Raw genomic sequence first — 144,179 nt, 5'->3', positions numbered from 1 at the left:
AGTTCTCAACAAATATGTATTGTAGTTTGGTTATTTTTCAGAAATCTGTTGCTATCCAACTAGAGATTCTTTCTTCCCCAGGGAGTTTGACAATGTTTATATGAAAGAATAAGTAAGAAAGGCTGCAGTACTATTTAAATGTGCTTTATATCCATCAGATAAGAGATATTAGAAAATGATACTATTAAAGAAGTATAATATTGACATAAAGATTTTAAATTAATAAATCAAAGTATAAAATAAGATGTACAATGCAGGTCAGTTTATACACAAAAATATGGTAGATGTAGGATCTGATATTATAAATCAGGGGGAAATAAGGTTCTGTACAGTAAGTGATACCCCATAGTATGTTATTAACATGAGGTTGGGGACAGACGTGAATTACCAAGTGGAGTTTATTCCATTTTATTTAACTACAATGCAAATAAAAGAAATAAAGTTACCTTTATTTAAAGGTCAAGAGTCAGAATTACAAACTAAAATATAGTAAATAGTTACATAAGCAAGTTCCTATAGTATTTTTAAAACATTTTATCATTTTAGAATAGTTTAGTGCTAAATGAGGTTGACTAGTATAAAAATATATCCTTTGCTATCTGTAATTCAATTCCTAGATATCTGTATTTTCTTTGTGATTAAAGAAAGTTATCTATTTAAAAAAGTGAGGACTCAAAGGGAGAAAATAAAACATGTAAGGCACATGCCTTATACACAATTGCCAGAATTTGATCCTCAGCACAACATAAGGGCATATGGTGCCTTGAGAATAATTGAGAATGATCTCTAAGTGCTGAGCCAGAAGTAAATCCTAAACACAGCATGAGATGATAGAGTAATTTTTAAAGTTTTTTTAAGTAAATTATTTTTCCTGACCTTAAGAAAATAATCATCCACTTCTCAAAAAAACCTTTTTTAAAAATGATAGGATTGTGAGGGCTAGGGCGGCTCTATGGAAGAACACGCCTTGCATGTGGATGGCCCTGGGTTCAGCATCCAGCACTGCACAGCCCCCTGCTCACAGTTAAGACCCCTCAACCCCCCCAAAAAAAACTGAAAGAGAGAAAACAATTGTGCAAGTTGGTTGGAGATATGAATAAAATTGTCATGGATCATCAGTCATTGTCAGGAATTGTCATGAATTGTCAGAGCTTTTTTGGATTTGTATTTTCTATTTTGTTTCTTGAGCCACAGCAGTGCTCAAGGGCTTACTACTGGCTTTGTGCTCAGGCATCACTCCTGGCTGGACTTGGGGGACCATAATTGTTTCCAGGCAAAACTAGGTTGGCCACATTAAAAGCAAGAGACATACCCTGTGTACCAGCACTCCTGCACGAATTCAAGTATTGAAGCAGATAATGGGCTATTATAAATTTTATTATAAATTTATTATTTATTTATTATAAATTTATTATAAATTATAAAATTGTTTAGGTCTATGTCTTAAAGTTTTCATAGTAAGTAAACACTTTTTATTTCTTTTCTTTATGGGTCACACCCATTGATGCATAGGAGTTACTCCTGGCTTTGCACTCAGAAATTACTCCTGCCGGTGCTCGGGGGACCATATGGGATGCTGAGAATCAAACCCAGGTTGGCTGCGTGCAAGGCAAATGACCTACTCACTTTGCTATCACTCCAGCCCCAGTAAACACTTTTTTAAAAAGAAAAAAATCACTGTTCTTACCTCGAAGTTATACAAAACTCCTGTGCTATTATTTTCTTAAAATAAATACCTATGCACTTATTCAATATGTATGTGTATAGTGGCATATTAAACGATGCAGACACATAAGTGCATGTATATACTTAACATGTACAGTTTGGGAGCATATGAATCTGTATTCTTTCTATCCTCAGTCCTTCATTTTATAGTTGAGAATCCTGATTTCTCGTGCACAGCTATCTCCTGATCTTTGCTTGTGCTCTCTCTCTCTCTCTCTCTCTCTCTCTCTCTCTCTCTCTCCATGCTCAGGGCTTGCTCCTAGTTCTGTACTCAAGGATCACTCCTGGTGGAATTGGCGGATCATATGTAGTGCCAAGTATCAAATCCAGGCTGGCCACATCAAAGCAAACACCCTACTCACACCCTACTCCCATCAAGTTTGCTCTCAACCCTTCTCTGCTGACCAGCATAACTCCACTAAAATTATAATTTCTGAAGTTTCTAATGGGGTCTGGACACCGCTGGATAAACAGGAGAGAGCCTGTGGAGTAAGATGAGAGGGTTGCTCCCCTGATTTTTCCCCTCTATCCTGAATAAGTTTCTTTTGTTGCATTTCCCAAAGTTATCATTTCTTTTGTCCATTTGACAAGAGAAATTGTATCAGCTCAGTTGCTACTATGCCTATATGCTGTACAACACCTTTGCAATATTATTTGTGTCATCTGTTTTCTATTAGGGCCCCAAATACTACTCTCTTTGTTCAATAGTAGATGATGCACATTCATTATAAAGAGATCTGGGGAGAATGCTACACTCTTTATACATGTCTAAATAGTATATACCCATGACCCATATTGATGTCATGTCCTATATTAGTCTCAAAATTGGGCCCTACATATATATATATATATATATATATATATATATATAGAGAGAGAGAGAGAGAGAGAGAGACAGATAAAAATACAGAATTGGGAGTAACAGCAAGATGAATAAAAGCACTAAGCCAGAAACCGCTTTCCTCTGCTGATAGGTTAGCATTGATCAACTTTTTTCTGATCATATCCCCTTTCTGACCTTGCCCCCTAGTCCCCACCCCCACATGCTGGTGTGCTTCCTACTATTGCGCTATGGTCTCTATGGTGTGATTATTTTTCACCTGTGGCCCCTTTAGAATACCTAAGTGGCCTCTGACTGAGAAAATTAACAATAAACATAGAGAAATCTAAGCTCCCAAGTCTTGAGAATAACTCAGCTCCTCTAACCTTCCTCTTCTAAAATTAGACCACCATAGCACAACCTGTAGCGCATCAAACACTTCACTGCAATTGCCTGAGTGCATATTTTTTTCCTGTACTATGCCTGAGAAATTCAAGGAAATTTTTTTTACTCAATTTCATATTCTCACCATCTAGCATTGTATTTGTTATATAACCCACATATAACCAGATACATTAGGTTGTCTGTTGAATGAGTGATGGCATGCTTGAACCAACAGGGCTAATGCATTCCATGGCAAGGCTCTAAATAGAGAGTCTCTCACCTTCTAGCTGCCATCTGGTTCCAAATGCAGCACCAAGTTCAAATATGACCTTGGTACCATGGGGAAAAAATCTTCCTCATCTGAATTGCTTCCATCTGCCCAGCTACAGCCAACATAAGGTCTTGAGGCTGAGACACACCTTCATTTGTTAAAAAGAGGAGGGGGAGCAGCTGGTAAATGAAGGTACTAAAGCTCATTAATTCCTAAAGGGGGCTTCCTCCTGGATGTAATTAGGACAAAAAGAAGGAAGAGCCAAAGGAGGAGTGTTTGGAAAATAAAGTAGGCAGCTGGAAGAGGCTTACGGAAGGTATAAACCCTCAGGGAGCTTTCCGTTAGAAAGGATAATGATATCCTCACAAAGACAGTTCCCTACACACAGGCAAATGTTTCTGCATTCAGAAGTTCAATAGCGATTCAAAAAAAATGATGTGAGACACAGAGGAGGATCTTGAACTTTTCCACTTGGTGGATGAGTAAAATGGGACCCAGAGATGTGACTTAACCCTAATAGCCTGACTAGAAAGTGGTAGAACAGAATGTAATGAAAGTACATTGACTGCTTGGTTCTCTCTTCATCCCACGGCTGCGAATGACTAGTGATTTGTAGACCAGTGCTCAAGGAGCAAGGAGAACCCAGTTAAATCACACCACGGGGTCCTTCCTTCTGTGCCTGTTACCAAGCAAAGGCTTTTCTGTTTCCCCCTTTCCCTAAATGTCATGTGAGACATCAATTTCTATATGAACCACAGTTTTCATTTCCTTATGTCCTCAAGAAAACGACGTGATCTATAGCAAGCCAGGAGGGTTAAAGTGAATTCTTCCTATAAGACTTGTGAATGTCATTCCATTTCATTCCACTGTTTCCAAACGCAAAAGAAATGTATTGACATATTCTATTACACAGGAATTGAAAATTGAGCATTGTATTAGATATGCCAAAAACAGTAGCAATAAGTCTCACATTGAGAGACGTTACTGGTGCCTGCTCGAACAAACCGTGAACAACGGGATGATAGTGACAGTGACAGTGACTTTTATAGAAAGCTTGTGGCATAAATATGATATACCAACATTAAAAATAGCTATCAGTGGATTGCTTTTAAGCCTGGATATCTATATAGGTCTACAAGGAAAGAAGTAGGGGACAGAGATAGTACTAAATTTAAGGCTATTTCTTTGCACATGACTACACTGATTTTGTACCCATACTTCATATGGTTCCCTGAGCACTAACAGAAGTGATCACTGAACACTTCTATTTGTGTCCCCAGTGGCCTGGTTCCCTACAAAAGAAGCAAATTATTTGAGGACTGGGAAGATAGCTTAATAGGCTGAGTGCATGCTTTGCATGTGGGATGTCCAGGTTCAATCCCCATCGCTGGGAGAAATCAGAGCATAAAGTCAAGAGAATCCCAAAAACACTTCTGTGTGTGCCTCCCCCCTCAAAAAAGAAGCCAATCATTTAAAAATGGGTTCAGTGCCTTAAAGCAGACTTGCCCCTTAAAACCTTTTCTGCATCCATAAAGGTATATAGCTGACCTAACTCAGAAGTAGGTTATTCTGATAGTAAAGAAGATGTTCTGTTGAATCAGCATCGTTTTCAACTATTCAGTTCTAAATATCTCCCCCACCTTCAAAGCATTCAATCAATGCTTCCATTGGATGCTTCATTAATTCATGCAACTACCTTTGTTGGAGTGCTCCAAGCATCATCACTCATGAATTCTACAGAGCACAAGTATATTTCTGAAAATATTGTCATTTGTATTTCATGTGAACTTAGGGCACCTGCATAAATTATAACATCATAACAAATTAGAGAGAATTGGAATATTTCACTATTTTAGTACATATGCAATGCAGCTTAATTGATTTTAGTGAACTGGATCCTTTGATTTCATCAGCAGCTTAATAAGTATTTTTGGTGATTTGTGTTCTTTAAACTTGTAATATTTTCTGACATGTGGTTTAATTTTTTTAAACTAATAGCCAATTGTATCTCTTTGAGATGTATTATAGAGATAGAGAAGCTTCAAGACTATTATTTATTTTTAATATTGTAACTATTCAGTAGTCAAATTAAGAAAAATTTATGCGTGAGATTTATATATACTCAACCATTTAATATAAAATTTATCCAGATGTATTGGCAACAGAAATATAGTCACTTAATTGTTCGACGGGAGTGGGGTGATTAGGCTATCTGGGTTATGCTCAAGGCTTCCTCCTGGTTCTCTTCTCAGAGGTCAATCCTGGAGGTGAGCAGGATACCTGTGTGGTGCCAAGGTGTGAGTCCGTTGTGTGCAAAGCAAGTGTTTTAACCTCTGGACTATCTCTCCAGTCTCACCAATAGTTATTGAACTAATTAACACATCCTAAAACACTGTCAGTATCTCAATATGATAATAAAAAGTTATTTCTTTTTATCATTACCACTATTTTTGTCATTAAAATTCCAAAATGAGCACTGTTTTTGACCCAAATTTTCCAGGATTTCTTTTAGAAAATATTGTTTAATAGTAGCAGTTTGAATGAGTAAAAGAATAATAATAGAAATAGAAGAAATGCTTTGATTTACTGCACAATTTTCAAAAGGATGTGGATCCACAATGTATTACAATATCCTAGACTGAATATGGTGGAGGACGCAGAGAACAATTATTATCTATGATCTTAAGCAAAATTCTGCTCTTTTATTTGCAGAGAGAAGACTATGGCATCAGCTAACTAAAAACTTCCCAGATGCTACTTTAGTCATATTTCCTGCTTTCTATGTACTATGAATATTATGGGCCATTGTCACATGCACATACAGCTAACTGGTAACTTGTAACAAAATAGTTTCAGCAGCATATGGATCTGTTTAAAGAAATTTTGGGGGTAGAAAATTAACTTCAAATAAATATTCACTTTACCTGGAAAATGTGACCAAGATCCAAGATAAGGCAAGTTTGTACATTCAGATATGGAATTTTCCATGAGAGTTGTAGGTCCTTTGAACTTCAAGGTGTATTGTGCTTATACTTCCCTCTTTCAAAGTTACTAACAGGAGGGGCAAAGACATAGTATAAAGATTGAGACACATTCTTTGTACTCACCTGACCCTGGTTCGATTCCCAGCAGCACGTGATCCTTGGAGCACCACCAAATGTTGTTTTGGCGGCCCCTTGCTTAGCTCAGACATAACAAAAATAACCACTGTCACGGCAGGAATTTCACTTCATAGGCATTGAAAAAATGAGCTCTGATAGCAACCCAGTAAGAACAGATGAGAAAACAACCTGGACAATGCGAATTATGGGCCAGGGAGATGGCAAAAAGGACTGGAATACATGCTATATATATGCAGGGTAGCCAGCCCCTCATGGTCCCATGAGCACCACTGGGAGATATGCCCACCCAAGTGCTGATGTAGAAGTATTCCCTGAATACTTCCAGGTGTGGCTCCAAAAAGAAAAAAAAAGAAGGAAGTAAGTCATTTATGTGCTAGCTAAATCATGTTGCCATGAGATTCTAACTAAGATCTATTTCTGATAAATTACTCTTAGTAAAAACACGTGATTTTTCTAATGAAATAATAGAAATGAATTACTAACCTGAAACTATCATTATTTTATTCCACACAAGAAAGCATTATCCAAAGGTATCTCGGTTCTACATTCACAGTTCATTTTGAGAAAGGTTTATCTCAGTCCTTGTACATTTTAGAACATATGGTACCTCAATTGGAATGTTTGTAAATATAGTTATTAAAAAATATTTAGGGGCATCCTAACAATAAAGAAAGAGTCATTTTGCTTAGGTTGTATGTTTAACCTCAGGGAGGAGAGTCATAAAACATACCTTCATGTCCACCTTCTGTTAGGTATTGAGAAAACTCTTTTCTCTTTGCCTAAGCACCTGTGTTGAATTTGGTAGCTGTGATGTTTGGACTGTTTCAGCAGTAATTAATCTCCAGGCTAATTATGAGCTCTGTTGTCATTTTGCTAGATGTAATTAAACTGCATAGCTGGAGAAAGTTTGGAAACTGCGGTTTCCAAGAAAACTCTTCCCTGCAACTTGGCAAGGAGCTCAAGAATGACAACATAATCAGCCAATTAAATATAAGCTGGAAGCCTGATGTCCTTCAGGATGAGTTTATATGAAGAAGACAAATGTATGTTCACAAGAGGCAACTGCTGTTTTACTGCTGCCTTTTTGGAAGGAGCTTGGAATAGAATCTAGTGGCTTTCTCTCATTAATCCTTTTGATAGCTTTATTGAACAGAAAGTGGGACAAACATTTCAGTCCCTTTCAGACAGATGAGAGGATTAGCCTCCTGAAGGTCAACTAGCATGTTAAAGGGTATAGTGACCATGGGTCACAAGAAACTTCAATAATGTATTTCTTTACAATACTTATCAACATAGAGTTTTAAAGAAAAAATCCATATAATGGAAAGATCATTCTACCAAGAAGATATGAATATGCTCTTTGGTGAAGAAATATTTTTTGTCTTTTGTAGACATGGTTTGTTTATTTGTTTGCTTGTTTTAGTCTAGGATAAAGGGATGGAGACCACATTTTAATGGTAAGCTGATGGAGTTGGATCATACTGGTTTTGGTCTTGTTCATAAGAGTCACTTTGAAGAGATGAGTAAAGAGGTATACTGGTTCATATGTCCATATTCCTGATATAATGCCTATTAAAATATCTATAGTCTTGAAAATAAATCCTGGCACTCTTGTTAGGTACAAAGGCACACTGCAGCTTGCCATTTGAAATAGACTTAGGTGCTTTATTAGATCTCCGAGTTAATTCTTTAATTTGAGAGTACATAGGATGTCTCATCAATTAGAATATCCCAACATTTAAAGCACTAAACAGCTACTGAAGTTGCAGGGTTTCCAAAACTGCATGCAGGGCTGAACTTGTGTTTCTTTGTTAATCATCAAGAATGCAGTATCATCATTTTTATATATATATATACATACATATATGTGTGTGTATATATACACACATATATATACTAGTATACATAGAGTTCTTAAACTGTCAGATATTTTTTATAGTTTCAATTATAGCAAAGCAAAGGCCATCCATGAAAACTAGTGGCAAAGTTTTCCTTTTAAAATTAAATTTATCTCAGTAATATTGTGAGCTACATAAAACTTTTTAAATCATAACAAGAATGGTAAACAAAAAAATAAAAGGTGGTACCTGAATAGCTGAAATTTGAAAAGAGACTTCTTTCCATGATTTCTTACTTCTGTTGAGAGGTCTATATTCTTAATTTCTTTGCCTCAATAGTAACTCTATTTTTAAAAGGTAGGTCAAATAAGAAAAGTAGTTATTTTTTAATTATAAATAAGTGTTTTATTACTATCACAATATATAAAAAATAATAAAAACCACATCCAATCTCTGCTATGTGTCCTCTAATTTAACTTTACTGCCTATTCATGTGACTAACAAAAGTTGGATCCTATGAACATATGATTTGATCTGTATAATGACTAAAGACTATGATTATCTCTGAACAGTGTTTATCTCTCCCTGGAATACCTAATAACAAACAGCCATATTTACATTTATTCTTTAGCAGGGAGAGGAAGACACACCTGGCTGTGCTCAGGGCTTACTCTTGGCCATGAGCTCAAGGAAAACTTCTGGCCATGCTTGGGAGACCATATATAATGCCAGTGATCAAACCTGAGTTGGCCACAAGCCAGGTTAGTGCCTCACCTGCTATAGAATCTCCCTGACCCTGTATCTATTCTTTATCATGGACAAGGCTACTCATGGGTAGAGATGTTGGCTTTCCATTTTGGCTTTGGTTTTAGAAAATAAAGAAATCAAAACAACAATTTGAAAATTGTAATAAACTACAATAAAAATTAAAACCGAAACAATAAAAATAAGTAAGAGACACTATATAAAGACAAAAGAGAAAAATAAGGAAGTAAAAAAATAAAAAGAGTCCATAGGAAATAACCCAATTTACATTTGCTAAATACCTGACACACACAATAATGCAAACAAATCCCAAATGCTTTGTGCTAAGGTGAAATAATCCCAACCCCCAAACTGGCTACCTCTTGACTACATGTATGACTATGTGAGTAAAGTGAAACTGTGGAAAGAGAAACCTACTAGTAAATAAAGTTGTGACATGAGGAGCAGAAGAAAACAATTTAAGACGACAGAAATATTATCTAACTTAATGATGATGATGGTTGTATATCTATAAATGATTGCATCTATTTCAAAATGCTAAAGAATCTCTTGTTTCCTGGCAATCATAAACAACTAAATAATGCCAAGTTAAATGGATACCTAGGACATATTTTTCATAACACAGGAAGCAGAATTTATATTAGGAAGTTCTTAGGATTGTTTACAAATAAGGCTGATTGCCTTCTTCTCAAGCAGAGCCATGTTTAGCAACTTGTTTGGGTGATTTTATTACCCATACATCATCCTTATCTCAAGCTTACTGGTTACTACATCAATTGACAAACTTTTGCTCAGCACTTTTTGTGATGTGTCTATCCAGGAAAACATTTGCCTTCCCTACAGTAACCAGATTTTGGTATTTTTTTGAAGTCATGGATGTTGAGTCCACCATGTGTTCCAATGATGGACATTGCAGACTGGACAACCTTGTAACAAAGAAGTATTACATTCCTCTAGTCCCAGAGACATGTAATGAAGATACAACATAAAATAGTACATTAGTAATGAATCCCATGACCTTTTGCTAAATTAATAGGAAAAGGAGCTCTTTTACTGTGTCAGTTGTTAATTAAGTAGAATATTTCTCAGTATATCTTTTTAATGCACTATGAAAGGATCATTATAGATCTCTCCATAAGAGAATATAGTTGAGTAAATCTCCCGGTCCTTATCTCTACTATTCTTGGGTGTTAGTCTCCCATTCTGTTACTTTATATTCTACAGATAAGTGCAATCTTTCTATGTCTCTCCTTCACTTTCTGACTCATTTCACTTAACATGATACTTTCCATGTTATATACAAATTTCATGACTTCATCTTTTCTAACAGCTGCATAGTATTCCATTGTATAGATGTACCAAAGTTTCTTTAACCAGTCATTTGTTCTTGGGCACTTGGGTTTTTTTCAGATTTTGGCTATGGTAAACAGTGCAGCAATGAACATACAAGTGCAGATGTCATTTCTACTATACTCTTTTGCCTCTCCAGGATATATTCCCAAAAGTGGTATAGCTAGGTCTAATGGGAACTCAATTTTTAATATTTGAGAATCTTGGAAGCTGGTCTCAAATGCTGGGGGAAAGGCAGCTCAGATAGAGAATGGAACACCAAGTAAAGAGTATTTGGAGGACCAGCTCGGGTTGGGAGATTCAAACAGAATGTAGACTATAGATGGAACACAATGGCCACTCAATGCCTCTAGTGCAAACTACAATACCCCAAAGGAAAGAGAATAAAAGGGAATGCCCCGCCATAGAGGAGGGATGGTTGGAGGGGGAAGGACTGGAGGTGCTGGGAGGGATACTGGGATCATTGGCGATGGAGAATGGGCACTGGTGGAGGGATGGGTACTCGATAATTTTATGACTGAAATGCAAGCACAAAAGTTTGTAAATCTGTAATTGTACCCTACGGCGATTCACTAATAAAATTTTTTTTTTAGAAAAAGAGATAATGTAGTTAATGTAGAGAAAACTAGTTACAGAATGGAAAGAAATTCTTATGACCTCCTTTAGCAGTCCGATACAACTATGCCTGAAGTTGAGATCAGGTTACAGCTGCTCTTTTTTAAGTGTGTGTGTTTGTGTGTGTATTTGTGTGAATGAGTGTGTATTTGTGTGAGCATGTGTGTGTGTGTGTGTGTGTGTGTGTGTGTGCGTGTGTGGGGTGGGGTGGGAAGAGAGACACTTGATGGTGCTCAGGCTGTACTAGCCCTGACTCAACTCAACATACACTCCTGGAGGGCTCTGGGAATCATAAGGGGCGCCAGGGATGCAGTCTGAGTCAGTCACATGCCAGGCAAGCACCTGACTGTACTATCTCTCCAGCCCCATAACTGCTCTTGAGAGTATACAAGGATTTAAAAATCTAATTGGAGTTGTGTTTCTGTCCTTCACTAAGATAGCAATATGTGTTAAATCACTCATTCCGTTGAAAGATTCTGGAAAATACAAATTTATGTCTTCCATGGTCTTTACAATAAATTTATACATATACAACAGATAAAACTTACTCAATTAATTAATTACTTGATAATTAATAAATATCGTTTTCATTACTCTTCAAAATGTACTTTTTTCTCTAGATTTTTCTCTAGATTCTTGAAATTGCTATTTGCTATTTGAAATTGTTTATATATTCTTCAGTGACAGGTGACAAAGAGACCTCCAACTTGTCCCCTAAGTATCTAACATACTAAGTATCTAACATAGTGTTTTTTGTCTTCTGGACCAAGATTTCATTCACACTGATACAACTGGTTATAATTGATTTTTGCTTTACTTTGTTTTGTTTTATTTTGTTTTATTAAGCATAGCAGGACTCTTGACAAAGTTCTGTGGGGACAGAAGGAGAAATTGTGGAATAATTTTTTCACAGTTAATGAGAAATTCTGAATAATTTTTTATTTTTTTTATTTTTTTTTTTTTTTTTTTTTTTTTTTTTTTGCTTTTTGGGTCACACCTGGCGATGCACAAGGGTCACTCCTGGCTCTGCACTCAGGAATTACCCCTGGCGGTGCTCAGGGGACCATATGGGATGCTGGGAATCGAACCCGGGTCGGCCGCGTGCAAGGCAAACGCCCTACCCGCTGTGCTATCACTCCAGCCCCTGAATAATTTTTTAATCTCAGAACTCTGTAACTCTTTACTTCTTGAACAAGCAACTTCCTTCCTGTCTCATATCGCTCATTTTCAGAAATGGAAGCACCTGGAGCTAAGTTTTTGCAAGGTACCCACACAAGATATTTTCTCTTATCAAAATTGTAATCAAAAAGATATAAGTGGTCTTCCTGATTTTGGAGTATGTATTTGAGAATAATAATAGCAACTTTCCCAAAGTTGCGAAGTAAGACTCAGGAAACTGAAAATGCACAGAAATACTCTTTTCAAAACTTTCATAAAAGAGTGATATAGAGATGATAAAAGCCATCAGAAAATAAAAATGCTGTACCTCTTGTTCATTTTGTGAGCTCTAAAAGTGCCTCTAAGTCCATAGTTGTAGGCTACCATGCTCTTGCTTAGAGTGATGAATTCACTGTCAGGTCAAAGACTCAAAAGTTAACTGTCTTATACTTAGAATATCCTATTTCCTGTCAGAATAGTCCTAAGGTGGGAAGAGAGGCAAGCTAGATAAAGAAAAGGAGGAATTGGTGCCATTTACAAATGTTTCCATTTTTAGAGTAATTTACATAGTAAATAACTTTAGCAAATCAGTGATTATTGATAGTAATTAATTGCCTAATAATTCATTATTATTTGGACAGTGGATAGGCCTCTTGCGTGTACTCAGCTGGCCTGGGTTCTGTCTCGGCAGCCTACAAGGGTCCTCAAGCCGACCAGGAGTGATCCGTGAGCACTGGTCAGGAATAAGCCCTGAGGTATTGCCAAAACAAACAAGCAAATAAAAAAAAGTTTGCGTTTCTTATTTTGTTTATCAACAATTTATTTCTCTTTGAGAGTCCTTAAATATTTGCAGATTTAGCTCCCAACAAATTAAATCCCCAAGTTATGCTAATGGGCAGCCAGAGGTGATAACAGCCACTCTGGAATAAGAAAGAGACTGCCCAAGACTCTACAGCTGTGCTAGATTTGGGTCATAACCAGAGAGTGGGAAGAGAGACAGGAACGACCCACAAAAGGAATAAAGTTACAAATCAGCTTCCCAGAAGCTGGTATCCAAAGGAAGTGAAAGCTATATGACAACAGAAAAATACTTGATTTTAAAACCATGCTAAAAACAAACAAACTATCACCTATTTATAAATTAATGCGAGCAACTAAAAGGTAGTTTGAATGAATTTGTAGGATGCATGAATTTGTTGGTTTGAATTTCTGCTCATTAGTATGTGTGTTTGAGGGGGTCACATTTATTTGTTAGTAGCCTTTTGCTTTAAATCATCTTAATATTGACTAAAAAGAAGGAACGGTGTTCATATGTTCCAAAAGGAAACCCACTCGCATTGAGTAAAAGGAGGAAATAACATTCGGAGACAGCCCTACTGAAGGATTCAGGTAAATGAAATATATGCAACTGCACAGGACTAATCCTTGTATTTCAGCCTACATGGCAACCAGGGAAGCTGCTGCAAAACCATTTGCTTGCACAAGACTGGAGGAGAGAGTACATGGCTGCCAGGAGAGGAATGTTGTCAGCGCGACTTGGGAATGAGAACAGCCTCTCGCTCCTGAGCTGCGCTCCCGACCACTGTGCACAGCCGCAGCACCATCTGCACAGGCTGCTTCCTTCTCGGTGCTGGGCCAAGCCCAGCACCGACCCCTCCCACAGTCCTGCACAGGGAGAGACAGGAGGAGCAGCAGGTCTTCCTTGACGACACAGCTCTGTGCTGGGGCGGAGAATGGGATGTCCAGGAGGCAGGAACCACTAGAAATAGCCGCCGAGGGTGCCAGGCCCACACCCACACAAGGTAGGAACTGGTCTGCGGGAGGGCTGGTTGCCTCCAGTCTCAGATCCCAGGGCAGATCTGTGGTACTGGGCTCAGGATAGCCCCATTTGTTAAGTATTCACGACTGAGTTCCACATCTTACTGACAACCACTCACAAGTTATTTTATTTCACGAGCCCTAAGTTTTCTCATTTACAAATTCAGGTAATGTCGAAATGTAGAGTTAACTTATCTACCGCCTAACTTATCTACCATTTGATAATGAAGAAAATGAGAATCAGCAAATAGCGATTCCCAGCTTCATGCAGCAAGTTGGTGACGGGGTCAAATTCACTCAGCTGGTTTCCCAGTTTGAGTTTCAGTAGTCTTCTCTAACCCTTTCTTCTGCTCCAGTCGGTTTAAGAAAGGAGAAGGTCGTTAACTAGTTCAAGATAGTGGATTGAGCAATCACATAACACATAACAATGATTCTCAAAAGTTTGCAGGTTTTCGCCTGCTCCAGATGGGACCCCGGTGACCAAGAACTTCCACGAGCAAGGCTCAGGTATACAGGTTCCAGGACTAAATCTCCAGGTCGTATGATGGCAGAGGACCCAAGCTATCCCTCCCCAGTCCCCACCAAACCTGCAGACTGGCTGTTATGCCCACAATTTGCCTTGGGTGCCATCTTAGCACACCAACAGCCCTGGCCCAGAGACTCCCAATTGAATCCCAAAATGGGTTAGCGCCATGCAGAGACATCTCTGGAACCCAACCATTTACAATCTAGAAATTTACATTTACAATCGCGGCCACGCAAGCTCTCATGATATTCAAAATGATCAATGGAAAATAAATTATCTAGCATCTACCTCTGGCCTGTAGGCTTGAATGGTGGTGGTAAATTTCGAGCAAAACATAATGCCCAAAATTAGAAAGACAATATTGGGGAAATTGTCTGTCATAGAGAGATGTTGGGGGAAGGGGGATGTTGGTGGTGGAAAATGTGCACTGGTGGAGGGATGGGTGTTCCATCATTATATGGCTGAATCTCAAACATGAAAGCTTTGTAATTCTATCTCACAGTGATAAAAATTTTTAAAAAAGTAATATGGAGTTCATGCCCAAATGAAACAGCTTAATCAATAGCTGAACAAATAGCAGTACTCCTACATTATTAAAAAAAGGCTTGCAGGTTTTATAGAAATGAATTTTAAAAGGAGAAAGAGTATGTAGACATAAAAATAGAGGCACAGAATTGATACACAACATTAGAATATATTTTGGAAGATTTACAATGTGTTGGGATTGAAATTATTGAGAAATAATTTTCAAGAATTAAAAGTCATTTAAGTTTACAGAGTGACTTCACAATAAGAACTTTATTAAATATATTATGTTTCAGTATCATTAAATATTAGGTTTTAGTATTTAAAATATAATTTATATGTAGTTTGTAGTTTATAATTTAAAGACTACTGTTCACCACTGAGATACATAAAAGGAAGATCCTTAGTTGCTGATATGGAAAAATATTAAAAGTGTAATGCCATGGCCTAGAGAGATTGAGCAACTACTGAGCACATGGTTTTCACGTGGGGGGCCTGGATTAGATCCCTGGCACCACATTCTCTCCTGCGTAATGTAGTAGCAATCCCAACAAAGAGCCAGTAACAGTCCTAAACACTGCCATGTTTAGCTCCCAAAAAACGCACAAAATAGTCTAATTTTCAAAATGGTATAATTTAAATTTTGACATGTGCATCAGAAAAACTGCATAGTAAAAATGACAAACATAAGCAAGACCAAACGAAATCTAAATAAAAAACCGAGAATAGAAATGGACATTTAGTAGTAGACATAATAGAGTTTCTAAGTATATAAGTAGATTTTAATGATACACACCTAAATCTCATATAATTTAATAATGCAATATTGCATCAATGATCAATGGTATGTCAGTGATACAGTGACAGTGCTGTAGGCAAAAATAATTTGAATTGGGTAGTAATCTACTATCTAAATGTATTGTTTTATTTGTTCACAAATCTATTTGAAGCACTTTGGGTTTCTAGTTTCTAGTGGTGATTATGAAGAGAGTTGCAATAAACAAGTGTGCATAGCTTCTTGGGTGAACACCAAATTTTATTCAGAGTACATACCTAGGGATGTGCTTGTTGAGTCTTAAAAAAGTGTATATTTAATTTGATACAAAACTATCAAATTGTTTTTCAGAGTTGCAGGACAATTTTGAAGTCCCACCAGCAATGAATGAGAGTTCCAGTTGCTCTACATTCTTATCACATTTTTGTATTTTTAGATTTTTTAAACTTGATTCCATAAGGGCTTAATAAAAATACTTTAGATTTAAAAAACAGAAAAGAACTGAACAGCATTGGAAAATGTATGGCAAATAGGCTGTCTCCTAAGTTGCTGGTAGCTGGCAATATAAGTGAGAATTGTTTAGAAATGCATATTCTGTGATTTCAATGCTTCTTAAACATTGATACGACTTGTATACATGTCTTAGAGCCTTTGTAATGTTATTAGGCTTTATAGTTTTTAATCCATATTTTCTCTTTATCTATAATAGTATAGTTTGCTTGTATAACATAACACTCAAATGCAACTGAAAAGCATAGATGTAAGAAAATATTATATCTAAGTCTAAATAATCATAATAGATGCAAGAAAATAATCATATAAATAATTATAAATGCATAAATATATAAATAAATAATTTAGATTATATGTAAGTATAATCTAAGTGGATTATATTAATTTGTTATTGAGAATAACAGTGCCCTCTAAAAATACACAAGTCAAAATAAGAGGATATCAGATACAATGTCAGTGGTAGAATTTCATTCTGATTCTTTGTGTCAGCATCTATCAGAAACAATGAAACAGGTAGTGTATTATTTTATTCCCTATAATTACCTTGTGAGTCCCTTACAATGAGAAATTAATTAGAGATGATATAAGGGCCAATTTATTTTCTAGCTTCCAATTGTCCACTTTGCAGATTATTTATGAAATCCAGAAACAAATGAAAGGAAAAATAAAGAAGTAAAGAAGTGTGACTAGCCAAGAGGGCAGCAAGGGGCTGCCCAGGAATTCAATTGTAGTAATCCCTGCTGGCTCAGACCTTCTTCTGAGTCTTCACCATGTCCTTCTTGCCACCACTAGGACACATGGGCTAAGTGACTATGAGTCCAGTGCATTAACTTCCCAAAGTCCTCTTGCTTCTATTTTGTATAGATTGTCAACAGCCTCTTCAATGACAGAGATAAAGCAGATACAAGAAAGTCACTTTTGAAAATACAAGTCCATGTTATAACACAGCTGAGCAACATCATTCTAAACTAAAGGAAATCCAAAGAAAGAAATCATTTTCAGGAATTGTGTTTGCCCAAGGAAAGTCTTTTGCTGGTTTCTAATGCTATCTGAAAACAGAATGTTCCATGAAACTCAATAAGCCAAAATGGCCAAAAGTGAAGGAACTTGAAGAAACTATTTCTAATCATATATATGTGGGGAAATTTAGCATTATCAAACCCCAAAATAACCAACTAAATCATACCAATAGCACATAAACCTAAATTCAGACTTACAGAATGAAAGCCAAAATGATAAAATACACGCACTCCCTGTATGAAGAAGTTCAGAAAAAAGATTTGGGGAATGAAGTAGATTTCCCCTGCTCAGGGTATGGTTAGATACAGCAGAGATTTTCCTGCTGAACTCCAGTTTTACTGTGCCCCTTTATTGTAAAAGCAGAAGTCTTCCTCAAATTTCTTTTGGTTAGTAAAATATTTACAAATGCATGTCTCTTTTAAAAAAGTGAAGCATGAAAAGGAAGACTTCTATAAAGGAGAAAGATATCTAATTCAGGAAGAGATGTTTATCACTACCCAAGGCAGAGTAATGCTGACTCCTGACCCCCCTTCACCTGAAACAGGTGTACTTTAACTCATTGTTTGCCATGCTTCTCATGATTTCTTTGAGTCTGGTTCTCATCATGGAATGTTAGAAATGTAAGTACTTTTGATATGCAATTGTATTTTGTTCCTTTTTTCTTAGTTGCACTATGTAAGTTTCAAACCTGTTTTGTTATAACAACATCTTTATCATATAACCTAAATAATAGACCTTTTAAGAGTTGGGGAGTCAAAGTTGGGTGCTTTGTTGGTGATCCAATTACTTTTACCTAAGAACAAAAAGACCTTAGTATTACTGTAATTGTGTTGCCTAAATTACAATAAAGAAATAAATCAATATTTGTATCTACTCCATCAAGTTTACCCTGAAAATCCCTTCTTTTTCCTGACTTGCCCACTACTTCTGCATTCTATTTCCTTCTGATAATCACTAATTTGACAGTCTATGATATTATATTATAATCTAGATTTTATACCTAAGAAAATGAGACCTAGAGAAAAATTATTTAGTTTAAAACCAAATGTCAAAGTAGAATCACCGAAGATTTTAGATTATTACATCAAAATTATTTTACATATCTGTACGCCTCTCAAGGAAACCTATTCAAATACACTGTTTTGAATATTACGATCACCTATGGCAAATGATGCTTCTTTGTGTGACATTTCCTTACAGAGATGTTATTTAGGAAAGGAGATTAAGAGCCAAGAAGGGGAAGAATAGAAGGAAAATCTTCAAATTGTGCATGAAAAACTAATGCAAAGCAGTTTGAAAAATTAACATTTTAATTAAAGCTGTTTATAAGAATATGAAACTCTCTTTTATAAATATTTGAAGTGCCAAGGATTGAACCCCAATTCCGCGCATATGCTTTACCATTAAGCCACATCCCAGGTTCCAGACATCTTATTCCTTATGAATTCCAACTGAATCTATATATTTAACAATGTTACTATATCTTAATAGTATTTTACTATGCTTATCATTTGGCCCAAATGTGTAATTCAGCTACAAATTAATTTCAACTTTTCAATCAATTTTTAAAGAATAAAATTTAGCTACCCAGGAGTGATAGCATAGCAGGTAGGGCATTTGCCTTGCATGCAGCTGACCCAGGTTCAATTCCTCTGTCCCACTCAGAGAGCCTGGCAAGCTATCGAAAGTATCCCACCTGCACGGCAGAGCCTGGCAAGCTCCCCGTGGTGTATTTGATATGCCAAAAACAGTAACAAGAAGTCTCACAATGAAGACATTACTGGTGCCCACTCAAGCAAACCAATGAACAAAGGGACGACAGTACTACAGTGCATTTCAGCTATCATTATTTATCCAAGAACTACTGATATAAATTTGGCTTTAAAAGAGAGTGAGAATAAAAAGAATCCAACTATATGAATGAGATTTCTGAAAGCAAAATTAAGTAACAAATTTTCCATTTCAAAAAAGTTCGGTTCTTAGTTATGTAAAAGCACATTTAGGTTCTTCTTATCTGACTGGAATTATGGAGGATACAGAAGTGAAGATAAAGAAGGTTCCTGATGTGCCAGACAGTCTTACAAAAAAAGCAAAAGAAGTTCACAGCGCTTAAGAAAGTTCTTTCTTTTCAGGTACTTTCTTTTCAAGAACCTGAAAAGAAAAAGTTTGCCCAAAAGATGCTTCAACAGGTGAAGAGGAAGCTTAGATAGGAAAAGTCTAAGCTTTATCACAAGAACTGTAGGCATATGATGTACAGAAGAGATTCAAATGACAAGAATAACAAGAAAAGCTGCCAACTCTTAACCCCTGTAGACCCAAATCAGCATGTGTCATTAAGATTTATCAATGGCATGAGCCTCTGATGCTGCATTTTGTTCTGCCCATACCAGATCTTAAGTGGAACGTTTACCAAGCTCAATAAGCCTTCAGTAAACATACTAAGAATAGTGTAACTATATACTGCAGGGGACACCCAGCTTTGAAGTGAGAAAATGAACTGATCTACAAACCTGATGGCAAAATCTCCAAGAAGTGAATTCCCCTAACAGATGATGCATTGTTTGATGTCTTGGTAAATACAGCATCATCTATTTGGAGGATCTAATTCAAAAGATCTATACTATTGAAAATGCTTCATAGATATAAGCAGCTTGCTCTGGTCCTGCAAATTATCTTCTTCCAGAGGTGAAATATGAAAAAGATCACCCTCTTTTAGTAGACAGAGATGCTGGAAACAGGGAAGAACAGATCAATTGATGAATTAATTGGAAGGATGAAATAAATATCTATCAGATTTTGTATTCTGATCAACTGCTTTCAGGCCTGAGAGTAAAGTGAGCAAGCACTTTCTTTGAATGAGTTGACCTGGGTTCAATCCCAGGCACCACATATGGTCTCCCGAGTTCTGCCAAGAATATTCCCTGAGCACAAAGACAAGAGTATGTCCTGAGCACACTTGGGTATAGCCCCCAAAATAAATAAACAGCAAGTGATTTTCAATTGAAAAACTACATTGAAGTTCATTTATAGCTACATAAAATCCTATCCAACTTTCATGTTATTACTCAGATTAAATTCTAGAGCCCCTAACAGTAATATAACTGATTGATGACATTGACCCCGCTGGATACTAACAAAATATCCACAAGTACTGATTAAAAGCTCCTGATTTAACTAGCCTTTTTAAAAATACCTGAAAGATATTTTTATTTCAGGACTTTATAACTAATAATAATAATTAAGCTTTAACAACATGTCAAGCATATCTCAAAGCAAGTAACATGGACTAATTTATTTTATTTTCAGACAACCCTTAGAGGTTTACCATTTTACAGCAGAAGAAGTTGAGGCAAAGAATGCTAAGGTACAGGCTGTAAATGAGCACCCCACAAAGATCAAGGACTTCACAAAATTTCCCTTCCTTCTATTCCAGTCTCTTTCATCCCATTCTTTTTTTTTTTATTTACTTATTTATTTTTTTTTATTTTTTTTAATAATTTATTTATTTTTAATTAGAGAATCACCGTGAGGGTACAGTTACAGATTTATACACTTTTGTGCTTATACTTCCCTCATACAAAGTTCGGGAACCCATCCCTTCACCAGTGCCCATTCTCCACCACCCGTAAACCCGGCGTCCCTCCCACCCTCCCCAATCCCATCTCCCCCCCACCCCACCCTGCCACTGTGGCAGGGCATTCCCTTCTGTTCTCTCTCTCTAATTAGCTGTTGTGGTTTGCAATAAAGGTGTTGAGTGGCCGCTGTGCTCAGTCTCTAGCCCTCATTCAGCACGCAACTCCCTTCCCCCACATGGCCTTCAACTACAATGTAGTTGGTGATCGCTTCTCTGAGTTGCCCTTTCCCCGGAACGTGAGGCCAGCCGCGAAGCCATGGGGTCAACCTCCTGGTACTTATTTCTACGGTTCTTGGGTATTAGTCTCCCACTCTGATATTCTATATACCATAGATGAGTGCAGTCTTTCTATGTCTGTCTCTCTCTTTCTGACTCATTTCACTCAGCATGAAACTTTTCATGCCCATCCACTTAACTACAAAATTCTTGACTTCCTTTTTTCTAACAGCTGCATAGTATTCTATTGTATAGATGTACCAAAGTTTCCTCAACCAGTCATCCGTTTTGGGACATTCGGGTTTTTTCCAGATTCTGGCTATTGTAAACAGTGCTGCGATGAACATACATGTGCAGATGTTGTTTCGATTGTACTTTTTTGCCTCTCTGGGATATATTCCCAGCAGTGGTATTGCTGGGTCAAATGGGAGCTCAACCTCTAGTTTTCTGAGAATCGTCCATACTGTTTTCCAATCTAGTAAAAACAGAGATCAACAAATGGGACTACATTAAACTAAAAAGCTTCTGCACCGCAAGAGATACAGTGACTAGAATACAAAGACTATCCACAGAATGGGAAAGGATATTTACACAATACCCATCAGATAAGGGGTTGATATCAATGGTATATAAAGCACTGGTTGAACTCTACAAAAAGAAAACATCCAACCCCATCAAAAAATGGGGCGACGAAATGAACAGAAACTTTACCAAGGAAGAAATATGAATGGCCAAAAGGCACATGAAAAAGTGCTCTGCATCACTAATCATCAGAGAGATGCAGATCAAAACAACCATGAGATACCACCTCACACCACAGAGACTGGCACACATCCAAAAGAACAAAAGCAACTGCTGTTGGAGAGGATGTGGGGAGAAAGGGACCCTTCTACACTGCTGGTGGGAATGCCGGCTAGTTCAGCCCTTTTTCATCCCATTCTTAACACGTGTCTTCTCTGATTTTGTGGCCACGTTGCAGGTCCTATTTTCATACATAGCAAATGTCATCTCACCAAGTTTTGCTTTTGTTTCCTATTTCTATGATCCTCAGCATGTATATTTCTATGCTCTATTTGGACATATTTGACCAAATAAGGCAGAAATTTTCTCAAGGTAGTAATTCAAACTGGATTGATAGTACAGTGGGTAGGGCATTGGCCTTGCACACAGATGACGCAGGTTCCATTCCTCTGCCCTTCTTGGAGAGCCGGGCAAGCTACAGCGAGTATCCTTCCCGCACGGCAGAGCCTAGCAAGCTACCTGTGGCATATTCTATATGCCAAAAACAGTAACAAGAAGTCTCACAATGGAGTTGTTACTAATGCCCGCTCCAGCAAATCGATAAACAACGGAATGACAGTGCTACAGTGCGTGCAGTGCAGTAATTCACAGCAACTTACAGAGGGAGGAAATAGGGCTGAAGAGATAGTACCTCACATGGTACAGTAGAATTGACACACACCCACCTTAGTTTCATCCCTGGCACCGTATATGGTACCCTGAACACTGCCAGGAGTGAACCCAGCGCATAGAACCAGGAGTATGCTGCGAGCACGATTGGGTGTGACTAAAAAACAAAAACAAAGCAAAAAAGAATGGAGAAAATACCAGCACTCTAAAAATGTTTACTCCATAAATAGATAGGCTATAAAATCTCCCTCCCCTCCACTCATTCTTCTCTAGCAGCTAAAAGTAGAACTAAGAGGAAATGGAAAACAGATGAAAGGAAGGCTTTGCCTGAGAGAGTTTTCATCAGTCATGTACCAAAGTAATTACTGCACCTGACAAATTCCTTCTTCTTGTTTTAGCCCAGTTTTAATAAAAGAAAGATTCAACAATGGTTTATATCATCTGGCGTTGCCTCTAATTTCATCAAGCTCCAATATAAGGACTTGCCACATTTACACTGAAATGCTTTTTCTTGAAGTTCATTTGTGAAGGCAGCCTCTGGGGCTTTAATAATATTTTCCACAATCTTTCATTTCTAACACACTGTGATTGATAATTCCCACACACACACATCTACAGGGGAACCTGGAGATGAGACAAATTCTCCTTTATGTAAGTGCCAGGTAGTCAACGGTAAAGAAAGCATCTACTAATTAAGGACTGAAAGGCAATTTCAATGCGCTGGCCAGAAAAACTTAGTATTTTACATTCAGAGTGGGGCAGATTCAGAGGTAAGAATCTCAAGCTGCCAAACCAAACTATACTTCAGGAACTTGCGAAGCTCTGCATTTCAGAATTACCCTGAAATCTGGAGCAAAAAATACTGTCCGTTTTTAAGAGTTCAAAGCTCTCAAATCACTGCCTCAGTATTTTCCGTCTTTCTTTTTTCCTTTCTTTTTTCCTTTCTTTTTTCCTTTCTTTCTTTCTTTCTTTCTTTCTTTCTTTCTTTCTTTCTTTCTTTCTTTCTTTCTTTCTTTCTTTCTTTCTTTCCTTCCTTCTTTCTTTCTTTCCTTCTTTCTTTCTTTCCTTCTTTCTTTCCTTCTGTCTTTCCTTCTTTCTTTCTTTCTTTCTTTCTTTCTTTCTTTCTTTCTTTCTTTCTTTCTTTCTTTCTTTCTTTCTTTCTTTCTTTCTTTCTCTTTCTCTCTCTTTCTCTCTCTCTTTCTTTCTTCTTTCTTTTTTCTTCTTTCTTTCTCTTTTTCTTTCTCTTTCTTTCTTTCTTTCTTTCTTTCTTTCTTTCTTTCTTTCTTTCTTTCTTTCTTTCTTTCTTTCTTTCTTTCTTTCTTTCTTTCTTTCTTTCTTTCTTTCATTTTATTGAATCACCACGAGTTAGTTACAAGCTTTCATGTCTGGGTTACAATCACACAATGACCAAACACCCATCCCTCCAACAGTGCACATTCCCCACCACCAATATCCCCAGTATAGCCCCCCTTTCCCACCCTCCCCCTGCCTCCATGGCAAACAATATTATCCATACTCTCTACTTTGGGTCATTATGGTTTGCAATAAAAATACTAAGAAGCCATCATGTTTGGTCCATTATCTACTTTCGGCACACATCTCCCATCCCGACGGATTCCTCCAGCCATCATATTCTTAGTGAGCCCTTCCCTATTCCAGCTGCCTTCTCCCCTCCAGTCATGAGGCAGGTTTCCAGCTATGGAGCCATCTTCCTGGCCCTTGTATCTACTGTCCTTGGTTGTCAGCCTCAAGTGATGTCATTTTATACTCCACAAATGAGTGCAGTCCTTCTATGTCTGTCCCTCTCTTTCTAACTCATTTTACTTAGCATGATACTGTCCATATCTATTCATTTATAAGCAACTTTAATGACTTAATCTCTCCTAACAGCTGTATAATGTTACATCATGTAGATGTACCAAAGTTTCTTTAACCAGTCATTTGTTCTAGGGCACTTGGGTTATTTCCAGATTTTGGCTATTGTGAACAGTGCTGCAATGAACATATAGGTACATATGTCATTTCTACTGTGCTGTTTTGCATCCTCAGGATAAATTCCAGAAGTGGTATTGCAGAGTCATATGGAAACTCAATTTCTAGTTTTTGAATGATTGTCCATATTGTTTTCCAGAAAGGCTGGACCAATCAGCATTCCCACCAACAGTGAAAGAGCATCCCTTTTTCCCACATCCAGGCCAGCACTGATTGCTTTTGTTCTTTTTAATGTGTGCCAGTCTCTGTGGTGTGAGATGATATCTCATTGTTGTTTTGATTTGCATCTCCCTGATGACTAACAATGTGGAGCATTTTTTTAATGTGCCTTTTGACCATTTGTATTTCTTTTTTGAGGAAACTTCTGTTCATTTCTTCTCCCCATTTTTTGATGGGGTTGGAGGTTTTATTCTTGTACAATTCTATTAGTGTCTTGTGTATTCTGGATATTAATCCCTTATCATATGGGTATTGGGTAAAAATTCTTTCCCATTTTGTGGGCTCTTTCTGTATTTTAGTCACTGTTTCTTTTGAAGTACAGAAGCTTCTTAGTTTGATGTAGTCCCATTTTTTTTATTTTGCTTCCACTTGCATGGTTAGTGCTGTTTCATCCTTAAAGATGCTTTTAACATCAATGTCATGGAGAGTTCTGCCTACATTTCTTTCTATGTACCTTATGGATCCATGTCTGATATTGAGGTCTCTAATCCACTTTGATCTAACTTTTGTGCCTGGCATTAGATAGAGGTCAGAGTTCATGTTTTTGCAGGTAGTTATCCAGTTTTCCCAGTACCACTTGTTGAAGAGGCTTTCCTTGTTCCACTTTGCATTTCTTGCTCCTTTGTCAAAGATTAAGTGGTCATATATTTGGGGGTCTGTGGCAGGATATTCAACTCTGTTCCATTGGTCTGCAGGTCTGTTTCTAGTCCAGTACCATGCTGTTTTAATTACTACTGCTTTGTAGTAGAGTTTGAAGTTGGGGAAGGTGATGCCACCCATCTTCTTTTTACCAAGGATTGCTTTAGCTATTTCTGGGTTTTTTTTTCCATATGAATTTCAGGAGTATTTTGTCTTTTTCTTTGAAAAATGTCCACCGCCTCAGTATTAAGTAGATCACAGGAGTTCAAATCTCGATCATTGAGGCACTATTGTTTCAAAGGGCCACAAGATAATCTAAAAAAAAAAAAAAGAGCAAAAACAAAAACGTTGGGAGTCAATCAGTCTCTTAGCAGTGATGTTATTTCAAAAAGTTATTTTCCTGTGACTATCTGAAAAAAATAAAACCTGTAGGCAGTTCAGTCCTTAGCAAAATTTAGCAAATGCTTAAAACTCAGTTTAATTTGTGGGCAGGAAATTTTAAAAATTCATGCGACAGAAGTATGAGTCAGTAATTGAGATTAAACTAAAATGTGGTAACCATGATGTTTATGAAGCAAAAAATACTCAAAAAGTACAACATCCCCCAAATGCTAAAGTATTCATAATATACAACTGTGCCTAATAAGTTCTTATAGGTCCTTTATCATATGACATACAAAGATGGCCAGACTCTGCAATTGAAAATAATGCTTCAGATCTCCCCTTTTCGTGTTTGTTTAGAACCTTACTAACTAAAGTAAGACTCTAAGTAAATGTTCAATCCTGATCAGTCCCATCTCTCCATACACAACAAAGAAAAAGAGAAAAATCTTTTGAAATTAATTTTCTTTCCATGTTTGTGAAAGGAAAATGGGAAGTATTTGCCAAAGAAAAGATGCTGGTTAAAATCATCTTAGCACAATTGAAATATCAGTCAGAGTTTGAAGAGTATTGGTTACTATTCTAGCATTATTACAGTTATTTTCCCCACATATTTGGAAATAGAATTGGATTTATAGGCCCAAAGCTAGGCAAATGACTCCCTGATATTATTATCCCAAAGGTGTACTTGCCCTTTTCCTGGGTGAGCTTTCACATGGCAAAATGCCATATCAATTCCCAGGAATAACTAAGATACTGATGGAGCAAAGTTCACTCCATCTCTCTGAATACCCAGTCTATAAAGCACAGAGGAGCTTCTGCTGTCCCACTAATGCATACTAATATTAACTCCGAGTGTGCTTCATAAGAAGTTATATGGCTAAAATAGGTTGCTTGTATAGACAAAATTTCCCTTCAAATACCGAGAGAGGAAAAATCTTACTTGTGAATTCTCACCAATGCAATTGATTAATTGAGTGTCCCAAGGATCAAAATATGTGAATGTCTCTGAGCATTTTGTCTCCGAGAATTTGGGTAATTTGGTTGACCTTATCTAGATCTTTCTTATAAAATTAATAGAGGACTTAATTCATATTTTGAAAAGCATAACTGATATATTCTTATGCACAGAATGATAAGTTAAAACAAATTCACTGCTCTATCACCCACAGCTGAGAAGGTAAACTGAAAATCTGTTCTGTACAATTTTACAGAAACAAAGCAATTGAAAGGAGACTCTATGTGTCTTTCTCATAAAATGGAAACAGGTGATTTATACAGACAGTTTATAAGTAATATGTTCCTCACATACATGCAAATATAGGATCAATGATGAGGAGTTAATTATCCTATTAGTACCTCTGCCCGTTAGTAATTTCTATAAAATTTTTTCTTTTCATTTTTAACTAAAAATACTAAAATCTTTGGGAAAAAAGTTCAAGAGATCATAATCTCTAAGTTAGCAGGAAGTGTCTGATTCTTCAAAATTTGTTTTCAATGAAGTATAGAACAAAACTGAGAGAAAACTCCCCAGCCTAGGTTTGGCTTTGGACAAGTTTGACATGAACCTAATATGTAACTCAGGGCAGCAACACTTAGCCTCTTGATGGTGTGTACCTTAACCTGGAAAATGAAGGCATAGTAATAAGATTTCAGCGCCTTCCAGAGCTGCAAAGAAAATTCATGATTAACTCAATTCCCATATTCAAGACTATAATTGTATAGTGTAGTAATAAAGCAAAAGCCAGGAAGGCACCACTATTTTAAGATTCCTAAGTGAATGGTCTAAATTATACTTTGGTGGCAAATACAATAAATTTTGAACTTGGGTTTATTAACTCCTAAACTGGAAGGAACTTTCTCATGGAGAAATCATGCATGGGGTATCCAGAGAGTCTTGGACCTCATGTCTGTGCAATCATGCACCTCACCATGCACTTACTGTGCTGGCTCAACAAAGATGTGTGAATTGACAATATTTTATTTTCCCCATCTTTAAAATGATATGTGGGAGTCATCGCAAATTTGTTCCCTGTTAGTTCAAAGTTCAAAGATTTCTATTTATTTCTTCCATAAACACTATTTTACTTAATAGCTTCATTTTACTTTGTAGCTCACTTTTGAGGGAGGATATTTTTATTAGTCTGCCAAAATTATTTCTCTATAGACCACATTGGGAACTTTCAAACAAAAATTTGCTTCTTCTCATTTTTCTCATTATAGCATAACTATCACCAAAAAAAAATGTTATATGGCAATGTCTTTAGAAACAGATAATAGATAATAATAGATAACCCATTTGTAGGATAACATTGCCACAGATAGCTTAGATTTAATTGGGTTACTCCCATCACAGTGCTCCTATTCTTCTGTCTTTATTTGTAACTTCTTTCTTTGTGCTCTGTTGTTGTAAATATTGTTTTCCTCTTCTCCTTAAGTCCTTTGCATAGTTTATTCAGAGCAATATCCTTTTTGCATGAGTACAGGAAGACAGTAAATGCTATGCTTTTGTAACTTGGGAGTCAATTGACTCTACATGATATTTTCCTCCTGGGCATCCATTCTCTCAACCTAAGCCTCAGCTGCCCTTACTTCCTAGCACCCCCAAAAGCAGGGTCCCAATGAGGGACTGGATGGACCCAGGGCAAGCGGCGAGTTATGTGTACCCTGGCATCATGATGGGCCTGGCCAAGGTGCCTAATGCTTAATTTTTAGTTAAGAGCTTGGTCATGGATAGATGCTATCATGATCCAAAAAGTAATAACTAGATTCGGACCCTGCTAGGGTTAGGAATGATTAATCTGGCCTGGGAACTGTGGTCTGAGTCTGTGGCAAGATGTTCCCAGGAGATCTGCCCTACAAGCCTCAATGTATCTCTTACTGTGCCCATACAAAAATAACTAATATTAAGATGTTAATTTAGACGCTAGGAGGAGAGGAATACCCCAGGTGGTATTTCTGCCCCTGAGCCTGATGGGCAGTCAGGAAGGGCTTTGGAATACCCCTAGGTGGTTTTTCTGCCCTTGAGCCTGATGAGCAGTCAGGAAGAGCTTTTTTATGTTGATTTTGCTACCAGACTGGTGTAAAGTGGGCCCAGAGGGCAAGAGGTGGAGAGATAAGTGGGGGAGAGGCAGAAAGAGAGAGTGAGGGAGTCATAGAGTGAGAAGTAGTCAGAGTCTGAATCCACAAAGGCGAGAGAGTGCCCAGGCTTCGAGATGGAGTGTGGAGAGATGAGTGGGAGAGACAGGAGGAGATAGGAATGAGGGGCAGTGTGAGACTAGAATGGGGAGCTCAGAGAGACTGGAACAGGTGGGTGGAGAGAATGGAATAAACGGCAAATGATCAATCAACCTGCTTGGCCCTCATTTCCTCCTCTGTCTACCCCATGATTTGGGCCACCTCCGCTGGGCAAGTAGCCTTGGCAAGGACCAGCCCCGAACCTGGGTGCCTCAGATGGGGAGAGCCACCAGGGCTCTCCCCCAGCCACCCTGGGAGATTGTTTACAGTCATTATTATACAGAATTTCAGAAGACACTTTACTGTCCTTTTCTATATAGTTTTATAATAACACAAATTAAATATTTTACATGTAATTATTATCAAATTTTGGGTTTTAAAAATTATTCCTGTAAGGATGATCTATCTTTCTTAAGTGTCTATATTAGATGCCTGACTGAGTTTCTGCCATAAAATAAACATCCTTCTGATAAATTTCTTATCTATCCTCCCCCAGTAAAAGTTTTCATTGGCTGGAATAGTATGGCAAATAAAGAAGGCACTTGCCTTGCATACAGCCAACCCTGGTTTGATATCAGTACCACACATGGTTCACAGAACACTGCCAACAGTGATCTCTGAGTGAAGAGCCAGGAATAAGCCCTCAGCACAGCTGAATGTGGCCCCCAAAACAAACCACAAACTTTGTTTTTTATTCAGAAGCTTCATACATGTAATATCTTTCTATATTTGCAGAATAATTCACCCAAGACGGGAACTTGTAGCAGCATTATAGGATGTCTTTGAGGTTTCTAATAAACCAACAATGTCAGCATTTACCCATTAGTCAAATATGGCACAACACACTGTCCTATGATGCCAATGAGGGCACACAGAACATGCTGTTGTATATGATAAAAATTTAATTAGCTATTTGCCTCAAAATGATTATATCTTTCATTAAATGTCTGCCTTCTTCATTTGCTATAAATATTCATTTAGATACATGAAATACACCAAGCAACATTTTGTCTGCATCCCATCAAGCAAATTCAGTGAGGCATGAGGACTATATAAGCAGTGGAGCAGAAGACCATGCTATTACATGGATAAATGCTCTGGAGTCACTGAAGCAAGAAAAGAACAATCACAGGAACATGGGTTTCAGAATATGCAAAAGCAATTGTGTTTTGGAAGATAGGAAAAAGGAAGAGAATTGCCCTTAAATACGAAGATTAGAGATCCCACAGATGGTCTAAAAAGTGTGTGCATGTGGTCTCATTAAAAAAAAAAAAAAACAGAACTTGATGCTATCTGCCTATTAGACATTTTCAATTCATCAAGACGTCATGGCCAGTTAGCAGGTGTACATAATAGAACATCTTATAGAATGATTTTCTTTTAATCACCCAAAGGTCCATTAGGGTGGTTGGCCTGTTTTCCTAATAAAATTTAAATGGATTTTGCCTTAGGTCAAAGTGAAGTCGGCCATCCTACAGGAGTTCATCTGTGACATCCATAATAACTGCCCAGTCTCAAGAGACTATTTGGGATTCCAGCTTCTGTGGGAGAGCAAATAATCAACACACACACACACACACACACACACACACACACACACACACAGAGAGAGAGAGAGAGAGAGAGAGAGAGAGAGAAAGAGAGAGAGAGAGAGAAACATTTTACACAGCAGTTTCCCAGCCAAAATGAATGTTAGTTCGTACTCTGTGTCTCTACCTCATTAAGGCCACAGAGGACCCAAAACTCTCCTTCCTTGCCCTCCAGGCTTGACCTACTTCCTGATTCCTTCCTCATCCACTGCAGAACCAACCACAGTCAGAACCCAAGAGGCATGAAGCCTGAGAGATAGTACAGGGATTAAGGCACTTGCCTTGTACTCACAGATCCTGGTTCATATCCTCAGCATCACATATTGTTACCCAAAGGCTGCCAACGGTCTCTCCTAAGCTTAAAGCTGGGAATAGCCCCTGAGCAATTCAGAAAAATCAAACAAGAAAAAGAATCAGAGGCTCAGGAACTGTCTTCAGGTCGCATTCTAATCTCTCAGCTGTGACTCTGAACCTCTACTGTGAACCACTGACCTACTGAACTACTGACCACTGAACCACTGAACTACTGTTCCTATTCCCCACCTCTCTATTTCATCCATGTTTTGTTGGACTTCATACTTCACCTCAGCTTTTCTCATTATCTTGGATTTTTCCCTCAGGCCTATTTTTGAATGCTGAGAATAGATTCCAGGAACCAAAGCAATTGGACCTGCCCAGTGATCTACCGTTAGTTGCTCAATTACATGGGGCGGATGTGTTCCAGGGCACATGTAGGTGTCTTGTCATGGATCGATGCAGCTGAACTCAAAAGACTTTACCAGAATTTGGCCTCACTTCTTTCATATTTCTGTCTACCTCCTTGCACCCTCCTGTACCCTTCAGGTAAGATAGTTATAGCAGCCCCTCTCCCTTCCTTTCAGTTCAAGTTTAGCAGGGGGTTTCTTTGCCCAGCCCTGAGTTCTCAGAAACACATTTCACTCTAATTTGCTGGGGCTAAATCTGTCTGAATACGTTCCATGAATCAACTGTTGTGACCAGAAAAATTCGACTACTTTATATTCATTTGAAATACAGAGAAAGAGCATTGAAGAAAAGTTATAGATTTATTGCTGGAAGAAGGGAGAATAAATATTGGATTGAATAACTAAGTATGTAGGTTGACTTAACCAGATAAAGTGCTTCTGATTTTCACCAATTACTAAAATAAAGAGGCAGTTCAATCAAGAATTTCTAAAAAGTCACATAATAAGATACAGGAATCCCCTGCTGGATGTGTTTTTACAAAATCCTTCATAGTTGGAATGATGTGAAAAATGAAAAAAGCAATCAACACTAATTTCTATGGAAATTTTTAAGCATTTCCAGGTCTCAAATGTAACTTGTCACATAATGCCAAAAGAATGCATGAAATCTAAAATAACATTAACACATAATAAAAGCAGAAACCATCTGATTGTATTCAGGTTGGTAATTGAATTCTCATTATTTGGGGTACTCCCTCTCAATACTATTTTTACTCACTGTTTTTGTCATAAAAGCAAGAATTTTCATTGTAATTCTTTCAGTTAACTAAAACAGAAACTAATGTATGTCTTTTTTGGTGTTGTTTGTTTGGGGGCCACATCTAGAGGTGTTCAGGGTTTACTTCTGGCTCTGCACACAGGGGTCACTTCTAGGTAGGCTTAGGAGATTATATGGTGTGCTGGAAATTGAGCCAAGTTCAAATATGCAAGGCAAGTGCCCTATCCACTGTACTATCACTCAGCTGCTAATTCCTATCTTTAATAAAGGAAAAGTGGAGGGGTCAGGGAGATAGTACCATGATAAGGCACTTGCCTATACAATGCTGACCTAGTTAGCTCCCCAGCACTGCATATGGTCCACCAAGCTCCTCCATAAGTGATCTCTTCTGATCGCAGAGCCCTGAGTACTGCCTGGTGTATCCCTAAACATCATCATCATCATCATCATCATCATAATCATCATCATCATCATCATGTAAATAAAATAAATTGAGGAAAAATGGAATTAAGCAAACCTTTAAGAAGCAGGGACTTCTTATTCTAGGATGTCTGAGCAATGACCTCCATCCCAGATACACAAAATGTGCTCCGTGGATCCAAAACAGTAGCAGCAGCTGTTGCTGCTACATGTTGGAATTGCAGAATCTCATGCTCTTTGACCTAGAGACTCAGAATCAGCATTTCAACAGGATCTCCAGTATATACAGTAAAGTTGAACATTGATTACCTATACTTACCTCTCAATACCTGTTATAGAAACAAAAGCTAGGAGGACTGACCCATGGTTGGAAACTTGCCACAAGTGGTGGGGGGGAGGGAAGTTTGGATAGAGAAGGGACTATTATGGCAATGATAGTTGGAAATGATCACACTGGACTAGAACTGAGTGCTGAAAGGAGGCAAAGGGATACATATGATACAAGGGATACATATCAGTACCTGTATTGCTAACTATATGCCCAAAGGAAAGAGAGGGTGAAAGCAAGAGAAAGAGAGGACAAAGAAAAGTGTCTGCAATGGAGACAAGCTGGGGTGGGGGTTTGCAGAAAGGAACTGGGGACATTGGTGGTGGGAAATGTGCACTGACTGGTAAAGGAATGGGTGTTGGAACATGGTATGTCTGAAACCCAGTCATGAACAGCCTTGTAACTGTATATCTCATGATGAGTCAATTTAAATAAAAACAAACCTATTATCTACATCAGATAAAGTGGAGGGAGAAAAAAAAGCAAGACTTTGCCCCCAATTGTACAACCTGTAAGCAGTAGAATTGGCACAGGAGAAACAATCTAGGTCTGTTATTTAGTCTATTATTTACTCCAGCTGATGCCCCTTTGCAAGGCAAACTCTTCTTCTTATCATAATGATTCTTCTGTTATCAACAATCAGGATATAAGGCTCTGTTGAGCACAGGGGCTCAGAAGGAGAACTCTGCCACTGAAGACACTGGATTCAAAGCTCAGTTCTGGCAATTTCTATTTCCTCAATTTGGGAAAGCTCTTTAACTGTTGAGAAATGAAACTTTCTCATTAAATTTATACATAGGATTATTATAAGAATTAAAAAGAGAAAAGGAGGGCGATCTGACATTGGAAGTAGCACTAGGACTTGGTGGTGGGTGCTGTAAGATAGATACATACAGAGTGTGAAGCTAACTCCTAAAATCTGGTAAGTCTGATAAACTGGTTACAAACAAGCCTACAACCAATGATAGGAAAGTCAGTCCTAGACTATCCCTGGGTCTGTCAGGTCCTCATCTTTCCCTCACAGAGAAGAATTTCAGAAGGAGACCAGCAATGAAGTAAAAAACGGGTTTTATTTAAAACTTCTGAGAAAGGGGGATTAGAGAAGAGAGAGAGATGCACTCAGGAGAGAATGGGGTCTTCTCCAAAGTCCAGAGAGAACCCAATATACATCATATACATCACCAAAAGGAAGGTGAGGCCACTATGTGCATATGCACATATGGCTGGCAATACACACTCACACTTCTATTGTTCATGTTGGCTTTATAAGGTTTTCCCAATCTGCCCTTTCTAGCTAAGAAAGAGTCTATTGCTAGGGTTATTGCCAGGGGATGAGTGGGAGAAGCTGATGGTCATCTTTGAAACTCTTTTTCTGGCTTTTATTATTGCTGCAGCTTGTCTCTTGGAGGGTCCGTCCTTCTCTGGGCCTGCAGTGGTTTCAGATAAAGATTTTTATCAAGTCTTAGTTCCTGGCACCCTTAGGGCTAGTTGACTTTATTTCTTCCCCCAAAAGAGTCCTTTTCCCTATCCCCTGCTTGCTACTTCAAAACCAAAAGGTTTTCCTGTCTTAGGGATGATGAATACAAATGAGTACCTGTCATCAGCCAGGCACAGGGGCAAGAGACTCTCTGCATCGCTCTCTTCCAGGAGTTCAGAGGGGATGGGCTTCAGTTTCCCTCTCTGCCCTGAGCAGAGCTCCTGAAGCCGAAGACCTCTGGAGCCTAGCCACAGCTATGCTCAAGGCCCCTCTCTACATGTTCGGACGAGCCTCACGCATGAAGGAACTGGAAGAGGAACCCAGGTGTGTGGGACCCGGGGCTGAGACTTCCAAGCCTGATCGGGACTGGATCTCTTGCACCCAGATTCTCCATTTTCCAGTAGCTAGGCAGTCACACCCAGGGACTGCCCCCAGGGCTCTGTGTAATCCCACCAATGGCCAACATCGACAGACTATAAAACCAAGCTCCCGGAAGACATCTTATACCCTAGTATAAGCTACCGAGAGTTTCCTGCCCACATGGGAGAGCCTAGCAAACTCCCCATGTCGTATTCATATGCCAAAACCAGTAACAACAATGGGTCTCATTCTTCTGACCCTGGAAAGGACAAGTAAAGAAAGGCTTCTAAAATCTCAGGGCTGGAACAAATGGAGACATTACTGAGACTGCTCAAGAAATTCGATGATCAATGGGATAATGATGATGATGATGATGATGATGACCTGTCATCAGAAGACTATAACCAGATAAGCGAGAACTGCTGCTAAAGAGAGCTGCTCCAAATGCAGAACAAGTGAACACAAGTCATCAAAAAAATTAACAAGTTGTTCATTTTTGCCTCAAGAAAAGAGCAACAAAGCAATTAGAAAAGTAGTCACAGGTAACTGGCCTTGGTTTGATCCCTGGTACCACATGGTCCTTCAGGCACAGCCCTGCAGTACCTTGACCCCATCTGTGTGGCCCAAGTAATCCCTGGCACCTGCAATGCCAGAGACGCATGGTGCCTCCAGGCCCTCCTATTGAATTGCTGTGCTGGACGGACAAGAAATGCCAAGAAAAGCCACCAGACTCCTGAGCACTGCCTCAGACACAACCCTCCTTTCCTCCAAATAAGAACAGTTGCTCTGCCCGGATATAGGCCTAATATTTATCAATGTATTCAATTAATTTTAATTTTAAGGTACAAATGGATTTGGGTTGGTATGGAAGGCATTAAGGAAACAGTGAGGTAACCTGCTCAAGGGAATCATGAAATCACAAAATTCAGAGTTAGGAGTAACTTAGGATGGGGAAGTGATTGCTCCCAAATACTATTGCCACTCACATAACGTTAGGTGCCATCCTGTAACTAGCAGTGAACAAAGAACTGTGATGTTTATTCATTCCAGAACAGTCACAGACTAGAGTGCTGACTGCTTTGGTGCAATTCCAAGATCTCTGATCAGCCTTGCAAGTAAGACCTGCTGAATGAATGAATGAATGAATGAATGAATGAAAAACACCTCATGGTGATTGTGAATTACTCTAGTTCACGGTGGTTGTCATCACAAAATATGTGACCAGATTACCTGAGTCCTCCAGGGGGATTCTATTGTCCGGGAGCCTGACTCCTCATCTTAAAGTAATAGAACTGGAGGAAGCTGGAGATTGTTGGGAAACTGAGTTTATTTTAACTAAGCACCACTTCCCAATCATCTGTCTCCTGCTCACACAACAACAGCTTTTAGAATTGAATTTTGAAATCCCACTCAGGACCAGTTCTTTCCTACGGCCAATTTTCAAAACCGTAATATGTCATTGGGTCATAGTGCATTTCAGCGTTACAGAAACAGTTATGAATTGCCTTAAGCAAAACAAATCCATCTGCGTGTCATTCTTTGTGTGCTATTCAAAGCCACCCAACCATCTAAAATCAAACGTCTTAGGAATAAATAGGCTACAAGGCTGAAACCTAGAAAGTGTCACTTTTAACCTCTAGCAAATTTTCACAGCTGAGTGGCAAACTCCTCCCAAACAACATTTCTAATGGGAGGCTGACAGACTTCTAACTGAAACAGTTCCACTGTGCCACTATAATAACCTACTTCTTTTGATTGCATTTATTTTTAATGATTATTTTCCCTGCATGCCAATCCAACCTGAGCTGCCAAGGAGGGGGAAGGGACAGAGGGGAACTAAGGACGTTGCCTTGGGCTGCACTGCCACCTAGAGGTATTACTGAAGAACTGACACATCGCTCCAGAGAACAACAGATAGCCCTTTCTGAGTAAAAGGAGACTTGAGTGGGGACTGGTAAAACAAAACTAAACAAAACACATCCTGAAATTACTTTCTCAGTTTGACTTAAAGTATATATGTTATGAAAATACATATCTTGGGGTTGTTCATTTTTTGCAGTCATTGTTGGGCTTAAAAAGCGAGATAGGCCCTTTAAGAATTAGTTTTGAGGGCCGCTTGGAAATTGTTCTTTCTCTTGAGAGTTCTTTAGGCTCCAAATTAAATTTGATTTGCAGCTAGAAATGAGCTGACATTTTTTCAGAACTGTATTGCTGCAGAAATCTGAATAGGCCCATATGGTCAGAGCTACATTTCAATTGCAAAATCAAATCTTATTCAAAATTTGTTCAGCCCTAATCGGGAAATCAGGAAGGACCGTGGGGACAGAAACTCTACAATGTCAGTTTGTTGGAAGAATTTTTAAGAATTGTGACAAATCCTAATTGTCACCATTGTGAGAACTATTGTGAAGTCTGTTCTTACTAGGTTTTGGGTTTTCCTGTTTGTTTTTGCTTTAGGACGACACCCAGCAGGGCTTCGGGGGTTACTCCTAACTCTGAACTCAGGAAAGACTTCTGGCACCTTTTGGAAACCATATGGGATGCCAGGGATTGAACCCGGGTCTGCTGCGTATTAGATTAGCACCCTACCTGCTGTGTTCTCTATTGCGCCCATCTGCTGTATTGTTGACTTTGACTCTCCTCAGGCAATTTTTACCCAAAAGCAAACCATTTTACAAAGATATAAGAAACTTGTATTTCTGGAGGAGCTATGACCAAACAATTAAGATGAACTTTCTACAAGTCCAGGAGAAAAATAATTTAGGCAGCTTTGGGGAAATTTAATGATGTAGCCAACATTATTAAGAATACTTATATTTGGAGGCTCCTCTGCAGCTGCACGAGCGTGAATCCAGACCCAGCTGAACCAAACTCAACATGGGCAGCTACTTGCAGAATGTCTCCAGCCTGAGAACCAAGCCGCGACCCCATGCCCGCCCAGGAGGGGAAAGGTATTTCTCTCTCTCGCCTGTCCCTTCCCGGGGATGAAGGGCATGGGGACAGCCATATTATGACGACGACCACAGATGGGATTTACAAGCTTGCAATGATTCAATATCCAGAAGAAATCTCCCTGGACTTAGTTGTTAAAGTACAGAAATCCAAAACCGACCTCATTTCCCTTTACAACAGGTCTGACTCTAGTGGGGTGCTCCTAACAATAATGGTGAGGATTGTGTTGAAATATTGAATGTAATCAAAGTAAATAGAAAGTAAAGTGAAATTTATCAGTTATAAGGGGGGGAGGGTGCGGAGGTGGGCGGGATGGGAGGCGTACTGTGGGTTTTTTTTTTTTTCGGTGGTGGGATATGGGCACTGGTGAAGGGATGGTTGTTTCAGCATTGTATGACTAAGACTTAAGCCTGAATGCATCGTAATTTTCCACATGGTGATTCAATAAAATAAAGTTAAAAAAAAGAATACTTATATTTGGAGCTGGAGCAATAGCACAGCAGGTAGGGCGTTTGCCTTGCATGCAGCCGACCTGTATTCGATTCCCAGCATCCCATATGGTCCCCCGAGCACTGCCAGGAGTGATTCCTGAGTGCATGAGTTGGGAGTAACCTCTGTGCATTGCTGGGTGTGACCCAAAAAACAAAAAACAAACAAACAAAAAGAATACTTGAACTAATGGAAGAAATTAATCATTCAAGAACTTTAGGATTTTCAGCTACAACCTCATGCAATGCTTTAAGACAATAAAGACAGATTTCTTTGAATTTGAGAAGTTTAAGGAGTTTACACGTGTTCCAACCACCCTCTGTTAGTGGAGATCATGTAGCTAGTTTTCATTTGTATCAATTCTTTGAGATTAAATATATATACAAATGTATATTTAAATAGCTTTAAAAGATAAATTTTGCAGCATAGTAATATTATTACTAATATTATTAGCATAGTAATAATACAGAACAAAATTCAAGACTAGGCAAATTAACAGAAAATAAAATCATTTTCACAAGGATAAAACTTGACAAGTAAAACAGTTTTGCATTTTTTGAGTATTTATGATGATTTCAACTAGTTAGTTCCTAACTGACTTCATTCACAAACTACACTGGGTGGCCCCTTTCTCCCATTTTGAGGTTAACATAGGAATTGCTTCAGGAGGTTAAGCAAATTTAGAGCTTGGTTCCAAACCCACAGAGTATGTTTACTAAGATTGTGCTCTTAATTGTAATAAAATTAAATGGTCTCATTAAAGAACAGGACAACCGCAAGATGACTGATGAAACTCTATTACTCTTTTTGAACAGATTTTCAAGATATAATCTCCAAATAACAAGAGTTCTGCCTTACAGAGGGCCAACCTCTCTGGGCCTATGTGTCTTCTTGTGATGCAGGGACTCCTCTCCACACAGCTGCTGGGGAGCAGACCCGCTGGTGCTGATGTGGATCTTCAGAAGTAAATGGCTCAGAGCCACCCGGCTGGTAACAGGAAAGAGGGGCCTGCTCTGTATTCTAATTGCTGTTCCTCCTATAATGTTCTCTGATCAGGGCTAAATAAAAACCCCCAAGGAATTTCCTTTTTCCACTGTATTTTCCCTCTTACCCTTCCTGGTGTGAGGTAGATGTTCAATAAACATTTGAATAGGATCAATGGTGGTGTTGTTTCCGAAGCTTAATCAAGCCAGAGGCATTTTCAGTATTGATGTGGTTCCTGACAGCCCTTCTAACCTCTTCCAAGATCCCTGGTGACAGAAGATACAGGAAGATACCAAGTGGTCGATTTGCTACAGGCATTCATCGCCCCCTCTCAAGATGCCCTTGGGAAGAATTGGACAGGGCTGATTCAGAAAAACTAGCTGAGGGAAGTAAAGCTCATCTGCAAATGTCATTAAACTAAAGGTGTTTTTGTACTTTCTGGCAAGGGTGAAAGGACGTTTTTAACTGGCAATTTCCAAAGCTACATGTTCAGTTGATTTAATTATTAAATTCCATGCTATGGGGTTATAATAAAACCTAAATTATCTATACATTAGAAAACAAAAGCAGAGAGATAAAAAATCCCCAGACACACCCTTAATATTAATCCCAATTGAATCAAAGCTTCTATTATCCGATTTGGAAGTATTGAATGAATAAAAGAATTAACAAATAATAAATAAAGGAATAAATGAATTAAAGAACCAACATTTCCTGGACTCATCAAAATTAAAACACCATCACTGGAAAGCTTCACCTATGTATCAAGACAATGGACAATTAGGCAGGGTGTTCTCTGCTTGTACTTTGTCCTATCCAGGGGCTGCTTTGCACTGACCCAGCTTGCTTGGCTCAGAGTTGACAGATTCTGGCAACCTGAGCTCCACAGAGCTAGAAAGCTAGAAAGTGTTCATGGCATCACATCCAAGAGAGCAAAAAGCCAAGAGAGATAGAAGCCAGAGGACCTGTCTAAAAGAGACTATGGCAAATACACTTGTCAAAACATAGGACAATAGTGGTGGTTAGGTATCAGAAATTCAGAGAGCCAAGGTGCATATCCAATGGACCTGAAAGCCAGACAATATGAGCCATGTGGATTTGATTAGATGAGCAGTAGGCCTGTGTGTGCCAGCTCTGACACAGCACTTTGTTTCAACAGGCTTTCTCTTTGCATAGTGTTAATTTTGTAATGGGTAGTACAGTCTCAGAGACAATTCTCATTACATTCCAATTGCATGTAATATTATTTTCTTGCTCGTCTCTCGGTTCCCAATTTTCCACTCCTGTATTTCTACTATGTCCTTTCTCCAGTAGTTGTATACATATAAGCACATGCGTTTATATAAAGTTTATTATTATTCTTTTAAGTTTATATTTCTTTTTAAAAATATATTTTAGACTTGGTTTCATATGAGTAAGTATGTGTAAAGCTGACTGATTTTTTTTTTGATGACTACATAGAGTTTCATAGTAGAGTTGTACTATACTTGATTCAAATTGTTTTTGCACTTAGTTCCTGTGAAAAATTTGCTACAAAGACATGCTATGATAATTAGAATTTTGGGTGTGTGTGAAAATATCAGTAAAAGTGAAAATCAAAGAATATACACACCTTCATTGGCTACTACCAAACAGTTATGGAAATACATACATATACACACACATATATATATCATGTTATATATATATGCATATATATATATATATATCCCACAGAGCCATGGCTAATCTTGGCCTGGGAAGAGAGTAGCGTAGACTACAAGTGGCATAAAATTCATTTATAAATGTTATTTATCTTGTTTGTGATAGGGATTTGATCTTTTTATATACACCTCAACCCTTGTCATATTCCTGCTTTTATTTGTTTTATTTTAGGACAATGTTCAAAGGATTCATTTAACTCAGCATTCAGGGGTCACTTCTAGCAGGACACAGGGGGGCCAAAGTTAAACCTAATGCCCCTGCATGCAAAGTATGTGATCCAGTCTGTTGAGTGAATTCTCTAACCAGTTGCCCTCTAACCACATTTCAAAGACAGCAAATAAAGCTTATTTTTTAACTGTGTACATCTTCAATTATGATAGGCATTGCATGTATTATCCCCTCAAAAGGTGAGACAAATTAATATTCAGTCCACAGACTACCTACTTCCTCAAGAACTAGCCAACACAATTTACCATCATTTTTTTTTTAAGCTTCCCAAGCTAATTAGCAGGAAATGTGAGTATTGTTTTAACATGCACTTTGGTAATAATGAGAGATGCTGAACAGATATCTTAAGATAAAACTTGCCTAAGACTTTAGGCTTTCTTGTTATCTGGATATGGTTTTGGTGAAAGATGGGATTATACTGAGAGCCAAATGATCTGGCCTTGGGGTTGAAGACCACATTGCACCAAGACTAAACCAGCTTAATGCAAGTATCTCTGCTCCTCATAACAAACAATTTTTCTCTTCATCATGCAATCACTTATAGAAGAAAGCAGTTAAACAATGTTTTGAAAGATTCATAATTGATCAAAAAAGAACTCTGGATTCTGGTCTAACACAATTGGATGCTTCACTGCTGTTTAAGAGTCCTGACTTTGCTAACTGCTAACATGGAGCAAGACCAGTGAATTTCAGAGGAGAAAACCTGATCGGCCACTCTGCTCCAATCAGCTCTGTGACCTTGGTTAGATGATTAAACTTCCTCTTGAGTCCAGTGTTTCTTTTCCTTGAGTGGTAGGTGTTTTGGGTTTTTCCTCCCAGTGTATGTATCAAAAAGCTGGAGCTGGAACCTCCAAGTCCTCCCTGGTCCTGACACCAGACCTCAGTGTGACAGACCATAATTCAGACATCATATAAGTAAAAGGCATGGCCGATAGGCTCACATTAAGTTCTTTGCTAGAAGCCTTCTACCAAACAGTTATTTGACTGCAAGGAAATTTTTCCATATGAGAGAAAATCACTTGTTGACGCTTTGGTTCGTTTGATTTCAATTGATGCAGTATGATTTCAACTGATGCAGTATTCCTTAGTTTAGATTGTAAATAATGTGGTAGTAGGACTTGGAAGACCAAAGACCAGAGAGTTGGAGTGTGTGTCTTGTGTGCAGGAGCCCCCAGTGATCTCTGGACTACGTCCCCACGAAGGGGTTCATCCTGGGGTTCTTTGAACACAGGGACTGTCCTGGTGGCCTCCAGCAAACTGATCTGAGCAGTACCTCAAAGTCCCCAGGCCTAAGCCTTGACGATTTCTGCCTGGAATTGTTGGGAGTAGGTTCTCTGGTCATCAGAGAGCAGTCATCTGTAGGAGACCCTTCAAATGAACTGGATGGGGCTGGGGATAATACAGCCAGTAGGACACTGTTTAATCCCTCTCACCCCATATGATCCCCTGAGTGGATCAGAAGTGATCCCTGAGTGCAAAGCCAGGAGTAATCCCTGGGCACTAGCTGGTATGGCCCCAAAACAAAACAAATTAAAATCTTACTGAAAATGCAAAGTTTAAAAAGCATAAATCATTTATATTTTATATCAGAAAATAGTGCAAATCCTCCAATGACTACTACTATTAGTCCTACTATTCAAAACCAGGAGTTTATCAAGCTATAATAAATACAAAAGCCAGCTAATAATTCACATTAGTCTTTTAGAGCATTTACTACTAATTATTTAGCTAGTTTAAATGTAACAGCTTGTTCTAGAATTTAAAAACAATTTTGGGAAAACTGCATTAGATGTTCCTGATGAACATCCTAATGTCTGGGTATGTACCACACGTGTGCCCATTACATAACAGAGCAGCATCCCTTGTCTGTTAGTTTAGACAGATTTCACAACACAATAAGAGCCTAGTTACAAACAATGCATCCTGGTATTTGCCAATGAATCTTTTCTTAAATAACATTTTAGCAAAAACCCAAGAAATTATATCTTAGTCTGTTCTTTAAAATAAATGCCCTCTTCCACCTTTTGTGATTTTTTTAAAAGACAAATAAATCTTAAGGCTACTAAGTTGTGCAGTAAAAATGCTTGAGGCAAAGAACTTATTACAGAACTATCTAGAACCGATTTTAATAAAGCAGAAGTCTTGGATTATTCAAATGCATCATCAACATCAGCTCCTAAAAGTTGAGAGCTGGACAAAGCCTGAAGGAATAGCTCACTGGCTTGTAGTAGCTCACAGCTATAGAATGACTCCCTTGCAAGCTTATGGTCAAGAGTTTAATCCCCAGGTCCTACATACACTAAGCTTTGCTGCCTGGGTCTAGGAACTCACTGTCTGTGATCCCTGCAACTACACGTGCTTTCCACACACACAGGAAGGTTTGTGCTGTGTGTGCACACAGTCCAATAAGGAATCCAAGCACAGCAGCTAGGAAGAGGTACAAGTGCATGTCTGAGAAAGTGAGACTGAGCAGTGGAGCAAGCACTACACCCCTCAGTGAGCACCACAGCCGACTGAGTCTGCACCAAAACCCGACAAGGGATCCTGGAGCGTTCCACAACTGAACTGGGCAAGCTCTATAGCCAGGAATGTGTGTGCAACCATGCATCACTGCTACAACCTCATCCACAACAACAGAGGGGAGGGTGGGCTTAAAATAAACATTGAGCAAATCAAAACAACAATGACATATCATCTTATACCACAGAAACTGTCACACATCAAAAAGAATAAAAACAAACAGTGCTGTTTGATGGCGGATGTGGGGAGAAAGGGACTCTCTTTCATTGTTGGTGGGAATGCTGACTGGTCCAGCCTTTTTTGGAAAACAATATAGGCATTCCTTTAAAAACTAGAAATCCTAGAAATTCAGCTTCACTATGACTCAGCAATATCACTTCTGGGAATAGATCCCAGGGGTATAAAAAAAGCTCAGTAGAAATGACATCTACACCTTTATGTTTATTGCAGCACTACTCACAATAGCTAGAATCTGGAAATAGCCCAAGTGCCTGAGAACAGACAATTGGTTAGGGAAACTTTGGTACATCTACACTATGGAATACTATGCAACTATTAGGAAAGATGTCATGACATTTGCATATAAGTGGATGAACACGGAGAGTATCATGTTAAGTGAAATGAGTCAGAAAGAGAGGAACAGACATAGAATGACTGCACTTATCTGTGGAATATAAAATATCGTGATATGAAACTAATACCTAGGGACAGTAGAGACAAGGGCCAGGAAGATTGCTCCATAGTTGGAAGCCTGCCTCATGAGCTGGGGGAGAAGGCTGCTGGAATAGAGAAGGGAGGTTTGGAGGAATCATTCGGGATGGGAGATGTGTGCTCAAAGTAGATAAAGGACCAAACATGATGGCCTCTCAGTATCTTTGTAATGAGATAATGCTCATAGTAGAACAAGTAGAGAGAGAGTAAGAGGGAAATTGTCTGCCATAGAGACATAGGAGGGATGGGATGGGGGGTAGGGATACTGGGGACATTAGTGGTGGACAATGTACACTGGTGGAGAGATGGGTGTTTGGTTATTATATGACTGAAATTCAAATGTGAAACCTTTGTATCTGTAGTTCATGGTGATTCAACAAAAAAGTAATAAAAATATTTTAAAAATAAATAAAATAAACATTGAGGGAGAGAGAGCACAGTGGGGAGGGTGCTTGCCTTGCAGGCATCCTGTCTTGGCTTGGTCCCTAGCCCCCATGTGGTCCCCGAGCAGCACCAGGAGTGATCCCTGAATGTACAGCAAGAGTAAGCCTTGTGCACTAACAGGTGTGGTCCCCAAATGAAAGCATGAAAAAACTTGAGAGATGAGATTCCTTATTCTCAAACGCCTCAATTTTTACAACATTTTTCCTCCGATATGTATTCATTTTGGTAGTGCCTGTAAGGGACTGAGCCAAGGCCTCACACATGGGAGGCGTGTGCCGTGTGGCTGAGGCCCTGCAGCAAAACATCCACCTGCCTCTCACCCTTCCCGGGACTGTCAGCGTTGCCTTGTAGAGTCAAAGCACCGAGTTCTGGACTCAGAGACTTGTACTGTGAGGAGATTGCTTTAAGAGCCACGGAGCCATCAGGACTCCACCCTCCCCCACCTCCTCGTGTATTCTTGTTTTTTAAAATTCTTGAAAGGCATTATATTTTGCTCCTATCTTCTCTGATTGTCCAGGAAAGTAACGACAGCATTGGCTCTCTGTTCGTGGGTCAGAACAGGCAAGTGGGACAAAGCAAAGAAGCAAGCCTCCCCAGACCCAGAAAATCCTCTTACACAAGAACATAACGCTGTTCTTTAAACAAGCAAACAAACAACCCAAAAAGCGAAATCTCAAGGGTGTAAAAAACATCTCTGAAAATGAATGGCCCATATTTGTGTAACTGCTTCACTGTTATATTTTCCATTCCATTTGATGGGATTTGCAGTGAGGTGTGGAATATCCCGTTGCCTCAAAAATATCTAACAAAGAAAAGGAACTGTTTTGATCAATGACTAGAAATCAAACCATATGCAGACTAATGAATTTCCTTTAGCTTTTTCTCTAATTGGTCCTTATTTAAACTCTCAAGAGAAGTTACATGGTTTCCCCAAAGTTATTGGCAACAATCTGTGTGACAGGTAAATGTTACGTTGCAGGTTTTGCTTTGCTCTCCCCATACCCTTGGGTAGAGAAATGCTTTGTTTTGATGTATTGTGATGATGAGGAAGTTTGAGATAGAAGCAGGAAGCTTGGCACAGGTAACCAGGGGAGAAACCAAAGGTGGGAGTTCTGAGCAGCCCATTTTGGAAACTGGACAGAGATGGATATGTCATAAATCCTAAAGCTGACCAGGAGAGAACAGAAGTACCCAAACTCACCTGTTACCTAGGCAGGAAGGTGAGTTTGGCTGCCAGAACAATTCATAAATAAATGCCTGTGAGGCATAAAGCAGAATGTGTCCACCAGGAAAACTCCCAGCAGCAAGGCCCTCTTTTGAGTGCCATGATGTGCATCTCTTGCCTCCGTGTGCCTCAGTCTATCTCACCAAAGTTACCACTCAAGAAAACCCATAATTTAGCTCTTTTCCCCTTTGTCCTCAAGTGTGACATGCTGCTAGGAATCTTCCTACTTAAAAGCACTCTTTACCTCTGCCTAAGGCCGTGATTTAAGGTTACTACCTACTGGCAGTCTGCCTTACCCTTAAGTAATGAAATCTCCTTATTTTCTTTGCCTCAGATGGTCTTGGTGAGATTAATCCAGCAATTCGGTTACACAGCAGCAAAAGTCAGTTTCAAGGCCAGCTAGGGCAGATTTCTAAGTGCAATTGTGCTCTGCAGAGCTATTCTCGGTGACCTCTGCCCAATCCTCGGGATTCTTCAGTTTGGCAATAAAATTTTCCTCTCACCTTTCCTCCGGGTGAGAGAAATTGCTTCTTAAGGGGGAAGTGATTTTTTTTTAATGTAAAAAGCACAGATTTTCATGTAGTACACAATTAGATGTTTAAGTTATCTACAGTATTGGTTTCATATGGTAAATAATTAGGAAAATATGTCTAAAAATGATTCCTTGGGCTGGGGAGATACTTAATGGGCTGAATATGTGCTCCGTATGCAGGATTTGCCCCTGATACTCCATGGGCCCACAAGCACCATCAGGACCAGCCCCCAAGAATCCCAGCTGGGTGTAGACTCAGCACCACAGGTACTGCCCCAAAACATAAATGAATAAGAATAATGAAGTGATTTCCTATGGAATGACAATGGGGTGAACCATCCCAAACAAAGCCCCAAAGTGGGTCTTTTCCTGACTTCTGTATTTACTGTCTCCTATTCCACTGCTCTAGCAGTTTCCACTAGAAAGATAAAACTCTCCCAAATTCAGGACTGCTAAACCCGATATTCAATGGGAAACTGACTTCTAAAGGGAAGTAGCATGATTATTTTCCAAGGTTTATACTGCATAGCATTCAAGTCAGTCTCTATGAAGGTACAAGTGCCTTGGGTTTGAGCATCCCTGGGTTGAGCCACAATGAACCTGTCCCTCCATTCAACTGGTCCTACTGTTGTCCTGCTCTTCCTGCTCCTTATGGCTTGACCCTCCCTCTACCCAACTTTCTACCCTCTTTCCTTCCAGTTTCTTTTCTCTTTATCTTCTCCAAGATATAGATAGGAAAGTGTCTGAACCAGTTTTCAGGGACAAGGCCAGCTTGAATAAGTGCATTGGTCGAAGAAATGGGACCTCTAGGGGTCCTATTCCTTCTTAACAACCAGACTATAAATAAAAGCTAGGGAAATTGTCACCATTTAATCAGAGCCAATCCAGTATGGATTTTCCATGTATATGAAAGCATCTAGGAGGGAACTACCAGAGAATGGAAGTCATGGAGGCTCTGGGTGGATGGGATCCAGTCTGAAACCTAGCAAGAAGTGCTGCTCGCTGAGAACTCTCCGACCCTCTTTTACTTGATTTACTCGTTTCTCTTCACTTTAACTAAGTACCTCAAAACCCCCAATATCACCACAGTTCTCTTAATAGTGTAAAGTCTTGGCCTTCCCTTGTCTGAGGTTTGCTATCAGTCATTATCATCCTATTGCTCATCGATTGCTCGAGCGGGCACCAGGAATGTCTTCATTTGTCCCTGTCGCGTGCCAGCACAGCCCAAGGGCTCACTCCAGGAGCATGAAGAGCACATTATTGTTGTTACTGTTACTGTTTTTGGCATATCAAATATGCCATGGGTAGCTTGCCAGGCTCTGCTGTGTGGGCAGGATATCCTCGATAGCTTGCCAGGCTCTCTGAGAGGGATGGAGACTTCTGGGACAACCTCTAATCATCTTTATGGGGGTTCCCAGTCTTTTTGGTGGACTGGAGAGTTGTAATGATCTGCATGCTGATAAATATGCACCTGCCTGCATCTCTGGGCAGCACTTGGGACATCTGCAGCCTCAGGTTGATCTCCTCGAGATTGGAGGTTGTTGAACAGCTTGCAGAGCAGGACCCCATTGCGGAGGGTCTGTGCCAGGTCGAACACCTGAGCCGAGACCCAGGTCACCTGGTGCCTGGAGGGCAGCACCCTGTAGTGGATGAGCCACTGTGTGCACCACCGCCACAACTCCATGCCCGATGGCACTGCGACTCGACCTGGCTGCAGTCCCTCCATGCTCTGCCAATGCCACTCCATCTGAATCTTACAAAACAGCCAGCGATGTCCAGTAGGGTCACATGCATAGTTCCCTGCCTGGCATGTTGAGCTGCGCGCTGTCTAAGGTGAGATGGTGAGTCGGGTTCAGGAAAGCGCGAGGGGTTTGGATGGCATCGACACCATCTTTGAGGTTAATCTCAGTTATTGCTTCACTCTTGCAGAGAGTCTCTTGCCCGCTCACCAGGACCCTCGGAGGGGATGGGCTCCAGCTTCCCTCCCCACCCCGAGCAGAGCTCCTGTCGGCCGAAGACCATCAGAACCTAGCTACAGCCATGCTCAAGGCCCCTCTCCACGTGATCAGATAAGCCTCACACATGAAGGTACCAGCAGAGGAACCCCGGTGTGTGTAATCCCATCAACGGCCAACATCCAGAGACTTAAAAGCAAGCTCCCAGAAGCAATATCTTAAAACCTACTTCTTCCTCTGGGAGAAACTAGCAAGCTACTGAGAGTTTCCTGCCCACATGGGAGAGCCTCGCAAGCTTTCCATGGTGTATTCATATGCTAAAGTCAGTAACAAGATGGATCTCATTCCCTTGACCCTGAAAGAGCCTCCAATGCGGCATCGTTGGGAAGGCTTCTAAAATCTCAGGGATAGGACGAATGGAGAGGTTACCGAGCCCGCTCAAGAAATCAACAATCAACGGGACTTTGTGATAGTGATCGTGATTGCTTCACTCTGAAGACACATTGCCATTGCCTCTCTTCACAGTGACTTTCTTTTTTTTTTGGCTTTTTTTTTTTTTTTTTTTTTTTTTTTGGGTCACACCTGGCGATGCACAGGGGTTACTCCTGGCTCTGCACTCAGGAATTACCCCTGGCCGTGCTCAGGGGACCATATGGGATGCTGGGATTTGAACCTGGGTCGGTCGCGTGCAAGGCAAACGCCCTACCCACTGTGCTATCTCTCCAGCCCCCACAGTGACTTTCAATACTCATTCCTACATTGAAAGGGCAGCACCACTGTCCCTGATATTTGTTCTGAAAAGAGCATTTTCCTATGGGAGAGAGGGACTGATTAAGGTTCCTAATTTACTGACTAGTCTGTGTTGGATTCACCTGATCCATTCATTGATTCCTCCAGTGTAGGATAATATAGCCTCAGGTAGTTTAGGCTTATTGGGTTACTACCATCACAGTGCTCCCATTCCTCTCTGCTTATTTGTAACTTTTTTCTTTGTGTTCTGTTGACTTGTAAATATTGTTTTTCTCTTCTCCTTGAGTCCTTTGCATAGTTTATTCAGAGCCAAGTCCTTTTGTGTGGACATAGGAAGACTGTAGCAAATGCTATGCTTTTGTAACCTGGGAGTCATTTGACTCTACATAATATTTTCCTCCTGGGCATCTATTCTCTTGACCTAAGCCTCAGCTGTCCTTACTTCCTAGCACCTCCAAAAGCAGGGTCCCAACGAGGGACAGGACGGACCCAGGGCAAGCGGTGAGCTATGTGCTACCCTGGCATCGAGATGGGCCTAGCCAAAGTGCCTAATTCTCAACTATAAGTTAAGAGCTTGGTCATGGACAAATGCTGTCATGATCCAAAAAGTAATAACTAGATTCGGACCCTGCTAGGGTTAGGAATGATTAATCAGGCCTAAGCCCTATAGTCTGAGTCTGTGGCAAGATATTCCCAGGAGATCTGCCCTATAAGCCTCAATGTATCTCTTTCTGTGTCCATACAAAAATAACTAGTATTGAGATGTTGATGGAGTTTTTGGACTGAGGAAAAGAGAAAAGCACCTTAAGAGGTATTTTCCTGTGGGTAGTCAGGGCTTTGGAATACCTCTAGGTGGTATTTCCTTTGAACCTGGTGAGCCCTTGGGAAGGGCTTTCTTATGTTGATTTTGCTACCAGACTGTGTGTAGCCCAAAGGGCAAGTGGAGAGAGACAAGGAGGGGGAGAGACTAGTGGGGAGAAGGAGAATCCAGAGAGCAGGGATGGAGGAATGAGGAGCTAGGAAGGAAGAGTGCTGGGGGAGAGAGATGAAAGAAGCTGTCATAGTCAGAATCCAGAGGTCAGAGTCAGAAACAAAATCCAGAGAGATGAGAGCCCAGGCTGCAAGAGGGAGCACGGAGAGATGAGCGGGAGAGACAGGAGACAGGAATGAGGGGCAGTGTGAGACTAGAATGGGGGGCTCAGAGAGACTGGAATAGGTGCGTGGGGAGAATGGAATAAGTGGCAACTGATCAATCAACTGGCTTGGCCCTTGTTTCCTCTTCAGTCTGCCCTATGGCCTGGGCTGCCCCGGGTGAGTGGCCCGGGACCAACCCCCTCCTCCCCTCACAACCCAGGTGGCCTGGGGGAGAGCCTCTGGGGCCTCCCCTAGCTGCCCCTGGCAGATGTTTAAATAAAAACATATGTTTACTATTAATTGCCTAAGTTACTCTACCAAATGACCATAAACCAAATGGCTTAAAACCGAGAAAACTTATTCTTCACAATTTTAGTGTCTAAAGTCCAAAATTGAGATATTGATAAGGCCACATTCTCGCCAAGGACTCTAAATGTGGGTAGGCTTCATGCTTTCCTCTTAGCTCCGGATTGTTGGAAACCTTTGGCTTGTAGGCCACAGGCTAGTCCCTTTAACGAGGCCTCTGTCACCCCTTGGAGTTATCCCTCTGTGTGTCTCTAAGAAAAACATATTGGATTAGATGTCACCCTATTAGATTTGATCTCATCTTACTATGAACAACTTGCACAGACCCTATTTCAAAAATAAGGCCACATTCATCAGTCCCAAAATTTAGGATTTTCACCTCAGTGTATAGAAAGATGCAACTCATCATAATAGCAACTTTAAGGGGGAAAATGATAAGTTAATCACATACTTAAATAAAGAAAGACTTCAAGTATCAAATCAGCAGAAAAAAAAGCCATTTTAATTAGGTTTCCTTGAATTTATATTTAATGAGTCACTTTACATTCATATATGTGTGTATATATATGTACATATATATACATGTGTATGTATTAAACGAACAATTCTTTCCCACTAAGTAGCTATTTTTTTTAGTCTGCTAGGTCTCATATACATCTTTGCATTGGAGTATAACAACTATGCTTAATAGTCAATGACAGACATGCTTTATGCCTGTCCTTTTTTTCTCTACTATGAAGGAAACACTTCATGCTCTTACATCCATATGGAAGGAAGAAAAGAAGAAAGGAAGGAAGCAGGAAGAAAGGAAGGAGAGGACAGAGAGAGAATGAGAGAGAGAGAGCGAGCAATATTCTGGTGTTCAATTATTATAGAGCAAGGTTTAATCTGCTGAAATAACATGAGATTCTGGATCCAGCTGTAAACCACACAGACTATCCCAGAATTGGATTAGAGCCCACCCTAGTTAGATCTATCTCTTCTTAATATGAACATACCTGCATGACCCTATTTCAAAAATGAGGCCACATTCATGAGTCCCAAAATTTAGGATTTTGTTCTGGTGATCCCAGAACACGTTTCATAGCCATTTTTTTTTTAAAATAAAGGGCCTAGAATGATTGATTAGTAAAATGCCTCTTAGCCCCAGTCTAAACTCTCCTGGATCCTCACTTAATGGACTGGATATAGAGTGGAGACAGTTTCTTCTGTGCACTATCCAGGTGCAAAATCAAGGACTGTAAAAAATCACAAGGGCGCAAGTGTGCATGAGGGGAAGACAATATGATGTGTGTCATGTTGTTCTGTTGTCCACGGGCACTCGGGGCAGCTCTCTCTCACACGCACCTCTCGCGTTCGGTGTTCTAAAGCCGCTGTGTAAGGACCAGATCGGGATGGCTCCTCCTTGTGCTCTGCTTCTGTGTGTGCTGCTGTGTTCTCTTTTGTCTGTCTGTCTCTGCCTCTGTAGTCTCTCCTCTGGTCGCTTTCCAACCTCTGTCTTTGCTTCTGTGTCTTCTGTGTTGTCTCCTTCACTTCTGTGTCTTCCCATGTGTCTTCTGTGTCTTCTCTTGTGTCTTCTTCTGTCTCCCCTCAGTGCCCCTCCTCTGTCTTCCTTCAGTCTCAGTTTATATAGCAAATTACATAGGGCGGTAACACAAAGGTGGGTTGAACAATAACAAATCAATAAAGAAGGGTAAGACTATTTCTTGAGATTAACAAAATCTCATCTAAGGATTTTGATGAAATTACTAGGAGATCTGCTCAAGGGTGGGGTCTAAACAAGGGTGTGTCAGGGTGTCTCTTTCTTCCTTCCTCAGCTAGTAATCCGCTTAAATAGTTATAGTAAATTTACTTCTAATATTTCTAGCCATGTCATTCTGTATGAGCACAGTAAGAGATATATCAGACTTAAAGTTTGGTTCTTCCTGAGGACATTCACTATATATTCCAGACCACAGTCCTCAGGTCAGGTTAATCTTTCTAGCCCCAGCAGGGTCCTAGTCTTCTCATTACTTCTGGATCATGACAGCATTTGTCTATGACCATGCTCTCAACTTATAGTTGAGTATTGTGGCGCTTTGGCCTGACCCATTTCGATGCCAGAGTAGCTAACAGCTTGTCCTGGGTCCATTTCATCCCTCGTCAGGACCCTGCTTTTGGGGTGTTAGGAACTAAGGGCAACTGAGTTGAGAAAGCAGATGCTCGGGAATAAATATTATTGGAGTCAATCAGCTCCCAAGTTACAAAGCATATTATTAACTGTCTTCCTGTGTCCATACAGAAAAAACATTGCTTTAAGGTAAACTAAGTTCCCTGCGGCAAGGCTAAAAGGACAAACCCCATGTTATCCTACAAAGGACTAATCTGTAGAAATACATGAGGGCTTTCAATACTCAAGGAAGAGAGTGAGTAGCTCCACAGAAATCAGGTTCATTCAAAAATGGTAACTACAAGAGTCTTGTTCTTCCACAGGGCAAAGATGAGATTACCATTTAAATTTAACACAGAACTGTAGCCACATTATAATATACAATGCTCCTTCCATGTTATTTTGTTCTGTGAGAAAGAAAAAAAGAATGGAAGAATGGAAAACGAAGGAAGGAAGGAAGGAAGGAAGGAAGGAAGGAAGGAAGGAAGGAAGGAAGGAAGGAAGGAAGGAAGGAAGGAAGGAAGGAAGGAAGGAAGGAAGGAAGGAAGGAAGGAAGGAAAATCTTTGTGATTATTTATTTTTAGGTAAAACATATAATCAGTAAGTTGTGAGATGTTTTCTTTCCTAGGGATATAATCAGTAAATCGGGTAATCTTTTAAGATGTTAAGGCAGTGTGATGTATAGAGACATAAATAGACTTGGGTTTGACTTTCAGGTCTACTATTTAGGTCCTTATTCAATTTAGCAAAGCCACTCAGCTTGGTTAAGTCTGTTTCCTCATCTGGTAAAACAGGAGTTATTGCAAGGTAAACATGAGCGAACAGTAGAAAGTTTGTAGGATTAGGAAAACACTTAGGAATTATTTGCTTTCCTGTTTACAGTAAGAAATGTACAGGGACAAGGGATATGACTCCAAATGATAAAGCACAGGCCTGGCATGTGTGAGCCCCTGGTGTTTATTAGATTGTTGCTGCTTTATAACAGTATTGGTGTAACTGATGCCTAGCACTGTGGGTCCCCAACACCAGCACTCCTGGTGTCCCACCAAACCAGAGAGCCAAAGAAGCCCCAAACTACATGCCTGGACCTCAGAGCTGTCAGAGTGTGCCCTCAGGGTCCCTGAGTACTGGAGGTGGCTCCTACTTTTTTTTTTTTAAGAAAAAGAAAAGTTATACCCTCTGCCATGTTTGAATCTGAACTAAGTGCCAGTTGCAGATGTTGTATGGATTTTCTCAAGTAGGTGTTTAGCTATCTTTGCCATTCACCATAACCACACTTGTCAGTTCTACATACCTCTATGTACATGTGTACCTGTGCTAACTCTGTGCTCCCACTAAAATTCCATAAAGTCTACAATCTCAGATGTTATAAAACCCTCCTAGGACCATATCTATTTACAGCCATTTGGAGAAGCTCTGAAGTGATAAGAAGCACAAAAGTACACATTACCCTAGTGTCTGGGGACAAAGCCTGTGGGAATGTAAACTCTCCCAGTGGCTAAACAGCTGCAATTTATTGTGGTTCCATCTTCTCCAGTTGCAGAGGAGATGGCTGCACTTAAAATCTTGCCAGAAGAATGATACATATCCTGGAGTTAAGCATACTTTTTTGTTGTTTTTTCTTCCTTCCCAGTCTCTCAGACAATAAAGGTGTAGGTGGCCAACTCAATGTCATTTAGGTAAACAATATGTGAAATGATAAATCTTCATTTCTTGCTTTCAAAATGCACTTAGGAATTTTTTTCCAAATCACCAACACGCCTCATAATAGGTGAGAGAGAAGTGAATGTTTTTTGTTTTGTTTTATTTTGCTTTTTTGGGTCACACCCGGCGATGCTCAGGGGTTACTCAGGGCTCTGCACTCAGGAATCACTCCTGGCGGTGCTCAGGGGTCCATATGGGATGCTGGGAATCGAACCTGGGTCGGCTGTGTGCAAGGCAAACGCCGTACCCGTTGTGCTATTGGTCCAGCCCCAAGAAGTGAATGTTTTGACTGAGTACTTACTTAGGTTTTCTAAGTTAGAAGATTAAAAAGCAAACTACTAGGAGTAGAGTGTTTTAATTTTCAAAAAGTTAAATAACTTGATAATCACAGAAGAAAAGAATGGTATGAAATTAATGTTGATGTTGCGTGACCCATGAAAGTATTAATTTTTCAAACTTGTGAATGGTACTGGCTAAAGGAACTTTACATAGGGCCAAGAAGATGGTTCAAAGGGTTAGAGAGCACCTTTCACCTGCTGGAGCCCCAGAACGTCATGGTTCCTCCTGCACTGCCACTAGCAACCCCCCAGCGCCTCCCGGTGTGGCTCAAAACAAACCAAAAACAAAATAGGGAACTTGGCATATGTGATTAAAGATTTGGAAATGAAGAGGGTTTTCTGGCTTATTTGTAGAACGTCTATGTGATCAATGGTTCTTTAACAAGAAACAAGGAAGAAAAGACTCGAGCCAGAGAGGAAATTTGAAGACAGAAGCTGGAATAATACCATGGCTAAGTGGGCATCATGAGCCAAAGGTAACAGGCAGCCTCAAAGAAGTGAAGGCCCACAAGGAAGACCCAGGAGCCCAAGAGCAAAGCTGTCTGTGGCTGATGGCCTGATTCTAACCCATACCATCTACCTTTGTACTTTTGGGCTCCAAGGCAATACATTCTTGCTATTTTAAGTCATAAAATTGGTGGTAATTTGAAAAATATGTAGAAAAATGATGTAACAATATGAGATAGTAATTCTTTTAAGTTTTGATATCAAAATTGAGATGTTGCATGCAAACAAACTGGAAAGATGAATGGATTCATTAGCTTACATTCCTTTGAACTAAAAATAATTATATCTAAAGGCATGGGTAATGCACAAAATCTGGAAGAAGATTCAAGGAGTAGGTGTAGATTATCAGTGACACATAGAAACTGAGACAAGTCAGATCGTGGGAGGAGAGCCAAGATCATGGCCCACAGTCTGGAAGACTGTGAAATCACGAAGTCACTACGAAGCCCCACGGCTCTCTCACCACCTGCATTCGGTGGTCCTGCATCACTACCCAGGATGGCCCATACCATGGGCAGATGAAGGAGGAAATGAGGACCACGCTGGTTGCTGATTAGTTGCCATGTATTCCATTCTTCCCACGTGCCTGTTCCAGTCTCACTAAGCTTCCAGTCTCACACTGCCCCTCATTCCTGTCTCCTTCTGTCCCCCTTGCTAGTCTCTCCATGCTCCATCTTGCAGCCTTGGTCTCTCACCAACCCCCCCATTGGGGGTAGCAACTATCAACATATCAAAGTCCTTCCTGATTGTGGATCAGGCTCAAGGGGAAAATACCACTTAGGGCTTTCCTTAGTCCAATAACTTAATATCTTAGTTAACGTCTTGATTCTACTTCTTATTAGTGATTTTGTATGGACAGAGTAAGAGATATATTAAACTTGTACCGTGGTTCTCCTGGGAACATCTCGCTATAGATCTCAGACCACAGTGCTCAGGCCAGATTAAATCTTTCCTAACTCTAGCAGCGTTCTAATCCAGTTGTTTTGTCTATGACTGTGCTCTTATAGTTAAGTATTATGACTCTTTGGTCTGGCCCATTTTGATGCCAGGGTAGCTCACAGCTTGCCCTGGGTCGATCCAGTCCCTTGTTGGGACCCTACTTTGGGGGTGTTAGGAAGTAAGGGCAACTGAGGCTTAAATAGAGAAAACAGATGCCCTGGAGTGAATATTATTTGGAGTCAAATAACCCCCAAGTTATACAAGCATAGCATTAACTGTCTTCCCTTTCTATACAAAAGGGACATTGCTCTGAATTAACTATGTAAAGGACTTAAGGAGAAGAGAAAAGCAATATTTACAAGTTAACAGAGTCTGATTAGGGCATAAAGGTGATTGACTGATTGGGGAAAGAGCACAAAGAGGTTACAAATAAACACAGAGGAATGGAAGCACTGTGATGGGAGTAACCCAATAAACCTAAGCTCCCTGCGGCAAGGTAGAGAGGACACACCAATGTTATGCTACATCTCCCCCTTTCCTTTTTACAAAAACACAAAAAATTGAAATAGAAAGAGGAACAATTCCAATCACAAAACAGTCTTATTTGTTTGTACTGAAACTTCTGTATGCCCCTGACCCAGAGCAGTGCTTGTTGTAAAGTGTCCAATTGTCCTGCACTATGCAGGGGTGATGCGAGTCATTTAGTCATGTTTTGCAGAAATGAAGTGTTCAGGTCAAATTTGAAGAGTTGTTTCTGCAACAGCAGCAGTAGGGATCACAGTAATGAGTCTCATGGAAGCAGCTATTAGGAGTCCGATAAACTTCAGGGAGCACTGTATCAGGCAGGGAGCACTGGAGAAGGAGCATCACAAAGTCTGCAGGAGTTCTTCAGCAGAGGAATGCAGCCATTCTCTGGACAGTTTCACTTGCAGTTATAGATGTGCAACCTAGCTTATGTTTGAAAGTTATTAGAGGTTTTGATCATCGGGGTTTGGTTTCAATGCCTGGGGGTAGAAAAAGAGACAGAGGGAAGCTCCAATACCAATATCCTAGAGACACATGAAAAGGTATTCCTGTTAAAAGTCATTCCTTCCTCCTTCAGGAACTGAGGCCCCTGTGAATTCCAAGGAAAGGTAACAGTAAGGGATTGTTAATCCAAAATAGGGGTCTTGGTGTTGTGCAATCCACAACCTGTAAAAGAAGGGTATAAGGAATAGTCTTAATGTGACCTCAAGATAAGTTAAAGGATCAAGAAGCTTTTGTTGCAGGTCCTTTGACGCTGGCTCCCCTAATTTCCTTGTGACTTCCAGCTAAAATCGTTTTGGCAATGGCTTGGGGCTGGAATGTGGAGGACTGTGAGACTCCAATGGTCTGAGAGCCAAATCAGGTGGATGAGTTCGAATCCTGATGAGACACAACAGGACCCAAAGTTTCTCAGTGGGGTTATCATCTGTTGAAACAAAAGCATAGCCTTTTCTTCAAATGAGGAGTTTCCCTGCTACCCATTCTTTGTTAATTTTAATCCAAATAGGAGAATTAATAGTTTCCTGAGTGTGCACCTTCCTAAAAATGCCTGTCAGCTGCTGTATAGAGCTCTCCTTGAGGTAAATTTAAAAAAAAATTAAAGTAAACACTATTGGTATATTCAAAGATAACATGCCACTGACCAACCAAGTGGAAACAGAGATAAACAAATGGGACTATATTAAACTAAGAAGCTTCTGCACTGCAAAAGATACAGTGACCAAAGTACAAAGAAATCTACAGAATGGGAAAGAATATTTACCCAATACCCATCAGATATGGGGGCTGATATCAAGGATATACAAGGCACTGGTTGGAATCTACAAGAAGAAAACTCAACCCCATCAAAAAATGGGGGATGGAAATGAACAGAAACTTTCTCAAGGAAGAAATACAAATGGTAAAAAGGCACATGAAAAAATGCTCTTCATCACTAATCATCAGAGAGATGCAGATCAAAACAACTATGAGATACCACCTCACACCACAGAGAATGGCACACATCCAAAAGAACAAAAGCAACCACTGTTGGCATGGATATGGGGAAAAGGGACTCTCCTACACTGCTGGTGGGAATGCCGACTGGTTTAGCCCTTTTGGAAAACAGTATGGTCGCTTCTTAAAAAATTAGAAATTGAGCTCCCATTTGACCCCGCAATACCACTTCTGGGAATATATCCCAGAGAGGCAAAAAAGTACAGTCGAAATGACATCTGCACTCGAATGTTCACTGCAGCACTGTTTACAATAGCCAGAATCTGGAAAACACCCGAGTGCCTGAGAACGGGTGACTGGGTTAAAGAAGTTTTGGTATATCTACACAATGGAATACTATGTAGCTGTTAGAAAAGATGAAGTCATGAAATTTGCATGTAAGTGGATCAACATGGAAAGTATCATGCTAAGTGAAATGAGTCAGAAAGAGACAGACATAGAAAGATTGCACTCATCTGTGGAATATAAAATAAAATAATAGAATAGGAGACTAAAAGCCAAGAATAGTAGAGATAAGTACCAGGAGGTTGGCTCCAAGGCTTTTAAGCTGGCCCCACATGCTGGAGGAAGGGGCAGCTAGCATAGAGAAGGAAACACAAGGTAAAGTGTGGTTTGAGGACCCACACGGGATAGGAGATGCACTTTGAAAATAGAATATAGACCAAACACGATGGCCACGTAGTGCCTCTGTTGCAAACCACAACACCCAAAAGGAGAGAGTGAGAATAAGGGGGAATGCCCTGCCACAGAGGTGGGGTAGGGTGGGGGGATGGGGTGGGAGGGTGGGAGGGATACTGGGATCATGGGTGGAGGGGACTGGGCACGGGTGGAGGGATATAAACAAAATGCAAACATGAAAGTTCACAAGTTTGTAACTATAACTCATGGTGATTCACTAATAAAAAATTAAAAAATTAAAAAAAATTAAAGTAAACAATGTAATGAGATCTGATATGAGTAATAAAAACAGGTTCAGAGTGCTATTGTAAAAGAGCTTGTAGCTGCTGAAGCAATTGTTGAACTATAGGATTGGGGGCACTTAGAGGAGTCATCACCATACCAGAGAAGAGGCCAACCACAAAAGCTGAGTCTGAGACTAGCAGGCCCTGGCACATGGGCGAGCAAAGAAACCAATGTGGTAAGTTACAATGTTCATTGGAAGCTCTTTCCTGGTATCAGAAACAACCTGCTTCCTAACCATACAATACACACACAAGCAGAAACATCCTAGTGACAATGCCTTCTGTCCCTCACTAGACTCAGCATCTGTAATGGCTGAGTGGGTGAGCACCCATGGATGAGGCGTCTCTGTGCCTCCTAGGTCAACAGGCAATTGCCCAGTGGGAGAATAACCACATACCCACTGGCCCTGATCTTGCCTCTGTACTGCATAGGCCCAACAGCCTTCATCTGTACCTTATATTTAACAGAACCAAGATCACCACACTTTCACATACCCCATTAGGTCCTCCCTCTCCTTAATGGGTTGCAGAATAGCCTGGCAGTCCTCATTAGCATTTTCTAAGGCCAATTGTTTTGACAAATTCTCCTGAGTTTCCTTACCCTTAACCTGCCTTTCAATGGCTTCCATCAACCTCCCTACAAAGTCTGTATAAGGTTCTGAGGCTCTCTGGACAATCCTTGTAAAACTTCCCTTAAATTCATCATCTGCATCAATCTTCTCCCACGCACGCAGGCCTGCCTCACAGACATGAGCAAAAACAACACGAGGCAAGGTGACTTGCCTTTTTTGGGTTGTGCCATTTCCCTTCACCTATTAACGTCTCGTAAATCAATTTAATCCCTAAAAATGTTTACCCAGAATGGTCTAGGCCCTGTCATGAACAGAATCCGGAAGAAAATTCAAGGAGCCGGTGTAGATTATCAATGACATGTAGAAACGGAGAGAAGCCGGATCTGGGAGGAGAGCCAAGATCATGGCCACAGTCTGGAGGACAATGAGGACATTGTTCCTTGTGGCCAGAGAGGCAGTACAGGGGCTAAGGCTCTCGCCTTGCTCACAGCCAACCCAGGTTTGATGCCCAGCACTGCATATTAGCCCTGAGCCCAGTTGGGAATAAATCTGGGGCAAGAGCCAGGATTCCCGAGCGCCACCAGGTGTGGCCTTTCCCCCAAGACTCCCCTGCCACTGCACCCATTTTACCATCACAGGACAGTTTTCAGGTGTGCATTTTTTAGTGGGGGCAGACATGGCAATGCTCAGGGAACCATATGTGGGCCAGACTGAACACAGATCTGCTGTATGCACAGCAAGTGCCCTACCCGCTGTACCATTGCTCCATCCCTTTGTGGCAATTTGTGAAATTTTGATACTTTTTTGGTAGTTTATCCTATATAATATCAAGATTTCTCAAACTGTTTCTACTCATGGCCCCTTGTGCTCAACTACAAGTATGCAGGTGCATAGAAAGGTTATACAAATCAAACACTGATGTCACAAATTTATTCTGAAACAAACTTTTGTTTAATTCAATCTCTGTGAGATAGTTACAAGGCTTTCCTGTTTGAGCCATACAATGATTGAACACCCAATCCTCCACCAGTGCACATCTTCCACCACCAATGTCCCCAGTATCGCCCCCATCCTGTCCTTCCCCCTGCCTCTATGGCAGACAATCTCCACCATACTCTTTTGTATCACTTGTTATGAATAGCATAAGCTGTTGTTGCATAGGCAGCATTCCTAGAATTCGAAAATTTTAGATAATTAGGGTCTGAGGCACCCTGGTAAAATCAGCCTGTCCTGAAGTCTGGAGGCATCTCTGCAGCAAACTGCTCGGTTCAGAGATACTTTTCTGTGTCTCTGGATCATGGCCATTAAGGCTGGAGCAATAGCACAGCGGGTAGGGTGTTTGCCTTGCACGTGACTGACCCAGGTTCGATTCCCAGCATCCCATATGGTCCCCTGAGCACCACCAGGGGTAATTCCCGAGTGCAGAGCCAGGAGTAACCCCTGTGCATCACCAGATGTGACCCCCCCAAAAAAAAGCAAGAAGGAGCTATACAAATAGCAGCAGGAGGCAGTTTATGGGCATGACCTCCAGGGTCCCATAGGGAGAAGTGACTGAACCCACAAACCTGTACTTCTCATTGATAAAACAAACTTTTAAAAAATGACACAACCCCACAGTTTAAGAATCTGGTAAGTTTCAGGAGTTGTACATCCCATCCATGTATTCAGGACCTAAATGAGACTAATCTAATCAATATCCTCCATTAACATTTTACAATGCAGGATAACCAAATCCTTTATACTTACTGGCTAACCCAGGAGAATTTCTGTTACCATCCCTGTTCTACCAGCAAAGAAGGGAGGGGGCACAGAGGGTAAGCCTGTTCAGTTACCAGCTAACAAGACAAAAGGCATCTATCAGCTCAGTTTCAACCACGCACACAGGCTGCAGAGATCAGACTAACGGCCAGGAAAATATGCTGGCTTTTCCTGAGAATACCCATGACTATCTGTGAATGAATACAAAAACTCTGCAAAGCCTACAGTATCAGAGTTAATCCCCAGATCACTCAATCAAGCACCACACACCGTTAGGGGAAATGACAGCAGACAATAGAACATTAAAAAATACAGTCAATCCCCAACTTAGAATGGTTCAACTCACAATTTTAAAAAGTACTTTTTCCTTCTGCTTTGCTGCTGCTGTTATGAGGGTCAGAGACTCCACACCCTCTTGGCTGTGGGCCCCGCACACTTGCTGTGGCACTCACTGGGTGCTGCTGTGCTGCTCACACATTTCCATGGGCCTCACAGCCCAGGAGGAGTGCAGTGGCGGGGAGCCCAAGAGCAGAGCTGCTGGATTATACCTGGTGCTTGGGGATGGCATCTAGGATTGCACCCAGATTCTTTTATTTTTTGCTTTGTGGGCCACACCCGGCGATGCACAGGGGTTATTCCTGGCTCCTGCACTCAGGAATTACTCCTGGTGGTGCTTGGGAGACCATATGGGATGCTGGGAATCGAACCTGGGTCAGCTGCGTGCAAGGCAAATGCCCAACCCGCTGTGCTATCACTCCAGCCCCTACACCCGGATTCTTGGGCTTGCCAAGAAGTGGGAGTTATCCTTGCTCTAAGCTACCATTTTGTGATTGGTACAAGAGTGCCTTGCATCCAGCAGAACAACGCTCTGTTTCCACCACTGATGCTTGCTTGGGAGTGTGATCAGGTGGTGCGATTCCTTTGTGTGGTGTTGCACAACCAAGCAATCGTGAGGGTAAACTAGGCTGGGTGGGCTGAACCATGATGCTTAGTAGCTTCAGTGTAAGAAATGCCATTTCAGCAGGGTATTTTCACAACATGATGATTTTATTACTGAATAGGTTTCAGGTTTTTGTTTTTATTCAGAGCTCATTAAACCAGAAGGCGGTGGTCAAAGGACATCGCAAAGCTGGGAATCTGATTGCAGGCCTCCGGCATGTAAAGCCAATGTACCAGATGGCTGAGCAACCTGGCTGGCTCCACAATGATTTTACGGGGACATGACCTTCATGGAAAGTCAAGGGAGATCTATACCAAGGCAGTAAGAATGCTATCTACTGAAGAGTGAGTGGGCGGCCTCTCATGAGTCTGAGAAAATACTTTCATGTAGGAAGGATGTTCAAGTTCAAACACAGGTAATGAATAGGAGTTGGCTATGCAGTACAATGGATGAGGAGAGAAGAGTGAGTGACGGGCAGCAAAAGGGATGAACTTCTAAGTGATGCTAAGGATGATTGGAGCATGTCTTGAAATTTTTAACAAAAGCTTCCTATTCCAGGTTATCATGCCCCAGTCTAGTTAACCTATTTTTTCACTGTCCTACTGACAAAGATAATCTGTTATGCCATAGCATCAGCACTGAACACACTGTGCCTATGCATTCTTGCTTTTCTCCCTCCAGCCAGCTGCCCCAGCCAGAAAATACAAGTGACTGAGAAACAGTTTCATGTAGCCTAGAACTAAAAACACTGTGGGGTTGCCGACAGGAAAGCTGAAAGAAACATCCAAAGTCCAAAGGAAACAGGCTTCATTGAATTTATAAGACAGAAAATATTTGTGGTTCCTTAGACATTTGCACTGCTATAAAATTACACTTTATAGTACAATTATTAATGGTTTGAAGAGAAATAAACAGTATAAACGAAATATGACCAATACTATGAAAATGTAAACCATATAAATCAAAATCATAAACCAATTATTCAATACTCAGAGGTCTAGTTAATATATACATATAAAATTTCTTATACACATAAACAACAGAAGCCTAAAAAATCACTCTGAAGTTGATCACTGTACAAATATGAAAATAAATCTTTATCTTTAACCTCAATTTTATCTTCAGCAAGAGAGTTGTACAATGTGAGTTTATGCAAATCACATTAGTATTAAATAATCAAATGTCACATGTCATATAAAGCAGCAAATAAAAAATAAATTATCACAATACATGAAACTAAAAGGAAATATATCACCTAACATTTTTTCCATGATAAAATTAAAATATTATCCAAAGTTTCAAGAAATATTTTAAAAAGGAGTGTAGTATCCTTTATGGTTAAAACTCTAATAGGTAAAACTGAGTCAAGTTACTTTGTAAGACAAATGTATCCAGTTAAGTCTAAAGTTAAAAACCACAGAATACTTTTTTTCCTTTCTGAAAATATACTTTAAATTTGAGAGCCCCTTCATGAAATGAAACTTTGGTAATAATTGTGACCTGCCAGCAGTGTAGATGAAAGACTTTCTTTAAATAAGATTACTAACTAGAGGCACAAGTCACTTGATCTGCATCTCGCTGCCACAATGTTTATCAAGGTTCAAAACAGCTAAAAGAATTTTTCCCCCAACGGTTAAAAAATATCTATATAAGGTGCCTATGTAAACTTCTACTGAATTCGAGTGTACTAGCTATACAATTCAGAGGCAAAGACCAAGATAGTACTATTTTTTTTTTTATCAAAGTAACTCTATACAAATTGTCAGAAAAAAAACATAGAAAACACAGAGAGACACTTTGGGGGGAAATAAATAAAGGTAACATGATAACATGTACTCAAACAGTTTTGTGCAACTGCACCACCATACAAATAGCTCAGCATGTGCTGAACATGTCAAAACATACACCAGGCTCATTCAAACACAGTCTCTTCAGAGGTCACCCAGGCAACATCAGTGGCAGAGTATCTGCCTCACTCTGGCACTAAAATTACCACCAATTCCTCCCCTGCCCAGGTGGGAAATTCCCTGCAAGCATGGCAGGGTTCTTTTTTTCTTTTGTCAAAATGTAAACTTTCATTTTTTTCTGGAACAATCCGCAGGAAACAAAAATCTGTAATTGAATTTCTAAGTGCAACTTTTGGTAAAAAACTAGACATCATCTATAAAGAGAAGGCAGTTCCTTTAAGGATATTGGCTCTTATAATTTATATATAATGGATCTCGTCAAATTTATGTTGACAATAAAGTTTGGGGAATTTGGGGCTTCAATCATAAAAGTCATGAACAAAAGGAGAAATTCTGTAGTAAATCCTCTTAAACAAGAGGATTTTTCTCATACACAATGCAATATATAATAGTTATCATTTAGAGTTTTTCCACCATGGGACTGATCTAGACTTGAACCAAATTAAGTTCTGAACTAAATTAAGCTCCAATGTCTGGGTGGGAATCACATAAATGGTTCAGGTGACTGAAAACCAAACCCAGGCTCTGCTGACCTCACTGGCTCTTAAAGATATTCCAGTGGGGAGGTTCAGAGGCATCGCAGGATCCAACAGAAGGGCAAGACCAGTCAGGCGCTCAGGGAGGCTGTTACCCATCCTCATTAAAAAAAGAAGTGCGGTCTGATTCTTCTTTCCCAACGATTTCCCCCTAGCTCTTTCAAATATAATCATTCTGTCACTATATACCATTTAAAGAAATAATACTAACAAAAATAAAGTTAGGGGCCTTGAATTATATTGGAGTTGATCATTTCATTTTATTTCATTTCTTTGTTTCCCCTCATCAAAGTCCCAGGCCAGGAGCTATTGGGATTTCCTGGGCTCAGGCAGCAGGAAGAAGTTTCAAGTTTCACAACTTCCCTGGGCACTTTCTAAGGGCACTGAGCCATGTTCTGGGGCCCCAGCTCTTGAGCTTATATTAAGGGGAAATGTTTATTTCAACATGTATATTTTCTTGTGGCAAACTGTTGTTAACCTGTTAATGCCTTTTAACAGATATAATTCACAGACCATTAAATTCACCCTTTTAAAATGTTAAATTCAGTGTTTTTTAGTATTTTCACAAAGTTGTGAAGTTTATTCAGTATTTAATTCCAGAAAATTCTCAACATTTTCCCCCCCAAAAACTATATACCCTTTATGAGTTACTCCTAGTCCCTAGCTCTGGCCAGTCCTAGATTTGCTGGTACAATTGTTTTCTCTTCCTTCCTTTCTCTCTTTCTTCCTTTCTCTCTTTCTTTCTTTCTCTCTTTCTTTCTTTCTTTCTTTCTTTCTTTCTTTCTTTCTTTCTTTCTTTCTTTCTTTCTTTCTTTCTTTCTTTCTTTCTTTCTTTCTTTCTCTCTCTTTCTTTCTATCTTTCTTTTTTTCTTTCTTCCTTTCTCTCTCTCTCTTTCTTTCTTTCTTTCTTTTGTTCTTTTCTTTAAGTTAAAAGAGACAGTTTGTTTTGGTGTTATACACTTACTTTTCAGTTGTTTGTGGTTTAATAAGTTTGCACTGAAATTTTTAATATTAAATGTAAGCCACAGCCTTCACGAGTATTCTGAAATTATAAAATACCCTCCTTCAGCTATTTTTGTCATAAAACTGTTTTCTTTCTTTATACTGGAGACATAGATTTTTCTATCATCCATAGAGGCTAAAATGTTATGATTTTTTTCTCAATTAAATTCTGTTTCAGAAGTGAGAAAAATCAATACCTCAATATTAAAAAACAAAAAGTACCAATAATCAGGATCCTTATTAACTGTGGGCCATTGGGTTCTTTTTTCTCAGTACTTCAAATGTTATAGGACTAAGTAGTCAAGGCCTTCCAGGTCAGGTAGGCTGTTTTACAGAGAGGAACCAGGCAGAACATGATGGAAGAAAACAGACAGTGAAAAACAACATCGGAATGATAACCTCCCTCCCCCGCCCCCAACACACACACACACACATACACACACACACACACACACACACACACACATACACACACACTTCTGAAACTCAAGCACTAAAATTGTTTTAAGTAAATATTCAAAGTTTTCTACCACATGAGCCCAACTGTGTCCATTTCTGGCATAGTTTCATCTGATTTCCCCCACTTTAAAAACATTTACATGTTCTCTGGGAAGAATCTGTAAGGATGAGTCTTATTTAAGCAGTGGGCCCAAGTGGTTCACTGAAACAGCAAGAAAAGAAAAAAGACAAAAAAAAAACCCACAAAAACCAAGAGCTGAGGTTCTGGAAGAATCTAAAGCACAGTTCAGCTTTCCTGAGTGCAGCTCTCCTTATAGTGTGCACGGAACGCATGCATCAGTCAGCAGAAAACAAGTGCCCTACAAATTCATTACTCTGGAAGCAACTGGAAGCAAAGACTTCATAGGCCAAGGATGCTTTGGATTTAACCATTGCAACAGTTTTTCATCTGGGCTGACTTTTTGGAAGTCGTCAGGTTGGTAATGGATTTGCTGTCATCCTCATCAGTTCTTTTCTTGACTTCCCTGGAGAGAGAAAGGTAGAGGTAACCAATGTACTGAGAGTTGAAAAGAAGGAAAATCAAGCAGTAACAGAAAAATAGTTCTTGTTTAAGGAAAGTTAACATACAGCCACATGTTAAATTTCTGTTATTTAACACACACCCACACAACCCTGCCTGTCAGGTAACGTGAGCCTAATTACCCTCAGTCACAGATAGGAAATGAAGGCTCAGGGAAAGGACGAGAACAGCACTAACCCATCACAGTCTGCACGACTGTTTCTTTAAGGTACTTGACCCCTGGAAGATGATACATTTTCACTGTTAAGGCCAGGACATTTGTGGAAATTTGTTATAGCAACAATAGAAAATTAATGCAACTTTCATGCAAAAATCCAGGCCATTTAGTCATTGGGCAAATGACCAATTTATGCAAAACTCTGGGACCCTCTTGGGCACTGTGGAGACTGAAAGGTGTCTACATAACTCACTGCAAGGTTCCAGGAGAGGTGCTGAAACACACGCACCCTATGCTACAGGAACACAACCCTGGGCTCAAGGAAGGAAGGTTTCTTGGAGCTTCTTAAAAAGGTTGACACCAAAGGAACATTTGGAGAAACTAGGAAGTCCTGTTCCATTGTCAAGGAGAGAGTTCAAATGCATAGAACCAAAGGTATTCAGGCAAAGGAGCAGCCCAAAGCTAGGCCACCAGAGGAAGTGACGTTCTTTGCTTGCCTGTGGATTATCATTCATTTAAAACCTGTGGTTCTGGGGAAGGAAAATTTATTTGCTAACTTTCAGTGTTTGTGACAGCTCTCAAATCAGCTAAGGGCAACTGTATTTCGAAGACAAATTTTACCTGGGATTTGAGAGCTTTTTACCAAGAAAATACAGAACAGTTCACATTGTCAACCAAGCAGCTGTGTTCTCACTTCAAAACCAAATATTGCTCCATATAGAGTAAGCCTCAAAGCTCTTCAAAGTTTTAGGTCACGATATAAAAGGGAGCCTCATGTGAGCCTTATGAGCACTCAGAAATCTGACTTTAAAAAATATATGTAATGTATCTATATACCACATAATTATATGGTATAATTATAGATTATATAATATATGATATAACTTAAAAATATATTATATATGTATATCTATAACTTTCTAAAAGCTTTGAAACTGTGGTAAATGATTATTTCACTTGGGGAGAATACACTTTTCCCATGTGTGACTGAAGATGCTCTAACAGCCATATCTGAAGGCTGTTAGCAAATTCAACTCTACCTACATGTTTGCTTATTTATAATTTTCACATTTGATATATTATTGATACTCACCAGAGGCCAGTCTGTCATGAAATTACAATAAGAAAACTCCTGATAACTGAGGCACATGTTTTTTCTGACCACTTTGTTCAAAGTATTAAAAGCAAACTGTAATGTGCCTACAACCTGGCTGAAGTGACTCATTGTCAGACTGCTGTTCTTACAGGTGTTTCAAGTAAACAGACACACCTGGGTACATAGGGCCGCCCCCCCGAACACACCCCAGAGCCAGCAGGGAGCAGCTGGGGAAAAAGCAAAAAAGGTCGATGACCTCTCCCACATTTATGACACAGATGGAGAGAATCGATTCTGCACTCAGGGTGCGATGCACCCACTGGGAGTCATTTAACTTGAAGGTGAGTCCTTGAGACTCTTGAGCATTCTCCAGTGATTATGCTAGTTCATGGAATACAGCCACATTGTAAAATCATGAACTGTCAACTAAGAAGGACCTTGGAGATGATCTTCCCTAGCATTGTCTCTCCCCACCCCCAACACACACACACACACACACACACACACACACACACTAGTTTACAGATTAGACAGACCTGAAAAAAAGCCAGAGATTTGTACACACACACACACACACACACACACACACACACATATTAACACATTTGCAAATTAGACAGGCCTGAAAAAAGCCAGAAATTTGTCCACAGCTTTTCAAGGGCAGGTTGGGGCTGGACTGAGTCTCCTGCTACTGTGACCCACTAGGATATGGGGCAGTAGCAACATCCTTCCCCCTCCTGACTGCCCATCAGCTGCCGAACAACAGCTGGACAGTGCCTAAGGCTACAGCGCCATCCAGCTCACCTTTCCATTCACGGCAGAAAACTCAGTGGAAGAAATAAACCTAATGGATGTTATTTCCTAAGAATACTTCAAGAATTAAAATGTATTTATAACCAAGTTCTTAAATGGTATGATGTTAATTCCAATATATATCCTGAATTTTTAAAAATTACTGAGTCAACTGCATTAGCTTAATAATTATGGGGCAATAAGTTAACAAAATGCTTTCAACTTGCACAATACTTTACTTTGTAGAGTTTTTTCTCTCTTTACCCAGGAAATTGACAGAATAATCATACTTATAATAGTCTCTTGTGTTTACATGATTCCTGGAAATGATTCATACAAGTCAACTATTAGCTCATTTCGCATAAATGTCAGCAACACCTTGGCGGGACCTGCTTAGTTGTGCAGTAGAGTCAGGCTGCCAGCTTGTACAGAGCCAGTACACAGGGTTTCCAGTCTTATGAAACATGATTCAACTGTTTTCCCAACTACCACAGAATGGTAAGAGTTTCCCAACACATAGTCATGGTGAAAACAATTGGTATATCCATCAGCAACATGAAAATCCAATTCTACATCCAGTTTTCCAACTGTAGGACAGAACATTACCTGGCGAGATGGAGAACAGCCTCCAACACATTTGAACCATCTTTGGCACTTGTTTCGCAGAATAAGGCCCCATAAGTCTGTAGAAAAAGATGCACACAATATAATGAAAGGCTTAGTTGAGTTTCCTAAAGTTTGAGTTCCTAAAACCAGTAAAATAAAACAAAATGCTTTTCTTTTACTAGGTACTTACGATGAGTACCTAGTAGCTAAGAACTTGAATTCCACATTTTGATACTAAGAAATAAATGGAGTTTGAGGCCAGTCATTTCAGGAAAAATTTCCTGAAATTTTGCAGCAAGATGATTTTTGTGTTCAACACTCATGCATGCACTCACGCACTCAGAGCAGAAGCAGCAGGGGATGAGGGGCCCCTGGCCTGAACCCCAGCACTGCATGGGCTCACGATGCAGCCCCACAGGCCACTACAGTGATTCTTCAGTGACTCCTGGTGCCAGGATGATCCCTCGCCCAAGTAGCACAATATCCACTGGCTCCAGGGTCGATTCCCATATCCTCTGAGCACTGCTTGAGAGTATTTTCTCCAAAATAAAATCATACACAGAACCCAAAATGACATGTTTTAAGGTTTTTGTTTCCAACAGTCATATATCAAATACTCTCTAACATACCACCTGAGAGAAAAAGGCTACAGTTTAAGGAATTAAGTGTCATTCCCAAAATGCCTCATTTTTGCCAACAGATATCAGACATACCCATGCATTATACTAACATCTTTCCTCTCAGTTCATCAGCTGCCAAAGCCGGTGGTTATTTCCTAGTTCTGCTCAGAGTGGTCATGAGTTCAATTACTGATCATCTCTCTTGCTTTAAACCTTTAGATGTTTCCTGTTCTAGAACAATATATGAACGTTTGACCTTACCCTCAAGGCTCACCTTGCTCATGGTCAGCTTCTCAGCTTGATTCCCTCCCACTCCTCTCCAGGGGACCTGACCTCTCCAATATTCCAAATTCCCTCCCTCCTCAGGGCCGCAGGGCCCATGGTTTCATTACCAAGGTCATCCCCTCTCTTCATCTACCTCCTTCACTGTGGCAACTCCTATCCATCTTCCTTTTGGATTATTAGAGTGTCTTCCTCTGAAGCTAAAATGAACTGTTTACTAAGCATGAAAATTCTGTTAGGTCCTTTTGTCATGAAACCTCAGAGCCTTTGATACATTTCCTGTAGAGATCTTATGATAATTCTACTTGAAAAAGTTATTTTGTGGGGGCAACAGACACAGTACAGTGGGTGGGGCATTTGCCTTGCATATGGCTAACCCAGGTTTAATCTCCTGCATCCCATATGGTCCTCCAAGCCCACCGGGAACGCAGAGCCAGTTTTAACCCCTGAGCATGGTTGGTTGTGTAGCAAAAACAAACTGGAAAAAAGAAAAGGAAACAGTTCTTTTCGTGTCTTTGTCTGCAAAGCTGGAGGATACAATTTCCTTAGGAAGGCTGGGTATGCCTTACATGGGGATCCGAGGGGCAAAGAAAGAATGTGACAGCTGCTCTGGGTAGGGAGAAAGAACAGAAGAAAATGATGGGACCAACTCCACAGTGGGAGTTTATTTATGAGTCCTCAGGTCCACAGACTATCTATAAAATGTGACAGAGTAAAGCTTTCCCAGCAGGAAGGGTGATGCTGCTGCTCAGCTCATAGCCATGAGATGACGGGGATCTGGGGAGTCTGGAAACAGACCACCAGTGCGGGTGCAGGAGGGCAAAGGCTGGAGAAAACAGAGACACCTCTGGGAGTGCAGGTCCTCAGAAGACAGCAACTGTGTCTACAATAATGATCTGGGTAGAAATGAGTTCGTCTCTTACACAGATACATCACTCCCAACAATTTCTGACTATTCCATCCAGGGATGCACAAATGTGAGAGAAAAATGTCTTCCAGATCTTTTCCACGCATGTGATCACTCCATGACTCTTTATGACCCTGGCAGGGTAAGCTTCTGAAACCAAAATGGCTTTTTCAAAATGAAACATCCATCCTCTTTCTTTACCCTTTCTAAAAACTAGAAGAGTCAAGGAAGAACATGAAGAGGAAGGAAACAAAATAATTTTGGATCCAGCTCATCAATGACACATAATGGGTGAAAATAAGGCTGAACTATTACCAACAATCTGGCACTTAATGGGTTGAATCCTTGGGGAAATCGCTCATATTCTTGGAGAGTTTGGAGGGGGTGTTGCTGAGAGCTGTGCTTGTCTAACTCCAGAAGCACCATCACACACTGCACAAGTGAATCAAGGAACCACTTAGGTAGTGAGATCAAAGTGAAAGACCTCTTCAAATATACACCCACCCTCACTCTTACCATGGCCAGTTTTTCTCCAACGTGTCCTGGGACACATTTTTGTCCTTCTGCTTCAGTAGTCTCCCGAAGGTCAGCCTTGTTTCCTACCAACATGAGTGGGATGCGCTCCTGGGTAGCGTCCTACCACAGAGAAAAAGCAGCATAAGGAACAAGCGTAAGCCAGCCAGCACTGCCATTTCCCAACACCTGCTGGATAAGGTGGGCAGCCAGGCATGCAATGGTGCCTGCAAGTATGTGTGTGTTTGGTGTGTGGGTGGGTGTGTGGGCGTGTGGGGGTGTGTGTGTGTGTGTGTGCAGGGGTGGTCATCCAGAGGGGAATTTGCAGGGTCTCTGAAATGTGGACATAAAAGGGGAAACTGCCCAGATCCGAAGTGGCCTGGCTGTTGGATCTCAGCATCTGAGAATGCTCCCACAACAGACATCATGACAAACAGAGCTTCCAGGGGCGAAGTGTGGGGCTTACTGCGGAGGTCTTTCATCTCGGGAGATAAGTCCACCAAACACCTCTGTCCGGGACGCGATTAAGCAGAGGGAGAATTTTGGAAGAGCCCACAATTGCAAAGGAAAGCAAATGATCCACCTGGTGAAAACCACAGGGCTCATGCAGTGAGGTGACCCTCTTCTTGGGCCAGCCCTCTCTAAACATTTCCTGAAACTTCTTTTCCTTTTGTGAACTTCAGTAATAATTATTAAAACAAAATTTGGGGAGAAAATAAATGTTTCCTATGAAATCTGGAAATGACACTGCACGCTTGACCACACTAGGTGCCAGGTAGAGAGAATACATAAGCTCTACTTTCACAGGAGCTAAGACGTTCTAGAATTTCATGGACTTGATCTGTGTTGGTAAATTTATATCTGCTGGTAAAGTGTAAGACAAGGAATTAAGAGCAGGAAAGACAGATCCCTCCTGCCCCCAAAAAGGTCAAGGTGGGGGTAGGTGGAAACAGGTTAGTCCCAACTAACTAGTTACTAAATAAGTCAACAAAAATCCATAAGACAAGGGGCCATGGGGGTGGATCGGGCAGCCTGGTTCTAATCTAGCCTGTGGCTGGCCAAGTGTTTGAGTTGGTCCTCTCTGCTTTGAAGTGGGTCCCCTTCGATGTGGATGCGGATGTGATTCAAGTTCAAGCCAGGCACTTGTATTACAACAAAGAAAAGTCAACTCTGGGGGTTTACAATAAATAATTCCTCCAGGCCTGAAATGGAAATCTCATCTACAGGGTGGGGCTGCCCTGAGCACACTCTGTGGAGTTTGTAAGGCTCCTGCTGGGTCCTCCTCTCCCCGGACACTTCCACTACTGACTATTCCAGCTCCTTAGCTAAGAGTGCAATTTCCATAAATCAGGGCTCTCACTTTTATTCTATCTCATCACAGACTAACAGGTCGACAAAATTACTTTTTTTTTGAATGAGTAAAACTTGGGAAGAAATTTTAAGTATATCCATTCAAATTTTAGCTACATTCTCAAGTCAATAAATTACTCATTCTTGGAAAGTAGATGGCATAATCTTAAGCAATGTTAAGTTTATTTATAAGATTTTGGAGTTCAGGAGTTTTCGACTGAAATGTTTTTATTACTAATTCGTGTTACCAGGTCACCACATACACTACTGCTTCTCCATTCCCTTGCTTGTCCCAATGACCACAACATTAGTTTCTATATCTGTTTAGAGAGGCCACATAAACTCACAACAGAATTTTCTCTAATTGTAAAGGAATGAGTGATGAAACAGTGAGCCACACACCCATTCTATCATATATCAAAATCAAATGCTATCAGGAGTCTAATTTTTTTTTTTTATAAAATCAAGGATCCATCCTCAGTCATATTTTCTTCCTTTTCAAGACTCTGAAGAAGGTGATATTAAAAGTGAAGCCATCACTTATTGCAGCTGACTGGACCTTTGGATCTTCATTATTTTGCATAATCCAAAGACTTAAAACTTAAATCCCAAAGTTTCAATGAATGATCACTTTTATACAGATTTTCTTGAGAGAGCAGGGGGTAGTGCCAAACCGAGCAGAGCTCAGAGGCAGCTCTTGGAGTAATTGCACTGGTGCTCGTAGCCATGTGGCACTGGGGATCAAGCCCAGGCCTCACACATGCAAAGCACGCCCACTAGTCATTTGAGCTACCTCCCTAGGTCTGCCACAGATTTTTAATATCTGTGTAACAAGTTACTCTGGACATCAGTTATTCTCTTCTGGGCTCACTGGTCTGTCCCACAAGGGCCCCTGTGGCTCTCAATGTGCTACTCTTCCTGGAATTCCTTTCTTGATAGTAAACATGGATTGTTTTTGGCTTTTTGTGCCACACCCAGCAGTGCTCAAGATTGACACCTGGCTCTGGCTCCAGGATCACTCCTATGCTGGGGAAGGAGGGGCGGGGGGAACCATATGGGGTTCCAGGAATCAAATCCAGGTCAACCTAATGCAAAGCAGCACCTGCCCACGATCACTCTGCCACCTCCACTCTTCAAAACAAGTATATTCTCTTAATGTTTTGCTCACTGTGGTGCTCACTTATCCAAACAATCAACAAATGTTGAATTGGAGACCTGACTAGAGTCTACCAAATAACAATTACTTCCAAACCATAATAGAAACCCTAACTTCTAAATAATTAAGAGCTTGGGCCCTCTACATGCTGTTCTACAGGTTTCTCATAGAAAGGAAAAATAATAGTACCTTTCTTTTTCAGCTACATTAGATAGGTGAATACAATATGAAAATTTTGTGAAATAAAAATATGGGGAAAGGGGCCAGAGAGACAGTACAGTGGGCAGGGCATGTGCCTTACAAGCAGCCAATCCAGGTTCGATTCTCATCATTACACATGGTCCCCCGAGGCCTGCCAGGAGTGATTCCTGAGCACCACTGAGTGTGGTTCAATTCCACCTCGCCCACCTCAATATATGTGTTTCTGTAATTTTAAATCATATGTGTCTACTGAACAAAATGTATATCTGAGCAAGGAACTAACTTGATATCAGATAGCAGTCAGTTCTCTGAAACCACAACTGCACTTCATGTCGGTTAAAAGTCACAGGTAACGAACTTCCATGAAAACTTGTATTGGTCAAAGCTGTTTTTGATTTTCCAAGAATGTAAGTTGAACCAGAGCATAAACCGTAGCTTGAAAGTCATTAATTAATACTGGCAGTACACGATGACCAAAGTAATTTCCTACTTGAAAAATAACTTACCAAGAAACCAAAACAGATGGGGAGAAAAAAAGACATGTACCATTTGATTGAAAGAAAGCCTGGGTGTTAGCACACATGTTGACATATCGATTGCTCTGTTGAGGCCCCTTACGACGTGGAAAGAGTGGAAAGATCCAAACCATTAGTGGACTAAGGTCGAGAACCAGTGGGCTCGGGGCGTGCTCCTGACCAGTTAGTGTTCTAACTGCTCCTGCTCGCGTGGAAGCTGCTATAGACATCCAGCCACGTTAGAAGCTCACCCACACCACCCGTTTATCTGAGCTACTGCATTCTGGATTATATGCGCCTTCACTTGCTTCCAATGGGGTTAGTTTTATCTACAAAACATCCAGAAGCTCCCAGAAGCTCCCTTTGGTGCTGCTTTTGGCTTGGTGGGAACTTACAATCAGTTGAGAAAGAGACCAACACTGTCTGTTATTCATGGAAACTTTGCCTCTGAATCCAGCCTTCCTGACAGCGTGGCTCAAAGGTTTCTAGTTCACTCTGAAGAGAAAGAGCATTCTCTGTGGAACTTAGAAAGCCCTCTCTGGAGTTTTCTGCTTCTCCAGGCTGATTTCTTACCTCAATCATATCTACCCATTCTCGGACATTAAGAAAGCTTTTCTCACATGTGACATCATACAGCAGCAAGACACCGTCTGCTCTTCTGAAGTAAGACTTGGCAATGCTTCTGAATCTGGAAAAGAGAAATGCATATGAGCAATGAGCTAGTCAGCCAGCTGCGACTTCATCCTTCATCTCTGCTGAAGCTCTCTTCTTCTCATCTTCTAAAGGAAGTCCCGACTGAGAACCTATTTTCTATATGTTCCTGTGATATAGTCATCTCTGTAGTCCGGCATGACCCAGGAAAAGGTATGGTGGAGAGAGCTGAGACTAGTGGCATAGAAAAGCCATTCAATTTCTCTGCAAACACTCCCAAGAATATCTACAAACCCCAAAGGCAGAGAGCAGAACTCCTATTAATGTTAGCTTCAGTCATAAGCTGCCTGAACCCTCACCCAGTACAAAGAGAAGGATTGAAGGAAATGGACAGTAGAGAAGAAATACTTGGGATGGAGGTGTGAAAGAGTGATGATAGGTATGGATGGGAGAACTGTACAGGGGTTGAAAACAAGGAACCAATAGATTTATATTTACATATTTAACTGCAGGGATCTCACTTGGGAAGCATATTCAACACACATGTCCCAACTGGATGCCAGTGCAAATATGTTACATTATCTTAAAAACAGTGTCAACCCCAAATATTTTTTTAAGGTTGGTATTCCTGATCTGCTAGACCACAAAAGCTCTAACAACGGCAGGGACTTCTTACATCTACTCATTCTTAGACACCTCGGTGGCCTGAAGGGTACCTGGCTCAGAAAGGGGAAGATACCCCAAACAAATGTATGGAACAACTGACAGATTCTATTCTAGACAAGACTCAGCCTTATGTTTAGTGTGTCTGGTCATCAGCAATGAGTATGAGACAGGACACTGCCACCAGATTAAAGTCTGCTACTTAGTTTTTGCCTCTGCCCTTAAACCCAAGGGCACAGATAGGTTCTCTTCTTCATCTTTAATTCTTCTCACAGCCCAGTAGCTCCTCACACTGTCAATCACTCAGGATTATGCCCTTAGCTAAACCCTCTTGTTTGAAAAGAGCATTCACTTTCTCCCTACTGAACTGTACCAAAAAGGAAGCTTAAAGATCTTATTATATATCTGATAAAAGGGCTAAGAGGCGATGATAAGCACACCTGAGATTTTGTTATATATAAACTATGTACCATTTGCTATAACCTTATAGTATGTTACACTTGCAGGATTATAAGTACTCACTACCCCAACTGTCTATAGGACTTGTGCAGCAGACCCGGGCAGGCCCTGAAGCTTCAGGAAAGGCATTTACCTCTCCTGACCAGCTGTGTCCCAGAGCTGGAGCACTGTTTGTTCTCCATCTACAAAGAGAGTTTTCATTTGGAAATCAACTCCTGCAAAGGGGAAGAAGAGAATATGATGTTAATATCTATATTACTTAAAAGCTTTTCATTGTCAATGTTTACTTTCCAACAGTGGTTTTACTTTGAATCCCTTTCAGATGAGAAAAAAGTCATTCAGGCAAAAGTCAGCTCAGTGAAGAAAAACCATGACGGGGCAAGAGCAACAGTAGAGTGGAGAGGACACTTGCCTTGCAGGTGGCCGACCCAGGTTTAATCCCTGGCATCCCATACAGTCCCCTGAGCCCACACAGAAGTGATCCCTGAGCACAGACTCAGGAGTAAGCCCTACCAGGTATGACCCCAAATCAAAAGAACAACAACAAAAGAATGAACATGGCTTTCAGATACTGGTTATAGGTCAGACCACACATGAGCACACAGCAGTCCCTGGGACTCAGGGGAATAGACATCTAAAAGTTGGCTAACTTGGGGAGAGATTTAATCTACAAAAGAAAATACTATAGTTACGTGTATACACATACACTGAAATATGTGTATGTGCATGGAGATGTATATAGGCATATATCACCTGCTTCCCTAAAAATCAAATCAAATACATTACATTAACAAAATCATTGTGAATTTTCAACTTTCTTATCTTGAAGGGTATAATAGGATCATAAACTTATAAGGATACTCATATAGAGGATACTCCTATGGTTCCTGCTTTTCTGGTTATCAAAATTAGATGAAGAAAAAAAACAATTTGCATTTTGCATATCTTCAACTTTTTTTGCTATTATGCAAATTTCATGTATCAGGATACATCTCCTTTCCTTGTTCCAAGAGGAGAGGTGTTTTTCAAATTTCCTTGTGGAGGAGGGGAGGGACCATGTGTAAGGATATAAGTTTCACCATAATGACCAACCAGCAAAAATATGTCATTTTATCAATTTCAAATGACTCCTGGTGACTGTTCTATGTAAAACTAGACATTTATAGAAGAAAAGTTGCTGTTTTTAAATTTAGTTTCTATGAAATTACAAAGTTATTACAAACTACAAAGTTATTCTCACACATACACACACCTACACACATACTTTGTTTTGCAGTCTGATAAGGCTTCATACATAGCACTTTAACATCTTTCAGTACCTCCTCCCCCGCAGGTTGAGAGCTGCCCTCCACCACAGACAAAAGAGTATTTCTAAAATGCAGTTCTCACCCATTTTTCTCCTTTGGGCTATAAATTCTCGGTCAGTAGAACTCAGCACCATTTTTCATTTTACCTTTAGTAACTTGAACAGTATCTGATTCAAGTTAAGTCTTAGGAAATGTTTGCTGAAAATGTGAATATCACAGCAGGCTCAAAACTGAGCTTGGTTGATCTGACTGGGTAAAGAGCTACCTCTAATCTTTATCCGTCCTCCTGTCCAAAAGCTGGGCCATATATTCCTTAGACACACACACATACACACACACACACACACACACACACACACACACACACACACACACAGATCCCTTTCTACGTAGGTCCATGAGGGAGGCGGGGAGAGAGAAGAGAGCTCTGTGTACTTAATCACTAAAGAAAATAAAACCACACTAAAGAAGGCCATTACCCATTTAATGGAAAAGGAAGCATACCCAAGGTAGCAAATGTATTTCCTCGAAATTCATTCTTGCAAAGTCTCATGAGGAAACTTGACTTGCCCACTGCAGCGTCCCCAGCCAGCACAATCTTGTAAGCCTTCTTCGAGCCAGCGGACTTAGGGCTGTCCTCGTCCGTATCTGTCTGGAGGAAAGAGCCACAGTGGGTGACAAAGGAAGGGCCAGTTCTCTCACTAAGAAGTTGTATGACACAGACAACAATAATCCTGAAGAGAAGCTTCCAAAACTAACTACCTGTGGTGAAAGTGCCGAGATGGTCTTTCTGGAACTAGCAACACTGCCTTCATTAACAGGACCTGGAGACTTCCAGCCTACGACAGATGCCACCTCGTCTGAAACGTATGTTTCCTCATCCCTTATATCAGGAACCTGTATATTTTTTAAAAAGTTAAAAACAGTTAAAAAAAAATGTTTCTAATTGTAGCATGGAATAAAGAGAAGGAAAATATGCTGGTGAATACACGCACGCAATGCTAGTACAGAGCAAGGGCCCAAATGTCAACCTATCAAAGTTTCTTCCCAACTTTGTAGAAAAAAAACATTCTATTGACTGTGAACCTTTCAGAGGGATTTCTAGAACAAATTATAGCCCAACATGGCAACAGATTTTTACCAAAGATGAGGCAAAGGGCAGTGATGATTTGTGGGACTTACATCTGTGTCTGAAGCATCACCCCCAAAGTTCTCCTGGGTGCCGTGTGACCTCTGAAATCTTCTCTGGTGCTTGTCTTCCACCTCTGAGTCATATTCATTGTAATCCCTCAAGGTAGACAAGCCACTATCAAAGCAACTCTCAGGCAGGCTATCAACTTCACAATTAATCCTCTGCATGGGGTCACAGAGGGCCAATGAGTCACAGTCCTCATCCACATAGGAAGAGTGGGATGACCTGGGGGCATAAGAGAAGGGGGCTTTACCTGAGGCTCATGCTGCCTAGACTACACAGGACAGTGGGTGGGATCAAGAAGACCAACATTCTCACCTTTGTCAAGAATTGTAATGCAATCCATGGCTGAGCAAAGGGGGAGATAAAATCAGTGAGGTATTATCAGTTCATTCTATGCAATGAGCAACTGGGATAAAGACTTCAAACTACATATTTGATAAGTGAAGCAAATTTTAATTACCATACTTCCTGATACAAAAATGAATTATCATGCCAAGATATGTTCATAAAAATGTGTGTAGAACATAGAACTGTATTTGCTCCTACTATGATCAGATGATGTCTGCTTTTGGCTTTCTACTACAAAGGGATTCTGAGAACTCATATGGGAAAGGCAATCCAGTATGGGTAGACATATGGGAAGAGTTTCAGTTGATTCAGCTGGATTCCTAAAAATTCCTTTCTTCAAATACTGGAAGAGGTGGTGCAGGAAAATGAAGATTTTTCTTAGTTGGAGGAGTACAAATAAGGGCCAACAGATAAACTTTTCTGGAAGCCTATTTCTAATCAAGGTCTAATCAAGGGGAATAGGTAGGGTACACAGAACTCTGATACAAGAAATGACAGGAGATGAACATACGTAGAAAAATAAAGGATGATCTCAGTTCAAGTCACACAAGTATGTGAGGTCAAAAATATTTTTTACCTCATCAGCAAATGTTTAAAATTAACTGAGAAGGTGATTTACCCACCATACTTCATCTAAATATGCTGTTTACTGATGAAGTCTTGGTCCTAAGTAGAAATTAAATAGTAAATCCCACTAGCAAAGAATGTGTGTGTGTGTATACACATTTGTTGCCTTGTCATTTATGAAACATCTTCTTAAAACTGATTTTAGGTTATTCTATAATAATTCCAAGGAAATCATTCATGTTATAATATAATACAGAATATTTCAGGTCCATGTCACTATTGATTGGTCAGAAGCATTTTTCAAATATATTCTTGTTTTTAATAAGGAAGAAGTTAAATCCTGAATTGATAAATCACCTACCTAAATATGTAGACTCTAAATTTAACGTAGACTTTCTCAAACTCAACTTATAAACACACCTTTATAAAAGTAAACTACACCTACCTGTCCAAAGAATGTTTTATTTACATAAGTATGTAAAAATATAAAACAACTTATATTTTTATTAGAGTTCTTAAGAAAAAATACAGTTAAAATACATAAAGTTAAAATACAATGAGGACAAAAAGAGGAGCAGATTACATTTACAACATTTTAGCGAGGTTTTATATTAGTCTAAAACAGAAAAGTAAATGTTAATTTATTTCACAAAAGTGTTCACAGTGCTAAAAGAAGCACCTGCCCAGTCTACAGTGGTCTATAGTTAAGGTTCAAGATAACAAGCACAAAAGTGCTATATTCTGTTCCACAGAGGACCTATGCAATGATTTTGTCCCTTAAAATCCACTGCTAAGGATCAATTAGTCCAGAATTTACAAATCTTTTTCATCATGCTTTTGTAAAAGGGAATCATAGTGAAATTTCTGAAATAATTTTGACATAAATTTCTTTTCCTTACGTACTTAGAACTGACTGACCTTAGCTATCAGTCCAGGAAAAAAATCACATGACACCCACATATTTTTGTTGTTAATGAGAATGAATAAACTACTAAGCATTTTTATTTAACATGTCAGCAAGCAATATAAGCATCATATATCTGCAAAGTATTTTCTAAAAAGTTATAACCAATAGATTCTGGTGATATGCCGTCCTAAATGGGAACCTGACCACTTTGCTATTACCAGGGTAGGCAATGCATTAATCTTTACCCCAAATTGTCCAATGAAAGGGGAACTAAAAGGAATCAGAAAGGTGCATCAGCAAATCAGAACAGCAATGAGGATATCATCTTATACCACAGAAACTGGCACACATCAAAAAGAACAAACACAACCAGTGCTAGAGCAGATGTGGGGAAAAAGGGACTCTCATTCATTGTTGGTGGGAATGCCAACTGATCTAGCCTTTTTGGAAAACAACATGGAGATTTCTCCAAAAACTAGAAACTGAGCTCCCATATGACACAGCAATAACACACCTGGGAATTATTTCAGAGATGCAAAACAACACAGTAGAAATGACATCTGCACTTATATGTTTATTGCAGCATTGTTCACAATAGCCAAAATCTGGAAAAAAATCCAAGTTTCCCAAGAACAGATGACTGTTTTAAGAAACTCCGGTACATCTACACCAATGGAATACTATGCAGCTGTTAGAAAAGATGAAGTCATGAAATTTGCTTATAAGTGAATGGACATGGAGAGTTTTGTGCTAAGTGAAATGAGTCAGAAAGAGGGACAGACATAGAATGACTGCACTCATTTGTGGAATATAAAGTAACATAATATGAGACAAACATCCAGGATAGTAGAGATAAGGGCCAGGAGGATGGCCTCACATGCTGGGGAAAAAGGCAGTTGGGATGGAGAAGGAACCACTAAGTAAATGATTGCTCGGGGTTGGACAGGCATGCTGAAAGTAGACTTAGAACCAAACATGATGGCCTCTAAGTATCTATATTGCAAACCATAATACCCAAAAAGTAAAGAAAAAGTAAGAAAGAAGGTGCCTGCCACAGAGGCAGGAGGTGGGATGAGGTGGCAGTGGCAGGAGGGATATTGGGAACATTGGTAGTAAAAAATGTGCACTGGTGGAGGGATGGGTGTTCGATCATTGTATAGCTGAAACTTAATCATGAAAGTTTGTAACTGTACCTCATGGTGATTCAGTAAAAAACAAAAAAGGTGCATCAGAAATGGAAAGCTGGATACCTAAACTATGAATTCTCTTCTACTTCCAAACTGTAACATATCCCAGTATCAGCATTGTACACATCTGCAGGTACATGCAACATATGCACATCCGCAATCTTTCCATTTTTATACTAAACCCAAAGTTAGATGGGCTAAGTATTTGACTTCACTGATCCAAAGAGAGTTAAATTATGTCAAATTTTTATGTCATCCATAGTAGCTCATGAGCCATATATTTACTTTTGAAGTGTACTTTCTCTTAAATATAGTTCACATGTTATGATGAACTATTAAACATTCTCAGGTTACATATCATGTGCGTAAATATGGTAACACAATATGCCTTAGTTTCACTAGTTTTCTTGAAATATCACTTACTGAGTCTACTTCTATGAAACATGACATGATTAAGGGTAAAAGGTGAACACAAATAAAACAAAAGTCACAATAACATCTTAAGGAAATCACTTATCCCTCTCAAAGATATTAATCTTTACATGTTTTATTTCACCAATTTAATGATAGAAATAGAAATTAGGGTCTCACCTATTATGTCACTATAAATGAAATCTACTTTCCTTTTAACTTTGATACAGAATTCAAACAAAGAGTAAGTAGGTGTTAACATACCTGTCATAGCCCAGAGGTTGAGGAGAATGACCATTAAATCTGGGACTGTTTCTAGAAATTGTATTCCCTGGTGATATATTATTTATGCGCTGTAATAAATAAGTAACATTTGTTATTCCAAATAAACATTTATATTCCCCTGCTGCACATACATAAACAGTAGGTAGTCAAACAAGACAGACTGCTTTTTAAACTGTAGCACACTAGTGACAAGTTTCGATCTTTTTTTTTTTTACAAGTTGCGATCTTACCTGAGCAAATGTGAGCATGAAAATGAAGAGAAAACTGCGACAAAGGAGATATAAACCACAGCAACTAAACTTATCAATGGGCAGGATGTGGGTGGGAGAGAGGGCGTGAACCTGGACAGTGATAGAGGGAAGTGGACACTGGTGGTGGGATTGGGGCTGAACACTGTATGTCTAGAGCTCAACTATGAAGAACTATGCAAATCATGGTGTCATAATAAAAAGAAATTTTTAAATAAAAGGGAACAGTCCACAGTTCTCTCTTTATTCACATCTTATATAAAACCCATAGCATAAGCCATACAGGAGTTTCCCATGTTTTCCAGAATGGCACAGTATCAGCTTTTTGATACCTGTCTCTTTTCAAACACTATGATGACACAGTGACTGACTTGTTCAGTGCTATAATGCTAGAATTCTACACTTAAAGATGACCTCCCCCCTCAAAAAAAAAACACAAAAAACCAGAAGAGGCTCTCTTGTACACATTCTCAAAATCGTCTGTTGGACTTAGCTTGTTCTTGTGGGACAAAAGAAGCCTCAACTTGGACAATTTCATTCCAACATCAGAAGTCCCTTCTCCTTCCTCACTACTGGGCAGGATCTAATTTGGTCCTCCGTGGAATCTTCTTTCTTCATATTGCTAGCTGTGCACACATGAACTCCCTGCACAGTCTGAATTCTTTGAGAGCACAAGCCATACCTTACACATCCTTCTTTGGCTTTCTTTTAACAAAACATGGTTAACATCTTAGGCATTTATTTCCTTAAGGAATGATTGCATTTTTAATCTGGAAAAAATGCCTCCTTGAGTGATACTGGAAAGCATCTTATTATTGTAAACTCCATCTATGAAGTTACTCTTGAAGAAAATACATGAAAATAATCCACTCCAAGACAGAAAAAAAAGTATGAGAGTGGGAATATATCCCGAGGATGCAAATGAGCACAGTAGAAATGACATCTGTACCTATATATTCATTGCAGCATTGTTCACAATAGCCAAAATCTGGAAACAACCCAAGTGCCCTAAAACAGATGACTGGTTAAAGATGACTGGTTAGTCTATCTATACAATGGAATACTATGCAGCTTTTAGGAGAGATGAAGTCATGAAATTTGCTTACAAATGGATAGACATGGAGAATATTATGCTAAGTGAAATGAGTCAGAAAGAGAGGGACAGACATAGAGGGACTGCACTCATTTGTGGAGTGTAGGTAGCATCGCATGAGGTTTACATCCAAGGACGGTAGATACAAGGGCCGGGGAATTGCACCATAGCTGGAAGCCTGCTTCATGAGTGGAGGGGAGAAGACAGATGGAATAGAGAAGGGATCACTAAGAAAATGATGGCTGGAGGAACCAGTTGGGATGGGAGATGCATGCCGAAAGTAGATAATGGACCAAACCTGATGACCTCTCAGTGTCTGTGTTGCACGCCATAACGTTCAAACGTAAAGAAAGATTATGGGGAATATTTTCTGCCATGGAGGCAGGGGGAGGGTGGGAAAGGGGGGGGCATACCTGGGATATTGGTGGTGGGGAATGTTCACTGGTGGAGGGATGGGTGTTTGATCATTGTCAGATTGTAACCCAAACATGAAAGCCTGTAACTATCTCATGGTGATTCAATAAAATAAAATCTTAAAAAAAAAGTATGAGAGCTATGCGACATACCAAGGATCTGTTGAACCTGCTGTAACTATTTTCCAGGGCACTCCGTAGGCCATCATTAGTGTCATGCAGCTTCCGGTTGGCTGTTCTATGGAGGAATTAATAAAATAGGTAACTGAAGGACAGAATTTGTAGGATAGGCTCTGAGAGGTTCAAGACGAGAGGTGCTTTCAGACTGAGAGGTTCGGAATAGGGAACTACTTACCAGCCTGTGCAACTCTCCACCACTTTTCTTCCAATCTCATACAATGAGCTCATACTTCATTTCCACAAGTGCAACTTAAGTGGTGTCTCCTCTCTCTTTAGAGAGGAGGCCTAAAGGCCTTTCAGGAGGAAATGAGCTCTACTGAGAAACCTACTCTTCCCCCCGCTAGTCCCGCTGTTTGAACAGGCTGCATGCTGGCGTCTGACCCAGAAGCATGAGCCCGGTGGTGTGCAGCTGGCCTCCATCCCACTGCATGCACATCAGCGGCAGTGGGCACAGGGTGCGCAAATCACTTTTTCTCCAAATTTCTCGTAAGCCTCACTCATGGCCTGATGCCATTGCACCAGACATTTGTGTGCTCCGATGCTGATTCTAGGCTTAAATTCCAACTCAGATATTGTCCATGTGACATCTGGAAGTCACTGGATCTGTCAGGCCCTCAGCAACCTCCTCTATGGGAATGAGCTCGATGACAAGATCATCCCAAAAGGGTCTACTTATTTGTCAAGTCTCGGGTGATCCTCACTTTCTCCAGGAAGGCCTCCTGGACCTCAATGGGCAGGATGAACTCTCCACAATACACCCTTTGGAAAGCAGTCCAAACTCTTTGTCTAACTTCACTTGGCATTTCACTGATTTCTATAATGACTGACCAATTCATATCTTCCTCCTGTGAACTGTCCCATCAGAAAAGACTTTTTCTCAGTATCTTGAGCACTTGACCTATCAAAAATGCTGAGTGAAGCTTCCTAAAAGGATACAACTCTGTACAGATGCAGGGAGACCTAATGAAGATCCAAAACTGATGACAATAAATATAGTAAGCCTGATCTTACTTAATTTGGGGTGTGTTTGTGGGGGTGTGAATGCCCCAAAACACTGTAGAAGAAAAAAAGGGATGTCGGAGGGGAGGTTTTACAGAGAAGGTGCTTGAGGATAAAGGTAACAGAACTACACTATTTTATAATTAAAATTATAACTAGAATTTAAAAGTATCATTTTAGTTTAAAGGAAAAATAAACTAAGAAAAATATGCCTCTAAGCCCAGTAAATTGCCAAAGAATGATCGAGCATGCCTGGTGCTGTATCAAGACACTGGCCCTGCAGGAAAAACCAGCGCGGTCAGAGCCCCTCCTCCTTCCTCACAGAGACACAGTGAACAGAGCTTCTGACTTGTGAGAACTTTGGAGAACTGGGCTCTGACTCCTGAATTTGAAGCAGCTTATTGGGCATCAGAAGCATGAAAAATCTAAATGGATGTACCAAATCCAACAGTGAGAAGAAACTCACAGCCCAGGTGTGAACGGAGTGACCAGAGATTAAGTAGGTAAAATGAGCGTTTAGCAGTAGAACTTACTGGAGCATTTCAATTTGCCTCTCAAGACTATTTCGGTCTTCTGTGTACTCTCGAATTATTTCCAGATCCCTGTAAGAACACATTTTGCATTAAAAGGAGAATTTAGTGCTCTGTCTGGCCATTCCTTCACTACACCCAACACCACTTTTCACCCTTTTTGAAGCTGCATGGCCTTGGCCGTGGTTTTTGATCTGCTCGTGTTCCTACTCGGTTCCGGTTCCTCTGCTTCAGCCTGTGAGCCCCCCAGCCACCCACTTCACCAGGCCCAGCTCTCTTCCCCCCGGGGCCTGAAACACAGAGCTGCTACATGGCCTCCCCTAGACAGCCCCATGCTCAGCACTCAAGATCCCACTGGCACTCTTACCCTGACCCTTCTCTGCTCATTTTCAGCCTTAGTTAGAAACTCCAGTTATTTTCTCTATCCTTGTGATGATTTCTCCTCTCCTTCCCACCCCCAACCCCTAAGTCACAGAAGAATCCACCAGCCCAGACTTTGTCAGGTCCCTAGAAATCTAAGCTGAATCTTTCTTCATTGCTTTATTGTGAAGCCTCCTCAGAAAGCCCACTCCAAACACTCACCTGCCATTCCAGTCCCAGCTCATGTGCGGCTCCATTTCCGAACAGGCAAAACCCCACCACTATCTTCCCAAAACCCAGGTTATTGAATTTTATCCACATTAACCTGCTTTTCCGCTCTTTTGATAATGGTTAAAATTTCCCCAATTACAATCAGAAATTGAAGTTTCCAAACCAAAAATGCTGGATTTTTAACTAGCTTTCATACTGCTTAATATTTTAAAGACTATTTTATTTGCATTCAAAACAGATTCCCCCACCCCAAACCAGGGTTATCTTGCCCTGTGTTCTTTCTGTGAGTTGCTTACTGCCTCCCTTACAACATCTCACACTTTCTTTTCTCAAGTTGGAAAACCCCACCTTGCAGAATGCTCTGTGGGTGGGGTCAGCTGCAGGGCAGGGCCATGTGGGGTGGGGGGGGGTGACCGTGTCTGGCTGATGGAGGAACATACCCCATATACCTCAGCTCTCCCTGCCCTTCACCCCAATCCCTTTCTATAAAGTTCCTCGCATCTTCTAGACTAAAAGAACACCCTGTCCACATCAAATGGCAACTCTCACAATGAAGCTGGATTTCTGACACCGGGATTTTAAAATTCATAACCTTTTAGTTCTTTATTTTTCTGAATTAAATTTGAGGATTCAGGGCTGAAGTAGGAGAACAGCAGGTAGGCACTTGTCTTGCACAAGCCAAGCTGGGTTTGATCCCCAGCACCACATACGCTCCCTGGCCCCTCCAGGAGTGATCCCTGAGCACAGAGCCTGTAGGAAGCCCCGAGCACTGCTAGCTGTGGCACAAAAACCAGAACCAAACAAACTCGAGGGACCCAAAGAGTAGAGACTTCTAAAATATCTTCCACACTAACTGCTTCTTTAGCTCAGGGGCCCGTTAATAGTAAGCACTTCACAAACACTTAATTCAATCCATCTTAATTCTGATTAAGTTTGCAGACAAAATAACAAGATGCTTTCCCCAACTGTGCATGTGTGTATTATGAATGCATACAGGTGTATGTGTTAATGGAATGAACATTTCCTACACATATGTGCATTTATAGGCAAATATGCATGTGAACATGGATGCATTTTATATTTTCATGGCCCTATGTAACCATCCATGCACATGGAGAGAGAGGCAGACACAGATAAATATGTGCCTCCATATGCATGGCATGCATATGTTGGGTCTTACATTATTCACCCCAAACTGCTAAACATAAGAAAATAAAATTAGGTGCCTTAATGGCTACTTTTCCCTTTTCTTATACTGTAGGTTAGGATTCCTACCCTCAAGCACTTTAATTTGTATTAACTTTCAACATTTTTGGCATTTTCTCCCAGATAATCCAAACATTTAAGAAGTCATTCATGGTCCGATACAAACTATTTCAACTAAGTATTTGTATTTTATTTAAGAAAATTTTAAAGCTAGAAAACCTGACACTGAAAGTACAAGTTTAAAAAGTGAAGAACGTAGTAAATAGTCTATTATTACTTAACTGAGTTTAATTCATATCACAGCCATTCCACTCAATCCAAGATACAAAACAGGAAGTATCATACCTCTCAGAATTCAGACTTTGATCAGCATAATCACTTTTCAAAGCATCTAATTCACTCTGAAGAAAGGCTATGTTTGTCTGTGCTTCTATAAGATCTTTCTTAACTTTCTGATTTTCCTAAAGGGAGGAAACAGGTCATTAGATTTGAGTTTCTTCTACCTGGGAAAATGAAGTAACATCATGTAACCTTCTTATCCAGACTCCCACCACTCCACAAATCCAAAAATCTTGTTGTTTAAGGGCCCATCAGTTCAACATGATTTGAAACTGTAAGTTTTCACAAAGTTAAATTCTCAAAACTGTTGTTACTTTTTCAAAACACTAGATATTTTGTGCTAAATATCCAATAGTCAAAAAAGGTTTCAGCACCTTTGTCCCAGTTTACCCACTTTCTTTTCCCTATCATTTTGGTAACCACTAACTAGTTTTAAAGTCTATGAGTTCATTTGTGCTATTTTCAGTACATAGACCATTTATGAATGAAACCATAGGTTGTTTGTCTTTGTTCATCTGACTGACTTTAACAAGCATGAAAATTGTCTAAGGGTAACTCCCGACTCAGATCTTTTCCTGTCTTATCCTAACAAAAAATAGTTGATTCCAAAAGCTAAAATGACAGACCTTGCCTTTTGGGAAAAAAAAAAAAATTACAAGTCTTGGGAACAATTTCAGAGAGTTGGGTTCATGTGTTGCACTCTCAATGCCCCAAGTCAGTCCAGGGCAAAGCCTGGCCTCTGTGAGCACTGCCAGTGTGCAGCCCTGTGGCACCCCAAGGGCTGTGAGGTCACTCCCTGGAGTGCTGGGCCCAAGCAGCACCGAACTGCCAGGCACTGAGTACCAGCAGGACAAGTGTCCCAGGAGAGTCCTCAGGCTCAAAGCATTGCTAATGACTCCCCACCGCTTCCCAAGAGGAAATAAAAGAACTGAGTGAATCCTACAAGGAAGATTCAAGGGTCTCTGAATACCCATGGCCACTCATCCAGGAGACTGCTTCCACAGGCCTCACAAGGAAGCTCTTCTGAAGATGCTTTCTGGAGAGGGCCCAGCAAAAACAGATCTATTTCCTAACTATCCAGGTTACGATCACCAATACCAGCTTCCAAAACGATCACCAATACCAGGATGATAGATGGTAACTTTAAAAGACAATCCGTATGATAAAAATGAAATCTCACAGATTCCAATATTCAGATTTTCAAGAAGGAAAAAATCCTATGCACTATAAAGAACAGGTAGGTAGTAAGGTATTGTTGGTATTAGAAAAGGAGCAGTTTCTTTTTATATTAAGAAACCACAAACTGAACCAGAAATCCAGAAAAACAACCAATTCCACAAGAAAGTCATGATTATACTAAAAATCCTACTTAGATGGAGCAAAACAAAGATCTTGTGGCACATTAAAGGGATTCATTTGACCATAAAACTTGGAAAGAGGCACAGGGAAAATGAAAGGAGAGAAAGAAAAGCAATTCTAATTCACACTGGCTCCCTTGGTTCTGAAGTCAGACTAGAGTCATAATAAAGAAAATGCTCATTATTGACTACTTTATCTTGGAGTCAAGCGAAAAGCAAAAAATTAAAACCTGGTTAACAGAACATATGCGAATGCCATCAATTTTGACCGATCAAAGACTATAGACAGAGTTAGGAAACCAGGGCAAAGAACAGAAAGAAGAAAGTGAGGAGAGACAGGACAAAAGACTCATCTTGTCAGAAAGGGAAGCACTGGTTAACTCCTTAAAGCTTCATGGTCATATCGTTACTGCTTTGAAAAAAAGTAAGTAAAAATCATTCACCACAGGTGGGAGCATTGCTGAGGACAGCCTGCATAAATAAAACCTTTGAAGGACAGTATCTCAGTCTTTCTCTAATTACAGTTTCAACTTCTCACTAAACTACCATTTCTTAAACATAAATAACAGCGTGATTATGCTTCTGAAATAGTAGCCTGACAGGATATATATTTATGCAAATAAAATGTGATTCTTACCATTGATAGGTCATAAATTTGTTTTTTTAATGCAGCCACATCTTCTTTTTGACTTATATGTTTTGACTGTTCTTCTAGCTGAAAAAACAAATAAAAGTTGTGCATTTACAAATTCACCTGGGAGGAATTCTGCAACATTCAGAAATATGCTAGTATATAGCTATCGAAAATCAAGAAATCCTTAATTTTCAACACTAAATTTTATAAATCATTAAGGTAAAGTCTAAAGAATTTGAAAATTTGCATTAATAATTTAAGCAACTGAAAATAAGTTGTATCATTTAAAACATTTTTTGGGGGCCAGAGCAATAGTACAGCAGGTAAGTCGTTTGCCTTGCACACGGCCGACCTGGCTTCAATCCCTGGCATCCCATATGGTCCCCCAAGCATCACCAGGAGTAATTTCTGAGTGCAAAGCCAGGAGTAACCCCTGGGCATCATGGGTATGATGCAAAAAGCAGAAAAAAACCATAAAACATTTTCTTTAAAAAGATTTAAAGCCCTTTTCAGAAAAACCTTTCAATCACTAAGTAATCCAATCCTCACTTTTCCAGTTATATTGATATGAATCCAGATATTTATGTTCTCCTAAAGCTCTATAAGCACCTAACACTTTGTATCCCATATTACACTTATTTACTAATGTCTTCTACTCCTACTAGAGCCTAAATTTTTAAGAACAAAGTAGATATCAGATTTGCCTATATCTTTTGTTCATAGTAATTTCAATGAATGTTTATAAAATCATGTAATGTATCATTAAGCTAGAGACAGAATACACAAAATTACATAAGCATAGACATGAGTTGTGGTAGCTGAATGACATATTCGCACTTCCAGATGAAACTGGCTCATGACCATCTATATAACATGGACAACACAAATGTCTTTCCTACAAATAGCTTAGGCCCCTGAGGTTAATGGGGATTTTTACTCACAAATAAGCTAATGGAATACTTTATGTCCTAATAGAAACCTACGCCTTATTTCACTGACTCTCATCAAAATCTAAGTACTGTGATGCTAGACTCTGTACTCCTTTTAGGTGGGATCAATGGGAAAATTTCACATTGCTGTATCACAACTGTCACATGTCTGACTGCAACTGAAAGCAGTCAGTGATTTTAAAATATATGACAATTTCACAGAAAGCAAACTAGGAAAAAATGTTTCTGAAAATAAAGACAATTATAATAAATTTGTAAGGCTTTCTATAGTTCTAGAAAATCTAACTTACTCTCAAATAACCCATTTCCCATGTCTTGTAGGAAAACCCTGCAGACAAGCAGAAAAGGCTGGCATAAGTGAGAGAGCATGTGCTGTGTGGGAAAATGACTACTGTGTGGGATTTTGAGCAAGTCAGTTAGCCATTCTGGAAGTCCTCATCTCTAAATGTAGAATATTCACACCTTCTTCAAAGTGTGAGGATTAGAAGCTTTGATTCTGAAAAGGGCCTAATGAACTATAAAGCTAAAAAGTATTTGTTTTGGGGGTCATGAGGAAAGTTTATTATTAATCCCACTTTACACTTAAGAAACTAAAGATCCTAAATGTGAGGCAAATTGTCTAAGATGTACAAGGCTCAAAAAGGTGTAAAGACTTACTGCTCTCAACTCTCATTGCTTGGGGTTTCTTTAGACTTCATCATACTCTACATCATGGCCAAAATGATACATCTTGTTAGATACATCTTACTCCCAGAAATTAGTGAGGTCAGTGACTAGGAGTATCTGTGACTTTAACACAGACAGGGATTGGTTCATTTAAATTCTGTAATATAGATAAGTATGTATGATCTAATGAACTTTGGAAATTAAGTATAAAGTTGACATTGAAAACTATTTCCCAAGAATATTGGGGGAGTTCTTAATAATTCCAAAAGTTTAAATTACAATAGCCTATGAAATACGTTTGAATGGTCCTTTAATCTCCCTGAATATATACACTGGAAGAAGCACTGAAGGTTATCATTTGAACAAACAGGGAAGCAAGTGTCATGCCCAAATTCACAGTACTGTAGTTAGGAATGATCTGTTTTCATTTCAGCTGAGATATTTCCAGTGGTTATGATGATAATCTACATAGAAGTAAATCCATATCGTATGGGAGTCAGCTTGCACCAGGAGTTGAAAGTCTACTTTAAACATCTCAACCTAAATTCTTCATTCAGTGATGTCAATTCAGTAGCTTGAAGCTGAAATGATAGTACTTATACCACAGAAATCAGCAAATGCAATGAAACCCCCCCACAGTCCAGCAACTACCAATACAGACACTACTCATTAGATCCCAAATGGAGCAAAGGCTAAAACCTAATCATACCTCTCCTCATGGCTGTCCCCTGCTTAGCAGAGAACCTCTAGATCTGCACTTTCTATACAGAAGGGGGAGATTCCTTTCATTTAACAAATATTTACAGAATCTGCCATTGAAGGGGCAGGATATAAAGGCACTGATCAGGAAAGACTGGTCCCCTGCTATTACTGGACACATGGAACTTGAAGACTCCTTCCCACTGATGACTAAACTGGGATTTAACCAGTAACAGTTTAAGGGATCGATCAGCAGATAGTATATTGGGTAGGGGCTCCATTCGATACCCAGCATCCTATATGGTCCTCTGAGCACTGCCAGGAGTGATCACTGTGTACAGAGCCATGAGTCAGCCCTGAGCATCACTGCCTGTGGCCCAAAATAACAACAACAATGATAATAACAATAACAACAATAACAATAATAATAATGTTTTCAAGGAATCCTAACTGGCTCTGAAATCCTATTCTGTCTGTAATTTCAATATGATTCCAAGTGGTTTTAGAGGCCAGTAAGTTAAACATCCCGCTATATTGGAGGATTCCTAGATGAAGGTGACGTTTCTGAGCTTTAAATACCTTTTTGAGTTTCTTTATTGTCACCTGGAGGTCTCCCACTTCTGTTTCATACTGACGTCGAAGGTCAGTGAGAGCTTCCTCAGCTTTGCGTTTCTCCTGAAAAAAAAATTTTAAAAAAATAATAAATTTTGGTGATCTAAATAGGTTCTTCAAAACAGCCCAAATGAGAAACATTCTGTGTCTCATTAAGGCTGAGTTCAGGTCTCCTAAACAGGGAAAATGAGACATCAAAAGAAAAAGTTTCTACAGACCAAAAGAAACTCAAGCCAAAACAAAAAAGATACCCTACTAAATGGTAGAAGACATTTGCACAAAATGAATATATAAAGGATATATATCCAGGATATATAAAGCACAAGCAAAGCCCAGTATCAAATAAACCAATCACCCCACAAAAAAAGGGGAAAGGAGATGAACAGACACTTTCATGATGAAAACATACAGATGGCGAGTAAATGAAAAAGTGCTCTTTATCAATATTATCAGGAAGAAAATTAAAACAACAATAAGGCATCATCTCACACCAGTGAGAATGGCATATACCAAGAGCACAAGAAACAATCAGTGTTGGGAATATGCTAAAAAAGGAACTGTCATTCACAGCTGGTGGGAAATGCCACCTGTTGCAGCCTCTATGGAAAAGAGTATGTTCATTTATCAAAAAAAGTAAGAAAAGGGGCTGGAGCGATAGCACAGTGGGTAGGGCGTTTGTCTTGCACGCGGCCGACCCGGGTTCAATTCCCAGCATCCCATATGGTCCCCTGAGCACCATCAGGGATAATTCCTGAGCGCAGAGCCAGGAGTAACCCCTGTGCATAGCCAGGTGTGACCCAAAAAGCAAAAAAAAAAAAAAAGTAAGAAAAGTGCCTGCATATGACCCTGCAATTCTACTTCTAGGCATGTACCCCTAAAACAAAAACATTACTTGGGAAAGATATATATGTACACCTATGTTCATTGCATCTATTGCATCTTATATCTATGTTCATTGATATCTTATAGCATACTTCTTCCTCTGGGAGAACCTGGCAAACTACTGGGAGTTTCCTGCCCACATGGGAGAGCCTCACAAGGTCCCCATGGTGTACTAATATGCCAAAACCAGTAACAAGCTGGGTCTCATTCCCCTGACCCTGAAAGAGCCTCCAGTACAGCATCGTTGGAAGGATGAGTAGAGAGAGGCTTCTAAAATCTCAGGGCTTATATGAATTACTGAGACCGCTCGAGAAATTTGACGATCAATGGGAGGATGATGATGATGATATGTTCATTGCAGCACTTGGTACAATGGCCAAAATATAAGAAAAAAATGTCCAATAACGAACAAGTGAATAAAGAAAGAGATGCTAGACACCTCCCCTCCTCTCTCTCTGTCTCTCTGTCTCTGTCTCTGTTTCTGTCTCTCCTGTCTCTGTCTGTCTGTCTGTCTGTCTCTCTTTCACACACACACACACACACAGGAAAGATGAAACCATGTAGCTCTCTGCAACCAAGAAGTAACTGAAGGATATCATATTAAGCAAAGTGGAGAAGGGAAAATATGGATGTTCTCCCTCAGAAAAACAGAGTAACAAGACAGGGAATGGCAGGAATCAAATAATGTCAAGTAACAAGTAACAAGACAAGAGGATGGGAGGAATTGGACGGTGGGCTGGCAGTAACTCAAGACAAGGGTCAAGGGTCACAGGAATTTCAGCGATAGAGAGGAAAGGTAACTCAGTATATCAAAACCACAAGAGGGGCCGAAAAGATAGTGCGGAGGTGAAGTCCGTGCATCTAACTCAGGTTCAATCCCCTGTGCCCCATCCGGTCCCCCTAGTCCCGAAAGGAGTGATTCCTGAGCACAGAGCCAGGAGGAAGCCCTGGGCACTGCTAGATGAGGCCCAGAAACAAGTAAAAACAAAAGAGCCAACTCAAGTGTAGCCATTCAGCCCGAGCTAGAGTAAATTGGGGACAAGGCTCAAAGCACACTCACTGCGCTCAGGATCACTCCTGGCAGGGCTTGGGGACCGTAAGTGTTGTCGGGGACTGAACCTGGGTCAGGCATATGCAAAACAAGTGCCCTATCCTCCATACTATACCTCCGGCCACTATAATAATTAAACTTTAAAAACATGAGTTTGCTAAAGAGGTGGGGTGGGGAGAGGGAGGGAACCAGGTTGACCAGGGTGAGGGGGTGTGGGGAGGGGCTGCCACTGGCAGTGGGATTGGAGTTGGAATGCTGAATGCCTGCAACTCTGTTATTTGTATAAATAATGGTGCCAAATTTTTCTAAAACTAAAAGAAAAAAAGTAAAATATTTTTATTCTTCAGTAGACACTGTTAGAGCCCGTTAGATAGCTCAACAGGCTGAGTACATGCTTGCCCTGCAGAAATCTTGTGTTCAATGCTAGGTACCACCTGGTCCCCCCACTATTCCTCGGAGATATTCCTCCCCAAGTACAAAGCTGGGAGGAGCTCCTGAGCACTGCCAGGTATGGCCAAAAACTGGAGAGTAGGATAGCACAGTGGGTAGGGCGTTTGCCTTGTATGCGGCCAACCCGGGTTCGATTCCCAGCATCCCATATGGTCCCCTGAGCACCGCCAGAGGTAATTCCCGAGTGCAGAGCCAGGAGTAAGCCCTGTGCATCGCCAGGCGTGACCCAAAAAGCAAAAAATAAACCAAAAAACAAACAAACAAACAAATAACTGGAGAGTAACAAAAGATATGGTAATGAAATAGAAATGGTAAGTCACAACCACAAAGAAATATTTGTGGATCAGAATATATAAAGAACTCTCAAAGTTCAATGACAATCACTGCCCTCCCCCGTCCCAATTTTTAGATTTAAAACATTTTAAAATGCAGGCACTGAAGGAGAGACACAGTGGATGACTGGTTAGGTGACGCTAAGGAAAGAGGCATGACAGGGTTATCGAGAAACAGATGGCAGATGGATACACCCATTATGTTGACTGTGGCGATAGTTTCATACTAATTGTCTGTATCTAATCTTACCATATTAGATACTTCCAATATGTACCATTTATTGCGTGCTATTGAAACTGCAAGAAAGCTGAATTATGTTAATGTGAACAATGGGATATAACTGTATATTTAAAAGTAATCCCTGAGCAACACTGAGTATGGCCCAATAAAGACAGGCAAAAAAATCCCATTTAACCTCATAAGAAATATGCTAATATTTGGTTTTTAGTGTACATTATTTACCCAAATAAAACTTTTTGGGGGGGATATATTTTTTGAATGCAAATCTTTGAAGGCAGCATCCAAGTTTCCATTCTACATTCCTATACTGAAGAACAGAGGTAGATGCTATCGTAAGACACCAACATTGGCAGAGGAATTTTAATTTCCTTGAAATCCAGACTTGAGATTGGCAGGGGTCAGAGGCAGTGAGACAGCAGCCTGGAAAAGCCATGTCAGCACAGCACCTTCACCGTGAGGTGGCTCTGGCCACTGCAGGCCCCAGATGTCCTGCCCTGACGAGACACCCCCTCACCTAGACAGTCCCAACCCCCAGCCGCTGTGTGCCACACAGGCTGCTCCTAGGCAGTGCTTGCTGCTAACTGAAACTACCCGCTTTCCTCATACGGTTGCTGTTCTCGCTCCTTGCTCTATGCAGCAAAAGACACAACCACTTGGAACGCTGCTGTAGAAGGGGTTTTTGGGAGCATGGGCTCTGGCTGAAGAACAGTAGTCCTCCACGGCTTGTTGAGGAAGGTCCCAATCCTGCAAACTCACATCCTTCCTTGTCTGGTTTTCTGCAGCCTGAATCCTCTGGTCCATTTCCTCCTCCAGCTCACTCAGCTGTATGGCCGCTTTGTCCTGGGCTCTGAAATGCAATGAAATTCACTGTTCATTGTACTCTTGGATCTAACCCGTGAAGAAAAATTTGTGCCTCGTCTATTTCATGGATGAAGAGAAACACACCATTTAAGACATGATCCCTGGTCCTTACTGTAAAATGAGGTTCACAACTTTATTACTGGGCATAAAATGATAACAAATGATGCTTAAATGAGATCTTAAATAAATGGAATAAATGGTATGAACCTAGATTATGCCAAAGAAGAGGAAAATACATCACTGGGAGGTTCTCAATAAATTCTGATAATCTTTTACTTCAGACATTGTAATCCGAAAATTTTTAAAGCATGAAATGTGATATACTATAGATATCACAAGAAAAAAAGGAAAAGGATCTCAGTAACTCTAATAGTTCTGTAATGTTCTAGTTTTCATTTTTTGTTTTATTGAAGTTGATCCTTTCAGTGGCACAATCAGTAAATTGCATCTTATAGAAACAGGGATGGCTGAGCTGCTAAAAATAAAAAGTAGAATAATTTCATTGCAAGGAGTTCCAAGGTATTTTTATTTAACAGCTAATGAAGAATTGTGGGTGACTTTATGATGGTAGAGGCTTCTGAGTAAGGTCTAATACAGCAACTGAGCTAGGTGGATGAATGTTGAATAACTCATTGCTATTTTTTGCTCCTGTTTACTTCCTCTTCTCCTTATAACCTGCCCAAGGTTATGGTAACTGAATCTGGAAAATCAGCAAGTTCTAAAGTTCTAACATATGTATAAATACTGCTAACATCTAGGGACTTTTCTTGACAGTAACTTTAGATAAGCCACATGTCCTTCCTATCTTGTTAAAACACGTTTCCCCAGCCATTCCTTGTAGACATCTGGTCCACAGCATCTTGGAATCTAGGACTGCTTCTGAATATGCTACATCTGCTTTTCTCACTTCTAGCAACACTCTTTTCTCCCAGGTATAGAAGGGAGGGATTAAATCAGGGTAGTCTATAACAGCACGGTGTCTGCCCAATAAATCCTAATTCCTAGTCAAATGTCTGGTATGTTGGCAATGCCCACCATAACCTAACACAGGGCTGCTACCAGGATTCTGAGAACATCCCCTTCAGGATCAAATGAAGTTTTGACTTAAGTCTTTTCTCTCTAGAAAAGACTTAAGTACTCCTCCAACCATAAATAAGAATTGAGATGGAAGGTTCTTAGCTAAGAACATAAGAGAATGTTAGCAAGTAAAACTTACACACTTTACTAGGGCTCTGCGGGATCCTGGACTTCAGATTTAATCCACAAGGCAGGGCTGTGACAGGCTGACTCCACAGGAAGCAGCAGCCCCGATGGCCACAAGAACATGGAAAAGGCCCCTCCTCCTCTCTATGGGTTTGCATAGCTGTGTTTTCAGCGGTCAGCATGCACACGTGTGCTTCCCACCTAGCTCTGGAGGGGTCCTGCACGGGACTGCATGTTGGTAATTGGTCTATTTTCACTGGACACTCTAACACCTCAATGACTCTTTAGCTAGCCCTCAGACGACCCCAACCCTGGAGCTCTGACACACACCCCACAGTGCTAGACAGAACCCCATGATCTCAGGAGCACCTGGCAGCCTGCCTAAAGTACCAATCAGGCAAAATTGAGAGGAAAGTTCAGGATCAGGAACTGAAATAGTCATAAGAAACTCCTGGTGAGGGACCAAAGCAGCTGTGCAGAAGGAAGGGCACTTGCCTTGCATGAGATGGCCCAGGTTCCATCCCTAGCATCCTGTATGTTCCCCCGAGCTCGCCAGGAGTCATTCCTGAACAGACTCGGGAGTAACTCCTGCGCAACACCCCCTAAAAATGAACCAACCAACCAACAACCCTCCTGTTGAACTGTTCCATTCCTACATGACTTCTGGAAGTTCAAATTCTTTTAACACCAATATTTAAAAACATCCTGTCTTCTGCATTTTAATTCTCTTAAGTTACTTCAAAGGGTCAGTTAGACGGTTTCATCATCCTGCAGGAAACTGGGATCAGTCTATTCCCTGTGCAAACAGAGAGCATCCTACTCAAAGGACTCTTACAAGTTCTGGCCAGAACCCAGTATGGGGCAGGACACCACAAATGGGACACAAAAAAACGGTCCAGCCCGGAGCAAGGATATGGCTCACACTGGCAGAGCACATGCATACCTGACATGCACAAGTCTCAGAGTGTGATCCCCAGCAGCACTCCGGTCCTTAGATACCACTGGTTTAGCCTGGGTGGACTCTGAATATTGCTAAGAGTGGCCTGTGACTCTCTCAAAAACTACTAGGATGTTTCCCCAAATGGCACGTGTCAAAAGGCTCTTTATAGATATATGTCAGAAGAGTGTAATCCATGCGAGGGGCAAAGAAGCTGGTATCTAGTCTGCAGCACAGAGAAAAGCTTTAGCACTTAAGTTGCTGTTAAAACCTGTGAGGTCTCTTACACATAAGCAGCTAAAAAATCATATATAGGGGCCTCCCATTCAGACAGGGTGAGAAGGGCCAGCAAGAGGGGGAGAATTTCTGCTAGGATCCCACCATGCAGGGTTACTGACATCATCTATTAGATCTCAGCTGAAGCTGAGACTCAGGAGGTTAAGGAACATGCAGGCAACACAGTGAGATTCAAAGAGAGAATGCCCACATCACTGGAAGAAAAGATTCCTGTATTCACATGGCTTGAACTGCGAACAAGTCTCCACACTGCTCTGTACGGCATCACTGCTCTTGATGCTAGAATCCGGTGAAGACATGCTGTGGATCTTGGTGAACTACACTGATGGGCTGCTGGTCAAGTCTATGAAGCAGTGCCTGCCTCAAACTCCCTTAGTACAGGCAACTCCAGACGGCTCAGGCTCAGGAGGTGTTTCCAGACCAGAGGATGATAATGCAGTCCTGTCCTGCACATTCCGGTCAGAGAGCCAGCTAAAGGACCCCGGGTGCCATCCGCCCCACCTCCGCTCCACCTCAAGAGGAATTCCAATACCTCTTCACTGCAATGGCCAGGTTTTCCATCTCTGTGCTCTGAAGTCTGATTTCCCGAATAAAGTTCTTGATAATATGTTCATATGGCTGGATTAGTCTTGGTTCCACAAGGTTGATATTTTGATACAAAGTGCAAACTTGCTCTTTTCTGGAAAATATTAAAGAAAGACTGGGTTTTATTTTTAATTAATAAAACCAAGTAAAACATGAAAAGACAAATGTTCAGGCATAAATAAAAACACAAGCTATCAAGCTATGTAAGTGAAAACAAAATAGAAAAAAAACACCAGAAGAGGAAAGGTAATAAAGATAGAACAACCTACATAGGTGGTCGATGAGCAGGAAGGTGCTGTTTGAGGCTCCATTATTGTCCATAATATGCTAAGGCGAACAGTAACTTAATTTTTTTTCCAGTTTTACTGATACATGACAAGCCTCACACATGAAGGAACTGACAGAGGAACTCAGGTGTGCAGGACCCAGGGCTAAGATCTCCAAGCCTGCTCAGATCGGGACTGGGCCTCTCCCACCCAGATCCCCCATCTTCCAGTAGCTGGGCAGTCACACCCACAAACTGCCCCTGGCACCAAGTAATCCCATCAATGGCCAAGATCCAGAGATATAAAACCAAGCTCCCGGAAGCGCGTGGCCGCATTTGTGGCTGTGCACCCTCTTATAGCCTACTTCTCCCTCTCAGAGAATCTGGCAAGCTACCAAAAGTTTCCTACCCGCACGGGAGAGCCTGGCAAGCTCCCCGTGGCATATTCATATGCCAAAAGCAATAACAATTATGGGCCTCATTCCCCTGACCCTGAAAAAGCCTCCAATGCAGCACTTCTGGGAAGGACAAGTAAAGAGAGACTGCTAAAATCTCAGAGCTAAGATGAATGGAGATGTTACTGGGCCTGCTCGAGCAAATCTATGATCAACACGATAACAGTGACAGTGACAGTGATGACTGATAACATTTTGTCCTTTAAGATTTTACAATGTGATATTTAAAGGTGACTTTGATCACTTTATATGAGAAGGTAGAGAATTTCAGATAGTGAAAATGCTGAAGGAGGAATTTATAAGGAAGACTGTTTCTGTCACTGCTTTTTTTCCCCTTTCACAAGAAGGTAAATCTGTTTATAGGGGAACAGTAAGAAAACTTGCTCCAACATAACTAATCAGACACATTTCAGTCCATGGAGTCATAACCAAGTAGAGCTTAGTGGACCAAGCCGTCTACAGTGTCAGGGACCAAACCTGGATGCCCATGTACAAAGGATTACATTCATTCTTTTATAGTAGGCTGAAAACTATTTATAGAAATTCATTTATATTTTTACAGCAACATATTCATACTGGTTATTAAATGATACTATTAAAAAGGACAGACATTATAGAGACACATCAAAAGAGAAATTGGTGAAACTCAACCAGAGGGTAAAAGAGAGAATCAGCTATGACCTGATTCAAGCTTAGGAATTGTGATGTGGATATGAAGCTAGCCTGAGCCATGCAGAATGCAGCTGGAGATGGTATGCTATGAGGGATGGGTATCAGTGTAATAACCATGAAGGTCAGTGAGATGGCTCAGAGGGATGGGTGCATGCTTCGCCTACTGGTTCAACCTCATCAGGAGCAATCTCTGAGCACAACTGAAGATGGCTTCTGAGTACGACAAGTGTGGTACAACAAGCAAAACAAAACAAAATCATGTGACTTCCCTACAACATCTAAATATTCTCTTGATCAGGGGGCCAGAAGTTGTCTTCTTTAACCTCCTACACCATCAGAGCCTGTACAACCCAACTGTCCTCCTTGCAACCGTGAAGGAGAGCAACGCTTCCTGGCACTTAACATAAACAGACTTTGTGGTGTCACAGCACACTTTTTGAAAGCAACATTTATGCAAGCTGACAGAAGACACTCTGGGAATTTAGATAATGGGCAGATACCTATTTGGACGTCAGATAATAACACCATAAAACCAACATTACACCAACCAATTCTACCAATACTATCAAGTCTAGGACTTCTGGGATGGCTTACAGTCACAGAAAAACTAAGGACTTTCAAATGATACATTACATTATCTGGAGAGATACATTATTGGGGCTGGTGAATTAGTACAGTGGGTAGGGAGCTCGCCTTGCATTCAGCCGACTCAGGGTCAATCCCTGGTACAACTTCTGGTTCCTTTAGCATCACCAGGAGTGATCTCTGAGCACAGAGGCAGGAATAAGCCCAGGTGTGAACTGAAAAACCAAAGGTAGCGGCAAAACTGCACATTGCTAAGAATCATCTTAGTGTTTCTTTGTATTGGGGGCCATACTCAGCAATGCTCAGGGGTCACAACAGGAACTAGGATGACAAAGACCATTTCACAGTCATCTATGGTGCCTAATGACCCCAGAGTTAATTGCCCATGAAGACCACTCAGAAACCCTCAAACACAAAATTCACTCCTGTCCACAGGATCAACTCTCCATTTCTGTGTTGAAGGCAGCCTGCTACAATGTCATGAAGGCAAAAGAAAGATTACAATCATTGTAGGCCCGGAGTAACTGAACAGCTATATATATATATATATATATACCCATCTCCAATAGGGACAAATAACAGACCTAGGTATAACAGGCTTTGTGGCTATCATAAAAAGTTATTTCTAGCTAACTGCTCATTTAGCTAGATGCTAATTATGTAAATATCAATTAAGTAAATATCAATTACTATGCTAAATAGTTTGTAGGCATTATATCTTTGGATGCTTACAGCAAAACCAAAAATTAGAGTTCGAGAGACGGAATAGGGATTAAGGTGCCCCACTTGCATGCTGCTAACACTTGTTTGATTCCAAGCCACACATATGGTCCTAAGTGAGGAGTGATCCCTGAGCAAAAAGCCAGGAAAAAGTCGTGAGCACATTATGTGTGCCTCCCTCCATCTCACCCACCCTAAAAAAAACCTAGAAACTTGCCCATTTTATAGAGCAGCAGGGCTATGTGCCTACTATGGGCTCAAGAGTTCGGCGCTCAAATTCATGGGCTGAAGTTCTAAGTCCAAGAATCTCAGAATGTGGCTATATTTGGAGGTAGGCTGCTCTTATTGTTTAAATATGAGATAATTAAGTTCGATCAGGTAACTTTAGAAGAGACCTATATCCACTATGATGAATCTTATAAGAAGAGAAAATGACACAGACACCACAGAAGGAAAATCATATACAAACTACTTCACAGCAACAAATCTTCAGAAATAGGTATTTCAGTAGATTCCCTGACTGTCTTAAAATCTCTAAGATAAGAAAGAAACATGATGAGAACATTCTTTTGGGTCATGTACTGGTCCTAGCAATATAGAGAACTACAGGAACAGCTGTGGAGTGAACTAGATTAACTTTTTTAAAAAATGCCCTCAGCTGGCAGCTGTGTTTCAATGTTCTGTCGGGACCTTCTTCTAAACAGTTTCTTTCAATGGTGCAAACAGATTCTAAAACCATTAGAGGGGAGATCATAGCAATCCGACTAGCTCTGTCATAGAATGGAAGCAGAAATGTTAGTTTACAACTTCCATGCTTGCCCCTGACCGTTAATTCCATCAACGGTCAGCACCCAGAGACTTAAAAGCAAGCTCCCAGAAGCACGCGGCTGCAAAGCGGCCTCTCGATATCTTGTAGCCTACTTCTCCCTCTGGGAGAAACGCAAGCTTCTGAGTTTTCTGTCCACATGGGACAGCCTTACAAGCTTCCCATGGTGTATTCATATGCTAAATCCAGTAACAAACTGGATCTCATTCCCCTGACACTGAAAGAGCCTCCAGTGCGACATGACATCGTTGAGAGGGCCGAGCCGAGAGACTTCTAAGATCTCAGGGAAAGGACGAATGGAGAGGTTACTGAGCCCGCTCGAGAAATCGACGATTAACGGGGATTTCGTGAAACGTGATGATGCTTGCCCCTAAAATTCTTTGTGAGACCCTGAGCTTATCTTCATTCTCATCCATTCATTCTCTCATTCTTTCTCTCTGCCCTATTTCTCTTCAATGTTATTCTCTTCTCTCCTTCTATCCTCACAGCTAAGGTCAGGAATTCCCGTATGGAAAAACCAAATGCTTGGATCTCTTAATCACCCCTCTGAACCAAAAGGACTGCTGACCACTTTAGTCTAAGTGACATAATCAATCTGAAAGAACCAAGGTTGAAGTTTTTTGTATAATGTGGACAGCCCTTTATTTATTATTAATTCTTTAGAGCATTACAAAACCATTCATGATCGAATTTCAGTCATACAGTAGTCCAACAAGCATCCGTTCACCAGTGTACATTTCCCAGCACCAGTATCCCCCTCCCATCACCCCCCACCCCTTGCCAGCCTCTTTGGAAGACGCCTCCCTCCCTCCTCCCTCCCTCCCTCCTTCCCTCCCTCCCTCCCTCCTTCTCTCTTTCTCTCTCTCTCTCTCTCTCTTCCTTTCGGGTATTGTAGTTTGCAATATTGATACTAAAAGATGATCAAAAATATACTTTACCTAATTTTAACCCTCGAATCTTCTAAATGTGATCATTCCCAGCTATTATTGTCATACTGGTCTCTTCTCTATCTTACCTACCCTCAGCCTCACAGACATTTGTGGTTAGTTCCAACTACTGATCAGTTCTCCTAAACCCTATTTACCCTGGCCATGGATATTACCTTTCTACTATTATATACATATGTGTATATATATATATATATATATATATATGTATGCCACAAATGAATGCAGTCATTCTATATCTGTCCCTTTTCTTCTGACTCATTTCACTCAGAATGACACTTTCCTCTCTGACCCACTCATTGTTCAATACTGAGCTATTTAATTTCCAAGTTTTTTATTTGATTCTGTTTCTGTATGTGATTAACGTCTATCTTCAGTACATCATGGTCTGAAAAGAGAGTTGATACAAATTCTATCTTTTTGATTCCACTGAGGTATGGTTTGTAACCCAGCATGTGGTCTATCTTGGAAAATGTTCCATGTGCACTCGAAAAGAATGTGTATTCAGTGTTGGAGGAATGAAAAGCCCTGTATACATCTATTAGCCTTCTCTTCCATTTCTTCTTCAGAGCCAGTATTTCCTTGCTGAGTTTTAGTCTTGCTGATCTATCCAGAGGTGATAGGGCAGTGTTGAAGTCTCTGACTAATATTGTGTTGCTACCAATGTCCTCCTTCAAGCCTATTAGCAGTTATTTTAAGTATTATACTGGCCCCTCCTTGGGTCAGAATGTGTTTAGGAGTGTTATTTCTTCCTGAGTACATATCCTTTGATTATTAAAAAATGACCTTCACTGTCCCTTCTAAACTTTTTCAGCCTGAAATCTATGTTGTTGGATACTAGTATGGCCACGCTGGCTTTGTTGAGGGATATGTTTGCTTGCAGGATTGTTTTCCATCCTTTTGACTTTTATTCTGTGTTTGCCCTAACTGTTCAGATGTGTTTCTTATAGGTAGCAGAATGTTAGGTTCAGTTTTTTTAATCCATTTTGCCACCCTGTGTCTCTTAACTGGTGCATTTAGTCCACTGACATTGACAGAAATTATTGTCATGGGGTTTTGTGTCATCTTTTTGTAGAAGTTTATTGTGCCAGTAGGAATTTGTCCTGTTTTACAGTAGCCACTTTAGTCCTTCTTTTAAGGTTGCTTTTGAGTCTATGAAGTTCCTGAGCTATTGTTTATCCATGAAATCCATGTTTATCCAAGTGCATTGTTTCTTCAAGTCTGAGTTAGTCTAGATGGATAAAGTATTCTTGTTGAGGCATTCACATTGTGTGTATGTGTGTGTTTTTCACTATATACCACCACTGTCTTCAAGCTAAGACGCTTTCCTCTGACAACTCTGCTGTAAATCTAAGGTATGTATGTTCCTTTGTACATGATTCCTTCTTCAACCTTGCTGTTTGCAGTACTCTGTTTCTATCTGGGTTATTAGTCGTTCTGATTATGATATGTCTTCGAGTCTTTTTATTAGGGTCTTTTTAGTTGGGGCTTCTTGGAACTGGATGTTTGCATTCTGCAGCTGAGAACTTCTCAGCAATAATATCTTGAACTGCTGCGACTTCATTGGCGTTGCCTCCTTGTCCTCTGGTACTCCGATGATTCTTATGTTGTTCCTCTTGAATTCATCCTCTAGGTCTCTCATTCACCTAGTGCTATTTTGAGGTCTTTTCCCACTATATTTAGTTGCTTGTATGCTTTCTGCAGCTCATCTTCAAGCTCATTTGCTGTTGTCATTCTACTGTTGAGGGCATCCACTGAGTTTTTAATTTCATCTACCAAATCCTTTATTAGTGACACTTCTGTTTGCAGCTTTCTTATTTCTGCTCTTATTTCTTCCTGTATTTTATTGGCTGTCCATTCCACTGTTTCTTTCACATCATTCTTTAAATACTGGATGCTGTTCCATGATTTCTTTGAACTCACTGAACATCCTCAACATTTCATCTCTGAATGAAAGATGGTATTTGTGGGAATTCCCTGTTGAGGTTTCGGGGCTCTTTTCTTCATCCACATCTCATGGTGGGGATCTGTGCTCCTTCTTCATGTTGTTGTGGTACTATGGAGGTGGATCCCTGCAGTTCACTCTCAGTGACCCCCTCTCACTGCCAGGAAGGATTCTAGATGAAGTCTTTGGTGCTCCTCTGTGACTAATGTGAGGCCTCTAGTGCAGCTTCAGGGGTTGTTTATTTTCACATTAGACTTGTTCAGATTCTTGTGTTCACCATTATTTTGGTTGGTTTGGGGAGTATTTTGATTGGAACAGGGTATTGGATTATTGGCTAGCCAGGCTATCCTCATCAGAATTAGATAGTGGAAGTTGAAATGTGAGTCCAAAGTACTGGGAAAGGGGAAAATAACTGAGGCAGCATGAAAGGTCACTGCCCCAGTGGCCATACCCCTGCACCACTGTACCTTTGGGGGAGGGACAGCTTCGGTGCTTGTGCCAGGCTAGCAGTTCACTTCTGGTGCACTCCTATGACTTGTGGGGGTCCCCATTGGCTTAGGTGCTCAGAGGACACTTCGGTTGAGAAGGGGTCTTCAGGTTCCCTGGGTATGTTAGCTGGGCATACCCCAGCCCTTTCTTTAAGGCTGATCTTTAAAGATATTTCAACTTCCATTTCAGAGATTGGTGTTCGAGTTTCCTACTCTGATTTTTTACCTTACTCCAGATTAAATTACTTCCTCCTGTCTCCTCCCTGATAGCTTCATATAAACCAACTAATAAACCTTCTCCAACTAGGATGAGTCTTTGCCATCACACTCTTTCAGGACATTCTTGTACCATGGCAGGTATTTATTAAGTAGTTATATGTGCAGTCCAGGCAGTAATTTGGCATTTATGTATAATATTCACTTAATACTCTCAACAATCCTATGAAAGTCTTATCACCAAGAATTTACTATTGGTCCCAGGAGACTGAGACCGAATGAAGTTAAGGATCATACTAGTGGCAAATTCTTTGTTCAGCAGGCTCCGAAGTCCAGCTCTCTAGAGATCTTCCTCAGGGCAAAAGGAGTATCAGGATCTCAAGCATAAGGCTTCATTTCAGAGAATTTGATATAGAACCAGAGCTAACATACAGTGGGTAGGGCACTGGCTTTGCATGTAGTCAAGGCAGGTTCAACTCCTGGTACCCTACATGGTCCCCAGTTTTCCAGGAGTGATTACTGAGCACAAAGCCACAAGTAAGCGCTGATATAACTATCTTTAGCCCAAGAGCAGGCAGAAGTCAGAGAAGGAGGAAGAGGTGGAGGAGGTTTCAAAATTGGTCTTGTTTTGTTTTTACTCTGGATGAGGGTATATATTACAACTTCCCCGGAGGAGGAAGAGGAGGAGAGGGAGGAGAGGAAGGAGGAGAAGGAAGAGGAGGAGGAGGAAGAAGAGGAGGAGGAGGAAGAAGAGGAGGAGGAGGAAGAAGAGGAGGAGGAGGAAGAGGAGGAGGTCTTCAAATTATTTTGCTTATTTTTTTACTTTGGAGGAGGGTATACATTATGACTCCCCTGGCCCACTCAGCATAAGCACTACTGTACACAGAAGACAAACTCCCCCTCCCCACTCCCCACATCTGCCTGTGCTTCTTTGGCCTGTGAAAAGAGAGAACCATGTGGATTATGGCTAAAGCATAATGCAGTTGGCCGCTTTCACACTTGAAAGGAAAAATATAAATACTCTCACACATAAGAGGTAATACCTGGTCTCTCCCTGTCAGATTTGACAGTTGTGATCTATACAGGCAGCACAACACCTACAGATCCTTCAGCTTTTTTACCAGACTTAGTGCCAAGCCCATCTTTGTCCAGGCCCTGAGACACACTAACTCCCAGGCCCATGGCATCCTTGCTCTTCGAAGTTCAACAGGTTAAAACCTGTTGCAGACAGACCTCTGTCTTCCGAGCATGACAGGCCTGGGAAGGAAGCCCAGTAGTAATAAACCATGAATCATTCTTAGCCCATTGAGCCCAGGATCTCCTGTAAGGCCTGGATTCACATTGATGCCTGCATTCACAGATCCCAGGTAGAGTATTTATACATGTACCTGACGAATCCCTCCCAGATAAAGATTATGTCAAGTCATATGCTTTAGCTCAGCTGTATTACTGTATGTAATCCCATTGTTAATCGATTTGCTCAAGTGGGCATGAGTAACCTCTCCATTCGTCCCAGCCCTGAGATTTTAGCAGCCTCTCCTTACTCCTCTTCCAAACAGAGCCATATTGGAGGCTCTTTCAGGGTCAGGGGAAAGAGACCTGTCATTGTTACTGTATTTGGCATATCGAATATGCCACGAGGAGCTTGCCAGGATACTCTCGGTAACTTACCGGGCGCTCCGGCAAGCTAAAAAAATTCACAGAACACCTCTATTTCTGTGCTGAGTCAATAACACTAAAAATAATTGAATTTATGTCTGAAGACAAAAGATCAAATGAAATGCAATCAGAGAAAATTGCACCCTGAATAACTTGCCATATTTAGATGTTTAAAATCTGAGCCTATTCATCTTCTGGTTCAATAAATTATAAGATGATTTTTATGAAAGACAAGAGTAATGACTAATTACTGATGACGATTCAAAATTTAATTTTTAAAATGACCTCTTAAACTAAGCATTTTAAAAGATAAATGTTCCAATTGAGGTTAGAAGGATACTAAATCAACTCAGAAGGAAAAAATCTAGTATCGTTTTGATGCATAACCTTTTTTTTTTTTTTTTTTTTTGCTTTTTGGGTCACACCAGGCAATGCACAGAGTTTACTCCCAGTTCTGCACTCAGAATTACTCCTGGCGGTGTTTGGGGAATCATATGGAATGCTGAGAATCGAACCCGGGTTGGCCGCGTGCAAGGTAAATGCCCTACCTGCTCCAGCCCTCGATGCAAAAACATTTTTAAAGATTACACCTTTTCAGAAGTTTGACTCTTTACTCAGAAAACCACATATATGCCTATGTGTGGGTGTCTGTAATGTAATATGACTGATATTTAATGCAGCAACATGGGACATTCCAACCTGGTGGAAGGATGGGTGTTGAAACACTGTAAAACTGAAATCCAATCATGAACAGCTTTGTAATGGTCTATCTCACAGTGATTCAACAGAAAAGTTAAAAAAAAAAGACACTTTAAAAAAATTATATTGAATCACTGTGAGATAGTTACAAGCTTTCATGTTTAGGTTACAATCACACAATGATCAAACACCCATCCCTCCACCAGTGCACATTCCCCACCACCAATATCCCCGGTATACTCCCCCTTTCCCACCCTCCCTCTGCCTCCATGGCAGACAATATTCCCCAGACTCTCTCACTACTTCTGGGCATTATGGCTTGCAACACAGACACTGAGAGGTCATCATGTTTGGTCCATTATCTACATATTTTCCCATCCCAACTGATTCCTCCAGCCATTATTTTCTTAATGATCCCTTCTCTATTCCATCTGCCTTCTCCCCTCCAGTCATGAAGCAGGCTTCCAGCTATGGGGCAATCCTCCTGGCCCTTATATCTACTGTCCTTGGGTGTTAGCTTCATCTGATGTTATTCTATACTCCACAAATGAGTGCAGTCCTTCTATGTCTGTCCCTCTTTCTGACTCATTTCACTTAGCATGATACTCTTCATGTCTATCCATTTATAAGCAAATTTCATGACTTCATCTCTCCTAACAGCTGCATAGCATTCCATTGTGTAGATGTACCTTTTCAGGTACATCAGGTACAACGTTTCTTTAACCAGTCATCTGTTCTAGGGCACCTGGGTTGTTTCCAGGTTTTGGCTATTGTGAACAGTGTTGCGATGAACATATAGGTAGAAATGTCATTTCTAATGTGCTCTTTTGCATCCTCAAAACCCAAAATTTAACTCCAGCTATATTACCTTGTTAAAAATCCTGAACTTGGGGCTGGAGCGATAGCACAGTGGGGAGGGCGTTTGCCTTGCACGCAGCTGACCCGGGTTTGATTCCCAGCATCCCATATGGTATCCCGAGCACCGCCAGGAGTAATTCCCGAGTGCAGAGCCAGGAGTTAACCCCTGGGCATCGCTGAGTGTGACCCAAAAAGAAAAAAAATTCTGAAGTTCCTGGAGAGACATCTCAAACTCTATGACATTGACATAATAGTAGCACACCGAATTGGATGGGCTTTAATGTAGAAAATAACCAATCTCAATTAACAAAACATAAACACAGAAGGCTTAAACTGTAACAACATCTTAGTAATCTCTTACACAAGGACTTAATGTCTTCATGATGAGATAGATGATTTTCACTAAATTTCTTCTTTTTTTTTTGGTTTTAATTTTATTGAATCACTGTGAGATAGTTACAAGCTTTCATGTTTGGGTTACAATCACACAATGATCACACACACACACACCTGTCCACCAGTGCACCTTCCCCACCACCAATACCCCCAGTATACCCTCCTTTCCCACTCTCCCCCTGCCTCCATAGCAGACAACTAATTTCTTCTAAGGAAACATTTCTTGGTCATTGTTACAAATTACTGATAACAAGCAATATAAAATAAATTACTGAGGGCAGGCTATGGGGGCAGGCTTAAGGGGTGGTTGGGAAACTTGGAGACAATGGTGGAGAAAAGGTATAATGATGGTGGGATTGGTGTTGGAATACTGAGTGTCTATAACAAATCATCATAAACAACTTTGTAAACCAGTGTATATAAAGTATAAGGGAAAAATTTACATATGTAGGGCTTAACCTATTCCATGTAAACTCCAAGTTATTAACACAGAATTGCTTTTAAAGTGTTATTAATGACAGGTGAGACATGATTGTTACCATAAAGAGATCCAAAAGAAAAAAAATACAGCAACATCTCTGGGAAATAGTTGATAGAGACACTTCTCAATGCTAAAGAACATAGCGACCTGGGAAAGCTGTTAGAGCCTTTGAGATTCCTGAGATTCCAAAGTCTTGCTCTTTCAAGCATTGAAGTAGAGAGTTAACCTACCTATTTCAACTCTAAGCTATAGAGATCTAAAATGCTCATGGTTTCTATGAGAGACAGAAAGTGAATCATTCAACACGAGGACTGTTAAAAGAAACTGCTCTCAACTTTTCAGCACAGAAAAAGAATACACCTGTGCCATGCAAGGAATACCACATTATATTGCAGAAATAAAACGCTAGAAGTGGAGTGGATCCTTTCCCTTCCAAGGCTCACCATAAAGATTAAATACAAAATGCTCAGACAGTATAGAAGAGATGAACATGAACTCAGTTAACTGGGTTCAATCACTGGCATCCCCTGAGTAGTGCCATGTGTGGCTCCAAAACCAAAATCAAAGAACCTACTCTGTTAGGAGGTTCTTTGCTCCACCCACACAAGTTAACAGTTACTGACTGTTAATGCACTTTTATTACCTAAGGAAATGCTTCCAGAATAAACTCTAATTAAACTGGGAAATAAATCACAAAGTCACTTAAAGCAACAAACAGGGAAGCCTGAGTTCTTTTCTAAAATGTGGGACTCTTTTCAGCAAGGATATGCCTCTAGCCAGGAGTAGCCTTAAGCCAGCCTCCTATAGTGCAAGGGATTATAGCCAGGGTCCTCACAACAGGTGTCTCTCTTCATGACAGTCACAAAAAGGTTACTTGGAACTCCCTTTTAGAGAAGAAAAGCAATAATCTCTCTAACCTAGTCCCTTCACCAAGATCCAATGGCCTGAGATTTCAACCACTAAGGCCTCTTCAGGGCCACTGCTCAAATGATCTCCTTCAGAGAAAATTCTTTCCACTGTACTCTGAAAAAAAAAAAAAACTTACCCAAGTACTTATTTGAGTAAGGACTCCCTCCACCCCAGTCTCTGCAAAGTTCTCTGTATTCTTTTCATTTGGGGGAACTGCACCCAGCTCTGCTTAGGGCTCACTCCCAGCTCAGGGCCCACTCCTGGCAGGACTCAGGGGAATCTATATGGTGTTGGGGATAAAACCAGGTCAGCTGCACACAAGGTAAGCACTTTTACCTCCTATACTACTTCCTCACCTGTCCCAAACATTTTTTAAATGAAAATTTCCTGGAAGATGGCAAAGGAAACTTATTTATTCAAAGTCCAGAAATATTTCAAATGACAATTTCTTCTATTTGAAGTCACTGACATTTAGTTACTAGGTGTTTGCCAAAGGAGGGCTGAAGGCAGACATTACCAGATACATTGTTAAGGGGTCACTGGGGCTGAGGTCGAAGGGACACATACTCAGACAGCCAGGGCTTCTCAATCATGATGAGCAACACCCAGGTCAAGGGTAAATGCTAAGTTCAAATGCCTCCTAACCTTCAAATCTAAAGCAAAATACATAAACTCTTGAGCTGTTGATTAGTTGTAGATTCACAGCAAATATGTGAGGAATAATCCCTGCTGAAAAACACAGAATATCATATTGCACAGTGAAAGAAATAGAAGAAAAGTAGCCATTGGTATGATCTTTCATTCTTTTTGTGGCTGCCCAAATGATTTAGAAATAAGTAGGCAGTTTTCTCCTGTCTGCTTCTGTTTATGTTGAGCTTTGAGAAGTGGGTTATATATATATATATATATATATATATATATATATATATATATATACACACACACACACACACACATATATATATCGAAGAATATAGTGCCCTGTAAAAGACCCCCAGGTGGAAACATGGTCTTACAGATTTTGGTGCAGAGAAACTACCAAAAAAAGAGAATTTGGTGTTACCCGATATCAGTGTTCAAGCTTACAGGTCAGCTTCTGTTTATCTTTTCTGAAAATCACTCAACACAAAATATTTACTATCTCTGCTACAACTACTCAATTCTGTCACTGTAACATAAAAGCAACTTTGGACAATACATAAATGACTGTGCCTGGCCATGCACCAGTTAAACTTTATTGCCACTACAGCAGAGGATCAATGTGCTTCACCTCGATCCCTGTTAAGGTCCGTGAACACGAGGCTCCGTGTACAGGAATGGGGCTGTGGAAGTGCAGACGTAGGCCTTCTACACCCTGTGAAACAAGCCTCTGTGCACACTTCGTTCTAAGTCCACATTACTTTTACTTTAAAAAAAAAATTACCCTTCCACAGCAATACTTTTTTAGCAATCCTAAAAAATTGTGGATACCACATGATTGTTCTACATATGCATGTATGATAATATGTAACATTGCATAAATACCACGCACATTCATTCACCCAATATTTCTCTTCTATCATCTTACCTTGAGCCAACTTAAACACAGATATAAACTAGTAATGCTTGCATAAGTGAGTGCATTCTAGTAATTTTTCACTGAAAACTTCTATTTCAGCAAGAAATACAGGAGCTAGGATAAAGTTAACATCCTATCAGTTTCTATGCAAAATGGTTCTAAAATGCAGAGCCATATGCCACCTTCTCAGGTTTGCCAGGGCACATCCCAGATTAAGCTTATGTGTTCTTAATCTTGCCTGCTGTGGCATTATCCTGAACTTCCTTTTCCCTGTTTTTATTTATTTTTTTTGCTAGGTTGGTTGATTGGCTGGTTGATTTGGTTTGATATTTGGTTTTTGAGCCACACCTATGGTGCTCAGGGATTTCTCCTGGTTTTGTGTTCAGGGGGCCATATTCTGTGCCAAGAATCAAACAGAGTTGGTCCCATGCAAGACAAGTACCTTAGCTACTTTACTATCTCTGGCTCCCAGAATTCTCCATCTTTTAAACAAAAAGTTGCATTTACAATTAACAGTTGTCAATAAGCTGCATGGTAAGTCTAAATTGAAATCCTTATATATCATGGAATTACAGGGTGACTTTGGGAGACCATTACTCTTTACCTCTACCTTTACCCAGTTGTGACTGAGACTTACACAATGAAAAAGAGTTTTCACCAATATGCAGCTGAATTAGAAAACAGTCTGTGAGAAGCCCAACTCTCCTGTTCTGACTCTTTCCCACTGAGCAGGAAAGGGAATATTTAATTTGCTTAATAAAGCAAATTATGCTGGGGCAAACTAAGCTGAGACAGATCACACCTTCAGGTCTTAGGGTAGTGGAGGGGAGAGGCTGGGACAGCTGTCCAGTGGCTATCTGGAGCCTAATTTTTAAAATTGTGGGGCATGATACCATGCGTGTAACAAGTAACTGAATGTGTGTGTGTCACAGAAAATTTGGCAACGGTAAAAGGTTTTTTAATGCATAATGATGAATAATCCACTCAAAATTAACTGCGGAATGAATCTGAGGTGCTTCTGGCAGCACCTCAACAAAACATTTCTCAGATGAAAAGGGGTCCCATGTGAAAAATGTTTAGTAAGTCCTGATCTAGAGAACCAGAAAGCTATGCAGCTGTCTGACCAAATCAGTGGGAAACTGAACATTCGTGAGCATGGGATGCAGGGAGTAGCGATGGGAAGCAGATGAGCAGATTGCCTCTGCACTACAGACAACACTGAATTCTCTTTCTACTGTGACAGCCTTATAGAGTATGGGTCAAATGGAACTGGCAATGCTTTCATACTTTGCAATGCTCTTTAACGGCAATGACCTAAAAAAGATGCACATTTAATAAAGTATTAAATACAAAATTAACTTTCCAAGAGAAAGATGGCAACAAATAAATTTCTCTGAATGTGTTGACTGACACAGCCAAGGAACTTAAAGATAAACAGCAACTCAATGCAACACATCCTAGAGGGATTCAACAACAAGAAGAAAATATGTATAATGGTTCAGGTTGAGAAAATCTGAAAAAGGAACCAAATTTAGTAATGACAGTATATTTTCATTAATTGCAATGCCAGGTGTTCATATTGCAGGCAATATACTTATAAACACAAGTAAGCAGTACCTGACCATTTTTTGGTGGTAATTACTATCTCTTTTTCCCGTCCTTTGCCCTACTCTATGTTGGCGTGACATCCAGGATAGCAGAGCTGTGGTCCTTGCATACTTGGCTTTGGTGATCAAAGGGATCAGACATGGCTTACAGAGGTTACGTGCATGCTTATGTTGCTCCAGAAGTCACAAGAGCAAGGGATCACGGTTAGTAGTGCTACCAGGATGGGAACTGCACCGGAAGCCTCACGTGCAGGTGCTCACTCCCTCACAGGGCCGTATCTTGAGGCTCTGCTCTCCCTCGCTATAACCTGCCCTCGGTCAGCTTTTTAAAATGTCAGACAAACTGAAGAAGTACTTGGCATATTAGTCCAAATGTCCTATGATTTTTTTTCTTGATACACTAGTCCTCTACATTTCCATTATTTTAATTTTCACAACTATTCAAATACTTTCATCAAATTACCTAATAACAGTTTCCATAAAAACTACCTTCAACTTTTGCAGCCGTTAGCAGATTGGATTAGTTAAAAACTAAGCCTAAATATAGGATGCACTGATGAACAAAGTAGGTTTCCTGACATAAGTTCAGAAGCTGCACATACTGGACTCCAAAACTCTGTAATATTGAACTGGAATATTTCAATTTATGGGAAAGTTTTGCTATACCTTCTACCTTCACTTGATTAAATTACATTTTCCTCTGTACCAGAATAGAATAAAATTTAAAGTCCCTACAATTTTGAAGCATCAAAGTATGGGAAAACATTCAAAAGAAGTATTTCCACAGACAGGTATCTAAGGAGCCTCTTTATAAAAGTAAAGGAATTCACAAAAGTATTTGTCAAATAAAATATTTTATTTTTTCCATGTTATGTTTCTTTACTGTGAAATTTTCTATAATTTGCATTTCAAGTAGGTACATTAAAATATAAAACCATTCAAATGCATTCTACTAAATATTTATGATATTTTGAAATAATGGATAACAGAGTTTAAGAAAAAATAAAATACTTTAGATGAAGCAGCAGTCATGGATTAAAATGTTTGTATTAGTCAATATTTATGTATATCAATATAAAAAAGAACTTAAAATAGCCTCCACTTACAAGAATTTGCTCAAGCTTATCAAAGAACTTGCTCGACACTTAAACCTCAGCACTTATATGAAAAAGCTTTCTTAATTAAAAAACACTAATTACAGAGATAGCATTGAATTTGTACACTGCTTTGAGTAATATTGCCATTTTGACAATGTCAATTCTCCCAATCCTTGAGCAGGGGATATCTTTCCATTTTCTTGTATCCTCCTTTATTTCATGAAGTACCATTTTGTAGTTTTCTTTCTACAGGTCCTTTAGGTCCTTAGTTAAGCTGATTCCGAGGTATTTTATTTTCTGAGTAATGATTGTGAATGGGATTGCTTTTTCATGTCACTTTCATCTCTCTCATTATTTGCATATAGGAAAGCCATGGGCTTTGGGTATTGATTTTATAGCCTGCAACTTTACTATACAAGTCTATTGTTTCTAGGAGTTTCTTGGAAGAGGTTTTAGGGTTCTCTAAATATAGTATCATATCATCTGCGAATAGTGAGACCTTGATTTCTTCCTTTCCAACATGAATGCCATTAATATCTTTTTCTTGCCTAACTGCTACTGCAAGTACTTTCAGTACTATATTGAACAGAAGTGTTGAGAGTGGGCATCCTTGCCTCGTCCCTGATCTTAGAGGGAAGGCTCTTAGCTTATTCCCATTGAGGATGATGCCTGCCATAATCTTGTAGTAGATGGCTTTGGCTATATTGAGAAAAGTTCCTTCTATACCCATTTTGGTGAGAGTTTGCATCATAAACGGGTGCTGGATCTTGTCAAAAGGAAATGGAGCAAACACTCCTAAAATTCCTATGGAAAAATAAGTCCCCACAAATAGCTAGAGCAATTCTTGGGGAAAAAGAAGATGGGAGGCATCACTTTCCCCAACCTCAAACTCTACTACAAAGCAGTAATAATTAAAACAGCATGGTACTGGAACAAAGGCAGAGCCACAGACCAATGGAAGAGGGTTGACTATCCTGACACACACCCTCAAATATATGATCACCTAATCTTTAATAAGGGAGCAAGAAATGTGAAGTGGAGCAAGGAAGGCCTCTTTAACAAATGGTGCTGCAAAACTGGACAGTTACATGCAAAAATATGGGCTCAGATTTCTACCTGATACCATGTGCAAAAGTTATATCAAAATGGATTAAAGACCTCAATATCAGACAACAGTCCATAAAGTACATTGAAGACAAGGTTGGCAAAACCATCTACAACATTGAAGCTAAAGGTATCTTCAAGGACAAAACACCACTGACCAAGAAACTGAAACCAGAGATAAACAAATGGGACTATCTTAAATTAAGAAGCTTCTGCACCTAAAAACAAACAGTGACCAAAATACAAAGACAGTCTACAGAATGGGAAAGTATATTCACCCAATACCTATCCAATAATGGGTTGATATCAAGGATATACAAGGCACTGGTTGATATCAAGGATATAGAAGAACTCCACAAGAAAAAAAAGCCAACCCCATCAGAAAATGGGGTGATGAAATGAACAGAATGTTTCTCAAAGAAGAAATGCATTTGGCCAAAAGGCACATGAGAAAAGGCTCTCCATCACTAATCATCACAGAGATGCAGATCAAAACAACAATGAGATATCATCTCACACCACAGAGACTGGCCCACATCCAAAAGAACAAAAGCAATCAATGTTGTGGGGAGAAAGGGACTCTCCTTCACTGCTGGTGGGAATGCTAACTGGTTCAGCCCTTTGGAAAACATTATGAATACGTCTCAGAAAATTAGAAATTGAGCTCCCATTTGACCCAGCAATACCACTCCTATGAATATATTCCGGAGAGGCAAAAAAGTATAGTAGAAATGACATCTGTACTTGTATGTTCATTGCAGCACTGTTTACAATAACCAAAATCTGGAAAAAACCTTAGTGCCCAAGAACAGACGACTGGTTAAAGAAACTTTAGCACATCTACACAACGGAATACTATGCAGCTGTTAGAAAGGATGTAGTCATGAAATTTGCATATAAGTGGATCAATATGGAAAGTATCATGTTAAGGGATAGACATAGAAAGACTGCACTCATCTGTAGAATATAAAGTAACAGTAAAGGAGACTAACACCCAAGAGCAGTAGAGATAAGGACCAGGAGGTCTGCTCCACAGCTTGGAAATTGGCCTCAAATGCTGGGGGAAAAGGCAGCTCAGATAGAGAAGGGAACACCAAGTAAAGGATGTTGGGAGGACCCGTTTGGGTTGAAAGATGCATGCCGAAAGTAGACTATAGTGCGAACATGAAAGCCACTCAATACCTCTATTGCAAACCACAACACCCAAAAGGAGAGAGAACAAAAGGGAATGCTCTGCCACAGAGGCAGGGTGGGGTGGTAGGGGCTGGGGCTGGGGGTGGTGGGGAGGGATACTGGGAACATCAGTGGAGGAGAATGGGCACTGGTGAAGGTATCATTGTATGGCTGAAATGCAAACACGAAAGTTCCTAAGTTTGAAACTGTACCTCATGGTGATTCTCCAATAAAACTTAAAAAACACTAACTGTTGATATTAAAATAAATTCAAATTTAATTATAATAAGTTATGACTCCAAAATACCTTGTAAGACATTTTATGAGCTAGTGATAGAAACGAAAATTAAATAAATAGATTTTATAGGAAAAAGAGCATGATGGTATTCTTCAGCAGAGTAACTGTGATTAATGACATTTGAGATAGGATGAGTTACTGATTAATATACTTGAATACTTTCTAAAATTAATTACTCTGCTGTCATTCTTTTATCTTTTTGGGTCACACCCGGCGATGCTCAGGGGTTCTCTGGCTCTGCAGTCAGGAATGACTCCTGGCGGTGCTTGGGGAACCATATGGGATGCTGGAAATCGAACCCAGGTCAGCCATGTGCAAGGCAAAAGTCCTACCCAGTGTGCTATCGCTCCAACCCAGCTTATGTCATTTTTGTCATTCAATTGATAGAGGTTTTCTTTACTTTTTAAAGTTTTTTTAATCTTTTTAAAAGATTTCTATCTTTTAAAATTACCTTTTGGATAAGATTAATTTATAGGTCCACATATGTAATAAAAATTAGTGAGTCAAGCATTTTAATAAAATATATACTTTCAAGTATATTAGTTCTGCTCATTTTAATCTCTCTCTCGCACACACACAAGTCTGGTTTTGAGAATTAATTCTATGCTAACCTATCTTATTTTTTAATCTAATTTGATGTCATTCACTATCCTCAAATATTTCTAGTGCTCAGTACATAAGACTTATTTTTTCAATAAACATTGCTTTAAATCAAACCTATTATCTTGGTGAATCTTACATTATTCCATTATTCCCTGCCTGAATTACTTTTTGCATGTTTGATTTTTGGGACAAACCCAGTGGTTCTTGGGTCTTACGCCTGGCTCTGAGCTCAGGGATCACTCGTAGCAGGGCTCCAGGGCCCATCTGAGGTCCGGGGATCAAACCCAGGGCAGCCTCATTTAAGACAAGCGCCCTTTGTACTGTAGCATCACTCCGGCTACCTGAACATTTTATTTTTAATTTTAGAGAAAGAATAAGGCTGGGGAACAGTTTTATCCCTCCCCCATGGAGGTAATATTAATTTTAATATTAGTATTAGTATTTTAATATTAGTCTCTGGCCAGAATAAAAATGTCTAGATTTACCACACAGCAGTTTCACTCTGCACATCAGTCAAGGCTCTCCTGAGAGTCATTTTCTTTAGGAAGCTTACTCTGCTCTGGCCCTAAGAAATCCTTCCCCTTCGAGGCAATCCGCTGCCATACCTGATTGGCACTGTGTTTTTCCATGGCTAGTTCTCCTTCCAGTTCCCCTGAGGCACCCGTATGCTTTGCAGCACTAGAGATCTAACTCCCAACAGATCCTGCATTCAGGACCAAGCTGGGCTGGCAGGTAAGGAAGGAGAGAGGAAGCTGGCAGCAAGACAGGGACCTTCTGTGCTGGATTTGAGTCAGGTTAAGAGAAAAAGAAGAGAGAAGAGGAAACAGATAAACTTTGTCAGGAAATCCAACTTCCAAGCTAGAAAGCCCCAGTCCTCTTCTGAGCACAGTGAAAAGAAGGTTAAAGAAAGCATGTCAGATGGGATGTGAGCTCTACAGGTGAAAATATCCCTCCAGCTGGTGGCCTTCTTCTTCCTTCATTTTTACTTTTTCACCTTTCCCTCTGTTTCCCATAGGGGAAGTGTCCCATGTTTATCATATTCTACACTCTCAGAGAGCTCGGCAAGCTACTGAGAGTATTTTGCTTGCACGACAGAGCCTGGCAAGCTACCTGTGGCATATTCGATATGCCAAAAACTGTAACAACAAATCTGACAATGGAGACGTTACTGGTGCCCACTTGAGCAAATCAACGAACAAAGGAATAACAGTGCTACAGTGCTACACTTAAGTAAGCTGGAAAGAGTCAAAAACTGTGAATGCAAGAAACTGTTTTAGAAAATTTGTCACTTCCCTTTTACTTAAGAATTGCTTTTTGTGGGTTGGGCTACTGAAATTAGAACTTTAGACAAAACAATTAAAACAATGTTAAAAATTCCAATGTTAAACAACGTTAAAACCCCCCTCGATGGTTTACCACCTCATTGTGGCAAGGGGGTAGCAACGGAACAAACCGGCAATGAGTGAACCAATATGTCACCCACACGGCAGAGTCTGGGAAGCTATTCATGGAGCATTAAATATGCCAAAAAACGTAACAAAAATGGGCCACATTCCCCTGATCCTGGAAGAGCCCCCAATACAGCAGCATTGGGAGGGACAAGCAAGAAGAGGCTGACAAAATCTCAGGGCTGAACTAGCTGCCTAAACAAAGGAGGACTAAAATGACTATCCGCAATTTTAATGCATGTAGGCTGGCATCAGAAGCATCCATCGAAAACCTGATGGTGCAAGCGTAAAAGATCAAGAACGACGTCACTGGATTGACCGAGACAAGAAGGCATTGATCACATCACGTCATTTTTGACACTGGAGAAGAACTGTTCCTCAGAACATGAGGCAGCAGAGGCATCGATGGTGTTGGTATCCTAGTCAACACAAACTTGGCCATGAGCAATCGATTCATTCGAATGCCTAACAATCCAAATCAAAAGCTTACATCTGAATAGATGTGGCTCACTGCCCGCAGTTTCTATCTTCATCGTCTACGCACCAACATCCAACTACAATGAAGAAGAAATTGAGAAGTTCTACATAGGGCTGGAGAAGTTCTATAAAGAAGACCACACCTTCTACAAGGTCACTGTCATAAATTTTAATGCCAAGAGAGGACAGAGAAGATTGCCCAAAGAATTCCACATTGGGACCCACAGCCTAGAATGGAACGAACAGGAGAGACTGTCTATCCTGTTGACCAAGACCATCCATGGTATCTCACAGTTCCAAAAGGCCAAATCTAAACATTGGATATTGGAGTCTCCCGGTGGACACTTCCACAACGAAACTGACCACATCATAGTCAATCGACGGTTTTGTCTGACTGATGTTGCTGTGTTCCAAAATTCCAAACGGGATAAGACCACCATCTCCTTCATGTGAAATTCTACTTCACACAGTGGGGAGAAAAGGCTGGAAAGTTTAAGAAGAGAACTCCCAGAATGATCACCAACTGGGAGCTCTTTGACACAGTTGCGGCAATATGGAAAGATGCCATCATTGACAACATGGATGAGGAATACGATTGACTGGTTCAGCACATCCAGGATTGTGTGAGGAATCATGAGAGAGAAAACCACAAAAAGACACCTGTCTTCAGAAACTCTCGATCTCATTCGCCAACGTGGTCTGGCACAAGCCTCTGGCAATCACAAGCTAACGTCTGAGCTTGCAAAGCTGTGTAGAGAAGTGATAAAGGAAGACTTCAAACAGAGAAGAGCAGCAGTGTTGGCTGATGCAGCAGAAGCCGGGAAAAGATTCACAATGCCCGCCTGTCCTTCACCAACTATAAGACCAAGATGACTGCCCCCCGACATCCTCATGGATCTATCACATCTTCCAGGAGGGCAATGGAGAAGGTAATCCATGACTTCTACTCAGATCTCTACGACAGCCACGTCCACCTGCCCACATACCAAATTCCACAGGGTAGATATGTCGTTCCCAGCATTCTCCCTTCCGAAATCCGCCACGCCATTTTGTCAGTAAAGAAGCACACAGCACACGGTCCAGACAAAGTCAGACCCAAACACCTGAAGAATCTACCACCAGCACTCGTCAATACACCGGCTCAGCTCTTCACACACTACCTGTCTGAATGCAAGGTTCCATCTCGGTGGAAAACCAGAAGGACCGTCCTGTTGTACAAGAAGGGAGACATCCACGACATTGGCAACTATCATCCAATCTGCCTGTTGTCTGTCATCTACAAGTTATTCACTCGAATCATCCTGAATAGGATTGGCAGAACACTAGACAAAGAACAACCATGTGAGCAAGATGGGTTCTGAAAGATGGGCACGAACAACATATCCACATGGCACCAAGCTCATTGAGGTTTCGTGAGAGTTCAAGATGCCACCATATCTAATGTTCATTGATTTTAAAAAGGCCTTTGATTCTGTTAAGACTGAAGCAGTCATCAAAGCCAAACAGGGCATTCAAATTCAGTACATCAGGATCCTCTGTGAGCTGTATTATGGATTCACCACCAGAATCTCACCATTCTACAAGGAAGTGATCATCAACGTTAAGAGAGGGGTTCGGCAGGGCGATACCATTTCACCGAAACTCTTCAGTGCTACCCTTAAGAATGTCATGAGAGGACTGGAATTGGAAGGAATGGGAGTGAAGATAGATGGTCAGCAACTACACCACCTCTGCTTTGCTGATGACATCGTTCTAATAACACCAAACATTAGCCAAGCGGCACGGATGCTGGCCAACTTCAACTGTGAGTGTGGAAAGGTTGGACTGTAGCTGAATCTCAAAGACAATGTTCATGAGAAACAAACTAGTCCCTATGATCCATTTGCTCTCAACGGAAAAACATTTCCAAATGCAGCAGCTATGTGCACCTAGGTCAAGAACTCACCATGACAAATGACCTGGCACCTGAACTGCTCAGGAGGAAGAGAGCAGCGTGGAACACTTTCAAGAGCGTCAAAGAAGCTGTTGAGAGGATGAAGAAGCTCCAGCTCCAGACACATCTTTTCGACTCCACCATTCTTCCTGCACTAACATATGTCTCAGAGACCTGGGCCCTATGAAAACAGGGTAAGGTCGCTATTCAGGTCTCCCAAAGAGGAATCAAAAGAGCTATTCTTGGATAGCTCACTTGTTTCACTCAAGTGAGAAAAGGAATCCAGAGTTTCAACCTCCATCAGTGATCCAGAAACAGGGACACTGTCTCATTTGCCAAGCAGTGAAAATCAGATGGACCAGACACATAATGCGATTTGGAGACAACCACTGGACTAGAGCTATTACCGACTGGATTCCATGGGACATGAAAAGAATAGCTGTCCATCCACCTACGAGATGGTCGGAATTCTTCATTAAAATCCTGAACGAACAGTTTGAGGCCAGTCATGTTCCTGGAGTGAGGAGATGCCATTGGGCTACACTAGCACGCGACAGGCACAAATGGGGATATTACTGGTGCCCACTCGAGCAAATCGATGAGCATCGGGATAACAAGTGATACAAGTGATAAAAATTCTGAACATATTTCTTTAATAAGAAGTTAGGATGCATTCTTAATAAAGGAATATTTATCTTTAAAGACTATGATTCCAAAATCACAAGTTAAATAATAATTTGATATAGAACAACATACTTTTAAAACCCATCACCAGGGGGCTGGAGAGACAGCACAGCAGGTAGGACGTTTGCCTTGCACGCGGCCAACCCGGGTTCGATTCCCAGCATCCCATATGGTCACCCAAGCACCGCCAGGAGTAATTCCTGAGTGCATGAGCCAGGAGTAACCCCTGTGCATCACTGAGTGTGACTGAAAAAGCAAAAAAAAATTAAAAAATAAAAAAAATAAAACCCATCACCAGTGCCCATAAAAAGTAAGAATGTATCTATCTCCAAATAACTAAAAATATTACAGAAACATAAGTACCAATAAAGAACATATATTCTCAGGCCAGAGAGAGAGAGAGTAAAGCAGGTAAGTCACTTGCCTTGCATGTGGCTCCCGAGCACCCTATATGGTCACCTGAGATCTACCAGGAATAATTCCTGAGCACAGAGTCTGGAGTAAGCCCTGAGCACTGCCAAGTGTGACTCTCAAACCAAATAATAATAATGATGATAATAATAATCATCATATACTCTGGAATACTGATGCATTCTACTTGTTCACTCAACAGCATTTTTCTGCAGTGATTAGAATCTAATATATGTTTAATCATTATCTGAATGTAGAACCTTTAGCTCTAAATTATTTTCAATTAGGATAAGTGGTACCCGTGCTATAGCCACATTTCCTTCAATGGTTAATATAAACCCCACATTTCAGTATACATGATACTGACAAGAAAATATGCAAGAGATTGTATACAGTCACTCTGTCTTAAAAGTCTCTCTCAACATTCACAAGGATTTTTAGTAATTCAACAAGAATTTATTTTCTAGGAAAATATATCTAAATTACCTTAAGTCGAAACTACTTATATACAAGGTAGTATTTGTTTAGTCACTATATAAAATCACATTACTGTAAGAATTTTTAAAGACAGCCCCCGCCAGGGCCGGGGCTCCGCTCCAGCCGGCCGGGTTTTCGGCCTGGGTGCCCATGTCTCTGCAGAGCCAGTGGATGTGGAACGAGCGGGAATCAGAGACAGCTTTAGGAATTGGGGTTCCAGCATCTGGCAGAATTTTCCCTGGACTTTATACAGAAATCCAAAACCGCGGACACGGCAGCGTCCGCGCGACCTAACATTTATAATTGTCAGCAATGTGAAACGGTTCCTTTTGAACAGGTCTGACTTGGGGGGGGAAACTCCAAATAATAACAGTAAGTTTTTGTTGAAATATTGAAGGCTTTTAATGTAGCAGCCAGCTCTCTGGACTGTGAACTAAGCAAACTAATTATCAAATGTAGTAGGTCTGTCTCTCTTGCTTGGAAACTCTAACAACTATAGTGAGTTTTGTGTTGAATTATGGAATGTAATCAAGGTAAAGGAAAAATGAAGTGAAATTCATTAGTTATACAGTAGGGGGTAGGGGGTGGGGGCGGGGGGTATACTGGGGTTTCTGGTGGTGGAATATGGGCACTGGTGAAGGGATGGGTGTTTGAATATTGTATAACTGACATATAAACCTGCGAACTTTGTAACTTTCCACATGGTGATTTAATAAAAAGTTTAAAAAAAAAGAATTTTTAAAGATACTGTGAGTTGTGAATTACTGATTTTTGACTTTCCTACCTTGCTGCCTAACCATCAACATTGAAAATAAAATCAATAATAATTTTCTACTTGGTCATATGGCCCAAAATACCAAAGTAAAGAAAAATTAGTTGTAAGTATTTTTTTACAAATTTGATTACATTTCCCCTTTAAAATAAAATGCTGACATTTTCAATTCAACACTTTATCAGTGAAGACCCTTCGAGAAGGAACCAGGGTCCCATTCCCCAGTATCTGGGATTTTCCACACTGTTGAAGCTTCTTGAGACATGGTCCACTGCTCCTCTGCTGTCTACCTTATTGCTTTCCTAACATCCTGTGGGGAAGCTTAATTACTTTTTTTCATTTGATTTGCTGGCGAACCTAATGGTGCTTTTTTCAGTAAGTGGTTAAAAATAGAAGGTAGCTAAAAATTCTATTAAACTCTGACTTTCTCACGTTATACCAGGATCAATTATCCTGAAAACTAGTCTGCTTTTTCCCAAGCCACAAGCTTCCAGAACTTAGTCCACTAAAACACCACATCACTTTATGATTTGCAAACATAATCTCCTGGAGGAATCAGATCTCAACCCCTCAGAAAAGCCAAAAGGAAAAGAAGAGAAAGCCTAGTCTTTCCTTAACTGAGTCACCATCTCACCAAACCGGTCCATCAGATAAAAAGAAAGCAAGTTCGGTGTGTTTTGTATTTAAATGGACCTCATTTAATATTTTTTATCCAAACCTTTACTTTTCCATGGTTCCTAATTCAATTTCTCTGCAGCAAGAGTGGTAACCTCTCTCTAGCTCTTACTGCAGGAAAATGGGATGGGTAACATCCCCTCTGAGCAACAGTACAACTGGTCCTAAAGCTAGAAAATAAGATGGAAAGGAATGCTTAATGGTTGGTTTAAATCAAGTACTAAAGAAGGAGTGGTGATAAAGTTGTGACAACAACTCACCTCAGTGAGAATTCAAAAAGCAGTTGTATTTGTCTCCATGTATAGTTTTTGTAATTCTTCCCCAGATTTAAAAAAAGGTGAATAATAAAAATAATTTTGGTGACCAACTATTAGGTGGGGAGCAAAGATACAGGATCCGGCTATATATTCCTTATTGCATCTTGTCAAAAGTTTCTGTCCACTTTTGACAAGATGCTGTCAATTTCTTACATGTATTCATTTTTTTAAAAATTTATGTTTTGGGGCTGGAGCGATAATACAGCAAGTAGGGCATTTGCCTTACATGCAGCCAACCCAGGTTCAATCCCCAGCTTCCCATATGGTTCCACAAGCACCACCAGGAGTAAGTTCTGAGTGCAGAACCAGAAAGTAACCCCTGAACATCACCAGGTGTGGAGGCAAAAAAAAAAATTATGTTTTGTGACTTTGTGACTTTCTAAATGGCTAATTTTGCAAAGATTATTTAGACAGTGTCTACCTTTAGGGACTTTTAATATGAACAAAAAAGGGAATCAATATGGAAAAGAAAACTGTAAAACTCTAATAATAATTTCACAATGAAGGACTCTAGTGATCTGAAACTCATTCTGTGCCACACATAACATCCAAAAGAAGGGTGGAAAACAAAAAACAAAAAAATGAAAGGCTTCTGACAGCCACCCACTTAGCAGAGGAGTAACAGGCATTCATATGGATCTTAAACCACAATTCTAATATCTCTGACCCTCTACTTTCTGAATCTTTAGCAGATGAAAGTGCTCAAGAAAAACAAAAGTAGTTACTAGAATAAAATATACCCTTGAGGCCTGATTACATTTATCATTCCCCTACATCTGGGTTTTCTTACTACATCATGGACCAAGATAAAACCACACTTTACAAAGATGACCCTGAGTTAGCAAGGAAATTAGTGTATCACACAAACAACTATTGAAAAAAAATAAATTTTGAGTGTCTATATTTACCAAAAGATATGTGGCAGTACTATAGTACTATAAGTAACAAGTCACAAAGTAGAGAATAGCCAGTGACTCTGGACAATAAAATGGGTCACCATTTTGTGGTATCTTCACACAGTGAAGAGTCTACTGCAATAGAAATAACAGACCCACATGTACTACCTCACACACATTTAAAATAAGAAGTCAAGCACACTTTCTTTTTTCCAATTTTAAAACGGTTTAAACTCCCACATCCCACAGTGGCCACCATGTAAATGGATCAGCTTCACAGCTTCACAACTAAGCTTGGAGAGAAACCAAGTCAAATGGTCCCAGTTCTACAGCTCTGAAGCATGTGACCACGTATATAGCAGCAAGACACCTCCAAATCCCGCAGTACTGACAGCCCAAAGCAAATGAGATGGGAAAGTAGAATAGAAGCCCACTAAGCTCAACCCACAAAAAGAGCACAGAAGGCTTAGCTAGCAACATATAACACAGTAAATCCTCACTGACTCTAATAACCCCACTGTGAGATATAACAATCATCATAAATTTTCTTTTATTGAGCTATATTTTGATTGTTCCACTTACCATTTTGTTGTAACAAGCAATATAAAATGAATTATTTTGTGTCTGCGAAGGAGCAGGCTTAGGGGGTGGGTAAGAAACAGGGGACAATGGTGGAGGGAAGGTCACACTGGTGGTGGGAATGGTGCTGAAACACTGAATGTCTGATACAACTGTATTATGAACAACTCTGTAAACTAAATAAACTCTAGATGCAGAAAAAAGTAAACATTTTTACACTTTTATTTATTTGCATATTTAATTTTAATTGTGATTCTCTAGTTTACGATAGTGTTAATAATGGTTTCTCATGTAACTCCAAATATACTTTTTGAGCCCATGTATGTACTTAAAAATAAAGTCATATGTGGAGAGATAGTACAACAGGTAAGGCACTTGTCTTGAACACGTCAGAATCGGGTTCAATCCCTGGCACCCAATACAGTCCCAAGCACTGCCAAGAGTGATCCTTGACTGCAAAGCTAGGATCTGAGCACTACAAGGTATGGCCTCAAATAAAACAAAAATGGGCAAAGGCTACAGGGTCCCATAGTGAATGGAAAGGAGTTGGGTCAGGAGGGCTTCTGCAATGCGGTATATAATGTGTGGCTTCTTTTTTATGAGTGCAGGTATGTTAGTGGAGGTTCTTTAAGCTGTACGCTTTACATACTTTTCTGTATAGGTCTGTCTTTGCTGAATGCATTAAAAAATATACAATACACTTAATGAAGTTTACAGAATTCATCTTGATGGCAATCTGAATCATGAATTTAAAAAAAAAAATTCCATTTCAAACAACCAGAGGCAAAATTCTGAAGGTTATCTTTCCTGCCTCACTTTGATAATACCTTCCTGGAGGTTTTTATATGTTTGAAAGTAACTCCCAGTCCAATGTGGGAGTTGGACCGACAAGGAGAAAAACCCAGCCAGATAAGGCTTGTACTAGGTCTTGGGACTGTAGGCTCTTAGTTAGCCACTGAAATTATTTTTAATATTTCTTTAAAAGTCTTAGGGAACCTCTATAAAACTATAAAATCAGGTAAACAGGAGTTGAGCCTCCTACCTCACCCCTCTTTCCTCCTTTCTTCAGCAGAATTAATACACACAAAACTCATCAGGGCTCTTGCTAAAATACAGATGCTTCAGTGGGTCCGTGGAAGAGCCTGAGACGCTGTTTCTACAACATCCACAGAGACTGCCAATGCTGAGGGCCTCAGAGAGCTGAGCAGGAAAGCCACAAAAGTGACATAATTTAGACACTGTGTCTGCTGAGCATCTGGAAACTGATAAACGCTTCATCGTGAGATTAAGAGCATAGCTCTGTTTTGAAACCTATATTTGAAAGAGCATTTCTGGGCTTGTCAGACTTCACCCCTGTTAGCAACATACTAAGAAAAGAACAAAAACCGGTAGTGGGGACAGCAGATTAAGAACTTATCAAAGGTTGTCGCACTATTTCTTCATGTGTCAGCTTGCCTAGGCGGGGCTACAGAACTCAAAGTTTTGGCCATGCATGTTTTAGTTCTCTTGTAAAGGTATCCTGTACATGAGAGTAATCTTAAGCCAGCAGATATTGGATCAATCCAATTAGCTTCCCTAATGTGAGCAGTCCCATTCATTCCCTCATGTATCTTTCAGTAAAGACTGACCTCCCCAAGGGAGTGGGAATTTAGTAGATTCTTCTCAACTCAAACTGCCCCAGCACTTCCTCTCCTCACCAGTCTACCTCGCAGGCTGTCAATCTCCTGGTCTCCACAGCTGTAGGAGTCAGTCCTTCAAGTAATTTCTAGAAGACAGTGGAATTGGGAGCAATCCAAGTATTTCCACAAGATCACAACAAAATCTACATCAGAACCTGAACAATGGGTCAGAGCAATAGAATAGTGGGTGGGGTGCTTGCCTTATACATGTTCAACCTGAGTTCTATCCCAGGCATCCCATATGGTTTCCCAAGTCCTGTCAGGAGTGATCCCTGTGCACAGAGCCAGAAATAAGTCCTGACCTCCTCTAGGTTTGGCCCCAAGACAAAACAAACAAACAAAACAAAAAACAGAACTAACCAAAATCCTGTGTGGTGTCTCACTCAGGATATTTGCCTTAAAATCCCATCATCTCTGCTGTGGAAGAACAGCAGCCAGACTGGAAAGCTAAGAAGTCCAGCACCCCCAGACGGGGGTGGGGAGAACGAGAGCAGAAACTGCTAAGGCACAGAATCATACCCCGGGCAAAGTGAGGTATGACCCCCATGCCTAAAATTCTATTCTTAAAACCTTAATCTGGAGCTAGAGAATTAGTACAGTGGGTAAGGCATTTGCCTTGCATGTGGCCAACCTGGGTTCAATCCCCAGTACAAAGCACCACCAGGAGCGATCCCTGATCACAAGGAAAGGAGTAAGCCAGGTGTGGCCCCCAAATCAAAAGGAAACACGAGAAGCCCACTCTGGAGGCAAGCGTTAGCCAGCCAAGCTCTAGAATGCCTGGCATTTAGAGCAGGCCCTTGAAGACAGGCAGAGAGCTGACACTTCTGATTGATTCCTCTGGGAACAAGCAGCAGTCTGAGGGCAAATCCCACACTCTCAGATGAGGACTGAACACAGTGCTGGGATTGAACCTGGGTCAGAAACATGCAAAGAAGCACCTTAACCTTGTGAATAAGATCTTCAAGTTTGATTATTTATAGAGCAGGCCACTTTCAAGGCACCAAATTCTCAGCTTTACCACGATATTTTCACTCTAGTCACAGTATATCAAAACTGTAACAGCCAATCTACAGACTTTTGTTAATTGACAGATTTGTATTCGACTAAAAGTTCACTCACTATAAATAGGAGAGAAATGAAGCCAAAATACTTTCAGGGAATCTATAGATCTCTGTATATAGAACCAACCTTATACTCATATCTGACTTTGCACCTTGTTGCTGTCACCCATGAATTTGTCCTTGAGATGACAGCTGCTCTGTAACAGTACATGTTGCTAAAGCATGAGTTAGCTTGTTCCTTTTGATACTCAAAAGGAGAGTATCACTTCTGGGAATCTACCCTAAGGACCCAAACACACAAGTCGAAATGCCATCTGCACTTCTATGTTCACTGCAGCACTATTCACAATAACCAGAATCGGGAAACTACCTGAGTGCCCGAGAACAGATGACTGGATAAAGAAACTATGGTATATTGACACAATGTAATACTACGCAGCCACCAAGAAATCTGAACTCATGAAATTCACTTATAAGTGGATGGACATGGAGAGTTTCAAGCTGAGTGAAATGAATCACAAGGAGAGGGACAGATATAGAATGATGGCACTCAGTTGTAGAATTAAAAAAATATATATATGAGACTAATACCCAATGTCAGTAGAAAAAAAGGCCACAAGGACTGGTCTACTACTGGAAGCTTTCTACAAATGGTGGTGGTAGGGGTGGGGACAGTTAGGATAAAGAAGGGGCCACTACAACAAGGAAAGTCAGAAATGATCACTCTAAATAAGAAGTGCTGAAAGGAGGTAAAGTGAAAAACCTTTCAGTACCTGTAGCACAAACCAAAATGCCAAAAGGAGGGGTGTGTGTGTGTGTGTATGTGTGAGAGAGGGGGGGGGGAGAGAGAGAGAGAGAGAGAGAGAGAGAGAGAGAGAGAGAGAGAGAGAGAGAGAGAGAGAGGGAAAGTGTCTGCCATAGAAGCAGGCTGGGATGAGGGTTGGTGGGAAATGTACTCAGGTGAAGGGATGAGTGTTGGAATATTGTACAACTGAAACCTAACCTAGAACAACTTTGTAACTATGTATCTTACAATGATTTTGATTTTTTTAAAAAAGAGAAAGCTACTGAGGCAGATATTGTGTTTACCAGCTTGTTATTACTCTGCCTTCCTAAACATCTGCCACAAGATGCACTTCACTAACAAAAATAAGGGTTGTTAGTAATAATCAGATGTTTAAAAGATATTCCAGGTTAAAGATACCATTATAACGAAATGATCACTCTATAATTTTATAGTTGAAAATGACCACAAAAGATTATCATGACCAAATATTACCCCCAAATTTAGAAAGCCTTAAATTGAAGAAAAATGATCACCTTTAGTATGAGCATAGTAGGAAGAAGTGCTCACAGTGTTATATTAACTTGAGTGCTTCTACCTGGCCACCTCAATATAAAGCTAAAACATGACAAGTAAGGTACAGTATACATATGCAGGAGAGGCTGACAACCTCTGTTTTATTTCAACTGTGCCAAATGAAACAAGGACAAAGAGCTTCTGCAGCTATTTAAAAATAGTACTTCATTAAAAAAAATTTCATACTTCCTATCATTTGCTTTTCTTGTGTTAAAAAGTCATGTAACATGCAAACCAACAAACTTCAAGTGTTCTGTTGATATGCATAAAGTTATAAAGTTTACGATTATAGCACAAAGTTATAAAGTAAACGAATGTCATAAATTAAATATTTATAAAGGTGCAAGTTTATTTCTGATGCTTCTGATTTTATTTTCTTCCTCAGGAGTGTCACATCTATTAAAGATTTTTTTATGATTCCACATAAACCTTAATACAAATTTTATAAATTCCTATCAAGGCACCAGAATTTACAATCCTGTCAAAGACAGAATTCCATGCATAAAATGTTATAACACTACACCCACCAACACAGTGTCTGCTTCCCTCCACCAATATCCAAAATTCTCCTCCCACCCACACCCCCTCTCAGGAAGCTCAGCACTGCAGACCACCTCTCATGTTCTACTGCCTTTGGCCATTGGTTTTTCTCTTAATACATTTCCATACTATTTCCTCCTTAATGGGAGCGAACATTCTGCATCTGCCATCCTCCTATCTCACTTCCCTCAGAGTGGATTCCATCCATGTCATGGCAAACTGCATCATTTTATCATTGCTTATAGCTGAACAATATATAAACCATAAATTCTTTATTTAGTGATCTGGTTGTGGGCACCAAAGTTATTTCCAGACCTTCACTATTGTGAATAATGCTACAGTGAACATAGGGTCATAAAAGTCTTTTCAAAATAGTATTTTTAGAATCTTGGGTTAGATGCCCAGATGTGGAATGACTGGGTCATATGGAAGCTGGATTCTTAATTTTTATACACGTGTCCACTGCTGTCACTGTCACTGTCATCCTGTTGCTCACTGATTTGCTCGAGCAGGCACAGTAACATCTCCGTTGTGAGACTTGTTGTTACTGTTTTTGGCATATCGAATACACCACAGGTAGCTTGCCAGCCTCTGCTAATTTTTGTTTTTCTTTACATGTACCAATCTCACTGGTGTGGGGTGATTCTCATTGTTCTTATTTGCAGCTCCCTGATAATAAATGATGAAGTGTATTTTTATATCTGTATTGACCATCTTTACATCTTTAAGGAAGTGTCTTCTCTTTTCCCCAGTTTTTGATGAGGTTGCTTGTTTTTGTTGTTATTATAAAGGCTCACATTGTACATATACAAGTATCAAGTATATAATATATATTGCATATTAACCCTTTGTGAGATGAGAGGTGAGATCATATTTTCTCCCAGTTTCTGTGGTACAGAAAGTTGATCTGATGCAGTTCCAGTTGTTTATCTTTACTTTCTTTGCACAATGAGTCACTGAAGATACCTCTAAGGTACATGTCATGAAGGAATATGCTTATTTTTTCCCTGATATACCTTATGAACTCAGGTCTAATATCAAGTTTTTCATCCATTGTGAAATGACTTTTATGTAAGATGTGAGATAGGGTTTGAGTTCCTTCTATTTCACACGTGACTGATCAGTTTTGCCACCACCATTTGTTTGAGACGTTTTCCTTTCTCCAATTCATACACCTAGCTCTTTTGTCAAGACTAGCTGAGGGTCTGTCTCTGGGCTGTCAACTCTATTACACTGCCCTGACAGTCTGTCTATTCCAGTACAATACTCTCATGTTTACTTTACTTTTTATAATATAAAGTTGGGGTCGGAAAAGCCTCAAATTTTTTTTTTCTCAATCAATAAAAACTTTTTTTTAATTAATAGTTTATTTTTAATTAGTGAGTCAACGTGAGGGTACAGTTACAGATTTATAGATTATTGTGCTCATGTTTCTCCCTTACAAAGTTCGATAACCCATCCCTTCACCAGTGCCCATTCTCCTCCACCAGTAAACCCAACATCCCTCCCCCCCCACCCTACACTGCCACTATGGCAGGGTATTCCCTTTTGTTCTCTCTCTCTGATTAGGTAAGCCTCCAATTTTCTTTTTCCTAGGATTGATCTGGCTATTGGGGGCAGTGGTGTTATTACTCTATACTCCATTTCTTTGTGTTTTTTATTTCTTCTAATAAAGACTGAAACTTTTCTTTGAGTAAGCGTTTTGTTAAGATGATCTGCAGAGACCTTATATCTTTGAGATGTAACTTTGAATGAGATTTTATTTTTAATTTTTCTCACATTTAAAGAAATGTCCTGAAATTCTGCATGCTGATTTTATCATATAAGATTAATAGTCAGATAAAAACAGCTTGAATATCTGATCATTTCTTCCAATTTCTCCCTTCCAACTATATGTAACAGTCAAGTGCTACCTAAGCTTTAACATGTTATACATGAAGCGAGAATGTATATTGTTTATCATTTTAAGAGAAAAAAGTATAGACATTAGAAAACTCTTACTCTAATCAAACATCATCCTAAGCAGAGGCTTCCAAACTTATTTTGCCTACTGACTCCCTTTTCCTAAGAAAAGTGCTTAACACTCCTGAAAATCTACTTTCACCAAACAGAAAACACCTCTCAACAGCATTCAAGACTACTATACCATTCCAGAACCTTTGTGTGGCCAGAGAACCTTTGTGTGAGGGAGGGTGGTGAGGAGGGCAGAGTGAGGGCCATTGTCTTCTATTTTGGGAAACACAAATCCAAGGGCCAGACCAGTAACATATTGTCTAACTGACAGTTCTATAGGGACTACACGCCCAAAATACTTCTCTTCTAGGGCCAAGAGGACCAATGAAAAGTAGCACCTTGAGATGAAATTCAGAGATCAGAAACAGAAAGAACCACCACTAGCAAGTAGAAGCCTTTAAGTGCAACCCATGGACGGCACAGGAGTCTGGTTGGGAAGTTCTAGGCAGAGCTCTAGTTTCCTCCCAGTCAGAGCAGGGGAATGACTTGGATTAACTGGAAAAGTAAAGAGAAAAAAATTAAAAGTGATAAATCAGCAACAATGAAGGAGAAATATTGGAGAGGTGTGCCAATTCTGAATCCCAGAACTGTAAGAATACCAGACTAAAGTATCACACAGAGTCGAGAACACCCTTGACCTTCTTCCAAGAATGGACTTCAACTGAATATTGTGCCTGAAAACTGCAACAAATCTCTATCTCTTTGGATAAAGACATTTTTAGCCAAATGAATAAATATTTTTATCTACAAACACTGTTAACAGCATTCAAAGCACCAATGTACTAACATTCTGAAGCTACTTAAGAGCTGAATCTGAAAGAAGAGCTAACTTGTCTCTCCTTCCAAACGTGGATCAGAATATTACTTATGATTGTAAAGAGGGAAAACGCAAGCATTATTTAATTAACCAATGACTTTCCTCACAGCTGCAGGACCCTGTTTTTCATCCCCTTTCACTCTAGACCTTCTCTCAGAGTTATTTGCTTCTCTGCCTCTATTCACCCATCTTACCAGCACCAAATCATATAAGTGGGTTTAGGGATCCAATGCACTATTAGAGGAAGACAATCAGCATGAAAAATAAGAACAGAGCTCCTAAGTGACCCAAAGATCCACGTCATGGCATCTAGCCCCCAAACATAAACACATTATCTTGAAAAATATGCATAATTATGTTCACAGCAGCCCTTAGTAAACAGCCAAGATATGAAGGCAACCAAAACATCCAACAGCAGATGAATGAATAAAGAAGCTGTGATATCTAAGTGCAATGGAATACTGTGCAGCTATAAGTAAAAATAAAATTTTATAATTTGCTGCAACTTGGATAAAACCGGAGGGTGTCCTTATTATATGAAGTTAGTCATAGGGAAAAGTATAAATTTTGCATACACTCATTCATTTGTGGCATACAGAAACTAGAGAATAGACACTATCACAAACCCTTGTTTATGACAAACCCTTGTCCTTGGATTATAAAACTTAGATTACTAAACTGTGGGCTCTGGGGGTGAAAACAGGGAGGAGAACTACAAGTAACGTAGAACATAGATGGAATGTCTTGGGGCAGCTGATGATAGTGAAGCATAGTAACTATATACCAAAACCATAAATGTTCACTGTCACTGTCATCCCATTGCTCATCGATTTGCTTGAGCGAGCACCAGTAATGTCTCCATTGTGAGACTTGTTGTTACTGTTTTTGGCAAATCGAATACGTCATGGGTAGCTTGCCAGGTTCTGCCATGCGGGTGGGATACTCTCAATAGTTTGCCGGGCTCTCCAAGAGGGATGGAGGAATCGAACCCAGGTCGGCCGCATGCAAGGCAAACACCCTACCCGCTGTGCTATCTTTATCTTTTTTTGTGTGTGCTATCTTTATCTTGATATGTTCTGAAACTATTCTTCTATCTTCGTGTTTTAAGGATTTGGGGGCCACAGCTGGCAGTGCCTATGCCTTACTCCTGACTCAAGGGTCACTTCTGGCAGGGCTCAGAAGACCATATAGGGTGCTGGGATCAAACCAGATTCAGCCTGGGTGCAGTGCCTTAATGATTTCTCCCACTCTGTACCTACTAGTACAGCGTGGTAACTTCTTGGTTCTAAATCTTTTGCTAGTTACGTGGGACTGGTGTTCATCTTTTGAGTCTATTCCTCTCAATTTTAGTAATCATCCTTATTGACAGGCCTAACTAAACTGTGTGGATAGCCAGACATGGTTTACACAGTCGCAGCTTTGATGCTACTCACATAGAAAGTCACAAAGGATTAAGGAGACTAGTGTTTGAGCAAATCCCCCTCATCCTGTCTAGAAGGTCAGTAACATCTCAAGCACACACAGTGTGTCTTTCTCAGAGCTGATCATTGAGGGGTAACTGACTCACAAAGCCTTAAGTGTGGCGCAGGACAACCCCATGATTCTTTCTTCCTTTTTTGTTTTTTTAATTTTTGTTTTTGGGCCACACCCAGCTGTACTCAAGGTTTACTCCTGGCTGTGCACTCACGGATTACTCCTGGAGGCTCAGGAGGACCATATGGGGTGCTGGGATCAAACCAGGCTCAGCCGCATGCCAGGCAAGCACCCTACCTGTTATAGGTCTGGCCCCAAGCCCCATGTTTCTATTTGTGAGAATGTGGGTTCTAAATGAATTTATCAAAAAAAAAAATCAATTCACAAATAACACTCGAAAGCGCTCAATACAGTAAGGAAAATGGAGCAGTTCCAACTCTAGGCAGAGGAGATGCAAGAGTTCTCTAGCAAAGGCTCAGCGTGCGCATTCACACATGCGCTTTCCTTCTTTCCCTGCTCTTCTCTGAACACCAGAGAAATTCACTCCAGACACTTGTAAAACTAGAGGAAATTGACAAAATAAATACCCCCCCTACACACACACAGAATGAACTGCATTTCAGCATGTGAACCAAGTCACCAAAAAATGGACTTATTTGGTTCATTCATCAATTATTGTTTAGTACATTTTTGAGTGCCTTGTATGTATAAATGCCCCATTCATCAAAATAATGCCCTTTGTAACATAAACAGGCCAGGCAAGATTATTCCAGGTCTGTTCTCTCTCTCCTGAGAAACCAAGTGCCTTTCTTGGGATCTCCTTGGTCTAGTCCAACTTTCTTCTGAATCATCTTACATAACCATGCTGCCCAGCGTTTTCTGGTTTCACCTGCTGGCTGAGTCCCAGCTTACCAGGAAGTGGTAAGAGCCAATTCTGACCTCATAGGGCGTTTATAGCCACCTGTCCAGTTCAGATTAACAGGTCACTAGGCCTCCTGGAACATTCCCCTCCCCAGCCTTTCATGGGAAGGAGCCCTCAATTTTCTAAGGAAAAAAGAACAAAAACTTTAAAGTGTTGGTATCTTTCACAATGTAATAATACTTTCAAATATCAAAATTACTGATGACTGGGAAGTTTAACCCAAAACTGCCTAATATTTTCTTCTAAGAACTTGAGTGACCTTTGAAATGGAAATTCTCTAACACTCCACATTTGGGGGGCTGGAGCTATACAATGAGCAGGGTGCTCGCCATGCATGCAGCCAACTCAGTTCGATTCCCAGCATCCTATATATGGTCCTTTGAGCCCTGACAGGAATGACCCTTGAGCACAGAGCTAGGAGTCAGCCCTAAGCACTGCAGAGTGTTGCCCAAAAGCAAAAAAAAAAAAAAAAAAAAAAACTCCACAATTTTTGCCTCTAAAGGAACCAAACAAGTTTACTCTGATATCTTTTATCAAACTAGACAATAATACTTTCTGGAAAGTAAGCAGGATAAAGGATGCCACAGAAGGAATATGGAATGCCAGGAAACAAGCAAGAATAAGACCTGAAACATCATGTGAGTCCAGGGACATACCTTTCCCCAAGGGAAAAGACACTAGATAGTGATATAGATCTAATTACTTAAAATAACATTAATCATTGCAATCTGACAGGTATTAAAGACTTATTGAAGTAAAACTACACTATAGCATTGCATAAATTTTAGCTATAAGTCACTGTAAATGTAATATAATGTAATACTAAGTGTAGTAGAATGCATATGCTACATTAAGTTCACCACTAAAAGTTCAAATCCACGCCGTCTCATAAAATTGATCCCTTTTGCCCGATTGGTCCACCCCCTTAGTTTCTAGTTACCACTAACTTGGTCACAGTCAAATTTTATTTTCCTCTACTTTAGTTCATTTTATTTCAAATGATCCTAAATATACCTAAAATAAAATGAAAAAAGCACATGATTTTTAAAAGATAAAAATTCAAGGGCCAAAGTGATAGTACAGAAGACGGGGCATTTGCTGTGCTTATGGCTGACCTAGGACCGACCTCCAGCACCTCATAAGGTGCCCCAGCCCCACCAGGAGTGATCGCTGAGCATTGTCAGGAGGAAGCCCTGGATACTGCAAGGTGTGAACCAAAAATAACAAAAAATAAATAAAGATTTGAGACTTCAAAGAAAGCTTCTCCTGGCAGCTCTGTTGCTGTGTGGAGTTTCCTGCAAATAACTCTCAGGCTCTGAATGCTATTTGAGTCTTTTTTGAGAATTGTTTCAGCCATACTATGGACTTCACTGAAGGCAGGAATTCCATCACATCCTTGTCTTTGCTTAGAAGGGACTTACCTAGGACAAACTAACTCTCAATGATGTTTGCAGAATTAAGCTGGTGGCAATGATGGCAATGGTATTATCCTAACAAAAGATTGTAACCACACTAGAGAAGAGGGAAGGTCAACAGCTGTATGAGGAAGTGGAATGGAAGTCATCCAATTTACCAAAATAGTTAGTGGCTGCCATGGTGATAATCAGATGAAGCAATTCAGTTTAGTTCTTTTCCATCAGGGTTAGTACAGGATGGTAAATATTGTACTTGTTAATCTAGCATCAGAGCGGGGTGGGGCTTAGAATACAAGCCTAACAGGTGACACTGGTGAGCCTTAAACTTAGTAACTTCTGGAGCTTTAGGGAAGGTGGTGTGATAACAAGGTCATCAATAATATGAAGTACTGACTTGCATACTAATACTAGTAAGGTCATTCGAGTCACCTTAAGGTCAAGTGTCAAAATATTTGCTGCTATGAACTGATAAGTGGAGACTGTGTATTTGTATGTTTGTGCCTATCCTGACTCCCCTTTGCCTTTATTCCTCAAAGTTGTACCTTTTCAACCCGCTGGAACCAAAACAGGTGGAGAGGAAAGATGATGCAAATAGAGTTAGAGCGATGTTAAAAGCTCCTACTCCCTTGGTGGATGATAACTCACTAGTAAATAAAATCTATACATATGGGTATCACACCTACTTTCTCTACACACAATCCCTCCTACATTGCAATGAGTCACTTCATGCCCAGATCCAAACTGAAATGAGACATCGGGTGGAGAAGGAAGTGGGGACACAGCCCTGTAGCCTCAGCTGCGAACCACACAGCAAGACCACCCGCAACCCCTAGAGCTGTCTGAGTCGTATCTCAGGTATTTGAACTGCCAGCCAAAATGATGCTTTTTATCGCTAGTTTAATAAAGTGCCACTGTGTCATCATTTGTCAGCTAAAATCCAAACAGAACGCATAAACACATTTTTCAGCATTTGGAGGAAAATGCAGAATCCGAAGACTTTACATCAAAGATAGACGCAAATGAATCCCAACAGAATCAAGCTTCGTGTATTCCCTCCTTCCCCTTAACCTGTACTCCTGCTCCCCCTGGGAATTAAGAACATGCTCTGACATCATCTCTGTGTGCGCACGGGAGTAGAGAACTTGATTGAGTTTGTCTTTTTACTGTTTCATGGACGTGGGAGATTTTTTTTCAGTTGACAATATATGGGCTCAAATCCACCCCCGGACCCCTTGTTTTTAAGTGAGCAAGTTTCTAAACATCATTTGGTCTAACTTTGTGAGTCTTTCTCCATCCACCCGAGACACAAAGATCTACCTCCCAGGGGTTGTCCTGAACACGAATCTGTATAACGTCTGGCTTTCCCGGGCGCCCGCGCTCCCTTTCCCCACGGCTAAGAGTTAGTTCCTCAGCTGCGTGGGGCTCCGGGGTCGCACCCGCGGGACTCTGGCCCCCTATGGAACGCCCGGGATGGAACCCGCGTATGCAGCCGTGCTGTCGCTGCAGCCACCTCTCCACCTTTCCCCGACGGGCCCGGGCTCCCCTGTCCTACCGGCTACCCCCACCCCGTTTACACCGCTGTCCCCTGCGCCCCTCCACTAGACCGTGGGTGCCATATGGTCCCAGGGAGAAACGCCGCTCTGGGGGCCAGAGGCACGCAGCGGGCCGAGTGCGCCCCGGCCAGGAAGCCCCCGGGAGCCCCGCGCCGCCCCCGCACGCGCGCACACACGCACCTGGGGATGAACTGGGCCTCGTCCCCGAGACGGCTCTGGAAGTCCTGCCACGCGCGGCCGGGGCTCGCGGGGCCCTCCGGCGCCAGCGAGCGGCCCTCGCCGTCCGCGCCGTCCGCGCCGTCGGGGCCCGCCTCGGGGGCCGCCGCGCCCGGCGCGCCCCCGGCCAGGCGCCGCAGCCCCCCGCGCCGCGAGCCGCGGAAGCCGCGCGCGAAGTCCTGGAAGGTGATGGCGCCGTCGCGGTCGGCGTCCAGCCGCTGGAACACGGCGTCCGCGTCGGCCGGCCGCACGCGCAGCTCCGCGCACAGCGCGCCGAACTCGTCGCGCTCCAGGCGGCCCGAGCCGTCGGCGTCGCACGCGGCGAAGACCGAGCGCAGCCGCGCCAGCTCCTCGCGCTCGCCCGCCGCCTCCATCCCGCCCGCCGGGCCGCGCGCGCGCCGCTGGGCCGGCGGGTCGGGCCGCTCGCGGCCAGTCCTGGCGCCCCCGGGGGGCGGGGAGCGGCCGGGGCGGACCCCGGGCGGGGGCGGGGACACGCGGGACACGAGGTCCACGGGGAGGGGCACACGCGGGACACGAGGCCCACCGGGGGGGGGCACGCGGGACACGAGGCCCGCCGAGTCCAGCCGCCTGCAGCGCTCCGCGCCGGCCGCGCCAGGTGCTCCCGGGCCGGCCCCGGCCCCGCCCCGTCCGGATGGGGGCGGGGAGCGCCCGCCCCGCCGCCCGCTCCGCGCGGGAGTTGGGCCTCGGGCGCGGGATCGCGCCGAGAAAGCACACCTTTGGCGCTCCCAAGTTTGCGCCGGGAGTGAGCGTGGGAAACTAACTGGACAGAGGAGGGAGAGGGACGTTAGGGGGAGGGGTGCTGCTTCTGCGCACTTTTCCCCTTACAGTGATGAAAAAAAGAGAGCTGGAGCGATAGCACAGTGGGGAGGGCGTTTGCCAAGCTCTCTGCCGGCCTGGGTTCGATTCCCAGCATCCCATATGGTCCCCTGAGCACCGCCAGGAGAGATTCCTGAGTGCAGAGCCAGGAGTAACCCCTGTGCATCGTCAGGTGTGACCCAGAAAGAAAAAAAAAAAGTGGCAGAACTTGTTTGTTTTCTTATAAGCAGCAGCGCCTGGAGACCGCCCTCTCTAACTTTCCCTTCCTTAGTGCGGACCGACACTGACATTCTTACTGGGTGCCAATTAAAAATCACGAAGATCACCCAAACTGGTAATTTTTCTCTATCCTGTCTCCCCAGTCTGAGGGAAAAATCACCCACAGTCTTGACCAGGCAACTATCTTCAAACAACAACGTACGGTCGATTTTTCAATTTTAACCAGTTTTAATGGAATTGTATATTCAAGTGTATGTTACCTTTAGATCTTAGACACTTATTTCAGCAATGGTTCCAAAAATACTTTAAAAATTCATCCTTTCGAATAAATCATCCTATTTCTGAGACCCTTACTTTAGCATCCGAGCGTTTGCCCTTAGTGGCTGTAAAATGCATTCTCGTCATTTTTACTCTACTCACGCCACCTCTTCCCTCCACTTTTTAGATACTCTTTTATTTAATGCTATTTCTTTGAATTTTCACTATTTCCATTTTATCTCATTCATGACTCCCGTCACTCCTTATTAACTTGACCTCTTTAAGATAAACAATTCAGAGAATTTAGCTGACACGTTCCACTCTGGCCAGTGTTCTTAAACATGAACGCTAAGCCCCAGGCGTATTACTGTTACTTGAACGGCGCAATAAACATGGACGGCACTTACAGCATCTAAGAAAATGTAAATAACACTGATCATTTCCGTCTCTAAATTTAGCTGTCAAGTTATGAGAAACTGCCTTAGCAACCTAATTGCTAAACGAATTTAATTCTACACAAGTAGATAGCTAATACATTGAAATGTTTCATTAATACAATATAAAGCACTATTGATTTTGAGTTTATGTGCTTTCCTGTTTTTCCTAAAAATTGATTTTTCTATATAAACAAAACCAATGAGTGCTACTTTGGTAATTCGTTTAATAAAGCTTTATAAATATAATTATTAAACTGAGTCCTTGAAATATTATCACCATACTGTGTTTAATCAATACCTATTTCTCTAGATGAGTTTATAATTGACTGCTTAGGAAGTGATTTCTTAGAGCTGGAGTGATCACACAGCAGGAAGGGCATTTGCCTTGTATGTTGGCCCACCCAGGTTCAATCCCTGGCATTTCACAGAGTCCCCCAAGCACTGCCAAGAGTAATTCCTGAGTGCAGAGTCAGGAGTAACCCCTGAGTATCACCAAGTGTGCCCACCCCCCCAAAAAAGAGAAGAGGTGGAGGAGGAAGAGGAGGAGAAGGAGGAGGAGAAGGAGGAGGAAAAGGAGGAGGAGGAGGAAGAAGAGGAGGAAGCGGAGGAGGAAGAGGAAGAGGAGGAGGAGGAAGAAGAAGA

The 144,179-nt window shown here is 40.7% G+C and overlaps 1 protein-coding gene across 1 annotated transcript; it reads right to left on the bottom strand.

The window, feature by feature from the left end:
* Nucleotides 1–66,796: 66,796 nt before the first annotated feature.
* Nucleotides 66,797–142,160, bottom strand: RASEF (RAS and EF-hand domain containing). Its single transcript, XM_055123347.1, has 17 exons — nt 141,751–142,160; nt 100,455–100,601; nt 97,381–97,471; nt 93,636–93,731; nt 90,745–90,822; nt 88,756–88,871; nt 86,617–86,685; nt 85,058–85,142; nt 83,130–83,218; nt 79,433–79,667; nt 79,013–79,147; nt 78,755–78,902; nt 77,077–77,158; nt 75,744–75,858; nt 71,952–72,071; nt 69,627–69,703; nt 66,797–66,919 (listed from the first exon to the last, which is right to left on the bottom strand). Exons 1-17 carry the CDS (start codon nt 142,158–142,160, stop codon nt 66,820–66,822), a joined length of 2,193 nt encoding a protein of 730 aa, XP_054979322.1. The 3' UTR covers nt 66,797–66,819.
* Nucleotides 142,161–144,179: the final 2,019 nt, after the last annotated feature.

This window comes from Sorex araneus, chromosome 1 (assembly GCF_027595985.1).
Source record: "Sorex araneus isolate mSorAra2 chromosome 1, mSorAra2.pri, whole genome shotgun sequence".
In the NCBI taxonomy this organism is placed as follows: Eukaryota; Metazoa; Chordata; class Mammalia; order Eulipotyphla; family Soricidae; genus Sorex; species Sorex araneus.
This window is presented reverse-complemented; position numbering and strand designations above follow the sequence as displayed.

Excerpts from the sequence above, each read along its gene's own strand:
- RASEF (XM_055123347.1), bottom strand. The coding sequence starts at position 142,160 with ATGGAGGCGGCGGGCGAGCGCGAGGAGCTGGCGCGGCTGCGCTCGGTC. Across the intron at positions 100,602-141,750 it reads GAGGCCCAGTTCATCCCCAG|AAAAGAGCAAGTTTGCACTT; the intron begins GTGCGTGTGTGC and ends AATATTTTCCAG. Across the intron at positions 66,920-69,626 it reads GCTGTTCTCCATCTCGCCAG|GGAAGTCAAGAAAAGAACTG; the intron begins GTAATGTTCTGT and ends TTCTCTCTCCAG.